The sequence below is a fragment of the Synchiropus splendidus genome, chromosome 10, assembly GCF_027744825.2.
Source record: "Synchiropus splendidus isolate RoL2022-P1 chromosome 10, RoL_Sspl_1.0, whole genome shotgun sequence".
NCBI classification, from domain to species: Eukaryota; Metazoa; Chordata; class Actinopteri; order Syngnathiformes; family Callionymidae; genus Synchiropus; species Synchiropus splendidus.
This window is the reverse complement of record NC_071343.1, coordinates 14,610,198-14,737,865: the sequence shown is the minus strand read 5'-3', so window position 1 is coordinate 14,737,865 and position 127,668 is coordinate 14,610,198. Positions and strand designations below refer to the sequence as shown.

At 42.1% G+C, this 127,668-nt stretch overlaps 6 protein-coding genes across 22 annotated transcripts in view; 4 read left to right on the top strand and 2 right to left on the bottom strand.

Moving 5' to 3' along the window:
• Window positions 1-2,984, bottom strand: part of glb1l (galactosidase, beta 1-like) — a 12,429-nt gene extending 9,445 nt beyond the window's left edge. For all 3 annotated transcript variants that reach the window (XM_053876204.1, XM_053876203.1, XM_053876207.1), the window contains exon 1: window positions 2,895-2,984. The gene's annotated coding sequence lies outside the window, so the exon portion shown is untranslated. The remainder of the gene's footprint in view (window positions 1-2,894) is intronic.
• myo10l3 (myosin X, like 3) lies at window positions 1,597-49,127 on the top strand. The gene is made up of 41 exons (XM_053876199.1): window positions 1,597-1,859; window positions 15,126-15,224; window positions 21,671-21,829; window positions 22,421-22,608; window positions 22,681-22,815; window positions 22,895-23,019; window positions 23,111-23,124; window positions 23,216-23,300; window positions 23,396-23,502; window positions 23,902-24,031; window positions 24,737-24,855; window positions 26,706-26,852; window positions 27,559-27,659; window positions 27,900-27,966; window positions 28,587-28,679; window positions 29,218-29,286; window positions 31,485-31,567; window positions 31,646-31,754; window positions 33,018-33,098; window positions 33,990-34,114; window positions 34,186-34,294; window positions 37,826-37,932; window positions 40,271-40,657; window positions 40,723-40,753; window positions 40,839-41,642; window positions 42,372-42,495; window positions 43,144-43,387; window positions 43,458-43,553; window positions 43,665-43,758; window positions 44,043-44,098; window positions 44,253-44,395; window positions 44,466-44,657; window positions 44,733-44,890; window positions 45,242-45,365; window positions 45,686-45,983; window positions 46,052-46,259; window positions 46,338-46,474; window positions 47,206-47,329; window positions 47,397-47,852; window positions 47,955-48,146; window positions 48,228-49,127. Exons 1-41 carry the CDS (start codon window positions 1,839-1,841, stop codon window positions 48,330-48,332), a joined length of 6,246 nt encoding a protein of 2,081 aa, XP_053732174.1. The 5' UTR covers window positions 1,597-1,838; the 3' UTR covers window positions 48,333-49,127.
• A 298-nt stretch (window positions 49,128-49,425) lies between these two features.
• On the top strand, window positions 49,426-52,952 carry pttg1ipb (PTTG1 interacting protein b). The gene is made up of 7 exons (XM_053876208.1): window positions 49,426-49,642; window positions 51,519-51,574; window positions 51,647-51,755; window positions 51,817-51,919; window positions 52,137-52,202; window positions 52,295-52,341; window positions 52,506-52,952. Exons 1-7 carry the CDS (start codon window positions 49,552-49,554, stop codon window positions 52,547-52,549), a joined length of 516 nt encoding a protein of 171 aa, XP_053732183.1. The 5' UTR covers window positions 49,426-49,551; the 3' UTR covers window positions 52,550-52,952.
• Window positions 52,953-53,244: 292 nt separating this feature from the next.
• sumo3b (small ubiquitin like modifier 3b) lies at window positions 53,245-55,502 on the top strand. Its single transcript, XM_053876962.1, has 4 exons — window positions 53,245-53,376; window positions 53,833-53,961; window positions 54,035-54,106; window positions 54,752-55,502. The coding sequence occupies exons 1-4, from the start codon at window positions 53,356-53,358 to the stop codon at window positions 54,815-54,817; spliced, it is 288 nt and encodes a 95-aa protein (XP_053732937.1). The 5' UTR covers window positions 53,245-53,355; the 3' UTR covers window positions 54,818-55,502.
• A 2,339-nt stretch (window positions 55,503-57,841) lies between these two features.
• On the top strand, window positions 57,842-97,702 carry fmnl2a (formin-like 2a). 14 transcript variants are annotated; one of them, XM_053876516.1, is made up of 31 exons: window positions 57,842-58,422; window positions 70,285-70,368; window positions 74,204-74,284; window positions 78,687-78,763; window positions 81,354-81,437; window positions 81,974-82,129; window positions 82,654-82,671; window positions 83,436-83,471; window positions 84,001-84,045; window positions 85,190-85,298; window positions 85,377-85,453; window positions 86,225-86,318; window positions 87,179-87,253; window positions 88,734-88,844; window positions 88,973-89,122; window positions 89,381-89,482; window positions 89,602-89,893; window positions 89,996-90,196; window positions 90,433-90,453; window positions 90,873-90,997; window positions 91,060-91,262; window positions 91,383-91,617; window positions 91,682-91,750; window positions 91,810-91,890; window positions 91,960-92,089; window positions 92,163-92,326; window positions 92,401-92,502; window positions 92,613-92,708; window positions 92,858-92,981; window positions 94,917-94,963; window positions 96,423-97,702. In XM_053876516.1, the coding sequence occupies exons 1-31, from the start codon at window positions 58,309-58,311 to the stop codon at window positions 96,426-96,428; spliced, it is 3,309 nt and encodes a 1,102-aa protein (XP_053732491.1). In that variant the 5' UTR covers window positions 57,842-58,308; the 3' UTR covers window positions 96,429-97,702. The 14 variants fall into 14 exon arrangements, with proteins under 14 accessions (XP_053732491.1, XP_053732483.1, XP_053732484.1 ...); XM_053876508.1 differs by having other exon boundaries at window positions 94,917-95,016; XM_053876509.1 differs by lacking the exon at window positions 94,917-94,963 and adding an exon at window positions 93,952-94,071.
• Window positions 97,703-98,323: 621 nt separating this feature from the next.
• Window positions 98,324-109,908, bottom strand: prpf40a (PRP40 pre-mRNA processing factor 40 homolog A). Of its 2 annotated transcripts, XM_053876522.1 has the most exons (27): window positions 109,853-109,896; window positions 108,510-108,590; window positions 108,222-108,353; window positions 107,064-107,147; window positions 106,540-106,558; window positions 106,430-106,455; window positions 106,284-106,325; window positions 105,444-105,554; window positions 105,118-105,238; window positions 104,905-104,929; window positions 104,528-104,749; window positions 104,059-104,164; window positions 103,020-103,084; window positions 102,781-102,945; window positions 101,368-101,476; window positions 101,153-101,303; window positions 100,945-101,078; window positions 100,619-100,733; window positions 100,366-100,457; window positions 100,141-100,257; window positions 99,923-100,060; window positions 99,434-99,529; window positions 99,280-99,366; window positions 99,126-99,216; window positions 99,007-99,068; window positions 98,785-98,934; window positions 98,324-98,674 (listed from the first exon to the last, which is right to left on the bottom strand). In XM_053876522.1, exons 1-27 carry the CDS (start codon window positions 109,853-109,855, stop codon window positions 98,585-98,587), a joined length of 2,634 nt encoding a protein of 877 aa, XP_053732497.1. In that variant the 5' UTR covers window positions 109,856-109,896; the 3' UTR covers window positions 98,324-98,584. The 2 variants fall into 2 exon arrangements, with proteins under 2 accessions (XP_053732497.1, XP_053732498.1); XM_053876523.1 differs by lacking the exon at window positions 108,510-108,590 and having other exon boundaries at window positions 109,853-109,908.
• Between the last annotated feature and the right edge of the window lie 17,760 nt (window positions 109,909-127,668).

Genomic DNA, 127,668 nt, shown 5'->3' with positions numbered 1-127,668 from the left:
AAAATGTCCTAGCTGGAGGCTTAAGACAGACAGGGTTGTTCCTAGGAGCACAAAAGGGCCCTCAGTCAACTTGAATGACTTTGCCTGAGGTGCATGTAACAGGAGCGTTATCACAGCCTCTTTGTCTGCATTAACCCCTAGATAGCTGGTCACATGTCAAGCTGCGTTTTCACGCTAAATCAGGCATTCAAATGTTTGCATCAGTGGATTCATCTCAGCTGGTCACATGATGGTCTGCTTCCACTCCAGCCTGCCGATGAGCTAATTTGCTGCCGAGGCCCTTTTGCATCGCCGCAGCCGTTTGCCACAATTGAACCACACGTGCTAATAGCAGGATGTGGGCAAGTCATTGAACAGTTTATCAGGTTAAAAGCTGCTGCCAGCTCTTCCCATGCTGTCGCCTTGGTTTGGAAAATGTGTATAAACATGTTGCCGGCAAGGCAGGACTGCGAAGCCCCAGTTATTGCTGGTTCGGTTTAATTCTCCGGTCTACTCCCACGGACTCCCAGTAAATTGGAGCCTCTATGGGTGTGACGGTGAGTTAATGGCTGGTTTACCAAGCTCTGCCCCAATTTTCAAGTGAAGACAGAGTCATTTCTAGATTCGATTTTCGAATCAAAATCCTGTTCCCATCTATTCTGTTGCAGCCAGCAAACTTGCAGCGTCAGCAGCACAGCAAAGGATTACGGGATTGGTCAGTATTTAGTTAAAAACATACTTTAAAGAACAGGAATTACATCATTGGCCAGTACATTTTAAAAGCAACCTAAAGACATTTTAATCTCTAAAACGGTGATGTGCATGTATATTCCATTTTTTGGGGCTATTTTTTATTTTTATATTTCATTACTTTTATTTTTTTTATTCTTATTCTTTTTTTATCTTGCTATGAATGTGAAGTCAGTATGTTTCAATAAATGTTTTAGTTGTGCGAATCTGAAGTCAGGGCACCTTGTGGTACTTTTTTTATTTGTTTACTGTGATCTAAGATTGAGAGATTTATTAGATGACAGCTATAAATGTAATACTTGCAACAGGGAATTTCCAGAAATACACACACTCCATTTTCCGACTGAATTATGCTATAATTACATCTTTACTGTATGTCAAACTGAAAGGTTTAACTCTTTAATGTCACCACGAGAATGAGTTCTAACTTTAAAATATATGTTATTCATGTACACGTTCTATGTATAAGCCAGCCTTTTCTTTTTCTTCATGAGTTTTCAATTAGATAATTACTGTAAAAACAATGCTCGATATCAATATTTTTTTTTTTTAGTTGTTTTGTTTAAATTGGAATTAAAAGCTTACGATTAACTTCACACAAACCAGACGCATTTTGCATGCTTTTCTAGTACTAATATCAATGTAAACGACATTGAATAATGTGTTGTGCCGCTGTGGATAAAAATTTGTTCCATAATTCATATTAAAAGTAGTTTTATTTGGTCTGTTTTCAGTGTTCGTCCATTGTGGACCACAACAAAGAGGGCGTTTGGCAGAGGGGAGGTGTGCACGCTGGGGCGGGGCTTTCCCTTGAGGAGGTTTGTTTCGTTGCAAGCTCCGCCCCACTGCATAATGTGCCGGCTCCATTGAGTTGAATGGAACACAGTCAGAAACACACCAGCGCACCGAAGCGACCCGAGCCGAAAACAACTTCTCTGAGACACACTATGTCCGCTTCTGTTAACCACGCGCTTTTAATGCCATAACTGAGATCAATGTGTGAATTGTAAGAAGGCGAATGGAAGTATTTTGGGATTACAACGTCCTCTCCTGAACTGCGGTACCTAAAACTCAGACTACAAAGGGGCGTCAGGTCGGACACCGCTAACATGGAAACGTTCTTTGTGGAGGTGAGTTGTAACATTTGCATATACTGTAGTAAAAAGTGCCGCTGAATGTTTAAAGTAAAGTTCTTTTATTTTTTGAGTGAACGCGTTTGTCTTTTAAGGACCGCTTGTGTGGTTGCCAGGTTTCTTGTGAGCTCCTGTTTCAGCATCATAATTTCACTTTTCAATGAAAACCTGACCCCTCCTCACCTGGCTCATTCATAATTCATTCATACTTCTTCTTTTTGTCTGGTCCAAAACAAGCCGCTTGTGGGACCTTCACTGTCCCAACAAGACCCCTATTTGGTGTTTCTTCAGACAGACCCAACAGTCTTCCTCCCAGATAATCCCATTAGTGACATACAAAGACAGACATGGACATTGTCTCCCCTCATGAGTCTTTCTTTTATTGCTTCTATACATCTTTGGCTCCAAATAGACTTGGTGTCTGATGAGAGTGAGTCCATGGTGTGTGTGTGTGTGTGTCTCATCCTCAGACTTGCTGTTGGTCTGACTCAGACACACACCCTCTGAAAAAAAGTGCAGCAAACCTCCACTGTCAGACTGCTATTCATCCCATCTCTCCCTTTACAGCATCAGCAGTCCTGACCCCTGTGGGGTGCGCTACACTCCCAGTCTGAGCTGTATGACATCATAATGTTTTCGACTGATCAATGATCAACGTTTTGCTCATGCTGGGCTCTTGATGCAGCCTCTTAGCTCAATTGAAACTGTACAATCAGAAACCAATCCATTACGCGTTTTGACTTGGTTTTAAATATTACCATTATTACCATTAGAAGTCCTCCACTTCACTCACTACGGTCGAATTATTGTTAGTCTGGTACCTAGTTTTACAAGAAGCTGAAAATCTGCTACACAAAGTTCAAACGAGGCAACACCAATATGTTCAAATTCATACATTCTAACTGTACTAAACTATTCATCAAACAAACAATTAACTTACACCATTCTTCACCCCATAAAAACTTATTAAAATTATTAAAATTTATTTATTTTTATATATTCTCATTGGTGTTTTATTGAGAGGTACTGTACCCAGCTTGGAGAATTCCACTGTCTGCTTTGACTCTTCCTCACTTTGCCTGCAAAACCCCAGAAGGAGGTACTTCAACCTTTGGTCGGAACATTTTTCTAAAAAAAAAAACACAATTGTAAAACAAACTCCAATTCCAATTTATTTTATAGTCACCAATGTTAGAGTCACCAATATAAAGGCATGACATGACATAGTACAGTACGAACCAGCCAACACAGCTGGTGAATTTTGTGTTGACCTTTTACACACAGTTACAGCCGACATATTGATCTGGATTTGTCTTTATAATCTGATTTAAGCAAACTAATATTCAGTTCAGCGATGATTTTAAGCTTAGCTGTTATTATTTGGTCCTTTATCCCGAGCCAACGATTACGGCACACCATCATTCTGTCTCATTTTGTGCTTTCGTTCAACAAGCTTATGTTTTGGATAGTTCTATGCTTGAAAATAAATTGTGTGTGCGAACTTTGATGGATCTCTAAAACACTGTGGTTTCTGACTGTGTGTTATTTCGGATGCCACTCCCCTACTTAAAAGGACATGTAAAAGGATAAAAGGATTGGTGACACAGTCCAATTAATACATTTTTGTGAGGAGGTTCTTAAAGAATTGATGTGCCAACATTTTCTTGTACAGAGAACATTTTTTGAAAAGTAACTCATGGGCCAAGATGCTACCTGATGAATACAACAGAACAAAATTATTCCAATTCCAAATTGGTGTTGTTTTCTGTTGCAATGAAACTAAATCAAAAATGTTATTACACTTCATGACAGGGAATGTAGTGGGTCAAATTTTCATGCATGGTATCCGTCATTTTAGAGATTAAGGAGGCAGAAACTATACAACAGCAAGCTGTAGAAGCTTTTCATCTGAGGCAGAAACCTCATGAGAACAAGACTTATCGAAGAGTTCAATTGCATATAGCAATATAGCGATGGCATTTTTGTATTATGTTTAAGTGATAACGTGCTAAAAACCATCTCTCGTTGGCTGCAAAATGCATATTTGGATGAGCTTTTCACAGCGCCATGCATTTTAGATTTGGACTGGAGAAAATATGAAAGCAACTGACTAGTCCAGAGTTAATCCATTAGAGAACCGGGGCAAAGCCTTTTCATAAGACCACCAAATGAGGATAAAAACACCCAAATTACGATGTGAAAATCACCATTTGAGATCTGTGAATAATATAACCATAGACATGCGCAAGTAATGTGCAGCACTTCAAACCCAGGATCTGAAAAGAAGAGTGCAAAACCTGTTTGCTGTTTCACTCTGCCTCACAACTGTCTAACGTCGAATTGAAAGTAATTTGTCCTGGTTTTTAAATTACTATCAGGTCAGTGGAAGCTCTGCAACCTCAACAGGATGGATTTAATTAAGCAGAAATTCTGGAAGTTAAGACTCGAGTGGATTAAACTGAGCCGACTCGGCAGGAAACCAGTGCATCTGGAATAACGTTAGGTGCGATCTAATGTGAGACTTTGGCGTTAAATAGTTAATCTCCCAACAATCTGCTAGATTTGACATCGAGTAGAAATAGTGAGTGACCAGAAAACAGATTTTGTTTTTTTAACCTGACTCACTTGGCCATTCAACCTTATTAAAATCCTGTTTGCCAGAACAAACGATGGGCTCACTAAAATGTCTCATGACTTTTAGAATACAGGTAACTGCACTCATTTTTGTAAAAAACGAAATGGATGTGGAATTTGATACATTGTGACATGGTCCGTCCTATAAGTGTTGGTAATCCACCGTAAAACTGTCTGCATGGACACTCTGACTCCACACCCAGTCCGTTGTCTTGCTGGGTCAACACCTAGCAAGGCGAAGTTATTTCAGTGCCCAGATCTTTTCCTGGTGTCCCACCCTGTCTGTGTGATAATATATTTATGCTTTTTTTTAAATTTTAGTCCAATAAGTGGTTACTTTTATAGTGGTTAAACTCATAGCTGGACACAGTCTTTAACCCCGGTGAATCCCTGAGGTGGTTCATGTCTTTGTGCACCTTCCTGCTGACAGCTAAAAGCCGGCCATGTGCACTTCTAAACTTGGCATCGACTCCCTAAACAGCAGCAGCTGCTTCACACTGTAAAGTCCCATGAAGATCTTTCCACACCCATTAGCTGCTTTCTAGGAGAGCCCCACATTAGACCCAGAATCCCTGTCTCCACAAGGTATTTGACTTGAGGTAATCCCGGAGTTCCAACCCCGACCTCTGACATTCCTGACCATGACCGTCTGACATCCATGCATAGTAGAACAGTAGTGGCCAGGCTTTAGGTTTCACACCATCACCGCTTTGGCCCCTCTCTCACACACTCCCTGATATAGTCTGTCCAACCCGGCATCCCTTGCAGCCCTGCGCTGTTTATGTCCGACTCTTTGAAGCCGTGGATGTGCCAGCGACATGGGTAATATGAGAATCTTGCTCTTGGGGAAGACTATTTTTTTACACGACATGGCAGAAACTTTTCAACCCAGTTGTCATTTCCTCCAGCTGCCACCCAAATAGCATCCAAGCTCTTAATTCTCAAGCATGCAGACGGTGGATTTGACGGAAGTCAGGAAGGAAGCTTAGGATGTAAGGAAGGAAAGGTGAATAAACGACTAATGGCCCTTGCATTGTTTGGAGCATTTTCAAAACTTCCACCTTAAGACATAATCCAAACCTGTTTTCTCTGCGTCCTGCTGTGACTAACGGGGGATTTTCAACCGTGCTTTTTAAGAGGGTTGGGTCTTGAAATGGAGGTGAATAAGCAGGGGTTGGGGTATGCGAGCAAACAGAGGGGGGTATTATTAATTCAGTGGTTTAAGTGTGTGTCAGCAGATCTCCTGCAGCTTTACACGGGCTTGACGTGGTTTAATCTGTCTCTAGTTCTCTGTGGTTTAGATCCAGCCACACACAAGCAAACGCTTGCAGATTTTATCCTTGTTACAAAGAACCTAAGTTAGCGGCCAAGTGTTGTCCTTTTTTGCGTAATTAAATTCCTCAGATCTCTAAATCTGGCCTTTCACTCGGTTTAGCTCGTGTTTGTCCTGCTGAGATATTATCAGTAACCTGAGCTCTGCTATCAGAAATCTTTTTGCGAGTATCCCAGTGGTGTGATAACCTCTTGCCCGCAGCCTGCCGTTGGTTTTCTTTAAACAGCTAGAGTCTTTGACAAAGACGTTGGTGTTTGAAAAACAGTGATGTTTACAACAAAAAAAGCATCAATGGTCGCCTCAGCTCTGGACAAGCTCTGACAAAAACTTGTCCGAGCAAACAATCAGATTCACTCAAAAACAGCAGTTTGGCAGTCAAGAAGGAAAAAAAAACTTTGAGGTGCTGAATCTCATTTTCAGGAGTAGAATTTTAAATTGACCATCATCTAGTTGAGATTGCTTTTGACTTCATATAACTTCTAGAAACCTTCTCCAAGTTCTGGATTTGCTAAATGTGGTTTATTTATCTGCAATTTCAAGTCATATTTTTGTGTTTTGTAATGGGCAGTTGAGTATTTAACAGCATTTTCCACGCTTCTTGTCTCCTGATATGGAGTTGCACAGAAAAGAGGCCTGAAGAGCAAAGGCAACTTGAGAAGTCAGTCCTGCTTTGATGACTTCACCCTGCTGCGGGGATCCTGGGGTGGAGGATTATTTTTTTTTACATATACCCAGTCTTGACTTTTATGCGGAAACCTATTGAGTTAAACACATGTTGAAGGGGAGTGTTGAATTGACTAGTGACCATCTAGTGGGCACGTCCAGGCTCAGACTTTTATAATGCATGTAAATAGCTCAGTCCGGCTACTGGAGAGAAATTTGAATTTGCCAGTAGTTGGATAATGGATAGCAGGATGATGCTAGCATGTAGCTGAGTTGCTTGACTACGATCGGACTGGGTGACGTGCAGCTCTGCGAGCTTCATCTTAGCAGCAGAAGTAGACAAACTCCCAGACTAACCACGGTCTAACCTTATATACAACTGAGAAGTTGTGTGTGTAACCTGCTGTAGTAAGTGTGTTCCTCGGCCGACGTCTGTGGTGAACACATAATAAACCTGATATCAACTGTGTTTTGTAACTGGCGACAACTCTACAGATGTGTTTTTGACAGCGTTTTGGTCGTTTCAGCACGTCCACGTTAGCGTCGTTGCTAAGTTAGTCGGGGCTTACTCCGCTGATCATAAGCACGGCTTTGTGCTTAAATTATTGTATATAGGTAAAGAGTTTAGTCATCTCTGTATGGCCAAACATTGCTACTAATTGCCACCCAAAAGAGGTAACGGTTCGACAACAGTTGTCATGACTGTCATGTTGTTTGCTGTTATCTTGACCCAGTTATTCATTTTGCCTAATGCTCTGACCATCGTCTAAACAATTGACTGAACATAATTCTACACTGAGACAAAGGGCTCATGCAACAGTTCCTCCCGATTTCCCAGTCCACAACACCCTTCCTTCCTGTTCTGAAAGAGCTTCTGTGACCCACTAATACATTTTGGTGAATGTCTTGTCGCCCCCTCATGATATCCAACAACGACTGGGCCAAAAAAAAATATGAGCGAATCTTGATCAAACTCAATTCTGTCCTCTTTCTGGAAGTACAAAATACATTTCTCATAACTTAGAGGACATGAGAGCAAATTAAAGGGGTTGTTTATTGATGACACAGTCAATCTGTCATGGCCTTGACCTGAGCTGCACTGACTTAGACTGTGATCAGTATTTTAAATCCTCCGTTTCAGAGGTCTAGTCTGGTCGCTTAATAACAACCAACCTGTGATTATTGCTCCCAGGCCAGGCCAGATGTTGACTTTCCTTTTTTAGTCCCACATGATTACTGTGCTCCCAGGCAGCTTATTATGGGATGGTTTGTGTTACCATGCAATTTTCCCTCTGCAGCTGAAAGATCTCAAGGGATCATAACAAGGTATCTGATACAATATCGAAGGTATTATATCTTGCAGTGAGACTGCAAGAAGACTGTTGTCTGAAGTCTCACTTACATTGTGAGAAAAGCGCTGTTAAATCATCAAATGTAGTATTGAGGGTCTGTGATAACCACTGATCACGTTGGGATAGTGGTGGAAGTCTGCAACACTGTTCAGTTTCTCTTAGCATTTAGCATGTGATGATGTTATCTCTTTTTGTACCAGCCTCAAGCATCTTCAATTATTAAAATAGATTTGCTCTTTTCCAATTTTCGCTCTCTTTATTGCGAAATGAAAAGTCAGCAATTTCAGTAAATATTAGCAATCATAACTTAAAATAAATACTATACTCAGAGTCAAATGAGAAAAAAGCCAAAAAGGAATAAAAATTTGGAATCGGTTGCCATTTGGACCAGAGGTATTGATGTTTGAAGGTTAACCATCTTTGAGTTTCTTTCACACTTCTCCAGTGGGCTTACCATTCATAAAATAACTATTATTTGTCTGCTCATACTCAGGAACATCTCTGGATTGGTTGAAAAAACATGAATTTTTTTAACTCCCTCGTGGCCTTTTTATAACTGAAAATTGTTCCAAGCCTATTGAGTTTATTTATATCTGAGTTGACAATTAGATGTTTTCAGATTACAGTTAATCCGAACAAGAGTCCCTGAGAGGCCTAGTGACTGGTGTGAGTCAAAGGTTACAGGCAGGGGAACCGTGGCGGAACACATGTCCCACACACTCAGACACACACGTTCTCCCTGACAGTTCTGACTGGACCGCATTCTTGAAATATCTCTGGGATTCCCAACACTGATCATCGTAGAGTGGTTCAGACAGACGTCTCACAGACAGGATAGATGCCAGTATTAATTCCTTTTGTGCGTAATCCAGTCAAACTAAAGATAATCCACTTGTGTCATGACAGTCATGTCAGTGGACTTTATGATTCAATCCAAAATGACAAAAAAAAAACTATTTTTCAACAGTTAACCTCACTCCTAAATGCTTGAATCAGTCACTGACCTACATTTGCTTCCTCTGTGTTAATCAAAAAGGGCCCGTGCTGACCTTTCAGTATGTCGGATTCTGCTGGTACTTTGTTGGAGTCAAAACCAGTTAATAATCATCCATTTTTCTGTCAGCACACCCCACACACACCGCTGAGGGGAAGCCGCCTCCCAAGAGGGGCTCCTCCTCATCCATTAGCTGATTCTAGATCAGCTGCTGCCTCCATTAATTCATGCTTCTTGCTGCCCAGATGCTGGAGGTCTCCTCTAATCATCTTGAGTTCACCTTTCAGTCACCAGTGTGCCTCGCCCCATCCTGAGCGGGGCGCAGGCAAGCACACGTCCCAGAGCAGCTGAGCACATTTTTAAAATTAACAAAACAACACTTGTTTTATAGTTGCATCAGAAGAGCTGAGGTGGTGTCCCTTTGTCCCTATTGCAAGTTGCTTGAACGACCCTTGACTAAACAAAGGCTTATTCTCATTATGTAACCATGACATGTCACGCGTGTTGTTTACTCTTTACTAAATGAACCAGGGCTTTTAGCTTGATTCCGAAGACCCCAAAGGACCATTGCCCACGCTCCTGATCCATACTTGCTCGGCCGACTCCTTTAATCTGACCAGCGACTTGGCACATTCCTCCTTATCCTTTCCTGCATTCAGGAGATTTGGTGTCAAGCCTTGGGATTTTGTTTCTTTTAATAGACAAAGCATAAGCTCCTATCTGGCCTTATAATTAAAAGCAACATATGGCCTTGTTATGTTTTTTTTTTTTCTCCAGCCTTACAGAAACAAAGCCAGAGACCTTGACCTAGATGACAAGACAAAGGTTTTGACACAGCAGCTACCACAAATGTGAAGTTAAGTGTCATGGTAGTAGTATAGCTTTGCTCACCTGTGCACGTGTGGGATCAAGGACGATCGTGTAAGATTGCTAAATCTCCTCATTGGTCGTCTCTTGTCTATTTAGCGCGGGACTTTCGTAGAGGTATTTTTTATCAATGGGTATGAGCTTTTGTGCAATTTTGTAGAGGTTCTGCTTTACTGAGCAGGAAAATAAGTTGACATACAGTATGTGTGATGCAAGTTTTGACATGTATTGAATTGATGACAATAAAAAACGCACGTTTTAATCTTGTAAAGTAAATCTCACTTCAATGTGCTTCCGTTCCCTCAGGTGTCCGGGCAACGTTAATTCCACAGTTCCACTTTCTGTCATTAAGTTATTATGATGCTTCTTTGGGGATTTGACCATTAAAAACACACCTAAAAATATCATAATCCAGTCCGCCCCCATGTTTCATGTTGTGGTTTTAGCTTATTGGTGTTTACTTTTTGTGGACTCATGAGAGATGACTCTCTCTCTGTGTTGCGATGGAATCTTTGTTTGTGTGGTTTGATTGATGAAAAAATAATATAAGATTATAAAGTAACATAAGATACATTTTGACAAGTACACATCTTAATTGTTAATCCTTGTCCATGAAATTGAGTTTGCAAAGTCCAAAGATATTATTGTGGCGCTAGAAAGCTATTCTTTATTGTGACTTGATCTATATTACTTTATTTTCTTTATATTACTTATCTGTTTAATGTTTACAAGGATGCAATGTTATGCAGACATGTGCTTATCATAATTTTATAGACAAATTAAATTATTTACTGAGGTGGCAGAGAGTTGGGGGGCGTGAAACGTTTACTTCTTCCTGGGGTGGTGACAGAAAATAATTGAGAAGCACTGCACTCGGGGTTTAAGCCACTATCTTTGGAAATAAGACATGTGCTGTCTAACAAAAACTAAGCCTGGTTCCAAAAACAATGATGAAAACATACTACTTCTGGGATTGCTAAAGAAAGATAACATAAGGAACTAAAGAATTTATTTGCGAAAGGCCTAATGGATATCTTCTGTCCGTGCTATTGGTTTCTCAATATTATAGGGTGGGTTGGTTAATATATGTGTGGTTGACCTCTTCTACTCTTACGCTGACCTGTACCATTGTACTATTATTGTATGTTTCCACTCGTGCATGGTCATTGACTGCGCATTTGTCTGGCAGACTTCCTTTCAAAGCCACAAAGAGTGCCCTTATGCTTCTTTTGTTATCATGATAATGTGTTTCTAGTCCAGGTCTGATGTGTAAATTATGTGCAGACTTATTAAACAATGAATTTCAGTGATGGTATAAGAAACCAGCGTAGTTTTGTTGACTACAAAGACAAGACTTATCCGAGAAAGAAGCAGTATCAATGTCTCTTTTGAATGAGCCTCTTCTCCGAGTGCACTCTTGTCCAGCATGTAGGAGCAGTTGATCTGTCTGCTGGACTATTGCTCTTTCAACACACTCCATGAATCTGCAGTCTTCCAAGAAACTGCTCCATCATATCTAGTTGTTTAGCTGTCTGCAACGTACATCATGTAAATTAGCTTTCTTTTGTGCTGCCTGATGGATTCACTTGATACCAGGCAGCAGAGAAAGAGCGGGTGGCACCTTGTAATGTGTATGCTCTTAAATATTAATGACGGCTTCATTAGCAGCATGTCATTATGCACGTTGCTGAAAATAATCTGGGATCACATCACTCAGTCCATGCGATTTCTGTGTCAGAAACCATGATGGTCATTGACGTGCAGCTTTTTTTGGGTGGGTCAGGTTACAACAGACTTAGCGCAGTCTATATGACCTGCGGTATTGTGTAAGAATTTGGGCTGAGATGTGTATGTGTTGACCACACCTACAGTATGGGTGTCTGTTTATTATCATCATCATATTTCTCTATGTTTCATCAATATGTGGAATAGTCAGTGGCAGCAGGAGGTCTTTGATTGGTGGTCAAGCCATGTGCTCACACCCGTGTCCCTCTGCGTCCCAGCTGGCCTTTGTTTGGGATATTTCCGCCTGGTTAACTTCTGAGCTTTCAGTCAGGGGTAGCTTTCTTTGTCCTTTGACAAGAGTCTTTATGCTGGTGGGCACCAGGAGGAGGAGGCTTGTTGAGGCCATCTGTTGCAGGGACAAATCTCTTTACTTTGACCTTTGACTTTAGGCGCTTGACACACACATGTTCCAACATATAAACATAAACATCTGGAGTTGGTGACTTTTAATCTATGCACAGCTTTTCATCAGGTTACTTTCTCATCTTGAATATTTAACACTTATCAAAGGGCAAATTGCATGCAACGTAAAGTCAAAGCTTGCATCAGAGTGGAATATGAAATTAGCAGCATATTATTGGATAACAATTAAACTACTCAAACCTTGTTTTCACAGAACACGTGCAAACAACATGGCTTAAACTAGCTTATGCGCACTTGTTAGTAGCTTGACCACTAAGCTGCATTTGTTTGTTGTTTTTGCTGATGCAGGAATGTTTTTGGTGTGCACATGCTGAGTTGGCTACATGAGTGGAGCAAGGCCTTTTAATGTACAACACAGTCTGCTTTTGTGTACCATCTATAGGCTTGTGTGAGGAAATGTTACGATTGCAATCACTTGATCCAACTTGTTCTTTACATAACTCAATAATTTTCCCTTTTCCCTTGAATATAAAATCAAGGGATGGTGACATACAGTGTGTGTGGACAATAGATATAATAATGCAATTTCTGTCTTTTTGTCTTTTGCTTACAAGCACTTAGAGTGAGACTGGATTAGAGTCAGTCCCTTTCTAATGAGTCTAATTTGTGACTACAAGGATTCTGTGGAGGGTTTTCATGCCATGTCATCAAAACTGGAAGTAGCCATGTTGGACCCATCCGGCAGGCAAACAAATGCGCACTGATGAAGATCCTCCACATCAGTAATTTTTATTCAAGGGAAACAACTCAGTACTGTGAATTAACCTCAATAAATCACCAACTATAAATTGATTGTTAAAAATATTTAAACATTACAATTAAACAATACATCACATTTTTGCCTGAAATACAGTTAATCCCTTTGGTCTACTGAAATATTTTTTTTAGCAGGAACTGTGCAAGCGACTTTTCCAAATATTTTGTCCCTTTGCCACGGACCAAATCCCTCCCTGTATTCTACTGTATTGAACTGATTGTTGGAGTCCAAAACATCGTCCAGTATCTTTATTGGTGCGTATGCTTTGTTGACCTGCCGAGTATATAACATGCCAACCTTTTGATGACCAGTGATGATTCCAATTCGATCTAGTTCTGCTTTATAGTACGTGGTGAATCGACTTTGCCAATGGACATCAGTGTTACTGACCTCTGGATTACCATTGGGTCAGGTTTCATCAATGACGGGTCGTATGTCATCTCCTGAGTCTCTTAATTCCCTTTTATTCACAGTGTACTCTGTGCAGTTTGTTAACCCAGCTGATGAAGGGTCGTGTCTCACCCTAAGTCCCACTAGCTTGATTCTCTGTGTCTTCACCATCCTAATCCGGTCCATTGATTGATTTGTTGATACTTCTGAAGCGTACCATTCCAAATATATACTCCAGCAAGATGTCCAAGGAGGCTGCTTGGTTGAATCTAGCAGAAAGTGCTGAACTCAGGCTTTTGTGATTCAAAATTACATAACAATAGCTGATCTTCTTAAATTCTACAGAGATTAATCTCCTCTGTTGACTTCAGTAACCTCACGTGAAGCAGCTTTCCTTGAAAGAGCCAAGCTAGTACCAGGCGGACCCTCGGTCTCCGGGGTGATCGTGTAGCTACACGAGTGAGGACATTGTTTGGAAATATCTAACATGAAGTGGTGTCTTTCATGAATGTCCGTGGTGTCAATCCGTTTTATACTTGTCATGATCACTGCGTCTCTGTGTCGGCACTCGGACACGTTGATGAATGACACTCTGTTTTCTGTACAGGAAAAAAAGACAATAATAGACAGATGGTATTAGAATTTGACACTCTCAAATCCTTATCTTTGTTTTGAAATAGTGTTTTTTTCTGATACTTAAATGGTTGTGAAAGGGTGTGCGTTTGTGTGTGCGCGCATGGAAAGCTGTGTTAAATAGTTAATGAGGATTGATGTCTGCCTGCGGTGACCTTGTATAAGGTTTCCTTGTGGAATCCATGCACATTGATCTTTGCAGTTTTGTGCTCAGTTAGACACAATTCCCTTTCACTCTTTGAAGATGGAGATTACTCAGCGTTTCTGTTCTTCAGACCATTATCAACAAGGCACATCATGTTAGTCTGATTGAGCACATTGTCCAATAACTTAATTATTTTATCTAATATGGCCCTGAAAATGGAATGTCAATTGTAGTCATAGAGTAGGATCTGTTGTGTTAGCATCAATTAGAAAAAAAAAAATAAAAATTAAAATAAAAAAAAAAAATATATATATATATATATATAACAAAATTGCATCTTACCTTTGTCTAACATTATTATCGTATGAACCTTGAGTTTGACAAACCCCTAACCTTCCTTCACAACAGTGTGTTGGTGAAGCTACTTCCTGTTTCCTATTGGGAGAATTCACACCATATCTCTGCAGAATGACTCACCTCTAGCAACCACACGCCAGACATGTATCCCACAATTTGGGGTCATTAATGCGACAGGCATTCTTCACAAATACATTGTCCTCCAGTGCTCATGGGGTGACAGTGTTAAATGGCATCCATTCACGAAATTTGGAAGTAAGCAAGTCTACATCGCTGTATGACAAGTGTAACTCTTTTATCCGCGGCTGAGGGCAGTGCTTTATGTTTCCTCTGCAGCTGCAAGGAAATGACAGAACCTCAGAGTGACCAGATCGTTGTTATTGAGCTGGTAACCGACACGTCTGGGAAGTCCATCGGTCCTACAGTCATACACAAACATGCAGGCCACTCAGGTGGTCAGCTATTGCTAATCCCTGCCTGGAAATGAAGTGGCAAATGCCCATTTGTGGTCATTCCAGCCTTTATGGAGATTAAAAGCTCAGTTTTGTAGGATTCCGAGTGGTATTTTTCCTCTGAGTCAGCCTCCGCATACAAGCGGTGCCTGGTTGTGTCAAAGAGACTTGACCTATGGAGAATTTCTTGAGTGAGCACTTACTCCCAAAACATGCATGTAAAAGTTAAAAGTTCTTAGAATCAGTGATGATCAGACTCCAACTTTCTGAAAAACATATTTTAATCCTGATTTTCTCTCTCTCTTTGAGGCCTCCCATTGAGATAGTGATCATAACCACACCAACAATGATTATTATTTGTTATTACTTCACTTTATTTTGGAGCAAATATGCACGTACTCCACATTCGTGTCTGTGTGTGGAACTTGGTAGCCTTTTTGGTGATGGTCATCCTTTTGTGTGGTTTGTTATGTTTCAGGGGGCCCACGTCTGGCTGAGGCATAAAGAGCAGCTCCTCCCATCCACAGTCAGCTCCTGCGATGATGTCTCCCTGGTCCTCACCACCGACTATGGAAAGGTATTCAGATTTTCAGTTCATAATGCAACTAGTACACACGCACAGCTGTCTCTTTGACCTCTACTTATAACAGAGTTTGTAACCTGGCTTTCAACCCACAGCAGACATACTGTGTATTTCATCTCCTTGCTGCTGTGCCATCAACACCTTTTGTTGTGTGCTACAATTGACAGGAATGACTGTGTGTGGCCAAAACCCATTGACATCAGCCTTATCTGTTTGTCAATAGACATTGGTCTTTGTGTCTGGAGGAAATCCTGTTGCAGCCAGACAGAGAGAGCAAAATAAGAGGCAATGATGGACAGTTAAAAAATAGCTTTTGTCTCCTAGTTTTTGGAGCATTTGTCAGCAGAGTGCCTGATAGTCTTCGGAACAACTCCCTGTTTTTTTTTAACCTACTGTGTGCTCTGGGAGGGAACAGGACAGGAGCACTGATATGTTCTGATATTTCTGAGTCCTCACCAGCAGGGTCTGTTATTACTTAAATAGATAAGGGGGATGGTAAAATTAAAATGTAATCAGGTTAATGCTGACCAAGCACCTTGTCTCAGGATGTGGATTTATGTTGTAATCCGTGGGTCTTCTTCTCTGTCCTGAAAGGGTTGGGGTGGTGCAGGTTTTTGTTGCAACCAGTCAAGCACATATAGGTTAACCGATCAGGTGTTGTCTGAAACAAGCAGCACCAGACTAATAACAGTTGAATGAAACCTTTTACCATACAGGGTTTAACAAACCACCAGTTTCTTGTTTCACTTGAAACAAGCGTAGTGAAATAAACCTGATTGTTTTTTAAAAGTCTATCCTTGACGTCATGAATAGAGGCTTTGCCCATTGCAAAAGCTGTGACAAGTGGGTGAAAGGCCCAAGGCATAGTCTAGGTGAGGACGCACGAGGGCAGTGGTTCGCCTAGAGCACAAATCTAGCCAGGACCGCCTCTGATGACGCATAGCTTTGTACATTCAGGCACGGCAAGGTGGGATTTGCCTTGGAAAGAAAAACCACAAAGCTGTGATGAAACCCGGTGTATAACATTTCTCTCCAGCCACAAGGGGAAAACCTGATCTCACTCCTCACCATGCCTGTTATATTAATATTTCCAAAGTCTGTGAAGAAGATGGGTGGGAGAATTCCATGTAATTATTATAGAATTAAGTACACATCCAACATGTTATTTTTAAAAGGGCAACAGCATGGAAACCAATTTGAAAAAAGACCTCTGTAATTTTAATAAATTCAAGTATAATATTAAAATAATGTTAATATCTCTGTATATCAAAGTTTGGTACAGTACTTTTGTGCTGAATCACTTTCCGACATCTTTTCCTGGCATTGAAATCTAAATTTGTCTCTCATGTATTTTAATACGTCTTGGTCAGACTCATTATTCTGTGGTATGATAACATTGGCGTGATGAATTATTTAACAAGCCTCACACTAAAACAAGAACCCTTAATGCCTTCAGGGGTACTTTGCCTCAAGTGCGTATCATTGACTGCCTTCTAATAGAATATTAACCTCCTGTTCAATATTAATGGCCGAAACTGCACTTTTGTTGTTGGTGTGTAATAGAGCACAAACCTAGTTTGGGTGTTTTTCTGTGTAGAACCAGGCTGTAAATCAGGAATGTTCTGCTAATAAACAAACTTGGGAAGTGATGTGCGGTCCAGCAGGAAGTTTGCATCTTTAAAGCCTTCTGGATTCATAGATCTGCCAATGTTTTCACATCCATGTGCCGTGACAGGGGTTTGGTTAACAGTGACTGGCTTCCCTCTCCATGGCTGTGATGTACTAATCTAAGGTTTAGTGTATTTGCTTTGATGTGGTTGATGTCTAAGTGCTCCAAGTCCAGAGGGACAGATTTTCCTCTCAGAAACTGATGCACGTTTCCGTTCACATGTCATCATTCATTTGTGTCTCTTTGCTGTTAAGCTACAGAAGCAGAGTCGCTTGTGGTTTGGATGTTTATAGATGTGTGTGTCTGTGTGTTTGGCCACATGGCACCAGCTGAATTAACAATGTGTTATTCATCTGTTCGTGTTAAGAACACATATATGCTGACACCTGGACTGTATAAATATTGATCTGGAGGAGCTACAAATAGCTACATGGTTTGTTTTTTGTTGTTGAATTGTTTGATTCAGTGCACTTTTATAGGTCAACAGAACTATAGATAGTTAAAGTAAATGACAAGCTACAAAACTAGTCATAACTAAAAATTTCACTGTTTTAAAATTATAAAACTACTCATATAACAAATATTATACACACAGGAGATGTTAGAATATGTTACTTATTACAAAATGTATGCAACGTAATGCACAAAAGCCTATGAATTATTATAAAATGTTTTTAATGAATTCAAATGTAAATATTCATATTAATTATGAATTACTGTGACACATGCTAAAATAGTACATTATAGTTAATACCCTTGGCTTGTGTCTACGCAGAGTGCTGGTATAGAAACTTTTTTTTTTTCTGGCAGGAGTTGACAGATGAAAGCTTTTTCATCGGTTAAATTATGTTTTGACGCAACATAGAAATAGATTCTTCCCAAATGTGAGTCTTAAAGTGCCCTGGCACTGGTCTGAAATAGGTCATTGACAGTCGTTCCTTTGGGATTTTTGGTCAATAGCTACATTATGTCAGAGCTCTGTGCACCTACAGAAATTCCATTTGTCTGCTTTGGTCATGTCCAGTAAGGCCTTTTCGTAAATCAATACATCAATGTGGACATGGCAAAAAACAGATATTGGTCACTCAACTTCAAAAATGAGAACGCCTCTATACTCCTTGGGTTTCACAACAGAGTAGTGTGGAGGAAGACCCCGCCCAGTGTGTGAATATTCAGTGGGGCTGGAACAAAGCAGCTGCAGGGTGTGGCATCATCCAGAAGGAAACAAAAAGCTGAGTGTTCCACCCCAGACTGTCATCTGTTTCACCAAGTCAGCAATTTAAATGAGACATTTATTTGGATGTCCTTGTGTCAACTGAATGATTCCTAAACATTTTAATAACTACCACACACCACAAGTTTGGAATACTTAATATGAAAGATTCAGTATGTATTTATTTTATTATAATTTGCTGAACCACAGCATATTTTCTTGTTTCCCCATTCCCACACATATTTATTCATTTAAAACGTACACTTGTTTGTTTCCTTAACTTTTATACTTACTTCTATGACAGAATTATGCATGTTATTCCTGTATTTATTCTTCCAAAGTCAGTAATATCTGCTTATTCATATATATTTGTTGGTTTATTTTGACATTTTCCTTTAATATTTTCAAATGTGTTTCCACATAAATGTATTTGAGTTCACGTTTCCACATTTATTTACTCTTGTGCTCTTGTAATTCCGGAAATATCTTTCAATTAAATTTTATCACATGGCGCAAATGTTTTATTACCAAAGGAAATATTCAAAATAGACCGATCATGCATGGAGGTTTTGTTCAGTCCAAAACATTGTCTCTCCTGGGGAAGATTTGTGTCATTATAACAAAACATCAGCTACAATGTAACATGAGAATAGACTACAATTATTCATAGAATTATTCATTTAATGTTGGCAAAATGTCACTGGTGCTATCAAGACATTCTTTTCATGGTCGAAAAATGTTTTTGCACCTTGAGATTTGTATGAATTCCATAGCTTAACTGTATTTTTTTCACACACATATGCCAACATTCTGAACACGAAAGATGAACACCAAAATCCCTGAAAATACCTCTTTTTTCTTTTCCTCTGCTTGTTTAGACTTGCTTCCCTTTTCTCCATGACATGCAGATATTTGACACTTTTTTCACTCTATATTTTAAAAATATTTTCTGGTTTGTCTTTCATGGTGTTATTCATTTCAATCCTCGCTGCCATTGAGCTGTACTTGGTCCAGTCATGAGAAAAAAAAAGAAAAGGAAAGGAAATAAAAAAAGTGTATTTTCATTAAGTGGTGATTTCTAATTCTGATGAAAATGTTCTGATCTCCTCCTGGATCCTCCGACTTAACTGTGTCTATCCCAGTCTGCTTTAGAATGTCAATCCCCGCAAGAGAGCACTTGATCAATCAATGTTCAGCCGGCAATACATCACCCAGACTGGAATTATTGATCATGTACAAAAGTGTGTGATAATTACTCCTATTTAGAGGTACAGATCATTTACATTGAAATGGAAACATCACAGTAGTTTATTTTGACCCCTCAACACTGTACCTACAGGTTGCCTTTCAGTGCTCATTGCAGGCAAGATGTGTGCTGGAGCACAAACAATAAAACAATAAACAACTTCGGTGGAGCCAAACACATTGGAATGTGAGACGTCTTCTGATGCTGGAAACTCCCTGTCTCCATGTTCCGTGAGCATCTCTGATGTTCCAGCCATGAAAACTCCCCGAGGCGTGTGTGAAATCCGAACAGAACATTATTCTTCCACGGATCAAAAACAAAGGTCTTTTGCTCTCTCAAATGTATCGAGTGTCTGAACACTCAGACAGATCCAAACAAACACTTTGACTCCTTTATTTTTCAGCCGTGGTGTTGTTTTCAAAGGAAATCTTGAAAATAAATCTTCTGGATTATATGCTCTTGACTCTGAGCTAGAGTTTGCGTTGAGATGTTAGGTCATTCAGCCGTTCATTGTCTAAATAAATAAACGTTCAAGTTACATTCCTTAAAAAAATCTTCATTTTATTTATGATATTTAGACACATCCACATGTATTGATCTTTTAGGACTCACTGTTGAAGCAAACATCTAGCGCCCATTTCAGTGTGAACATTCCACATTGATGTTATGTGGCTTCTTTATCTGGATTCCTTCATCCAGAGACTCAAACTGAACAAAAAATGAAAGTCCAAACTGTTAAAAACTGAATGAACATTGAGGTCATGTTCATTCAGGAATAGAGTTTGAGTTCAGTTGTCAGCTCAAAGAATGTTATGAGTGCTTCAGCTGCTGCACAGTTTGCAGGACTTGTAGTAGAAAGAATGGGGCGCTAAAGGATAATATTGAAGCTCATTTCTCTTGCGAGCTGAATCAACCTCCCACCAGGTCTACTTTCAGTTTCTACGCGCCAGATAGTCAACCTGTGTGAGCAAAGATTTTGTTTCTTGAGCCTGTGCACGGTTTTGACTAGGAGAACAGAAATGCATGAGACCCTCAGGGTTCAAATTCAAATGGTCAAAAGGGGTCTATTTTGAATGGACACCCCACTTATGACTGATGACTCTGGGTTACTTTGAGTGGGATGTTATCTTTGAGAAATTGGGACAAGTAATCGAATTATTATTATTATTCTGTTGATATGTCTTGATTTACGCACTAGAGGGCAGTGAAACGTCCAATTTAAGCCTCAATCCTTCAGTAACTTAATATTTTGGTTGCTATGCTTCCATCATCAGTTTTGTTAGTCTTCAGCAGCTTATAATGTGATGAATAAATTGCTTATAAGATCATTCAAATCCCCGAAACTAATGATGACCTCAATCACAATAAGTCACAGCAGGAGGTTTTGAAACGTTAATTCTGACTAAGGATGACTGACAGAGCAGCGGGTCCAGACAAAGTCACAGTTACGGGAAAGCCTTTAAATCTGTCTGCTGGATGACGTCAAGATTGATGTTCCCCAAGGTCTGCGTCTTCGATGCAGCTGGAGCGATTGTGTTGTTCTCATGATTCTGTTACGTCAAACCCAGACCAGAGTCTGTTTCCAATTGAAACACTGCTATACAAGATATGAATACTCCACTAAACATTTCACAATTCCATCTTTGCTCTTAACAATCTCCTCAAGGCACAAACACAGATGAAACGTAAAATGTATTTATATCTGAACGAATGAAGTTACTGTTTTCTGTGAACCAGATTTAGTGTCATAAATCGGAATTATTGGAGGTTTGCTGGGCCAATCGTTGGAACAGGGCAGGCTTTTAGCAATTCTGTTGATGTCCAAGTCCAATAATCAATGCCTATATGCTAACATTCGGTCAATAATTCATGCATTAGAATAGAGTGTCTGTTATGGGAGAACTCCACAGGCGAGACAGATGGCTGGATAGCAAGCTTACACAGTGTCTGGACTCCACACAAGCTGTGATATTTGAAAATATGCTGAGAAAAAAGCTGTTGAAGCTGCCCCCACAAAGACGGAATTCAATTATGGAAGAGGAGTGTTTATACAACTTCAATATTTTCAACTTGCATCCGAAATGACAGAGTTTTATTTGGGTTTACTGTGTGTTCGATACTTATAGTTTGTCTTCTACATATATATATACCTGTATGCCTCTAATGAATTTCAATTTCTGAAGAAGCTGTATTTCTTTTCTCCAAATATTCTCACTTAATTGCAGATATCTGTTCCTTCAAAACTAGAAGAAAAGAGTGTTCATTTCACGCTATGAAAAACTCCTGGTGCTCAGATATCCGTTTTGTTTTAGGTGATCTACCTGCAGAGGGCGGAGCTTACCAGAGAGATGGTATTCCAGATGCACCCGAGCAGCATCAATGGAGTGGAGGACATGTCCACGCTGGCCGAGCTGCATGAGGCCGCAATCATGCACAACCTGTTTCTGCGCTACAACAAAGACAGCATTTACGTATGTAGCCTCACAACAATATTTAGTCCTGCTGTTATTATTTCAAGGTGATACAAAACAGTACAGTCACACAAGACAGGGTGAGGTTATTGAATATTGTGTTCTTCTGTGGTCAGTCCTTGTAAACATTGAGATAATATGTCTTACTCAAGACCACATTCTTATCATGCTGACATTTAAACAAATTTATAACAATACATTTTCAACAAATTTTATATTATCATGACAATAATCTAGGTGCCAGCAATGTCCCTTTCCAGCTCTTCAGGGGGCGCTGTAGCCTCTCGTACCACACCAATCAGCGCTCTTTTATAACATATTGTGTCAATACATTTAATGCAAGGGAAAAGGATGGCATTTAAATTTGAGATAAAACGTTCACAGCATTCCGTTATGTCCAAATATATTTCTAAGACAGAATATTTACCTATCTTATCCAGAACCCACCAGATTATTGGTATATTTAGAAAGATGTTGTGAGTTATTGTCTGACCGAACAGACCTCTAACATTATATTATAACATTATTATTATCTAACATTATGGAAATAAGCAGGTACTTGACCTCACTCACGATCTGCTCTGGAATTAGACCAACATTGGCTCCATCCTGGCGGCGGTGAATCCCTACAAACAGATCCCCGGCCTCTACGACAGCCCAGCAGTCGACCTTTACAGCAAACACCAGATGGGGGAGCTTCCTCCTCATATCTTCGCTGTGGCCAACGAATGCTACCGCTGTCTGTGGAAGAGACATGACAGCCAGTGTGTCCTCATTAGGTGAGGCTTGTGAGAAGGTCTTTTTATCAGCAGTCATTTAATTTGATGAAATGTGTTGGTTTGTGTTTCAAGTGGCGAGAGCGGTGCTGGGAAGACAGAAAGCACCAAGCTGTTGTTGAAGTTTCTCTCAGTCATGAGCCAAAACTCGACAGGGACTCCTCTGTCGGAGAGGACGACCAGAGTGGAGCAAGCGCTCATACAGAGCAGGTATGAGGGCAAGTCTCGTATCTTCAAAGCTTTGCCATGTGTCATAAGAGATGGTTGTGACGTTAACGTTTGTCTACAGTCCCATCATGGAGGTGTTTGGGAACGCCAAAACGGTCTACAACAATAACTCCAGTCGCTTTGGGAAGTTCATCCAATTGCACTTTTCTCAGAATGGAAACATCCAGGGCGGCTGCATTACTGACTGTATCCTTCAACTCTTAACATTTTGTGTTGTCTGGTTTATCTGTGCAAACTGAACTGCTCACTGTTGTTTAACTTAACTCACGTCCGTCAGATTTGCTTGAGAAGGTGAGTTGATACCATGGCCAAGATTGAAAAATTGCTGCTAAAGTAGTTGTGAAATGTATCACTTTCTTTAAACCATCATCTTCTCTTGAAGAACCGAGTCGTGCGGCAGAATCCAGGTGAAAGAAACTACCACATCTTCTATGCACTCTTAGCTGGAGCTGACAAAGACCACAGAGGTTGTTGTTAAATTCTATTGTTTAGATGAAATCATAATGTTCTTGACATAGTTATGTGTTCTACAATGGTGTGTTTTTGATTGTATTTGTTTCAGAGGAGTATTTGCTTAATGAGGATGCCGAGTCGTACCACTACCTGAGTCAGTCGGGCTGTGTGCGGGACAGCAGCCTGGATGATAAGCAGCTTTTCGACAGTGTTATGGTGAGATTCTTTTATTTAAAAATCATAAAAATACTTATCTTAAAATCAAGTATTTATCATATACTGTGAAGAAAAAAATCATAAATTAAGAATATTTTGTCATATTATATATACATTATACATTTATATACATTTTTTTGTTATTTTTCCTCAAAATACTCTTTCAGACATTTCAGACACGTTTGTAGAACTATTGTACTGTTAACTGCAGTATCTGGCTCTAGAGGGCGCCATAACCCAAATACACACCTTTTGTAAAGCACTAAAAAATAATGTCTATCAAGATTGATAGGCGTATAACATGATTATGGCATACTAAACTCAATCAAAATAAGGAAGATAAAATGCTTTACAGTGTTACTATGCTCAACTAAGCCATGACTGTGTCTTCACTTGCAGGCTGCGCTGAAAGTGATGGAGTTCACCGAAGAGGAGATAAGAGATGTTTTTAAGTTGCTCTCTGCCGTCCTCCAGATGGGAAACATTGAATTTATGACAGCTGGCGGGGCTCAAATCACTTCCAATGGAGGTAAGGGAAGAAATACTGTTGAAGATGACGCCAGGTGCGTTGACTGGACTGCTCTGATGGTTTCATTAAATTACTTTTTAATCAAATGTAAGGGACACTCTGTTTTTGGCTTGTGACAGCAAGCAATGAACCTAAACACGCAATCGTTCTCTTTTATCAAAGAGGTCCAGTGTCCACACTTATACAAACACATATCACGAGACAACGTGGATATTTGGTGTCATAGGAACTCAATTATTTATAGAGCCGCCAACAGGATTATTTGGGGGATATTTTCGAAGCTATGCGACAGGCTTTGAAGTGAAAGTAGTAGTTAGAGGAAGATATTTTTTACATGTTAAATCGACTATTTTAATGCCATCATCTTCAAGACAATCAAATCCAATTTGAATTTAAATGTGATATCATTGTCCTTCATCCACTCTTAAGAAATGTCTGTATTTGTGCAGTTTTATTGAGGCACAACAGCAGACAGAGATGCCAACAGGCTGAAACATGAGCTGCAGGCTCCTTTGTCTGCTGTGTCTGACCTCTTTTCCAAAGAATCGGTGAACTACAGTGACGGTGAAGTCTAACTTACAGAGTAGAGTTTCCTACAGACTGTATATGTCAACTCCTTTTGTTAGACATAATCAGTGGTAACTTGAGAAGTCTGTGGTCTGTCTCAGTCGTCCTGTTTTGTGAAAAGATTCTCGTGTGTTTCAGTGGTCAGCAATGTCAGTGAGCTGCTGGGCCTGGACTCGTTCCAGTTGTCAGAGGTGCTGACCCAGCGTTCGATGATCCTCAGGGGAGAGGAGATCTGCTCGCCGCTCACCGTGGAGCAGGTAGTCCACCCTCCTTTTCTCGTTGAAATCACACCCATTCCACTTTCCCTTGAATACCTGTTTGTCACCTCTTTCTCCTGTCTCCGCCTCCTCTGCTCCTCAGTGTCACACACTTCGTCTACCCCACATGCCTCTCTTGATCCCTTGCGTGACTGCCAGCCATTTCCTGCTTTTTGTCTGCCAGATCCCGGCACAATAAAGCCGTCGTGATAGTGATCTGAGTCAAAAGCACAATGGAGTTAATTATGGGGTGAAGTCCTCCACTGCTGTGGTCACCCCCTCCCTATTGAATGTTCGATATTTATGGTAAATGTCTCCTGTAAGAGCGTTCTGATGCACACAGTTTCAGAAGCCCTCAGCCCACGGTACCATATAGATGTGAGGGACCAAAGTTTGACACGAAAGAAGCTTTTCATCACTGGACAAAGACTGTGCCGTCACTCCTCCACTGCTGGTTGTGCCCAGCCTTTGAAGCAGTATGTCTCTTAATGGAGCTTATTATTCTGCTCGTGGAGAATAGCTTCTTCTCATAGCGGTCAGGGGTCATCCACCCCACAACTGCCTCGCAAAGCCCCTCCACCCCCACTCCTCGACAAACAGCCATTCTTCTCCCCCCCTGTGACGAAGATCCTGGAGCCACTAGTTCCCTGTGGCAGGAGGTGACTGGGTTTGATGGATGGCTCAGACGCCCGAGAGCATTGTTGCTCCAAATACAGTACACGCCACCGCACAGTGTTTTGTTTTCAATTTATACACAATGCCCCTGGAGGAAAGGTAGGCGAGTGGAGAGGCAGCTGGGGAAAATCCGACCTGCATCAGCTGCCAAGTGCAAAGATTTTGTTTGACTGGAGAGGTTGACATGTTGTTGACAAACAGCAGATCGTGCTCTATGTCTGTTCATATGGTGGTTTGCTTCAAACTTTTTCCAAAGGGGTCAAACAAGGTCATTCTGTTTTTGGTTTTTACGTGCGACTTGTAAAAACAAACTTTAAAAACTACTTGAACTCGAAAGTAGTTTAGGAGTCTTGGGCTTTGTTAGTCATGTTAACCGACTGATAGCATGAGTCTAAAATTAGGTTTGAAAATGGAATTTAAATTGGATGAACAATGGTTGATAAGGATTGTGGTGTCTTGCTTAATCTCTTAAGTATTATACAATGAATTAATGAATGCTGGTCTTTAGAAAATAGATGTCAGCAAATTCTGTAAATAATTCAATTATTATGTGACCCAATGCACCTGTCCACCAACCCAAGTGGCACAAACATCTTATGAAGTGACACTTTTCTTCTTTTCATTTTTACACCCACAGATAGCAAGACTTCTTGTAAAGTTTACCCAGACAGTGCATTCCACCAGCATCCTGTCATTCAGTTTCTAGATGGCCAGTAGAGATAAGTGGAGGAACGCTAGCATCTGGGCTAAGTTACTTATGTATTGCTAGTTTTCTTTCTACAGAGACTGACATCATGTTGTGAGGCGGGCGACAGAAGTCAGTCGTGATCCCCCCTGGCTCAGGACCGTGTTATTGTTAAGGCTAATCAAGTTATCACAGTGTAGTACAGTAAACATGTTTGGACCGAGAGAAGAATTAAGCTGCCAGATGTTTTCCACTGCGATACTAAGAGTCATTCATAGATCTGCTGTGATGTGCTGGTGATGTCTGTTGTGATAACAGAAAGTTCTACCGTCAGACAGACAGTTGAGTCTGCATGCTCACCTGACACAACAAACACCCAGTTGTTTTTACAGCCTCCTGACAGAGGAGATCAAATGTATATAGTGATAAGACAGTTTCAGGCGCTTATTTACATCGGTTCCCTTGGTAACTATCACGTCTTGATTTGCAGGCTGTGGACTCGCGGGACTCGGTTGCCATGGCACTTTACTCTCAGTGTTTCTCCTGGATTATTATGAGGATCAACCACAAGATCAGAGGCAAGGACAACTTCAAGTCCATTGGCATCCTTGACATTTTCGGTTTTGAGAACTTCGAGGTAAATCACCTTTACATTTACTTTTTATGATAATTTTTATGCTGACATACCATGCCACACAACTACGAATAAAAGACCATGAAAATATTTTCCTGATAAGCATACTGTTGCTTCAGTCAAGATCCGAATGATGTCTCTGAACTTCCCCATCATCTCTTCTGCTGAATGCCGCCTTGTCGCTCCAACTTCTTTCATCCTGTGGTTAAGGTTTAAAACAATCAGCTGTGGCTGCCACAAAGACTCCAGACATCATCCTGGTTGTCAACAATCCATTTTGTAGCATTTCTTCAGCTCTTGATCAGGTCTTGAACTCCAGCCATTCTCAATTTAACACTGTGACTTCGACTGAGGGCCCAAATCTGCTCCACCAAGTGCTTCACTGCAGCCGGAGAGAGCTTTAATTACATGTAGCTTGAAATGAAATACAGTTCTGATTTTTTAAAGAGCAACAAAATGTATAAGTATAAGCTATAAGTGAAAGGGTGAGACAGAGACCTCAAAGCCCTTACACTGAGCGTGGCCCAAATATCTCTGATAGTATCATCATGGCAATGACAGTAAAATCCACCCCAATATTGTGTGACTTAAGGTTTGCATTTTTCACACCATTCAAGAATCTTTATTCTGTCATCTGCATGTAATAACAGATGAGACCTCAGGCTAATTGTCAGATTATAAATTGCATGGCTTGTCTTTTTATTTTCAGGTGAACCGGTTTGAACAGTTTAATATCAACTACGCCAACGAGAAACTCCAGGAGTATTTCAACAAGCACATCTTCTCACTGGAGCAGTTGGAGTATAACAGGTAAATAAGGTTAATTCAGTTAATGTTTGAAACATTCCAACAGACAGTGGGTTACAGTGTTCTGGGTTTGGGATAGATTTTGTGGGAGATAAAGATCCAGATTCTCCCTCGACAGTTGTTTTCTTACACAGTGGACCAGCAGCCTTGACACGGCTCATTTCATCACGTGTCACGTTCCACAATACCACCATTGTTCCTCCTGGTTGTTATTATTTATGTGGTTGGTCTTTGTCCTCACAGGGAGGGGATCCAGTGGGAGGCCATAGACTGGATGGACAATGCTGAGTGTCTGGATCTTATCGAGAAGGTAACAGACAGCCGGTCACCACTCAGACCGCTGACCGCCAACCAAAGCTTGATGACCGAGTCGTTTATACATTGTCTTCCGTCTCCCACTCTGCAATTACTTTGTCTGATTCTGCATGTTGTTTGCACGGTAATGTGCACCACTCGGTGGTTAGAGGTCGAAGTGAGGAAAGTTTGTGTATTTTCATCACCATGGTTAAACATTTAGCCCCTACAGACGGCCTTTGGTGCCAAAACAAAGACAAAGAAATTGAGCAGTTTTACAGAACCTTAAGTTCAGCTCCATCACAACTGCTGTTTTGATTACAAATATTAATCTCCATTTGAAACCATTCATTTCCGTGCAGTGTGGTGCTTGTTTCTGTTATGCTTTTCTGAGATTGCACAGGCCTCTTCCAAACAACTCAGTTGTTAAAACATCAACAGCAGTAGCTAAAAGCTGTTTAAAAGCCTCCAAATTATATCACGTGATGCTCATCCCATAATTTCTAAAAAAAATAACTTTTCACTACAATTTTCCATGTCATTTTGATAACAGACTGCTAAATGCTGACAAAACATTGGACTAAACCTGTGTTATTTTATTTTGTTTGTGACTGTACTCTCCCTATTTTTTTTTAGAAACTGGGCATGTTGGCTCTTATCAATGAGGAGAGTCGCTTCCCCAAAGGCACAGACTACACCCTTCTGGAGAAACTGCACAGTCGTCATGCAGTGAGTACAAATACACATTCGGACCACATGCATAAATATTCTCATGAATACACACCCAGGCTCAGTTGAGGCGCAAAAGAAACAAACAGACGATGGTTTTTAACCAGCAGCCGTGCCTCACACGCAAACATGACAATGCTGAAATTTGATGACTGTTCTCCTGGTCTGATCAGCTTTGTGCGCTAGAGAAAAGAATGTCTTAAGAAGTTTTCTATGGCTCAAGGAAACTGGAGAGCCGTGAAATGAGTGGAAAGACCTGCCTGACCTTTCTCTGAGGTGACTGGTTGATTAAGAAACGTGAATTTTCATTCTGTGACTTTTAAAGGAAAACAATGACAATATTGTACAGCAAATTTTAGGAATTATTTTTACTTAATCACCCTGATGTCTGAACTTGATAAACTGTGATTTGCTCTAGAACCACAATCTTGCAGAGACGTTATGTCCGTCGTCACTTTAAATAAGTGGATTATGTTAAGTGAGTGTGGCATGCACAGAATTTGCAAAAAATCATGACCAGTTCTCCCTTCTTTCACAGACAAACCAGTACTATGTAAAGCCACGAGTGGCTGACCACCAGTTTGGCATCAAGCACTACGCTGGAGAGGTAATTAATCAAAAATACACAACCGCACCAACACAAACGGCCAAACGCGGGTCATGTTGCTTTATGAATAACCCAGTTTAGGAAGTGAGATACTCACACTGTCTTTTTTTTTTTTGGTAAACCAAAATCCGCTTTGGGTTATTGCTGCCCCTTCTGTGTACTTCCGTTTGCCTCATCCTCTTTTTTTTTGGGTCATATGATGACAGAGATGAGTGCTGGCAGGAGAGAGGTTTAAGACTGGACAGATCTGGGGAGAGAAATGCAGATGATAGTAAATCTGGCAGTCGGAATGTGGTCCCGGGGGAGAGGGCCAGAAGATTTGCCTTGATAAAGGATGACCTTATAAAGCCTTTCTCAGACAAGGTCCTCTCAGTGTGAGTATGGCAGCGCAGTCATGAGCCTGGCAAGGATGTGTATGGTAATGACCTGGTCCAGAGAGGACAGACGGGCTCACTGGTTGTTCTGTCTCTCCCCCTCTCTTCAGTCTCTCTGGAGAGTTTTGTTCCATCCCTGAAAGCTCCCACTGTTCTTGAACCGATGCTGAGACTTAACTTGGGGAAATTGTGGCATCCTCCCTGGAATCAGATAATTTGGTGGCAAAGAAATGCAGTTAATATAATGCAACCTCCTCTCAATTAGACTTAGCGGGCAGGGCTCTGTTTTATCAGGTCATTTATGTTGACATTTAACAGCAGTACCCAGTTATAGCGCTGAAAAGAAATCAGAATCTGAAGAGGTAATGTCAGCTAGAACCATGACAAATAAAGCTACCACATCATTTCTCTGAAGTTTGCTGCGCTAACCTGACGTCCTCAAGCATGCTATTCAAAGCACAAGGCACCTTGCAACTGGGGCCATTTTAGTTGGCTTGTTTTGACAAATTTGTCAGCACCTCCTTCTCAAACTAGCGTGAATAGTCCTATCTGAGAAAAAAAAAGCCAAATGGTTTTGTGTGACTCTCCACCAATTAGAGAGGAGTGGAGTCCAATTATTGTGTCATGTAAGTTGTCAAGTCTAGAGCTCGTGGCTTTCTTCAACAAAGGCAGCTCATGAATGGACGGTTAATATTGGACTTAGCAGGCAAACACAGCTGTGAATCTACACATACATGTCCAAACCATGTGCAGATTTATTTTTACTGTTTTCGTTTATAGTAAGCTCCTCACACGCACAGTGACACTAGGACAGTGTTGTTCAGTATGCGTGGATCAGTACAGGAACGCAATGCTGCTTAGACGAAGCAAGCACCGACACAACAGGTGAATGCATTAACACACAAGTGCCGTGCCGCACTTGCCTTTGTCCACAGCGAGCAACACAAATCTACTGTTCCTTGATCCTGGAGCTCAAATCCTCCAGGATATTTATATGAAGAGACATAAACACATACATGCATCTTAAACTGCTTAATATGAATAGCAAGATACTCCTGAGTAGCCATCTCTCACTCATTCGCTTGTCTGTCAAGTTCAAGAGGGGACATAAAATAATAATAACAAAAAAAAGAAAACAAAACATGCATGTGTGTAACTATTCTTTGCTACTATTAATATATATATTTTTTTAATAATATGGACACAATAAGGGAAAGAAGATTGGTTAAAAAAAGACAAGTTGTTGCTTTACATCAACAAATATGTGTGGAAAAAATAACACTTTATATAGGGGATGATAATCTCATTCAGCCATGGCAACAACCTAAGAACCTATCAAAGTGAAATATTGTAAGGGAAATATAGTTTTACCTTCTTAAAACTCAATGAAAATTAGTGATTTTAAATTAAATTAAATAATTTAAATTATTAATATGTCAAAGGAGTTGGAAAGAAAGCACCATTTAAAACTGTTATATAGTTAAACAATGTAAATATAATAGTATGTATACATTGAAAATGTATGCGTAAATAGGCCCAGGTGCCCAGGACTGGATTAAACAAAGAGAGAAACTTTTCGTCAGACACTTGTTTTTACACCAATGCCACTATTCATAAAATGTAGTTGTTACTCTTGCAGCCTTTCTTCCTGTGCAGACTCTTAAATAAAAAAGTGTTTAAAAGTGAGTGAATGAAAGACAAAAGAAACTAAGAAAACATAGCAAAACAAAAGATTGAAATTACATAACACCGTGACTCACACTCCAATGAGCAGTTGTCACAAATCGTTTAATTTTAGCACTCGTTTTCCTATGTTTGCCCCAGGTGCTGTATGACGTGCGTGGGATCCTGGAGAAAAACAGGGACACCTTCCGAGACGACATCTTGTTCATCCTCAAAGACAGCAGGCAGGTTCTTGCCACAGACGGTTCCGTGTGACTCGGCCCATATGCCAGCGTCCAGTCATGTTCAACTTGTGCCCGCAGGCTCGACTTCATCTACGACCTGTTTGAGCGGGTCGGTAGCAGAAACGGAGACGAGACCCTCAAGATGGGCACCGCACGACGCAAGCCCACCGTCAGCTCTCAATTCAGGGTGTGTTCCCCGTAGATTAATGACTCCAAATATGACGCCCACTTGCAACATTGTTTAAAAACACATAATGATCACTTAACAGACTGTATTTGGACATTTATCTTGTCAAGATGATTATCAGCATGTCAGACGCTTGTGCAAAAATCTGCCAGCAATGATGGGTGATGGGATGTTTAAAATATGTGGCTGCGATCTGAGCCGTACGTGAATCAGGTTTGAGGTGGGGGTGGGGCTTAGTTTACCATGTCCTAGCTGCAGTGCGAAGGAGAGGAGCAGGGAAGGATTTGGCTCTGTGCCCCAGTCTATAGTTTATAAAGCCAGAGGATTATGGCTGATGGCTGGGCAGAGAGGGGCCGAACAGGGGCCAGTGGCGCTCCGCTCTGCCAGGCCAGGCCTCGATGGAGACAGACTGTCTGAGGCAAAGCTGCTAACCTCCGAAGTCCTTGATGTTTATGTCTGTGTAACTATGGGCTGAATGATCTGATGGACTGGGATCTGTGCCATTCAGTCACTGGTGAGATAAGAGGAGGTTCAAATGTAAGGTTTAGGTGACCTCTTTTGGGGACAAAACGCCCCTTATACTCTTAAGATGTAGTTTTTTTTTTCACAATCCATGATATTAGGCAATATACGAAATGTTGAGACTTTTCATATGTAAGTTCATTCAAATACTGGTTGTTTATCTGTTGGTAAAAAGTCATGTATCACCCATGTAGTTCCGACTGGACTGCCAACTGTTACTGAAGATGGCTACTACACTGTTGTTACAGCTAGAACAACAAAACAAGCAATTTCAATCAATGAATAACAGTTAAAACAGCTTTTTAACAAAGGTTCTGGCTGTTTTTTTAGTTATTACAATTCAATTCTATACTACTAATACTAATACTATTATTGACAACTTGACATACTTTCTGCTGGTACAGCGATGTTGTTCAGCGTTTCTGTTGCCCGCTTAAGAGGGCAGTTTTTTGGGAGGCATTTGAGCAGAAGTAACTTTTTCATAATGGAAGCCAGTTGCTAGGATTCATTAGCTGCGGTTTAATGAGTTTTGGGTGCTTGAGGAAAACCATAGCTTGGCACTCTGTTTTGGATAGAGGGCGGTGGCCAAGGGCGTTTTGTTTGATGGCACATTGGGAGCATGTTGTTGCAGTTAACTCAGCCGTTTTTCTACAGAAAATGCTTTGGTGATGACGTTTGTGGGATTTGTTTCATACCAGTTTCTGCAATATCTTGATGTTTCTTGCTGCTGGTCTGTTTCAGGATTCTCTTCACTCCCTCATGGCCACACTAAGTGCCTCCAACCCTTTCTTTGTCCGCTGCATCAAACCAAACATGGACAAGGTAGGCTGTGAAAAAATGGTGATATTCTCTTATAATCACGTTTAACATGTGGAGAGCAAAATAATAAATAGATATTATTGCCTCACGATTCCCTTTAATTTAATCTTTAAAACTGGAATTTTCATTATGAAAGCGCAGCTGAAAAGGCTCTCTGTGCTGCCACAACTGAAGGACTTCTGTACCCGCACATTCCAGCTACTGTCACCCCCTTGCTTTGGGGGTCAGAGGTCATTGCTGCTTTCCCCAGCTGCATCGGATTTGTGATTTGGCTCTTTCAGTGGAATGCAAAGATAAGACCATACGAGCCGCACTAGATCCAGCCGCAAGATTAATTTCTTCTCCTTTCTTTTGCCATATCTGAATGAAATAAGCTGGTTTATCTAGTATTGAATATGGAATTTGAAAGGCTGTCAGTCACTTAGCTCTCCTTGATCAGTTGAGATGGAATACACTGTGCCGCTGCTAATCTTGTGGAGCGCCAGGATTGCGTACACAATCCTCTGACGATTACATGTGTACTCCTGTTTGATTTAAACTCGGTGGAAAAATGTCCCTTGGACGAGAGTCAAACAAGTGCCATGCCATTCCAAGCCCCGAGCTAAAGAGCAGAGGTCAGAGCTCAGTGGAGGTGAACATCTGTGTGAGACTTGAATGTGGCCGGTGACACATGCAAGAGTTCAAATACTTACAATTCCATGTGATTGTACCCATGCAGAGGAACGTGAGCTGGTAATTAGAGCAGCACGCTTGATGGATGTTGTGTTAAAGTCAAAGGCTGTTGTGTGTGTGTGGTTGAAACTACAGCATTTTTTTAATGCTGTATTAAAAATATGCTGAGTCAACAGTTTATGATGGCTCCTTGTTGACCCTAATCATTCCTGTCAACTACAGAAACCCAACCAGTTTGATTCTGAGGTGGTCCTGAACCAGTTGAGGTATTCTGGCATGCTGGAAACCGTAAAGATTCGTAAGGCTGGATTTCCTGTTCGCCGGACGTTCAAGGATTTCTATAGCAGGTAACAGTCTTGAGACATGACTAGAGTGATATTTTTCTAGTGAACTCAATCTCTTTTCCCTCCTTCTTCAGATACAAGATGATTCTGAAGAACCAGAAGCAGACCGACGATGACAAGCAGAGCTGCTCTGACCTTCTTCTGATTCACAATAAAAAAGAGTGGCAACTGGGAAAGACGAAGGTGAGGCACATGTTCTCTCAGACTTTGACTGGCCAGTCATTTGTTTTTTTGACTTGTGAATCACCAGACAGTTAGTTCTTTCTGTAATGCCCAATTTGTTTATCTCATGATGCACTTAGTTTTTAATTTCTGGACGTCCGGAATCTAAAGGACCATTAAAGACTGGGTTGCCAGACCAGGAATTAAGGACATTAAGGAATTTTATTTCACTATAAGATTCACTTTGTGTACACACTGGCAAGAACAGGAGTGAACATCAAACCTTCTCACTCCGAGAACTAAGTACAGCTACAGCTGGATAAAGTACAACCTCGTGTTTTATGAGTTCAATATGAAAGGAAAGGAAACATATATTAACTATTAATAAACAAATAACTTGCTTATTTACCATTAATAAATGAACATTTGGTGACCATTCCGTAGTAAAATTTAGTTATAGTTAGTTAAATAGGTGCTATTTTGATATTCTAAAAACTAGTATTTCATGTACATTAGTGTCCCAAAACTTCCCCTTCAGTTCCACAATTGAGTGTCCAATGTCTTTGGGAAGCCCATGTGTGACTCACATCCATAAGAGTTTACTGGCCGGTTGTGGTCACTCTGTTATTGCTTCCCAAATTCTCCAAAGACAGTTTTCACATTAATCATCACGAAGACTCATTGTGCACTGGAGGGAGTCAACGTGCAGAACCTCACAAAGCCCTGGCTTTAGAGGAAAAAGCGTCAGTCATATTTCAACTTGAATTGTCTTCATTTGCTCATTATGCTTTTTCAGTTGCTGTCTCTGGCTCTCAACAATCATTAACTCTCTGGGAGAAATCCCCTCAGGTTTCACTGCATTCTCAATAAATGATTAACCTTTAATGACCCGCTTTATCTGGACGGCAGAATACCTCTTTTCTTCACAAGGAATTCTGTGCAGATGATTTCCTGGAATCAGTTTTACGAAGGTTTTGATGGCATCGCCTACATCCACTCGTGTCTTGGACTTAGTTGCTGTTCTAGTTTGTGGTTTCTCTGTGGCTATTAAATCACTGACCATACAACTCTGTTCTTTTTTGGGGGACAGCTTGCTTTTGATGAACCATCTGTCACACTTTGAACAATACCCACTGTACACATGGCCCAACGAAACACTGCGTGCCACGACCAGAAGAATTTACTGTCTATTCTTTTCGACTGTGTTTTTAATGCATTTATTGGATGACTTTGTCTTGTAAAATGCACATTACTTGTCCATGTTTTAATGGCTTTGCTTTACAATGGCAAGAGTTGGAATGACTCTTTTGTGAAGTTGTCTAAGGCAGCAGAATCGTGTCTGGTGGTTTTTCAGCAAAATGTTGTGCGGCTTGTGGGAAAAGGGCAGAGAGAAACGAAGGGTGTTCATTTCCTTTGCAGAAACACTTTACATGTAATTATATAGTGGCTGATTGTGTATGAAGGAAGTGTGTGCCCCGAATTAGGGGCTTGGATGACGTTGCACCGTTTAGGTGCAGCGTGTGGGAGTTTGTGGGACGTTTGTGTACCAGCGAGGGCAGGATGTGGACAGAGAGGAAGCGTCCTGCTCTCACACATGTAGAGGGGCGAGCAGCTGTGGGATCCGTTTGATTAGTGGAACATCTGGGACCCAAATACACAAAACCCCCCCTCCTCTTTAAAAGCTGGTTAGTTTAGTGAAATGGTGGGAAGCAGGTCATATATCTGTCTGAAATGATGAGGGATTCATTTTCCAGAGGACTGTCATCACATTTTCAGTTTAAACTAGAGGTGGGACTCCATTAAAAAGAATCATATGAATTACAGGTTTCATATTGCCATTCATGAATCAATCTGTTGTGAATTACGATACACATAGGCATAAACATTACAATAGTTTAGTCCAGCAGTGTTGACCCAAACTCTGCTTTTATACCTGAAGTCAATTAGCATGGCACCTTACATCATGGGTGTTTTGGTTATGACATCACATTGCGGATTGTGGTACACATGGGCTTGGTGCACTGAGGAAAGGTAGTTAATGCTCTATTAATGTGTTATTTGCCTCAAGGAATGACTTTAATTATTCACAATTAACACAATTCATATAAGGCCCATGACGACACGCAAATAGGAGAATTTCCAGCGGAGAAACCCCCTTTTCATGGAAACCATTGTGGTGGCGCCATGTTTAGGGCGCTACACAGCCACTGATGATGGAAAATTTAGGGTGTCCTGCTGCAAAAACATGGTTGTCCAATTTCTCGTTTTTTTCATTTTAGACTCCCAGACGCCCTTTTTGCTAAAATCCTGGACTATATTTTAAAGAAGACAAAACTTTTACATTAACAAATAAAAACAGGTGAATAAATCGCTATAGAACATTTTTTAAATCCAGGAAATGAGATGTTTTGTTGAAGAATGAGCCAAAAAATATACCTAATTTATGAATAATTTTATATAAAAAATGGAATATTAACATTTGCATTGCAATATCAAAATGTTACACAAATAAAACCACAAAATGACTCAAAAGTGTTAGCACTGGCATTAGCTAGTCAAGTCAGGAAACATATATCAATTGAACTTCTCAGGAATTATCCATATTTAACCAGGAATTCATATTTCATTAAAGACTTTGTTTCTTTTTGTGTGAGTTTTAAGTGTTGCTGTGCATTATGGACTTGTAACAGTGACTGGCTGTGCTGTTACCAACAAGCTATTTTAATAAACAAGATGAAATTCTGTCTTGGCCATGTATAAATACCTCATGTTCCAGGTGTGGCCCACAGGACATAGGTTTGGCATAGCTGCATGACTCAGTTTTGTGACAGGAGCTTTTTTCGGGTGTTTACCAGATATTTCTTAACTTCTCAGATGAGTTTAGCTTGCTGAAAACTTAAGTCCTCATGAAAAAATTTTGCTTCTCTGCTCCAGATTTTTGGTTCCTCTTGAACAGATCTGGCACAAGATTTGAAGTTTGGAAGCTGTTGCTTTTACAAATGAAATGCCAATTTTAATATGGTGAAACACCAAGTTGAAGTGTTGTGTCATGAACTTGTTTCACAACTTCAAACTATCATGTCTTACATGAAAGAAAGCACTCTCTAGTGGCCAGGAAAGTGTTAACTAAACTAATTCCTTGCTTCATAATTCGCAAGTAGGGGTGTGACTTGCTTTTCTGGACACCCGCCACTATCCCACCCCCTCATCCCTCCATCCCTCCCCTCCCTAGCTTTTCCTCTATGCCTGTGCACGTCAGTTGAGCCACTAACACAGCAGCAGTAGCGAACGGAAGGACAAGGGAACACGATGAGGGTCTGCAGCAGCAGCGTCGGCATCAGCAGCAACACTGCAGTCCTGCTGACACTCTCCCCCTCCGCCTTGAAGGAGAGCAGCATGTCTCTCTAGTGGGCTCTGGGGCCTGCCAAAAATCTAAGGAGGGCCTTTACATCTCTTCTGCAGCCGGTCCAAGGAAAAGAGAACTGACCTGTTTGGTTTTTCTCCCCCACACGCATTCCCTGTGTGTGTCTGCGGCGCGACTGGACCCTGCAGGTGTTTTTGAAGGAAGCCCTGGAGCAAAGGCTGGAGAAGGAGAGGGAAGAGGTGCGGCACAGGGCTGGCATGGTGATCCGCGCCCACATCCTCAGCTATGTGGCAAGGTGAGTGGTGGGGAGGGGGGAGGTGGAGCGGGTGAGTGGCAGTGACAGTTGTTCGTGTTTGTTTTGTAATAGAGTTCTGCACCGATTGTGTGCGTTGGGGGAGGATTATATACATGCCTTTGAGTGTGTGTTTGTGCATGTGGACTCAAACTTCTTTGTGTTCTCCAGTGGTTTGTTCTGCACTGTTTTTGTTCAACATTCGATTAAATCCTTTCTCATAACTATAATTTATGTAAAACAACGTGGACACTACAGTGAAGTCAAATTTTCTTTTAATTTTGTTTTCAAATACAGGTGCCTATATACGTCATTTATCCTCCATGAAGTCACAATAACTACAGTCTTTAAGTATCGAAGTGCTTATCTGTTCAAGCACTGTCAATTAGCCTATGGCTTTAGCTCAGTCAAACTCTCTCATGTAGGACCATTGTGATCCAGTCAAAAGCAGCTTATGCAGGACAGTTATTTTGGTACCTTTTCCCGACTTCTTCCAGCAGAACTGCTCATCAGAAACACGTCACAAGTTCCCCCCGTCTACGTTGTGCCTAATCCCTGAGCTCTAAATTTTGTAATCTCTCTGAAATTGAGAAAAAGATTTGGTTGCTATCTTTTAAAACCCACCGCGGTGTAGCAATCACCACTCATGACCTCAACAAACTGGAGATGTCAGAAGTATGATGGTCACTGGTCAGCTGCAGGGATTTTTCAGTTTAGATGTTTGGAAGCCTATTCGGTGATAAAAGAGTGAAACATGGATGAAATGACATAAATGGGTTTAAAATCTTGCACTATGTTGTAGCTTTTCAGTTGACAGTCATGTATATACAGGTATATGACCAATATTCACGGTTCCATATGTTCTGTCAGGTTGGCCTCTCCTGAGAGGAAAGGTCTTTCCCAGTCAGTTACTCAAACAATCCACAACTCCAGTGCAGCTCAGTGGAAGAAAACCGCAGCTGAAGTTTGGACAAGATTTTATCCTCTCAGTTTCACCCACGTAGAGCTGAAAAAGGGCGTATAATGACTGTAATAAAGAGAGCAAACATCCAATGAAGTTAAATCACAATGGTGCCATCAACTTTTATTTAATTATATAATCAACATTTAGCTTTGGTTATGGATGCCAAGGTGGTATACTCGCTCTGCCATCCACTTTAATGTATACTGGACCTTTCTCACTGAGTGTTTCAGTGAGTTGAGTTGCTACTAAACGACAAGGGTATTTGTAGGAATCTGTTTAAGTACATTTTAAATTGCTGCAATGATATTGAAGCTGCTGTTTTAGTTTAAATGTTGCTTGAACAGCATCAGTAGACTAGTGGATGTATTTGTCTTCGCTCAATAAGTCTCCAGAATTGTCAACCTCAACTCAAAAGTTTTCCACCTTTCCTCTCTCGCCCTGCTGCCAGGACATACATCATTGTGGTTGTGTAAAATATCTGTAAAGAAAAATCCCCCAGGCTGCACAATCAATCAGAGCTCTGGCTGTCTGTCATCATATGTAAAAGGCACATACAGTCGCCTGAAAGGCTCGGTTTGGAGAGCATAAAGGAGCTGATGACATTGTTCGGGTTGCAGGTTCCGTTTCCATACACAGCTGCTTTTACCACAGAGACAAGTGAACTCTTTGTGTAATTACATGTAACCCTATATGTGACCCGAGTCTAGTCAGAGGCCGAGAGGTGATCACGCTGAGGCACGGCCGTGTTAAGGGTCAGAGAGCCTTCTGTGTGGTCTTAGTGTGTGTCTTTAAGTACTGTGTATGCATGTGTGTTTGTGTGTGTGTTCAACACTCATGCCTTAGCTCACTAACTAAACATGAGCCTGTACAATGTGTAGCCTGGAGGCTGATTTTATTTCTTCCATTCTCCCTAAATGTCAATAAAACCAAGTAGAGAAAGATGTTCATTTGATGTTGTGAAATTTATTTTATTGTTGTATACTTTTATTAAAATGTATTTGTAATAATATTTTTTTTGTCTGTACGTTTGTAAATTACTTATTTGAAGGTGTTATTTTTTAAATAATATTAGTTTACTAAATAATTTGAAGATTTTTCAAGTATATTAAGTACATATCCCTCAATCGTTTCCTGATATTTTTCTTCTTTGAATCTGTCTTAAATGAATAATTATCAATTCTTTCTGACAAAAATAGCTTTTATTTTTACAGTACCATTATTATAAATTATATTCATCATGTTTATTGTGGCTTTATGTCATATACATTTTTTAATAAATGTCAAGTGTATTTTTTCTATTCTAATTGGCCTATGTCCCATATGAGTACTAGTCTCTAATGTTGCCTTTGGTTCCTTTGCTGGTAATTCTTTCTGCAGGAAGCAGTACAAGAGGGTTTTGTCCAGCGTCATCACCATCCAGAAGAACTATCGAGCTCACTTTTGGAGACGAGTCTTCCTACGGATGCGCTCTGCCTCTATCATCCTGCAGAAGCACCTCAGAGGCAGACGGGCTCGATTCCTCTACCGACAGCTCAAGGAAGAGAAGCAGAGGCGAGAGGAGGAGGAGAGGAAGCGAGTAGAAGAGGAGAAGAGGAGGATGGAAGAGGAGAGGAGGAAACTGGAGGAGGAGAAAAGGAGGCTGGAGGAGGAGGAGGAGCAACAGAGGCGGATGAAGGAGGAGGAGGAGGAGAGGTTGAGGAGGCAGGAGGAGATCAGAGCCCTGAAGGAGGAAGAGCAGAAAATGGCAGCCAAACTTGAAAAAAGGTAAATAAAAATGATTTCATTGCTTTTAATGATGATGATTCAAACTCTTTCTTTCACCTCGACAGGAACTCACTTGTGAACGGAGCTTGTCACAAGGTAAATGCAGGAGAGAGTTTGACATCATCCCTTCAGTCAGTCTCTGGAGAGTATTTTAGCTGACCAACTTTGTGCCTTTCTACAGAAGGCGCTGGCTCCTTCCATGTCCAACAATCACACCTCAGAGGAAGAGAGCCGGCAGATGGAGGAGATCCTGCGTCTGGAGCGGGAAATCGAGCGTCTCCAGAAGCAGCAGGAAGATGGCGTGTCCCTCCTGGGAGACGTGTCCCGAGAGGAGCTGCGTCTGAGGAGGGAAGCAGAGATCTATAGACTTGAGAAGGAAGCTTCCCGAGTGGCTACAGAGTTCCTGGAGCTCTTAGACTTCGGTGGTTTGGAACCATCCCTGTCGAGTGAGGAGAACCTGCACGACCCGACTGAGTCTACTGCCCCTCTGGCGGAGGAGGAAGTGGACGAGGGTTTTCACGCTGATGACGAATGCATTCCTCTGCCAGACTTCCCCCCACCAGCCACGGTTCCTCTGGACAAGGAGGTCTTCCAAAGTATCCCACCTCCTCCTCCTGCTTTTGCAGAGGGGCTGTTGGTTAGTCCAGTGTCTGCCTCTTCTCCTTCCATGGTGAAACACTTTCCGCCGATCCCTAATGGAGTAAACCACACCCAACCAATCGCTGACCAGACTCCCTCTTTGCTAACTAATGGAGAGAAAACGCTTGGCCAGCGAGTCAGCGGCGGCTCCGACATCGAAGCTCCTCGTGAGGAGCTGTGCTTCTCCATCCTGCCAGATACAGAGTCGGATTATGACCAGGAAGAGTTTGAGGAGGCTCATGGGAACTCCGGAGCCAGCACCAATGAAGACCACATTACCAAGGTTGTACGAAAATCCTCCTGCACGCACAACAGCCTGGACTCCTTTAAAGGAAGCGTGGATTCGGTGAGTCAAAGAAAACTGAATGTTTCTGTTTTAAGCTGATCTTCCAAAATAGTGGAAGATGTAGAATAAGACGGGAGAATACTCGTGTAGCAAGGGATGGTCAGATTTAGATTGCAATTGGGGATTCCACAGATGTGGTTTCTGCGTCTCGTCAAGGTTTTATTTTATCCTTGTTGGTCATCTTTTACCTTTGTGTTTGCTTTGTTTCTGTATGTAATTTTCTATCTTTTAAGTTTTCTTATGTATAGTATAGTTCTGCATAAACCCGTTAGATGAAGATTTTCTTGACTCATCTCATCATAAAAGGGTATAAGGCCTAGTTGTCCTGCTTAGTTTGGGTGTGTTTGGACCAAATTTGCAGATGCTCCATGTATGATTGGACCTAAAGTTAATACATGAAATGAGCTTGTATTGGTATATGAAAGGCGGTAGCGAGTTTAATACCAGCTTCGAACACACCTGTTTATGTTTTCTCTGTGTTTCTGTGGGTTTTGATTGTCCACAGACATGAGTGTGTGTCTGTTTATGTGCGCGCTGTCCAGGGAGTCCCCGACCTCCCCGACCTCTGCCCTGTGTGAGACAGAGTGCTTTGACTAACAAATAGTTAATGAAAGTGTGTGAGGTCTACCTTCTTTTGCATTTCGGTAAAACAGAAGGACGAAAGTGGTGGTGGTGAAAACCTGAGCCTCAACTTAAACAAAGTTTAACAACGTTTTATCTGCCTTGTAGTTCATCGACAGTGACGAGGACAACGATGGATATGTGGACACGGACGAGGAGGTGTCCAACGGCAGAGTCAATTTGCTGCATAGCAACGGGCCTCCATACTTCCATGGCTACCTCTACATGAAGAGTCAGTATACAAGTACCCACTTGTAGTTAAACTATTTGTTGCTTTAAATAAGGCAACATCAATTGATTTATTTGTCATTTGTACAAGTTCTTACATTTTCTAGTTATGTTTTTGGTTGCCTATATTTTAATAAGGAAGGTTTTACCTTGTAATATCATAAGGTTTTGTGTTTTTCCATTTAGTTAGCATTTTTGGGGGGTTTCCAAAATTACTGTTTGTTGTTAAATCTTGATTTAAAAAAATATTATTGTATAGATTTTTGCATTGTCTTTCTTTGTTGTTTTGCAAAAAAAATCTTGTCTTCTAGTGAAATTAAAACGCAGTGATATAAAATAAATGTTCATCAAAGTGTAGTGTGCATAATAGTGCAGTGTTTATTGTGGCAGACACTTCTGATGCTTCAAGCATAATTTGTTGATTCAATATTCAGTTACATCACAAGATGAATCTGAAAATTAAGAAGAAATGAAATAATAAAAAGCTGAATTAAATATGTGGATCAAACAGACTTAAATGTACTTTATTTTGGACTGATAAATGCAGCATCCAGATGGCAAATCATATATATATATATATATATACAAACCGCATCTTCCATCTAGATTTCTTTTTCCTTCAACTCAAGCTTAACGCTCCTCCCACCTCCAGGTGGACTCATGATCCCTTGGCGCCGTCGCTGGTGTGTCCTCAAAGATGAGACCTTCATGTGGTTTCGGGCGAAACAGGACTCACTTAAATCTGGCTGGCTCTACAAGAAGGGCGGAGGGATGTCCACGCTGTCTCGTCGCAACTGGAAGATGCGCTGGTTCGTCCTGAGAGAGTCCAAGCTCATGTACTATGAGAACGACAGCGAGGAGAAACTGAAAGGAACCATTGATATTTGTGCTGCCAAGTAAGGAAGCTGTCATCTTTTATATTCTCTTCCAAAGTTCAACGTCACTCATCTGTGCTCTTTTCTATAGGGACATTGTGGACAATCATGAGAAGGAAAACGCTCTGAACATCATGACTGAGGAGAGAACCTACCAGATCTATGCAGAATCCCCTGAAGATGCCAGGTATATTCATGCTTTGTAATGAAGTTCCCCCTAGTGGGTAGAGTGGAAAGTACACTTCTCCTTCAAGATTTGCTGACTCATTTTTCTGCCTCTCCTCTGTCACTCTTCCAGTGGTTGGTTCAATGTGTTGAGTCGGGTCCACAGTGCCAATCACCAGCAGCTCATGGAGATGCACCACGAGCAGGCCAACCCAAAGAACGCAGTGGTCAGTGGTCGTGCTGCTTCAAGCAATTTAGAGCAAACAATAAGGTTCATGGTGTAATGTTGGAATGTGGCTGAAATGAAGTGTTTTCTATTCATTGTCAATCATGAAAACACTTTTGAAAGTAAATTTGGATTATAATATGCAAAAATATTATATTTTCATTAGATCTTATTAGAGTCTTTTCATTAGATCTTATAGTTAATGGATTGTATTTTTTTCACATTTTGTTTTCACATTTTATTACACTAAATAATATAGTGTATCTTTTTCATCCCTCTTCACAGGGTACGCTGGATGTTGGCTTGATCGATTCTGTGTGTGCGTCAGACAACCCAGACAGGTGAGAGAATACTTGATATCTCTCCAAACTAAAAAAAAAAGTTCACTTGAACACATGAAAGAGGATTTTTCCTCCGTCAGTTCAATAGAAACATGCTGACCATGCATTTATTACCCAAGTCTGATCCAAACTAAGGTGTGATGATGTTTGCCAGACCCAACTCGTTCGTCATCATCACGGCCAACCGGGTGATCCACTGCAACACGGACACACCGGAGGAGATGCACCACTGGATCGGACTGCTGCAGAAGTCTAAGGGGGACACTCGGGTGGATGGTCAGGAATTTCTGGTCAGAGGTCAGTCACTTTTCACCGCTTTGATTTATGAAGTGAAGAAAAAAGGTCCAACTAAAATCATCTTGTGCAGGCTGGCTGCACAAAGAGATGAAGTCTGGGGTCAAAACGTCTCTCAAGTTGAAGAAGCGCTGGTTTGTCCTCACCACAAACTCTCTGGACTACTATAAATCTTCCGAGCGAAGTGCTTCCAAACTGGGAACGCTGGTCCTTAACAGCCTGTGCTCAGTGGTGCAGCCAGACGAGAAGGTCTTCAAAGAAACTGGTTCGTTCCTCACAGTTACGTTGTTACTCTTTCACGTCCTGATCACACACTGACTTGCAACTGTTCATCATTCAGGCTACTGGAACATCAGCGTCCACGGGCGTAAACACTCTTACCGCCTCTACACCAAGATGCTGAACGAAGCCATGCGCTGGGCAAACGCCATCCAGGGGGCGATAGACAGCAAAGTTCCCATTGAAACACCAACACAGCAGCTCATCAGGGACATCAAGGTAGTGGAGCCACATGTTCCGATTGGTTTGCAGAACCTTGGATGGTCACAATTATCTAATGGCGGTTCTCTCCTTCATGCAAGACACCCACTGACTCGCTCTAGAGTGAGGTATTTGAGTGCAGTGATCTTCTCTGAGTTTCCTCCGCTGTTTGAGTGTGGAATTCATTTCGTTTGAAATACATTGAAGTATTTGTTGAAAACACCAGGTTCACAATGAGCAAGTCTGCAGTGGTGATTTCAGTGTTATTCTTCATGTAGAAAACAGCTTTAGAATGACATGTCAGACAGCAACTGGCTGCTGCTTCTGTCTGTCTTACCAAAGGTTTATTTCCTCTTCTTATGTTCGCAGGAGAGCAGCTTGAATGTTGAGGCTGTGGAGCAGACTTACTGGAGGAACCCCATCCTCAGATACACCCAGCATCCTCTGCACTCCCCACTACTACCTCTGCCTTATGGAGATGTCAGCTACCATTGTAAGTCAAAGTATGGTGTTGTAACAAGAAGATGAATGACTCTCCTGATGTTCAATTCTGATCTGCAATATCATAGAAATCACCTGAACTATAGTTTAAATTAAACTCATTAGTTGTCATTTTAGAAAAATATTTTCATCATGAAATTATCATTAAAACATTAAAATAATCCGCTTCACGCCGTCACCTAAAATAGTAATGGAAACCTTTATTAAATAGAAACAAAATTCAGAGAAAGTTTGGTGTAAATATATAATAGACTATATATTTACACCAAACTTTCTCTTTATCATGACAAATGTGTGTGTTTTTTCCTTCAGTGCAAAAAGAGAAAGGCTACACCAGCCTGCAGGACGAAGCTGTGAAGATTTTCAACTCGCTGCAGGAGATGGAGGCGGTGTCTGACCCGGTACCCATCATCCAGGGAATCCTGCAGACCTGCCAAGACTTGAGGCCCCTGAGAGACGAGGTCTACTGTCAGCTGATCAAGCAGACCAATCATGTCCCTCACCCCAACAGTCTGTCCAACCGAGCCCACTGGCACCTTCTCACGTGCATGAGCTGCACCTTCCTCCCCAGCCGTGGGATCCTGCGCTACCTCAAGTTCCATCTGAAACGGTTGGTACAAGAGAACACTGAGCACCTGTGGACCTGGTAATTCATGCTGTTCTTTGAACTCCCTTCAGGATCAAGGAGCTCTTCCCCGACACAGAGATCGAGCAGTTTGCTCATTTCATCAATGAGTCTCTGAAGAAGACGAAAACCAGGGAGTTTGTTCCCTCACAAGAGGAAATCATGGCTCTGCTGACCCGACAGGAGATGACCACGACTGTCTATTGTCATGGTGGCGGCTCCTGCAAGATCTCTATCAACTCCCACACGACCGCCGGAGAGGTGCGGCGTCAAGGCGGCTTCTGTTTTGTAGTAATGTGAGTTGGTTTGGTGTCATGTGGATTAATCTTTTTTTTCTAGGTGGTGGAGAAGTTGATAAGAGGTCTGGCGATGGAGGACAGCAGGAACATGTTTGCCCTGTTTGAGCACAACAATAACATTGACAAAGCGGTGGAGAGCAGAGTCCTGGTGGCTGATGTCCTGGCCAAGTTTGAAAGGTGCAATCCTCAACATTTTTTCAAGTTTTGATGAACGCAACAACGGTTCCCTGCATAACCCATAACGCTGTTCAACCCCTCGATTATTTACTGGCATTATGGATTACAATACACACAAAAATTAACTGGTGAGTTAAAAATAAAATAAAGGAACCGAAATCGCAAAGAATATTCCAATATGGTTTAGGCCTTGGAGTGGTAAAAAAAAAAAATAGAAATGTTGGTAGGTCTTCTAAATAGCATTGTAAAAGTAAAATATTTGGTGAAAAAACATGAAATGTGAAAACAATATGAAAAATTTCGGAGAAAAACATCGGATAAAATTTTAATGTCACTCATCATGACTTATTTATAACATATTAGTGTCTCTTCAGTCTGTTTGTTTGTTTGGGAATGGGCCAACTTTGTGGTAATATTTTGGTGGTGTTCCATGGCTAAGTTTTGATTTATGAACCTAGTTAAGACTCCCATCCATATTCAACGACGAAAGGCACGCCCGGTCACGGGACCAGATCTGGTTAAAAAGTGCAGCTACTGACCATTATGATTTTGGAAAACATAAAATTAATGTGACAAACGGATTTACAAACCTTTCTTGAGTGCCACCTCTTCCTTACGTCCCCTGTGTGTGTATGTGCTACGTTGCGCTACTGCCACCTGCTGTCCGACTGAGATCAGTGCTCTCCTAATACAAGGAAAAGAAATGATATCATTTTGTGCATTTCACCCAGACTGGCCGGCAGCGACGAAGCAGAAGACGATGGCGAGTGGAAACTCTACTTCAAGCTCTACTGCTTCCTGGATGTGGAGAGCATGCCCAAGGAGGGAGTGGAGTTTGCCTTTATGTTCGAGCAGGTAACGCTGCCTTGCGTCTGTCGTGGTTTATTCTCAAGAGAGTTGACCTTTGACCCTGCTTTTTCAGGCTCATGAGAGTTTAACCCAGGGCCACTTCCCAGCACGAGAGGAAACCCTTCAGCATCTGGCTGCCCTGCGTCTTCAGTTCTTATTCGGGGACAAAACTCGAGCCCCCTGGAGTCTGGAGAGCATCTACCCGGTGGGCCGCCTGCGCAGTCGCATCATCCAGTTCACCAAGGTGGGCTCGGGCACCGGGTCAAGCCAAACGCTGGAGCGCAGGAGGACTAGCTTCCTGGACGGGACTTTACGTCGAGGCTTGAAAACAGGGTCCATGAAGAAGCAGCGCATGGAGGAGGAGCAGATGTTGGAGATGTGGATCAAGGAGGAGATGTCGGCCACCAGGGCCAGCATCCTGGAGAAGTGGTCGCGCCTTGGAGGGCTGGTGCAGCACCAGGCCATGCTCAAGTACATGACCGTCATCAAGGAGTGGCCGGGATATGGCTCCACGCTGTTTGACGTGGAGGTACATTTAATGTCTCGCTTCCTTTGACAATTGACTCAGCGTGAAAATGTGTGGGAGCTTTCAATGATTCTCCCCAATGATGGTGGTGATTTGTGTCCGCAGTGTAAAGAAGGCGGTTTCCCTCACGACCTCTGGTTGAGCGTGAGCGCTGAGAATGTGTCCGTTTACAAACGAGGGGACCCCAAACCTCTGGAGACCTTTCCATATGAACACATCGTCTTCTTTGGCGCCCCTCAACCCTGCACTTATAAGATCACGGTGGACGAGAGAGAGATGTTCTTTGAGACCCCGCAGGTACAAGTTGTGCTGTGACCAATCCATTCTGTCAGGTTTGCCGAGATATGTGCTGGTTTGCTGATCCAACTCTGTCTCCAGGTGGGTGAGATCACGAAGATCATGAAAGCCTACATCAACATGATCGTGAAGAAACGCTGCAGCGTCAAGTCCGTGTCCAGTTTTGGAAGCAACTGGATCAGGTGATGAACGGAAGACGGACACTCGTCTCAGCAGCAAATATAGAAACTCAGACGTGAGATCTTTCACTGTCTGGTGACACCTATGGAGGTGTACGTCCTCGTAGATTTGCGCCTAGGTTATAAATAGGACTCTAAAATGGGTGATCCAAAAGCTTATCAATGAATGTTCTTTGACTCTCAGGTTAAAATAGAACCTCATTTTGCCTTATAGGTTTTTATTTTAGCCATTTTTAAGTCGACGTGGCCTTTTATGAATGTTAACTGAACCCAAAATTTGTGTAGATGACACTTTTAGCACCTGGACAGCGCAAGAATGAGAGCTCGCCTGAAACCACTGCGCTACTACCCCAACATTTGTGCTTCTTGTCTGTAAACTGACTGTGTTTTTGAACTGTTTTAGGTCTGTTGATGTAGCGAAGACTGACATTGTTTGTTCAATGTGACCGTTTCATGTGTTCAAGTGAACTTGAGGGTGGGGTATTTATTTATTTGAATCAAGTGGCCTGTAAAAAGCATTTATCGCGGTTTGTTGTCAGCTACTTTGTGTGTGTTTTGGAGTGTAAGACAAAAGAAATCAGGAGGTGTGTGTTCCCCACGAAAGAATATCCCCGTCACTGGATATCCAAACATGATAAGCTTCAGTTTGTCTTCCGATCTGGTCCCATCCTGAGAGCTGGTTAGCTGCCGGCGGCGACACCAGACTCTCGCCACTGACGACGACTGTACCTGTCTGATTTTTTGAGAGAAGATAATCAGAAAATGTTTTATATCGAAATTTAAAGAGGCTTTAATAAATTATTGTATTTCAGAATTAGCGTGTGGTTTTCATTTTTGCTTTTTTTTTTTTTTATTTTTTATTGTTGAGTGACAGCTGCATGTGTTCTTCCTGTGTTTTCTGAGTTAGTCTGGTCCAAATGTTCAGAGCTTTATTGCAGACTCTACAACAGTATTTGGAACTTAGAATGTGAGCTCGCGTGAAATAAAACTCATTCAGTCCACTTGGTTAAAGTTGCAGTCGCTATTTTGCCTGATACGAGGATAGAAAGTCATGTATTTGTCTTGTGGTTTTTGGTGTCAATCAAATCATTGTTCATGGGGCGGGCGTAGGCGGCAGGCCGTGATGACGTCACCGCACTCAGCGGTCCGGGTCCAGCCCCCAGCTGACACACAAACACAACTCCTCTGTTTGCAGCGGCGTTGCGAGTTATTCTTCTCCTCTCACCATGTTAGCTGATCATCGCTCGATTATTTGGACATTAATTTCGGTCTTTGTGCTCGCACATGCGCAGACACCCTCTACTGCTCCTGCTCCTGGTGAGTGTTTTGGTCACGAAGAAGTCACATGACCGCTTACACGAGACCCTCCCGTACTCCTACACTCCTTAACGGTGTTAAACTGTGCGTTATTTAAAAAAAGTTCTAATGTGATATGAAAAAAGTCGTAGTTTTAAAACGAATTTATCTGGTTTTGTAAATAATTGCTCAAGATAGCGTCTCATATTTCCGAAATGAAATAAGTCCATTGTTTTTATTGTAAAATAAATAAATAACGAGTTTACATGTGTCACATCTTCCTTCATATAACCATGTCATATGCCGATGTTTCCTTGAGGGCAAAGGTTGTTACTTCAGTCCGTTCAATGTTCAACCTCATCGTTTTATTTGATTGCTAGTTCTGTAACATTTTACTCGTTAAACATGATCGACTTTAAAAGTTTGACTTGACTATCATATGTACGTCTTTTTGTTTTTTTTATATTATTATTATAATATTAAAAGCAATTACATAGAAAAAAGATTGTTAACAGCAACAACCTACTAAAATAAATAAATCCTTACAAGTATGTAAACAACATGTCTAATGATGAAATGAAATGAAATTCTACATCTGATCATTCTGTCGGTCACAATAACCACAACCGGAAAAACAAAAAAAAACAAAAAAAAAAACAAAAAAAAAAAAAAAAAAAATATATATATATATATATATATATATATATAAGTGATTAAAATGTTTTATTGTGTGCAAATATTACAGTCCAAACAATGACTTATCACAAGATGCACATGCAGCCAGCCTTGTCTGTTATGATGTCACAGCAGTGGATCACCGTTTCCCTCAAAACCCTGCATCTTTATCTGAAACTGACTAGGTCTCCACCCTAGTAGGACGGTTCCTGAGCGATGCAGTTGGAAAGCAATAAACTTATAACCACGGTGGATGAACAGTACTAATGTAATGTTGATGTTTTATAGGTCTTTTGGTATTGTTCAAGGCCACTATAACCCTGATGTATTTGTGAAGTGCATCATTGCCACCCTGCTACTTTGAGTTCAAACCGGGTGACTTTTCACGTAAAGGCAAACAATGGGCAGCTTTGTGACTTCAACTAATCCAGATTTACTGCTGGGAGCCACTTCTATAGTATTGTCCTCTGTATGTGCTGCCCTGGAGCCGAGTGTGGACCTCTGACCACAACAATGTGGCTCTCACCTGACTCCCCGACACGCTTAACAAAGCTTATTTCATCTGCTCTTCTGTTCCCTCTTTCTTCACGCTGTCTTGAAGAATTCCCTTGCTGGGATGTGTGACCGTAGACCATTGTCTTTCCTCACGAGCCTTTTCAGTATTATATTTTAACATGAGAAGCACTCCAAGATAACAAATTCTCCGGTACCGTATTTGTGTTGTAGGGATAGTATTGATGGAGATCAGCACCAGGTTTACTTTGAAAGAAGTCTGTGCTCTTCAAACTACTTCAATGGCTCGGTTTAGTTGCTTGAGTACAACCTGAGCTCCTCTAAACAAGGATAGAGTCACTATGGTATTGTTGCTTCCAGCTTAGTATTGTCCTATAAGGCTTTCCCTTCGCTCTTTCTGAGACTTTGCTGTCACAGATCACCTCTGTCGGTCACCTTCACCATCTTGATTCCTGGTCCATTACTCCCTCTCATTCACACACATCTTGCTTCTCCAGCTCCATCTTCACCCCCTCCATACTACCATTACAGTCACTACATCATCAGCAAACATCATGGTCCATGTAGGCTCCTACCTATCCTCATCTGTCTGTCAGTTCTTAACCACAGAAAGCAGGAAGCAGCCATCCCTGAGTTAGAGAAACAACAACAATAAATGCCTTCAGTGACTTCATTGCTTTACCTTGTTAATGTGTGACTGTTTTTGCAGTGACCTGTGAGTCAAGATCCAACACCAGCTGTGACCAGTGTCTGCAGAATGTATCGGTGAGTAATGCAACAGTCTCTAGGCTCTGCGATGTAAACATTGAGCTCATGGCAACGCTATGTTTGTCACAGTGTCTGTGGTGTAACGCCAATAGTCGGTGCTTGGAGTACCCGGTGAAGAACATCCTGCCGCCCAGCAGCGTGTGTTCATTGACGGAAGCGCGATGGGGCCTGTGTCAGAGTAAGAACTGAAGGTCAGAGTGGAGATCTGTTGATGGTCCAGCTTCACTGTGTGTCTGCAGTCAACCTGCAGATCCTGATCATCTCCATGTGCGTGATCGGCGGCGTCATCATCGTCGCCCTCCTGGTGTGCTGCTTCTGCTGCTGCAAGTGTGAAAAAATTGGGTGAGCGCCGTGTCACATGATCAGCATGAAATCAGGTTGTACGTCGTCAGGAGAGACAAGAGGGAGGAGGGAGGAACACAATAGTGTGTTATTCTGTGAGACTGATACGGCCGGCGCCACAAGCCTGCCGGGATTTGTGGCAACAAGGGGGAAAATATGCCTCGTAAAAGTCCCTTTGTACAAAAAGAGGCAATGAAATGGTGCTTCAATGTCACAGGAACAGACGAGAGGACGCAAGAGCAGAGCGCCAACATCAGGAGAGAAATTCACGTCAAAAAGCAAGGCGAGTCCACGTATTGAAACATGTCAAAAAAAGTGGAATGTTTTATTTTTATTTTTCACAAAATTAACCAACCATGTGCTCAATTTGCGCAGGAGGACAGAGATGCAGCTGAGACATGATGAAATCAGGCAGAAATATGGTGAGAAGCCTTTGTTTTGAAGTTCATCAAGTCGAAAATATTGAATCTCAGTCTGTCAACACCATCTGCTGGTCAGATGTAAAATTGGTCATAAATCGCCAGTGTTTTTTTTTCTTTCTTTCTTTTTTTTACATAAAACTTAATTTTATTCTCTTTTCTTGCAGGTCTCGCCAAGAATAACGCCTACACTCGAATGAGTGACAAATAATTTTTTAAAATTCCTTTAAATGTGTTGTCAAAAATCCTGTCTCTTGATCCTGGCTGACGTTTGTTGAAGGAAAATCACATGATCATCTTGTCAGTTTTATCCAAAATACCGAAAGCCATTTACAAATCGACTCACCATCCGAGCACCCGTATTGCATCGACATGTTTACACCTTACCTTGATGCGTAGCACACGTTTTTGTTCTTTTATTGTTACACAACTGCTGAAATCTGCCTCTCTACTTTTTAACTTGAGCAATAAAACAATTATAAGCTGATTTTAAGTTCAATACAAAAAATACTGATGCACTCAGTTTGACTGATTACTACGTTTATTTTTGTACTGAAATCATCGTGAGTAACATGTAATGATGTGGCGAATAAATAAAGATGTTCTTGAACTGTGTCAAGTGTGATTCACATTTACAATGAAAGGTGAACTTTTAAAAAATAATTTTAGTCTGTATTAATTGTATGTCAATATACCAAGGTCACGCAAGTTTTAAGTAGAATGATTATTTATTTAAATCCATATTATAAATGTAAATAACAGCAGCGACCATTGCCTGAACTTAAAGTAGGTTCCTCTTTGTTTCCTCTATGTCGCGGGGATGCGCAAAAAATGGCCTGCGCGCACCCTTTACCGCAGTAGCGAGCATCGTAGACCACGTGACAATCATCGTCGAATCAAGTTTTAAATTTGCGTGCGCGCTCACGATCCAGACGACCGTGCCGAAGCCACAGACTCTCCGGCATCACCACCATCCCGCCACTGCGTTATCGTTATCCACCTCCGGCGAAGAGCACAATGTCTGAAGAGAAGCCGAAGGTAAAAATGTGCTTTGACTGAAATATATTTCTTTGATCTAAACGGTGCATCTGATGCGAGTTAGCATTAGCACCGATAGCCACCGCTGTTTGAGCGGGTAATGCTAACGGAGAAAACAATGGTTGACAAATTTGCGGATGTTTTGTCTTCTTGCGCACCGGCTCTGCCTTTTATCCATTCATTCTAGCGAAAACATCGGCTCCTATGTAGCGACTGGTGTTCAACGTGAGCCGTTTGTGTTCAAGATGTGGCTATATGCGTTTTACTGTTGCGAATTAACCGGATTTCTGGCCGTGCGTTTGCGCCATCAGCGGTGTCTGCGCCAGTTTGCAACATGGCTAGCAGGGCTAAGCTAGCAAGCAGAAGGGACCCTAAATGTTTGGGCCTGCGTTTGTCCCCAACGAGCGGTTGTTTCCGGTAGTAACCATGTGTTTGAACGTGTGTTGGTTGATGCAGGAGGGCGTGAAGACCGAGAACGACCACATCAACCTGAAAGTAGCTGGTCAGGACGGGTCAGTCGTTCAGTTCAAGATCAAGAGACACACGCCTCTCAGCAAGCTCATGAAGGCGTACTGCGAGAGACAGGTGAGCGCTTCACACGCAGCTCCGGGAGGCACGTGCTCGGGTTTCTAACTTCATGTTTGGGTTTCTTTCTCAGGGACTGTCGATCCGCCAGATAAGATTTAGGTTTGATGGACAGCCGATTAATGAGACGGACACACCTGCACAGGTTTGTGATGCCTCCACCATTACTCATGGGTCTTAGCTCCATTTTGTATAGTGCTAAGAGACAAGAACTGCTGTGAATGTAGTTCATGGACATCTTCTTTATAAGTGGGTTTTGATCATTTAAACATCGGTCATTTTATAATGTAGTCCTGAAGGACTTTGTATTGGACTGTATCGTCTGTGCATTACTTTAAAGGTGCTCGGGTAAGTTGCCAGATATAACTAGCGTTTTTTTTAAAGCATGATGACATCACACCATACCTACTACGTTCATGTCACTAGCCCTATGTTTGTTTGTGTAAACCATCGCCTGAAGACCTGAAATGTCTTGAGGCCTGATGTGTGTGTGATTTTTCTCTCTACTTGGAAACAATTTTAAAAATATTGTAGTGATACAACAACATTACAGCCATGTCACATGAGACAAGTTATAGATGGGGTAACGTTAATAAAAATAACTGCAATGTTAAGTACAAGGCAAAGTTCAGTTATTTCTCAAATTGCAAAACAAAAACTCAGTGACTGAAGCGGTCACTTTATGGCCTCTCAATATGGTTTTCCTATAATATCTGTCTGTAATCTGAAATGCTGTGATCTCATTCAAAATTGTCCAGGTTTTTGATCTGTGTATGCTTTTGTTTCCCAGCTGGAAATGGAGGACGAAGACACTATTGACGTATTTCAACAACAGACGGGAGGAAGCTTCTCCTAAAAATCTTTGGACCATCTACATATTTTATCCATGTTGTCTTTGTTTATTGCTATTTTTTTGTTTTTAAAATCCCCCCTGGCTCTGTGCTGCTCGCTTTATCCATTTTTGTTTCTGTTAGGGGCCGTGCATCACTGATTTGAGAAGAGGGTTTGCCATGAAGAGAAGTTGATTTTAGGATGGGATCAGGTTCATGCTAAAAGTCATGCATCAACATTGTTACAGTTTAGGAGCAGTCACTTTATGTATCCATGCGTTATGTGTTGGACGAATGATAAGGTGTCCTTTACCTCAATAACACTCTTTCAGAGGGGCGTTAACAGAACAGGATGATTTGTTCGACCAAAAATTTCTTTGTACATTTCATAGAAGGTTTTGGTTTGTTTTCCGACATGGGTGTAGCAGTGCTCCTCACATGTCAACAGCAGGAAGGTCCACATGTGGGGAGGAAGGAGTGTATCGTCTCATAACCCATTTTATTTTCTGTGTTGCCAACTTCAAAAAATGTCTCGCTCACCAAGAAGATGTATTTGACTTGTCCAGTGGTGGAGACCATCACAGTACATTTTAAATAAGCAAATTTGGGGCTTAAGTTGCTGAATCCACTGTGTTTTAATTTGTTTCTACTTTGATGTCCTGATACTGTATACAATAAATATAGTTTGATACTCAAACTTGTTTTTGTGTTGGAATTGTTTAAGACCTCTGTTGTCTGACGTGCTGTATATAGTATTTTATCCGTGTGAACAAATGGTTGGACCCTGTCTGAGGACAGATTTATGGCGCTTGCCAGGATATGACTCATATTGTGAGTTCCTTTGTTAAAATATACTATATCTATTTGTATATATTGTAACTGTCTGAAACTTATTTTAATATGCAAAATTCGATTTTTAGTTTTTTACAAACCCGGGGGAAAACGGGACACTTCATATAAATGAGTCCACCAGATAGCGCTATTGTTCATGTTCATCCATGACTAGTTGATCACCCTAGTAACAGCTTTTATTCACTTCTGAGTGTACTTTCAACTAAGTATTATCAAGTTAAACCTGCGAAAGTTTTGATCTTATGGTTCCCTTTTCTCAAACTGTGATTTGGGGAATGCCACTATTAGAACAAAAAAATCTGATTTTAAGAAATGCCCTTTGATAATATTAAAAATTCAATCTTTTTTTGTTGCAGTCACACTCCAGCAGCTGTGAGACACTTGATATTATTGTATTACAGTCTTCTCCACTGCTTCGGTCATGAGCTCTTCTTGTGTGTGTGAACAGTGGATGGTTGTTTATTCATCACTGTATTGGTACAATATGCAGCCGATTGAGCCAGAGTGCCACTTGCTTTGATTCCGACTAAATCCAGTGATTAAAATCCAGTGAATTTGTTCTTGTTAAGAGCTTTGACTGTGGAAACGCTGCTCTGACACAGGAGAACGACAAGCAGCTGTCACATCTTTCTCACTTTTCATTCAGCTATTAGTCAGATGAAATTGTTCTGTATCTAGTTGGAATTTTATGTAGAACAGTTCCTCATTGTCCCTTCTGCTTTCACTTTCTACTGCAAGTGAACTCTGAACATGACGTGATGCACACAAGCGCGAGGAAAGATGCCAAGACACAGAACCATGCCTTAACAATAACCTACTCGAAAGTGTTTGTGAATAATGGAGTTTTAAAGAAGCCTTTACTCAAAAATATAAGTGTGTATTTATACATGGATCAGAAAAAAAAAACAGACCAGAGAGATGTCATGATGTCAGTGTTTCATATCCCCAACGTGTCCCACCAGCCAGATGTGACCCCAACCCCATTAAGTGGGCCTGAATACAGGCAGTGTACATCTGGAGAACCTCTGGACGGTCTCCAGGGTGGTGTCTGCTGATGTCACCGGCTTGTGTCTCATGTCCCACCCTGTCAGCAGATCCCATTTCATCGTCACAGCCTGTTGTCGATTTGCCAGGGAACAAATGGGGACTGTTGACTTTGTTAATTCTGGAGTCTTCACTCTGCCATGCACTGAAGAACACAATCCTTCAGTATCTTTCCATTGACAGAGTAATTGCTGTCAATATTACACTGTAATGTACTCAATATTTACTTGATTATTGTAAATACTTGGCCTGGCTTTTGTTTAGTGAGATTATCAGATGAACACAGCAATAAATAGAAAGGATTCATGAATGTATAGGAAGGTAAAGTCGCTTTTATTGTCAACTCTTCCATATGCATTGCATACCAAGGGTTGACATGTCATTACACGGCGGCCCATGGACTGACATATACGACACTAAACCATGTATAGAATACAACATAAACAACAAAAACACAAGTGTCGAGTTAACAATGACAGTGCAAGTTAACAAGTATGTATCTGAATGTCTTTCAATTTGACTATGAAAAACAAAATAATGTGATCAGATATATCAAAATGAAAAACAAAAATGTTAAATACACAAAAGACTATCACGCACACAGAAAACTGACAGTAACACAATACTCACCGACAATAATACACAAATTATAAGAACAGTTCTTCACTCTGCTCCTTTTCAATTATTATTATTATTATTATTTATAATTTTAGCTTAATTATTTAATCTAAATTTTATAATTTGTCATGTAAAATATTTACAATTATAATAGGAACTTAAAATAAACATTCATTCAATATGGCAATACTCGACTTAATGCGACTGTTGAATTAATAAAAAAAAATATTATTTTAAGATTTACTATCAAACTTGCTTAAAATACTTTGTCTGCCTCGGAAAAGTTGCTGATTTAAATAACCCTTTGAATATTCGATAACAATCTCAACACAAAAAAAAAGTGAATTGCACCTAAATAGGATGCGGAATGAAGTGTAACGGCGCCGCTTTAACATTTCCTCCTTCGCCTGCAGGGGTCTCCGTCACCGGGGCCCCCGATTTGGGGCACAAAGTTTCCCTCACAATGGACTCAAAGTACCACAATGCAACTCTAAAAAAAAGCTCATCTCCTTGGCTACGGCTTTGGGAGCAACGCCCCAACTGAGAAGAAGGAGCAGGAGCGGGAGGCTTCGCCCCTGAAAAGAGTCATTGTGGGGAGGGATGAGTGCGTGCGGACCCCCACCCCTCCTCCTCCTCCTCCTCCTCCTCAACTATCAGCTCAGCAGGATCACTAAACCAGACCTGATCACTTACTAACCAGCGAGCGCAGCGCCTGAATCATGCGCGGCGTCACCGCTGGCGCCTGGGAGTGGAGCACCAATTGTGCAAGACACGGGTAACAGCGGAGGAGCCGGGCAACTTTCCGCACTTGATGTGCTTCGTGTTGAACATGTCTCACCGGGAACTCCGACCTCGGAACTCTTCGCCGGTCCGTGTTGACCAAGTGAGCCGTTAAAGGACGCCGCGAGGGAACAAACCACCGAGGTTAAACTGATAACCCAAGTGAAGCCGGGGCGGACAGTGTTGTGCGGGAGCAGAGGAAGGCGGATTAACAGGCGGAAAGATGGGGAACGCTGGCAGCATGGAGCAGCACACCGACCTGCGGGGGCACAACCTGCCCCTCAAGCTGCCCATGCCGGAGCCAGGTGAGCTGGAGGAGCGCTTCGCCATCGTCCTGGTGAGTGCCCGAGTCATGTGTTCGCTCTTTGTTCCCTCCACGCTTCCCGTCCTGGGCTCGGACAGCTGTGTGTGGAGGTCCGGCTGCTGTTTGCCCACACTTCCTTTGTTGCCCCGCATTCAAGAAGCCACATTCCAGCCCCCCAGAAGTTGCTAAGTCACTGGATAGCCACCGCAAATGCAACGCTGTTACACGAAGTAGAGTTGCCGAAACTTCTGGAAACTTATGCGCGAATATTCTCCAAACATATAAGTCTTTGTTGCAGCTCTACTATAATATCTGGAAATATACTTATCCCCCCCCCAAAAATGTATTCTACTCGTAAAAGTCACTTTAAGCTATTTAAACATAATTGTTTTTGTCTAAACATTGAGTTCTCTGTTGTGTGCTGATGACACACAGCTCTTGGCTTTTAACCGTTTATTATAACTTGGGGTGTTATTTATGTTTATAACTATGAGATGAAAGAGTTGTGTGTTTGATATGGGATTCAAATAAACTTTTTATTTGACTGTCTTTACAACTGAAAAACTGTTTTAATGTGCTGGTTTGAGTGGCGAGGTTCGTCCTCGGCTGGAGGCTAGTTGTATTCGATTGTTTTCTTCATGGAAAAGAGATGGAAAAAGTTTGCCTCTTCTAAGATACTTATTTATTTGTCCCACAATGGGGAAGTTTGTCTTGTCCCAGCAGCTAACACTCAACATTAAAGACAAACTTTATAGACAAACATTAAAGACTAACAGTAAACATTAAAGATATACCTTAAGTAACTTATCATCTCTTTCATAAATAAACACTATAAACTAGACATTAGAAAAATATTATATAGACAATCTATTTTGAATTACACTTTTTATATCCTGTAAAATAAGATAAAGACAATGGCTGACAACACACCCATATATGTCTTTCCCTCTTGTGTTTATTTACTTTACTCATACATAGTTTACTCACAAGTCTTATAATTTACCAAATTCCACAGACTCCCTCAACACACCTGCAGTCATAACATAGCAAATGATTGGGTTTATAGTTGTCTTTTCCGGCTTTATGAGCCCTGGCTGTGGATCTTAAGAAGCCCAGCTTGGCAGCTCCTTTTGAAACATCCGACACATCATAAAGTCGACAACCTGGAAGAGGACCCCCCGAACGTGCCGAACATTCCCCAGATTCTTATCACTTTGAATTTGCATTCGGTGAATACAGCTGTATATGTGGTTTATGAAGTCAACGTTCTCCCAGTGTTGTTATTTTTACCCTTCTATTCTGGGAGTTGGTCATGCATTTTAAAATAATGGGTCAGTTTATGAAGATCAGGAGGTTTTGTTTGCTCCGCAGATGGAAGAAAGGCCCGCACTGAAGAACAGAGGTTGTAATTTGAGCGCAGCAGAAATGTGGGTCAAACGTGATTGTCGCCTGGTCTGCTGCTCTCATAAACATTAGCTGCTCAGCAGAAGGAGCTTGAAGAAGCGGCGCCTTACGGCTGCAGCATTGTAAACTTGTAGTCGAGGAAGACGTTTGGTTTGCCGTCTTTTATTGTGCTGTGTTTGTCATTGAGCCCCTCCTATTTTTGTGTGCTGTGAGGTCAGTGGAGTAGTTCTTATAGCCTGTAAGCCCATTACAAAAAGAGGATCAAGTTTAGGTGGAAGTTAAATCACAGCGTGTGTCACAGTCAGATGTGTGTCATTCTGCATTTGACGTCTGAACAATGTCCCGGGATTGATAGGAGGCCATCTTTCTCATACTTTCGTAAAATAAATCTCCAGTAAAATTAGGGTAAAGAAAAACAGCACCGTCTCCCTGGAAGAACTGCTCCACTTCCTGAGAAGTTTGGAACTCCCCCACTCTCGTCACTTCTCATCACACTGCTCCGCATTCTGCTCCTGATGGGATAGAATCCTCAAAGCATTAGGAGAACTTACCGGCATAATCGCTGGATTTACAGTTATACGGCGCCATTAAACTCTAATGTGTCATGGGTGTGTCTGATGGTAGCGCGCACTGATTGCCCCGGTGAATGGTCACTGTCACAGATGACCTCATTTCTAGATCAGATAAGAGTCGGCCTTAGGTTTTTACAGTATGCAAAGTTGCCCTGATGAATCTGAATGAGAAAGAGCTGCAAATCACTTTCTCATCCTTTCCTTAGGGGTGAGGAGCCATTATTGCTGCATTGTCTCTCGGTGATTCCCAATCATTTTGTCAGCCGTTTTCCTGCTTTACATATGTTTAGTGGCGTGTGTTCTTTACGACTGGCCAGCTGCAGCGCTACCTGCTGGAAGTGAGCGCCTGCCCGTCTCAAAGAAAACCTCCAGTGTTAGGAATTCAAGGAGCCAAAGGCTAGGTTTGAAAATAATGCAGCGATTGTAACGCAAGGTCTCGCCCATGATAAGGCTTGCACCCATGTGACCTTGGCCTTGAAGTGGGGGCATCATGCAAACCCAAATTATTGTACAAGCGCTGAAGGAGGTCGCTACCACTGCCGCTGTAAGTCACAACTGTGGCTGCCTTTGTTTCTCTTGTTTGGATTGATGGTGTCCTCGAGCAATCTAAACACAGTTGGTACAGGTGTGTTGTGCAACTGTAGAAGTCCCAGAGATTGTCAGTTATGATATTAAATTATGAATCAGTTGGCGCTGCAAGAAACGGCAAGCTTCATATTCCACTAGTCACCGACTATTTCTAAGATAAGGCGACTAGTTAGTGCAGGTTGACAGACGCCAAGAGTTATTAAAACAAGGCAAGACAGTGTTTACAACTTGAATAGTGTAGTGTTTCATGTTGTTTTTCACTGTTCAAAATGTGGTGTGGGCAGTGTGTGTCCTCTGATGTGTCTTCTGTGAAAAGTTTTGATGCTTTTTACATCTTGGATTACAATGGTCCTGTCACCTGAGCCCAACGGCTTCATGACTGGTCGACTCACGGACCCCTGGGCGACTCATTGAATCATCGTCGACTGGCTGTTTCATTTCTAGATTCAATTATACGGTACTGTTTATGTCTATAAAATTCTGTGAATCTGTGTTATGACATGATGCGCTTGTATCATTGAGTTGGCTCTACAGCTTTTGAATGTGAACTTGACCTCTGAGACACACCGTTGAAGGTGTGGCTGTGACAACAGTCTCACTGACATCACGGTGGATCAATATACTACGCTGCTGTCGTGACATCACCCCAGCCTTGTTTATTACTCATTCGTAGATGTGTAATGATCAATCTGCGTGAGTCACATGGCAGTGTACGCGGCTCTATACGCTTCATGCTGAGCCACAGGACAATGACTCAGTGAAGCAGGAATGCAGCTAATGCTTCACGTCGGCTGCTCTCCGTCAGCCCACCACAGAGTTCATGTTAAATTAAATGAGTCCCACATAAGCTCGGCTGTGAAGTGTGCTTCATATCAGCACTGCTGAAGAAGTTTATTGCCGTTATTTTCCCCTAAATGCCATATGGGAACTGGGAGCTAAGCTGCCGTTGAATGTGCACTTCTCAGTAGTCTACCCAGATTACATCTAAGCTGCTTTGTTTGAAGGATGATGAAGCGACACGAGCTGTTGCTGCTTTTTAAACTGAACGGAACTATAGCTGAACTCTTTCCCCTCACTGTTTCCTGAACAGTCAGATAGTGTTCATGTGAAAAAACCCTTCAAACTGTCAGTATTGTGGAAGGAAGTATTAATACTAGGATCAAGGTTTATTAAATTTGGAGTAAACTATGAAAAGAGTAAACTGTGAAATGAAAAAACAGTTTCCCAGCAAGAGGTGGGGCAACCTTGATTTATTCTCGTATCTGAAGTTCATTGAAGGAGGTTTTTAAACCCACCCGGAGTTGAGTTTTTCTGTTTTTGGTGGCTCATATTTGGCAACAGGAACTCCTCACTAAACATGAACAGGTCTCCTTCCTTGCTGTACAGTGCTTTCTATTGTTCAAGGGTCTTAAGTGAAGACAGTGACCCATCAATCCTTTGACATTCGCAGGATGCAAATAAGTTGCGCCCGCCTGTATTTTCGCCATGTTGACTCTTCATTAAAAACCACAACAATGTTATTGTCTGTGGAACATAGGGCCAGCAGTGACAGAGTCCCGTGCTGCAGTCCTCGGCAACAGAGCTGCTTTTTATTCCGCTTAGAGCCCAAGACGGAGCCTGGCACGGGACCCAGACCCGACAAGCTGCGAGAGGCCAACCCCCCGTACCTCGATATGCGCGTTCACATGCTTGTGTATGGACATGTGCGTCGGCCCCCGGGATGCTGAGCCACCATATCACCTTAACAGAGCTGAGTGAAACACGCTTTGGTGTCCTGGCTTCTGCAGAGGGGATGTGAGGTGTTTAGCAATCGTGGTCCGCTGGTACCCCCAAAGAAGGCTGTGCTGAATATGCAGGAGCAGGTCCCGTCGCCTTGTGAGACCCCCAAGCCTTCATTCAGCATTCAGTTTTGACGTCGGAGTGTGGTTTGTTTCCTGCTCTGTTGCGTGGGTGGCGGGAGAGGGCGGGAGGATTGTGGCAAACTGCAAACTAAACATTTCCAGTGCAGAATTAGACTCATGGGAAATGTTTTAATTAATTTTCTCATTGGATGAGCTGATGGCAATGAGGAGATATGCTCTGCCTCCAGGCCCTTTGAATTCATCAGTAGGTGACACCCAAGTCTCATTGGAACGGAACACTGTTGGCCTGTACGGCATGAATTTTGGAAAGTACTGAAATGCTAGTTTAGAACTTTATTCTCACTGACTGACTGTCTGCTTTTGATTTATAACACTGTAGTTAATGCTATTACCAAAACGGAAAAATAAAGATAAAGAGAAGTCATTTGAAACCTTGTTTTGAATGGTAACTTTAGATGCCTGTGGTCAAATGCGCTTAGTGAAAGGTTGTGTACATTAGAGGAAGATTATTAAAGCCGTACTGTGGTGTTAAGTATAAGAAGTCTAAACGTCACATTCAGCTAGAAAAACACTCCACCTCCAAGGCGCAGTCTCCCTTAGGAAAAATTCCTGGATTCAGTGAGCCAGATCACCCACAAAAGGGATCATTTGTTACTTGTCCCATATCACATATTGTCAGAAAAAAACAAATCCATCCATTAAGGTACTTTTTAAACGCAGACAAACCAACACCATGACAAACATGGCCTTGGCGGAGCTAATCATTGAAGATAAAAAGGTGCTGGAGATAACCATGTCATTCTGACCGAGTCTACTGTTTTGGCTGCACGAAAGCGTCACCTTGCTGCTACTATTTCAATTTTTAGGATGTATTCTTACTTCATGTTGAATGTGTTCTCTGTTCCATGAAATGCTCCGAGCTGCCCCACCGTTCGGTTTCTGAAGCCTCTTCCTTGGGAGTTTTTGTTCTTCATGCGACATATGCTGGCTTTTGACTCTGCCTGAATCCAAAGGAAATGTGTCCCTGTGCCAGAATTAACATCTGCAGAACAGAATGAGAGGTCTTGCTTCATTTCACTGTACTTTTGTGCTTTACTCGCAGGGTTTGATACAGGCCTCATGACCACTCCAGACAACACAACAGCCTGTTGTTTCAGACTGAACTGTGACTCCCACCCACAGACGCCCCAACGTTAGACCAGTAAATAAAGACTTGCGTTGTAGGGTTATGATGACCGGAGTTAATCTGAGTTAAACTCAAACTTTACTACATTCTAGATATATTGCATTCCCTTGGTTTTGTGTACCAGAGAACTGTTGGGCCAGCCTAAATACTCACTTCTGGATGGTTTAGTTCCAAAACAGTTTAGCAAATTTACATAGTCAAAGTTCCCTCAAAGCTGTTGGTCACCATTCTATAGAAGACCATTGTGATTGAATGAGGTTCACTAATGATAAGCGGCCTTACAACACAGTGACACAATATTTGAGGTGTTTTATGGTGATAATTTGAGTGCACTTAGGGCTTGGATGGAGCCCAGCTGTTTAGTGGCCAGTAAGTGAAAAGTTATGTAAAGTGTTCTGCATAATAAACCAGCAAATCTTCATACTGCTCTCTACATTGTTGCCAAATCAAATAAGACTGCGAGACCTGTGAAGTCAGTTTTCTATGTCATTTGCATGACCTTTATGGCCCTCAGTATATAGGTCTGTTAACACTCCCGGGCTCCAACATAGTAAGTGAGAACCTTGTTTGTGAAAGTGTGTCAGCACATACCATGATCAAGCTACAAATAGCAAGTATAAGCTGCAGTCTCTGAGGAGGTCTCTGAAATGGACTCAACGTTTTCGGATTCAGACCTGCGTGAGGATAAAGTTGTGCATTTTCAGGCATCTGTTTTTCTTCAGAGGGAAATAGTTTCTGTACATCCTTGACTGACAGGGACATCACTTCTGTGGATTTATATCTATCATAAACTGGGCCTTTCCTTGAATGCCGTGCTTCCTGCAGCTTTACGCAAACGGCCGTGCCAAACAGGTTATCTTCAATTCATCGGGGCAGCATATACGTTTAAACTGGTATCTCTTGGCCAGCCGTGATTTCATGCTATATTCCATTACGTCGGTGAGCCACTGTTTATGTTTCCCATAAACTGCCTTCCTGTTTCTTCTGCGCTGTGGAACAAGATGGACTCCGCCTTGGTCCACACACTTTCGCAACTCAACATCTGGCCTGGCTGGAACAGTTCATGCATCACTTGTTTTATTTGGACAACATCCTGCTGCTCCAAAAATGTCTCCATATTGTGTCCTGTATTTGGAGCACAGCCAGCCAAAAGCATCTTCTCTGTGTTGATATAACACTCCTATGCATCATGTCAATACACCCCTGGTTGTTGTTTGTTTGTGGGAAAAATAAGATGTTGATAGAGTCTTTATCAATGTGATTCCTGCCGACTGCGACTGGTGTGTCAGCAGATGTTTTCACAGTGTCATTCTTCATGAATGGCTTTTCAGGTCTATGGTGAAGAATTCCTGACAGAGAGTCAGAAAATTGCTTGATTGTTTACAGTGGGAAATTAGATTTCTATAATGCAGACTCTCTCTTAAATCTGAATACTAGGAAAGCACTGCAACAGTACTTATAGCAAAAAAGGGTGACCTCTGACCTGGAGATGAAAGCCCCAAATCCTTGTCTCCAGAGTACCACTGATGGTAGATCAGCTAAATTCCAGGGTCTCTAACAATCTTACTTGGCAACCCTCGACCAGTGTTAGTGACCAAGAAGATATTTGGTCCCCAAAAGCTCATGAAGGCTCATATTTTAGTGGCTCTAAAGACTTAATGTATGGAACAGGTCCGCGTCATTAGATGGCTCGAATATTTGTGGCCTGCAAGATCAGCAAGCAAATGGTTGAAAACATTTTTGTCTTTTCCCTAGTTGAGTGTTGAATATAAATAATGCAGTTAATATAATGATAATACAATTCCAGAATCCTAATTTTAGCTCACCTAAAATATCATCACCACAACTGGACATTCATTCCAACCTGAGCATGGCGCTTCACCCAGATGTGCAGCTGGTTCGGGAGTGGTTGGGGTCATGTGGCACCTCAGTCTGTCCTCCAGCCTGGGTGGCACCGTCATGCTGCTCACTTTTTCCCCAACTCTAGTCCTTGAGATGGGTCGGGACTAATGGCTCCAGCACAGGTTTCTCTCCAACATTAGTAGCATTGAGGCTTCCTAGGCTCCGGGTTTTGACCCGCTACACTGGGCAAACCATCCCAGAGATACCTTATGCCAGCGTGGAAGCAACAATTTTATTATATATGCTTTTTGTCCTTAACATTTCCTGACAAATTCATTGAAATATGTACACAAATTAGAGTTATTTTTCAAACACTCAAGACAGCACTGGTAATAAATGAGTGATCATTCGCCCTAAACCTTGAGGAATGTTCCAGGGATGTGTTTGAGTAGGGGAAATAAGAGAGGAGACGCGACATCTCAACTCACCATTTGGCCATTCCAGGGAACAGCTTTACGAATATATCCACTTCAGCCTTGATGAAAGAGGTAGCTGAAGCGGGACGGGGGGTCCTTGGGATTACAGAGCTAATCTGAGCACAGACAGGGGACACCTGTAGCCCCCCCCTTCTCCCCACAATGCTGGGGATTAGTGTCGCACGCTGTGCTAATGAAGAAGGACGCTTTAAAAATATCTGTGGTGGAACTCTGCTGCTCATCCCTAATGCACGGGTGCTTTTCACCTTTGAGGAGTCAGATCGCCTGCAGACATACAGTTGTGCAAATGCTCCAAAATCAGGAAATAAGAGCAAGGCATGTCCAGAGTGTTGTGCAAGTATGAGAAGTGTCAGCTGCATCATGCCTCTTGTTGAAACACGCACAGTCATTGGCAGGCCAAAACATTGCCGTGAAAAGTACATGGTTTTATACCACTTTATGTGACTTACAGGACCAAAGTTAGACGCTTACATTAAAGTCTTCCCCAGGAAGAACAATAGTATTTTGGTAGTAGAACTTTCTCAAGAAGCAAGAATGATTTATGGTCATTATCATCAGTGGGAAAATAAATATGTTGTATGGTGGGAGATCTCAAACAAATTATGTTTAATGAGTGCCTTAAAGAGTTTTTTTTTGTAACATGTATTGCACATAGGCTGAATAGCTGTGTTCAAATTGCCAATATTGATGTCAATAATGGTTATTATGCTATGTTTTGAATTTAGTATAATGTTTTAGCAAAATGTTTTTATGAGGTTATTAAATTGTACATAGTTTACAGAGTTTAATCAACAAATTAGATGGTCACATTCAACAAAATAGAAAATCCACATATACAAAACATTAAATAAATGCACAATGTTTTAAAACTTAAAACTTCAAGCATTTTCTGTGTAAGTAGTTCTATCAAGTTATATCAACAGTGAAACTACAAACGTGATACTTGGGCATTTTGCAATAGGAAAAAAAGAAAATTATTTTTTGTTTTATTAATAAATATAAATTCTTTGATAATTTAAAATTGTTTTTTATTTTAATCAAGATTTATTTAATATTCAAATGACAGTCTATTTATAAATGTAACCAACTTTTGTGAAATGATCCATTCAAATATCAATGTCTCTTGCCAACTTTTCAAATATATTGCAACATCCCCTGCCTCTCAGAAAAGCTTGGTTGTTCAGTGAAAAGCCGTGCAGCACCATGGCGAGGGAGGCATGTCTAGTGGGCCGCATTTTCTCCCCCCCCACTTTTCTTTTCGGCCAGCTGTGTCCGTGCCTCTGCAGACCTCCAGGAACGTGGTGGGTAATTGTTGGGCGTCCATCCAGCTCTCTATTTTTACGTCCCTTCACAAGTCAAGCTGCTTAATGAGAGGATACATGGACACTAATAAGTCTGGTCCGTGTCTCTGGGGTCAGAGGGGATTTTGTCACGGACATAATTTGATACTTTGGCTGGTGTTAAGAGCTCCCTCTCTCTGCCTTCTACTGGACTGGTGGCACACACTGCCACAGGAATCATGGGCTTTGTAAGAACCGTGACCCACTTCACCTTCCCTGCAAAGTGATCCATACCATCATCCAGCTGTGTCACTTCACTCTGCCACTGTTGAGGCAATGACGAACAGGACCCAGTCTTCATGAGCAACAACGGCGACTTTCAGAAATATCACTCTCTTAGGAATCTTTTGACAGTGATTTTATGTTCAAATCTTCTCTCACCAGTGTGTGCTTTATGGGTGTAGGTACTGTATCTGTTTGTGTGTTGATGGATAGAGGTGCTCTGTGAACATGGATGAAGACAGTTGAGTCATGTATACATGTGGACCTACACACCTTAAGATGACACAGTGCAGCACTGTTTTTGTTTTAAGGCTGACTGAATGAACAAAGGAGGTGCTTTTATAGTGGTGACTGACAATTGCTGGATAGAGGAGGTACACCGAAAGAGGCAGGTTTTTACTGCACAACATTAAATGCACAGCCACTTGTTATATTTGCAAGTGTTTTTCAAGAGGTAAACTTCGCCTTCATGTCATGTTATTGTCGCACTACAGCACTTCTTGAAGTGCACACATTCACAGAAAGCAAAGTATCTTTATTAGTCAGGGCCACACTCCCCAGTTTAAAATATAGTTTTCTCACGCACTCTGTTCATCTTTCAACACCATTAGAGGCTCTCGTAAATACACATGTCTGTCAGCAGCGTCTGCCCTCAGTTAATCAGTGATGGACAGCTATTTAAACAAACCATAGGTGTTGAACTTTTCGCTTCAGCTTCTGTGCTGCATTTCTGGTTTTGGGAAGTGTACAATTAGGTGAAGAAAAACAGGTTAATGCCCCCAAAAGAATCTTTTCTGAGGTGAACCTTTTAACAGCCCCAGATTTACTTACAAAGCCGGCAGTTCATTTGTGGAGGTTAACACTTAAAAACAGTGTTAATTATTAAACAGAACTAAGCTGCATGCTTATGGTTTTATATGAACTCTGCTTGCTTAGTTTCCTTCAAAGTTCACAGTTTCTATGTTTTTGTTTATGGTTTTTAAGGTTATGAAGGTTTGACGTCCAGCCAGTACATAACTCTACTATACTTTCCCCATACGCTGGATCTTCACATCACTTCTCTCTGCTGTGTAACATTTTTAGGGTGTTGCAGTTTGCCTTTTTAAATTTGACCCATTTTCCACGGTCTATCACTCACACGGGCTCCTGGACAAATGGACTTGGAAGTGCTCGCAGATGCATGGGTAACCTGACCCAAACGGCCAGAGAGCTTGTCACAGTTCATTAACGTTTGGAAGTGAAAACTGGTAGTAGATGCTCTTTGTGTTGGCCTGAGACTCACAGACAAGACTCCTTATGCTATATAGGCTGTCAACATGTAGTCCATACCCATAGATCCGCTCTCAAACCAGCAGAAGTCTGGAGATGAATTGCATTTTCCATTGCTATCCAACAATTGTGATTCGGATTGCAACTGAAATCTACCTGCATTTTTCTGTAGGTCCGCTCGGTGGTCCAATTTGTCTGTCTTAGCTGGCAACTCATGTTCCTAAGGTTCCTTGACTCCAAATTCTGCGCACTCAGTAAAGCAGCAATTGGCAGACTGGCTGCCTCTGCTGAATACTAATTCAGTTTCCTGGTCAATGTTGACGGAGTGTGCACGCTTGGCTGCTGCCTTCCTTTGGTCTGTCCAAAGCTCACGCTGGACAGAACATCACTTTGTCTGACAAACCGGATCAAATTCATCAATGCTTTCCCCTGAATTTCTCATATGTGCAACGTTAGAAATGCTCATCTAATTGTTAGGGAACAATGAAAGAGGCACCATCTTTCCTTAGCAAATGGTCGTTTTTCGTCAGTGTTTGTTGTAGTTTGAAGAGAAGTGTCCGAGGGGGTTGCTTCACTCCCTTTCCTGGTGATGGTCTTTTGTTTTGTCATACAAGATATGAACACCCTGTCTGGATGTTAGTGTTTGTGTCCTAAAAATATGCGGTGGACTTCCTCTGTACTCAGTGTCGGGAAACAATGACAACTTCAAAAGAGCAACGCAGGGATCAGTGATCAGTCATGAGTCAACGTTATTGTTATAAATACTTTATTAATTCTTCACTTCAAAGTAAATTATGCTTCAGTGGTTATTTCAATGATGATTTGTCTTCCTTTATCTTGTTCATCTTCCTTTTGTAAAAGCAACAAATCTACTCCTTAGTTACTTTTGTTTTGCTTCAATGTGTACCAAAAACCTAATCTTAATTTGCCGTCCAAGTATAAAAGTCCCCTGCATGTAGTTGCTAAGTTCTAAGGAAACAGCTTATTTGCGGTGTGATTCACCACTTGACTGTTTTTTTATGATGAGGATATTTCACCGTTAACGTTTCGAACTGAGCAGAAAATGACTAATGAAGACTTGAAATGACTTGCTTCTGCCTCTCCCTCTTTCAGAACTCCATGAATCTCCCTCCTGACAAAGCCCGACTGTTGCGACAGTACGACAACGAGAAGAAGTGGGAGCTCATCTGCGATCAGGTAAGCATCCCCAACACCAAAATCCTTAAAGAAATACAACATTCATATCAATAGCCTTCTATTTATATACCACTCAGTGGGACGAGACAGGCCCCAAATCTTGTTTTTCACCTTTAACATATGCACAATTGAGTCACTGTCGAGCGGTTAGCAATCATGAGTAGTTCTTGACTATGGCCAGCCAGAATCGACAGGAAGACGATTTTCGTTCTATTATCTTTATTTCTGTACATCCAACACAAAGCTTGAAATGCTGTGTAAACATTTAAAAAGTGGCCTCTAAATGATTTAATGTTGACACGCCAGCCAAAAGCCAGTGGGACGTCTATGAACACAACACTTATTTTTATTTCGTGAAAATGGATCGTAAAAATAATCTGGAAAACTCTGTTAATAATGTTTTCCGATTACTGGCTGGCAACTAAAACACTTTTGTTGAATTGTAATGTGTGGTTTTCACATTAAACATGACTACACATTAAAGCAGCACTAATATAAACAGTGGCCTCTATAAAAGAATCATCTGATTCTAATGATGTTGACATTAGTGCATAAGCCGTATCACTGTCCGGCTGTAAGAGCAGTTTTGGCACGGCAGATATATGTGTAATGCCTGAGCCAAATATTGCTAGGTGTAGTATTTTGATGGTTCCTGCTGCGAGTCGTGACCACAGCACGCTCTGTAAGCTTTTTCTCCCTTTGCCCTGAGCGAGTGGTCTGGTGGGCGCAGCAGGACACCAGCTATCTAGTTAAATAATTTGGCCTGTTACTGGCCTCATGTAGGAACCAGCAGACGGTTTGTGTTGTGCACTGAGCTGTGGTCTGAGAGCTGCACTCAGCACTCAGTGACGGAGGCTTTCTGGCTCCTTCAGCAGAGGAGAGGTCGGATGAGAGATCAAGACCACCAGCCACTCCAGCTGTATTGATAGGCACTGACCCAGAAGGCAGGCATCTTGCGGGGAGACTGCAGGGCTGCTGACCAACTCTCTTTCAGTCCAAGCTTCAGCGGCGCACTTGATCTCTCATTGATCACATATGATGGATTCTTGAGAGGAGGCCGTGTGTGGATGGCGAGTTGACCTGATCTGACTGTGATCAACTAAGCTAGCGTTGATGGATTAGCGCTTTGAATAACATCCTGCAAGAGTGAACCTTCTTTGTACATTAATATGAACGTTCAACTTGTGCAGAAAGATAATTTCACTGACCTAAATGAAATTTGCTGTTGCCTCGTATTAGGTTTCTGAAAGCTAACATTCTTTGTGAGTTTTGACTCTGAGTTCCCATTGTATTCCCCCCATGCAAATTGAACGTAGTCATTTGTGGCAAAGTTTTAAAAACCAGCGTGCCAACAATCACTCGTACGGGCTCGCTCAAAACTTTCCATCCGTATCACACCACTAAATACTTTTCCATTTCTGCTGAGCTTAGCACTTAATAGCAGCGGACCAACGGCTAAGTCGGAGATGCTGGAGGAGATTTAGTAAAATCACAGGAACTCATCCGTCTTACAGAAAGCCTGTGGAAAGAGAACTTTTGAAAGAGAAAATACCATTAGTTTTTGTTTTCATCTGGCCCTGGTGTTGGCTTTTCTTCAGCTCTGTTTTCCCTATTGCAGTTTTATTTCCATCAATATTAAAATCAAAGGTGACACAGTTTTGCTGAAACATCGGGCTACATGAGGCGGCAGACAGAGACGCCGGCGACCGTGAACGAGGCTCCACTGAAGACCTCTGTGAAGCAGACTCACCCGAGTCTGAAATATTAAAGGATTTAAGACATTTTTAAGGATCCTATGAAATATTGACGTCGGTCAGACCGCAAGTGTGAAACGAGGACCAGATGACTAACTCTAACAGGAAAACATTTTGGTTTTCACCACAAACATCTTTAAACAGCCAAGTACCCTGGGTTTTATATTTAGTGCTACAGTATTTTCAAGTTCTTTTCTATTCTTGTGCAGTCTTTAATTTGTTCATGTTGTTTTAATATTATCTAACAGACATTTTTATATAACCTCTAAAGTCCTTGCACTTGAACAGAGATGGTGAGAAACGACTGTATTTCCATGGTCGGCTTGTTCTCGCAGGCGAACTCTGTCTGTGATGAATGTGTGGACAATAACATCAAAGGGCGTTCAATTGGATCACCAAGATTTTGTTACATAGAAGTTTGTAGTTACATTAATACTGGTGGCTGTATATTCGATTCGAACATTTGCGCTTTTGTGTTACCAGATTACCAAGGAATTTAGCAACATGACTTCACTCTGTCTTTATGATCCAATTATTACGTATAATGATGAAAAGTGAACGAAAGTACCACCAAAACATTTCCACAAAGGAAGCTCCTGTGATGTTCTAAATCTCTGAAGTGGTTTGATGCTAAGTCTGATCTAAATACCGCGCCCCGCTCACCGCTGATCTGAATTAGTGCTAATCTCTCCTGTTTATATTTAGAGCATAATAGATGGGAAGGGATGGGTTGCGTGTTTATCTGTGTCAGGCTTTGATCCCGAACTTTTGTTTTCCACCTGCTTGGTTAATGCATCTGTTTAGGGAAAAAATGACACATGCTTCGATGTGTTCTTATGTTCGTCTTGCTGTACACTCATTTATTTAAGTCCTAAACAAACATAATGTCTGTGGAAGAATATGAATAATAATGTAATAATATATAGCGTTATATATCACGACTGGAGGGCGGAGAATTTCTGGCATTGTTATGGCTTCTTCATGTCTCATTAAAGCTACATTTCGGGTAGTAACAGCAACACTGCCCCCACGGTTTCCGGTGGTACTGCTCCGTTTGGTCTCTGTCTGTAAGCTCTGTGGAAATGTGTAGAAATACGGACGAAATGAATCTGGTATCTGGATCGTGTGGAACATTTAGCATCAATGGGCTTTTAAACTGCTCAGAGAAATATTTCAGTTCAAGCCATTCCACACAGCCTTTCACATTGATGTTGCATTTCTTTCAATAGTTGGAATAACATTGAATATGTTTTGCCTAAGGCTGCACCTGATGACTATTTTCATAGTTGTCTTGTCATCGACTAGTAGTCGGGAAGTGACGTGTACGGGTAGACAAGTCATAACACAGTAGTTTATAGTGTTATGATAATTTAAAAAAGGAAATATATGTATAAATTGTGGTTAACACTTATATAATGTTTAGTGTCCTTTTAAAACGTAATATTTTTGGCAAATGTTACATTGTGAAATGTTTCCATACTTTCGACGTTTTGGGTTGCAATGGTCCTCTTCTTCTGCATGTAATGCTTACAACTTTTGGGTTATTCGTCTTGGATCACACCAAAGGACATTGTTTTGGTGTGATGTGTAGTTGATACTGTTGATGTCGCAGTTGCTGATGATTAGACAGTTACTCAGATAGAGGTTCCGATATCAAGAGGGAGATGGTTTGGTCACGAGGAGAAGAGAGACATGTTGGACGGGGAAATGTCAGGTAAATGGAAAAAAGGAAAACAAATGTTGACATTTTTGAACGTGGTGAATGAGGACTTAAAGAGGAAAAGTGTCACAATGGAGGTCATATGAGAAAGGTCAAGGTTGAGACTGACTTAGGGCAACTGCCGAAAGAAGTCAAAGGTCAGTGTTGTCTGCAGTCGTCACGAAAGACAGATCAGCCAAATTCTTGAGTCATATCTTCAGACAGAGGGGCACCATTTACTGAAGCATGTACCAACAAATGTGACCAATTTTCCATCTCGATTATCATTCCCAGACATTAATATTAACTCATAAAATTCATGATCGTTTTGTCTTGCTGCAAATGTCCTGATGAGTCACTCACCACTCTTTTCACTTTTCAGGAGAGATTCCAAGTGAAAAACCCGCCTCACACATACATTCAGAAGCTGCGCAGTTATCTGGACCCGGCCGTCACAAGAAAGGTGAGATCCCTTCCACATCTCTGTGTCAGGATGCTGGGGATTGAATGCACGCTGGGCACACGCCGCAACTTTTAAGATGAACTGATAAAAGAACACAGAGGTTTTTATTATGTGCCTGGTTATTTGAAGCACATCAGACATGGTGGTGCAGAGTACAGTGGACTAATTGATTCAGTTACATGTCCTTGAAGGGAAGCACCATGGGTTATAAGAGGTCTCTTAGCAACATGATAGAGACTTGTGTCATCCCAGCAGCCGCCTCTGTCTCCCGAGCAGGCCAGAGAGAAAAGAGGCGGCCAGCGTAGCTCGGGTTGCTGCCAAATTGACGGGTTTTTTTAACGTCAGTGAGGGAGCCGAGGAGCAAAGTGCTGTGAGACTGGACTCAGTGATAAACAAATTAACCGATGGACTCTGCCAGAATACCAACAATGCCTGTATAATTTGATTTTTCGCCGGCTGGAGATAGAATTTGCATCTCAAATGTGCGGCAAGCAGCATGAAAGCGCACAAACCTGGTCTAAATAATGGAATAGCGCCCAATAGACACAAGACTGAGGAAGTTACACGTCGCTGAACTCACTCAAAATCATTCCCACATGCACATATTAGGCTTGTGTTGGGATCATTCAAGGGAGCTGTGAATGACTCTTGTGTTAAACCTCAACTTTGGTGTAATCATTCAGTGGGATGTGCGTTAAAGAGATCAGCCTCAAGGTCTCTGGGTTACAGATCTGAAGAGCTCTGTTTGAGTGTCATCCATTCAACTGTTCTCTAAAAATATCAGGTGCTGTCGAATAATACAATTTCGCAGTCAGTACATCTCACACTGTGTGAAATGGTTAGTAAAAAGTGTCCTCTTTATCAGCACCAGAGGGATCAGAGCAGATTGTAGAGGAACAGTTTGTCATGAGAGAGAATTATGTTGGATTTTATTTTTCACAAGATATCGATAAAGCCTGATAGCGCTCTTGTTACTGTTAAGCCAAGGGGTACAACCTGCCCTGGTTATCTAACCTCTGTGGTTCTTCAAGGTTGCCCCCTCGCCTGCTTGACTGAAGTTAACCTTTTCCAGTTCACTGGCATGAGTGCTGTTTTTGAAAGTCTTATTTGTTGAGTTTGTGACAGGTCATGTCCTACTGACTTTACTGCTACACATCATGTGGTCACATGTGAGAAAGGAATTACCCCTCTACAAAATCTACTAATAACATGGGGAAAACCGTCATGTTCATATGTTCTGTGTTATCCATTTGTTTCAATGTTTCCACTTATATACGTTTGACCATGTGAGATTTCACCTTTAAATAGAGACCATTTTTCTGTTGCCGTGGTGCCTGTCATTCATATTGTGGCGGAACCTCTGACACACTCATGTGATGTGTCACGACGGTTGACGGAAAGTGATTTGCCCCAAATAAAAACACCCCAGGTTGAAGCTCTTTCATTTAGGACTTGTTGGGCACGAGACAGTTTGTTCTTTAGCAGGCTGACGGCGCCACACAATTAAAAAAACAATTTATTTTCAGTTGGGATTATTGCTGAAGCATAACATCTGCTAATCTCTTGTAATTATAACATTACACAGTAACAGCTGTGCAGGGCGGGTGGAGAGACCCAGAGGCCGTCATGCGGCGAAATAATCCACAAATGACATTCTTGGATGATGCGTGGAAATGTCTCCTTCCTCCTTATAGAACAGAAATGAAATGTTGTTGTCATAAATAAGTATAATGTCTGACTCGCTGCACGTTTCAGCCGGATAGGTCTGACATCATCTGTGCCGTCGTTGATAAAAGGAAGTGATAAGCTCAGAGGCATGTGACTGTGATGGGTTTGGAAAGCGCTTCCACTGGAAACATTTGCTGAGTCCGTGCGGAGCAGGAGCCGGGGGATGAGTGCACGTTGTGTGCAGTATTAAAACATGAGCCTGTTTTTTTTTTCATTGTGATCGTTCAACTAGTTTTTGTTGTGGTCACGGCAACTTCATCAAAACTGTCTTTTCTGGTTCAATCTCAAGAGCCACATATTTGACAATAGAAATAACAGGAATCAAATGTGTGACAAGGAAAAGAGAAAATCATGTTTTTTTCTGGAGTGATTACAACTTCAAACTTAGTGAAAATCTGTTTGAGCATCTGGAGTGAAGTTAGCCGAGACTCGACCTGTGAGAACATTAATCTCTCTGTTATCAGTCTGTTAAACAGCGGGCTACTCTCCTATCACCAAGAATAACTAACTCCCCCTTAATATCATGAGAATTTTTACAAATTGTGTTTACTCCCATCACTACCCAAACTTTTTTTTAAATCCAAAGTCCAGGGTTTGTTTCACTTTTGATTCAGATGAGTACTTGGTGTACCATCGTGACCCTTGCGCCCTGTTCACTTCTCTCTCCACCCTTATTTCACTTCTGTAATGTTGTTTCGGGTGCCCTTTATGTTGAGTGATGAATTCATCTCTGGTGAGTGGACACCTCTGGCTCATCCCAATCTGTTTGCTGCCAGACAGCCAGCTACTGAAAGGACCAGTAAAGGAGTGGAAGGCAGACAAAGACTGCATCAACGAGAAGTAAAACAAGAGGTTAAGGGGAAGAAAGAGGACACAAAACGAAGGACAAGAGAACATGGAGGAAGAGAAAGAGTTATGGGCTTCTTTCTACATTCCTGCTTCCATCCCCCTTTTCTTCAAACTCAAACAATCGCCACTTTGTGCAACAGAGAGAGAGCTGGAGGTCATTGCCTCTGCTTTCCATAGGCTGGCTCCGGTGCATTCCTCAGACCTTCCCTCGGCCAATCGGCAGCCAAGGAGGAAGAGATCCTATCCAACAAGTCCCCAAGAATGTATCAGCCATTGATTTGTTTCCAGGATGACCTATCCTAAAATCCTTTTCCCCTTTCCCCCCTCCTACGCTCTCTCAGCTCCTCCTCCTTTCCTGCCTCATGGCCGCACCCTCTCTCTCCTCACTGTCCGCTCCTCCTCTCATGTCCTGAGCAGCTGGTTGTACTTAGTGTGGAGTGGTGGGTGTTCGGTGAGGGAAAGGGAGAGGGGGGGGTTGCCTCAGAAAGCCTGCGCAGAACCCCAAAATATGCGGCGCTCTCCACACATACACACAAAGGACTACTCCCTAATAAAAACACTCTGTTTTTCATCTCGCCATGTGCCAGAAACACACCGCCCAAGCCCAAAGACACCCGGGAGTGAGAGGGGAGGGCGTGTGGGAACAGTCCTCATCGGTCTGGATGTTATAACAGGTTAAACATGGAGCTGTTTCCTCCCTGATAAAAATACTACTCTACTGCCTCACCCTCATGTACATCTTGTAGAAGCCATTTTTGACTACAGTATTGCGTTATCCTGCTTTAGAATCTTCACCCTGTTGCACATGAATTAGACAAATTAAATACTCCAGAAAGTTTAAACAGCATACGGGGAGCTAAATATGTTTGCTAAAAAATATTTAAAAACTTTCTACATTTTAAAAATATTTTTTGCCTGTTACCAAGATGGCCCTCTTCTGAAGCCGACTGCTCCTGCAAAGTGGATTTTTTTAGTGGGATTTTCTTTGTTTGTTGTTCTCATCTTTCCTATTCTCCCAGTGACTAATTTCATTTGATTGATTTGTCTCTCATGGTACATGTCACGCTGTAAACCGAATCTCTTCACAGTAATGGTGTAAATGTAATGTCCTAACTGACACTACCTGGCTGCTCCACCGCTCTCAGTTGTGATGAAGTTGTGTGAATGTCATTGTTCATTCACAGATAAATATGTGTCTGACAGCTTCATAATTATTTTTGTAAATAAATTCAACTCAGCGGCGGTTTTAATGAATATATTTATAGTTCTGCAAAGCCAAAAGTTGAGGCTCACATGGGGTAAATTGATGTTCCCATTGTTTGGACTGAGGCTTGTTGCTGGTCATCTACTTTGCTGCTGTTATGTAACCGCCTGAAGGGCCTTTTGTCTGATCTGTGGATGAAAGCAGAGATGAGTCCACTCACGTTTTCGGCGGCCCTTTCATTCACTCGCAACTCAGAACTTCTCCATAAAGCTCCATCAGCCTGGAATGTGTGTGTGTGTGTGTGTGTGTGTCATTCTGACTGAGGTCACCAGGGTGGCCAATTAGTTGCTTGATTTTATCACACTGCCAGAAGGAGGGATTCGTGTTATTTAAAGAACCAGAAGCAACAAACAAGATCACAGGAGCTGCTCAATATTCAATGTTTCCAATGAGTCAACTTGCCTTTTTCTTTCTTTTTTTTTTAAAGTTGGCTCAGTTGCAGTGCCACAACCTTCTTTTCTCGGTTGCTGTCCGTTTCCAGTTTATCAGATTCAGTGTCCATCAAATGTGTTTGCCCCTTTTCAAAGCAGCCGTAATAACCACAGCGTCTTTCTTTTGTAGAAATTCAGACGGAGGGTGCAGGAGTCGACACAAGTCCTGAGAGAACTGGAAATCTCATTGCGGACCAATCATATAGGGTGAGTCACTGCCGGACCGTGTGAAGCCTGTTTGGTGTTTAATGTCCCAGACAGGGCTTTTGGCGGAAAGTCTGGATTTTCCAGACGCCCAAATCTACAGATGTGCTCTCTAAACCGCCATCATCCCCCAGTCATCTCAGGTAATGCAGGGGTAACATTACCCCGGGAGTCGCTTGGCCACAAATGACGGATGGATCACGAAAGGCCTGTGGAAGGAAAATGTTGCACATTCAGGAAAATATTAAAAAGAGCACGGTGACCTTAGAAAATGATAAACATTCAGTTAAGGAGGACAAGCCTGAACCCGGCGAGTATTGATTCAGAGTCGTACAGTCGGCCTGGAGGAGAGATCGATATCAAGACAGTCAACGCACACTGGCCCTGCTTTGTCCAACTCCTGATCACAGCTGATAGTTGAATGATGGATTGCTCTGGAATTAATGTGAATAGATGCACAGTGGAAACCACGATCCCTCTTTTTATGATGCTGCACTTTACCTCAAAATCCCTCAGGAGATGGATGAGCTGTAAAAATGATGGATGGGTTTCCTTTTGATGTTATGAACCCAGAGTATTATCAAGTCAATGCAAGTCATGCATCTAGCTTCTGTGCATTTTTTTTTCATCCGGAGGGTCCATGAAGAATATACTAAAAATGCAAACTAAAAACCAAACTTGCACTTTATTCATCCAGAATGTCAGAAGCATAGTTGCCAAAGTTTATCAACCAAAACATTTCACGTACGGTCAACAGGTTAAAGCCTCTTATCTCCATGCCGGACACTGTGACAGATAAGTGCACTACTACATCACCATGGAACGAAAAGAAAAATATATCATAATTAGAGATAATAATTCTTTCTGAGCTACTGTTGGAACAGCCATTGAAAGGTACTTTTTCTTTTCCTCCTAGACAGGATTATATTTTTAAATCCAGTTAAGTTTATCACTACTAAATTTAGTGTTTAAATCTGAGATCTTACTGTGATTTTCTTTCAATATCAGACTTAAAAATTAAATGTCTTTTGGCTCATAATGTCATTATAGCGCTGCTGATCCTGTCTCAGTGACAGTTCCGTCACTTCTCAAGACAGTTCTTCCATGTTGACATCATAACATCAGCAGAAAACCATGCCAAATTAAAGCACTGTTGTTTAGCATGTGCACTTTACAGTGCATGTATAGACGGAAAGCTGTAGACCGTTGGTTATCCAGGCTGTTTATTAGGAGGATTTGTGATGTGGATTAGCAGCTGGGAGGGATGCAGGCAGCAGGCGGTCACTGGAGACCTTGGAGGACAGGAAGGGGAAGCCCAGAGAGCGTCCGCTGTTTTGACAGTTATACAATCATCATCAGATATTTTTTTAAACACAGTGTTATAAAAGGGATTGCTTAATCCTCCTGTTATTCTTTTCTCCTGCACAGTTTATGTCAGTTCATCTGTGTCACTTCAGTGTATTGTCTCAAGTTCGTCACCCTCCTACACACTCTTACACTTTGTTTACTCACACATGCTCGGCAGAATAAACTTCTGCTCAGGCGCGACAAGACGTCTGTCAGGACTGTTTACTGAGATTACCCGACTGTTGTTACCGACCGTATGCCAGTAAACTAGATTACTATCATAATCTACTTGATCTGGATTAGACAATGGGGAATTAACATAATGGCACAGTGGTGGAGATGCTGCTGGAGGAGGGGTGCTGGGTGGGGACCGAGAGGGACAAGACGTCACCTCTGCAGACAGTGAAGAATGATCTGAGGTGAAACAGAGGTGGTTGTGTATAATAGACAGATTGTGCGTGAAGCAGCGGCGCTGACTCGAACCTCGTCTCCGCGCCTGCCTGCCTGCCACTCATGTGTTGCTCAGTGGCCTGCGACATGTGGTGAATAGGGGGATTGTTGGTTATTGTCCTGTGGTAATGATTGCCATGCAGTTCTACATTGCCACGCCCCCTTTCTGCTATGACCAGGCAGCACCAGGCACGACTTTACAGGACGCTTGCTTTGCTGTTGTTGATGTAATAACTCCACAGGAGCTCCAATAAAAGCACAACGAGAGGAATTTAATGCATGTTTTACTTCAGTCGGACACATAAACGCCTATCTGTGTGTTCATTTCACTGGACAAGTGTTGAAAAAGATGGGCAGTAATGGTGGGAGTTGTCCATATGGATGGAATTACTGGATTGTAGGTCTACATATACATATAAATATATAAAGATATATTACATAATATACATTTTCTTTACATAGAACCGTCAATGAGGCAGTTAAGTATTGAGTATGCGTGCAAATATAGAGTTCTGTAAAAGGGTATGATCTTCTTATCCTCATCTTGGGTTCTCATTCTCTGAGAAGAAGTAGACAAGATTATGAAATCTGGGTGACTGGTGGCTCTCTTGAAATTCTGAGCCTTTATGGTCACTTGGTACAATAATCTGGCAGGAAAGTGTGAAGTGTGATACACAACGTCAAGGTGTCATTCTTCACAGCTAATGCACTTTGTGAAAGCATATTTTCTTCTTTGGTTTCTATGAGTCCTGAAATGTCTTGTAATACTTCTGACACTTTGTTTGTGTTCCTTCAGATGGGTTCGAGAGTTCTTAAATGAAGAAAACAAAGGTCTGGATGTTCTGGTCGAGTACCTCTCTTTTGCACAGTATGCCGTCACGTAAGTCGATATACCGTTTTATCACACTTTTATGTGACACCACACTGGGTTTTCTTGCGGAGTCGACGACTGACAAAGCTGCTATTCTGCTCCAACACTGCAGCATCAGAAACACTGAGTCACTCCCGGCTCACACATTGGCACGTCTGTTTTACCAACTTTAGCGTTCTAGTCGTGGATGGTGTTAATGAGTCACGAGAGACACCCCCTGCCTTACGCACTCGCAAGCCGACACACACAACTAACTAGCTTCTGACTTGGATTAAACCCCAGGACAGCTTGCAACATATCAATTTTCAACTTAAATTTTTAAGTGGAGAAATTCCATTTAAGTTTTCAAATGACCAATCTGGCAAAACCTAATCTACTTTCCCTTTATCATCCAAGTTACTCAGATACGTTGTTCTTTATTAAATGAAGTGTTATTTGTGGCCCATTTTTTTGAGGAAGAAAACTATATCAATAATATAAAAATCATCAGTTCAACATAATGACATTGTGAATACGGCAATAAATGTTCGTGGGGTCTGTTTTAGGTTTGACGGCGACGCTCTAGACAACAACCCAGATGCTTTGATGGACAAATCCAAGCCGTGGAGTCGCTCTATCGAGGACCTGCATGCAGGGAGCCCCTTGCAGTCGCCCATCACCGGGAATGGCATCACGAGAGCCGGACGACACTCCACCATACGGTACGACACTCACACACTGGCACTGACCTGACTGGCGCTCATACTCGGCTCCACCCTTCTCTCCGCTTGTTCCCTCCACTGTACTAGAACGATGATTATTTAAAGAAGTCACACGTCATATGATGTTGCTGCAGCCTCTTGATGTACTAGTCACGGGTCTTTTAAGACTTTAAATAGCTTAGGTCCAAATTCTTCATCGAGATTTACATCCTTCTGCAGGGAAACACGATTTAGCATGTGTGAAATCCTACAACTTTTTCCTTGTCCTTCACTAACCACATGCTCTCCTCCAAAATCTGCATCGCAGGATTAAAAATCCTGTTGTGTTTTCTGAGGCTGCTTCATTCATGTATTTTCCTAATCCCCCCTTCACCACGATGATGTGTTTATACTCATGCAGATACAGTATGTTAAATTCCTAAATACGCTCAAGCCAGTGTATTGTGAAGTAGAAACATTTGATGCTGAAAATCAAGTCAACCAAACTCAAGTAAAATCTTTTTTTTGTCCTGTTGCCTCCAAAGAAATGCACTTTTCACTAAGTAAGTAACTATAGTGTGCAGGCAGACGTGTAGTTGTGTGTCATGGTTTAGTGACTTAAGCTGGGCGTTCGCTGTGGAAACTTTTTTTTTTGGTCACAATTTATGGTGTGACCATGACACTCATAAAACACATTAGAAAACTGCAGTTATTGTTGAATATTTAAACCTACTTGATTAGCGTAATTGTTTTCTGTATGAGTCGTTGTTTTTCAACAATCCAAAAAATTGGTTTAATGTTAGTATGAAAGCCCAGGTTGAGATGAGTTGAATGGTGTGTGTGTGTGTGTGTGTGTGTGGCATTGTGATGGCGTTATACTGTACAGATATCATCAAGATTATAACAAGCATCACTGTTCCCAGACCTGCTAAACCGCCCACATGCTATTCAGAATCACAGACAGCCAGCAGATGCAGATGGTTTCTTACTTGTTAAAATGAAACGATTACTCTTGACCAGACGGAGCCTCTCATCGTCGAGCTGAAGCTGCCCTCTGATTGGCTGTTCCCCATTTCTATCCCTGCAGGCTGTTAGCTGTGCTCACACTGTTTTTTTTTCTCGACACTACAATTTGAAATATAACGCCGCACAATGTTTTCACTTGTTAGTATTGTGTAGACATGTTTTATTCATGTGAATTCCATTGTTTTCACATGATATTCTCGAGTCGGTTAAATATGCAACTCTAGCGAAAGCATCAGATCCAGCTTGCTCTGGACTGCCAGGCTGACTGTGTCTTCTGTTCTGTCCCGGTGTTCCCTCATAGTCATCTTCTCATCTGTCTGCCAGTCTTCGACAGCAGGCAGGTCACAGCTTCGCTCTGCTGGCTCACAGTGAGCTTTCTGCAGACTGCTTCCTGCCTCCCCTCTCTCTCTCCGCAGACACATGTACATAAGCCCAAGCCCTGACTTATTGTACTTTATACCTCCCTGCTAGAGCTGCCAAGTTTATTTGTCCTTCTGTCTGAGTCAGGGATGTGAATTATTTGTACTGCCAGCCTCCCCTCCTGCGCTTCAGACTCAATTCTCTTGTCCCTGGGGCAAATAGGTTTCCCTGCACCTTTTGTTCCTGCATCTGTGCTCGTGTGTGGCTCCCAAAATGCCATCCCGTGCACAAGCTTTTTCATGTCTCAACAAAGGCTGACCACAAATGTTCACCATAGTCTAGTCGAACCTCTTATTCCTTTTGCATTATGGATCACTTTACTTTACAGTTACTGATCCCTCTTTCTGTTTTATTCACTTTAAGTCTTGTATTCTTAGTAGCTGCCGACAAAGACCAAGGTCAAGTCAAGTAACTGTTTCTGTTCTCTTTAAACTGCCGCTGTGAAGGACACACAGCTCGGTCGGCTGTCCGAAGTGTTCTCAAGTAAAACGGTATGTTAATGTAGATATTATAGAGCGGTATGTAGTGTCTACTTCACTTGTGTTTATAGAAAATTGTGATTATGTAAGTAAGTTATGAAAGTTACTCCACTCTAATCCAAAACCCCAAAAATCCCCACACTCCTGTTTTCTATAGATAACAATCACAATCCCTGTTGAGGCCTCCTGTATCTGTCACTTCTGTTGACTTATTCAGAAATTGATCATCTCATTCATCCAGGTTGCTATACTTCCATTTGCCATTGCCATTTTTGGCAATATTTTAAGGGTCCAGGCTTAAGATCTGCTGGTTGTCTGATTAAAATATTGTGTGGATCAAAGTTGAATGAGCAACACAGTAGAATGTGGGGAAAATGCTAATTTGGATTTGACCCCGAAAGTATCTGTTCCTTTTCCACTTTGTATTTTGACACATAAAACGCTCAGCCTTTCAACATTGTGTGATGTGTTGAAGCAGTGCAAGTCTTTTTCTACACTCATGTAATTATTATTATTGCATGAGAATGAAGAAACATCTGCTTATTCCCCGCTGGTGGCGCCACGCCTCTGTGTGGATGTTTCGGGAAGAAACGTTTATTTTGATCCGTAGATGTGACCGTGCCTCAGAGACGAGACAGAGAATCACACTTTTTGTTTGTCACTGTTTTCTCTGTTTATTTATACGTGGTGCCGCCTCTTCAGGATAGAGCCCCAGTGTTGTGACTCACGCGGGAGTCACGCCTTCAGGCAGCGCGGCTGACATGATTCTGCCTGTATGTCAGTAGTTTGAAGATACTCAGACTGATAACGGCCCATGTGACAACAGCCTGGAAGAAACTGTTTTGCTCTGGTTGCTTTTTTTTTCCATGTCACCAGGGAAGCCTGTTCTGTGAAAGTTCTTTTTCATGAAGGGAGCGACCCCTACTAATGATGTGGCCCCAGACGAGGCTGTAGATTATCTAGCGGTGTAATTGTGAGTGTAAGTTAGTGTGTCAGTTTAATCACTGCTGTGTGAGAGGGCATCTGTTTGTCCCCCTCCTCTCAATAGTCTCGACACTTCTAGCCCACTCCCCTGGGTCTTCAATGGAAGTAGTTGCTTAAAAAAAATACCCCACAAAAACACGTCCTAAATTGTTTTTCTCTGCCATTCCTTTAGGTGTAACACGTTGCCCGTTCGGAGGACGCTGAAAAACTCCAGACTAGTTTGTAAGAAAGACGACGTCCACGTCTGCATCATGTGTCTGCGCGCCATCATGAACTACCAGGTCAGCAGGAGTCCCCTTTTTTTTCCTGAATAAAGTTGCAAAATATCTGCTCACTGTTGTTTGCTTTCCATCTTCCAGTATGGTTTCAACATGGTCATGTCACACCCAAATGCTGTGAATGAAATTGCACTAAGTCTCAACAATAAAAACCCGAGGTGAGTTTGAATCTTCATAAGCACAATATCAGTCTTGAAAGACATGGCTCGACCTGCTCCTGGCTTGTGCCGTGATTATCTGTGTCTTTGCGTTTCATGCCGTGGGATTTAAGGATTTCCTGAAAAACTGATTTGAAACCAGGTCACATCACTTAGGCATCATGAACACATGCAGGAAAGGAAATCCTGCGTTACAAACCCAGGAGTTCGCAGTTGCAAGATCCAAGAACTGCGAGGGCACAGCCAAGTCTTTTTTGGAAATATGCAATGAACTCTGCACATATTTGTTTTGAATCCTAAGAGCTGTGGCCGAAGGGGAAATCTTGTTGGATTGGGGGACCTAACTGGACGACATGGGATGTTTGTGGCTGATGCCAGCTGAAATTAGAATCTGTGAAGTCAAGGTGAAGCTAATAAACTCTGTTTAGAAAGTTGTGGCCGACGGATGAGGTTGCGACCCAAATCTTGGCGCTGTAGGTGAGAGTAGTTTGGCTTTCCAATATGCAAAGAGAGAAGAGCATAAATATCCACAATGTTTAAATTCAATTTTACACTGGAGAGCACTGATTTTTTTACCTTAGATTGTTTAAATCATCCACAACTTGGAAAACAAGCTTTCCCTCGCTGGGTCTTTCCAACAGCACCTTTTGACTCAGGTGCGACGGTTCGGTCAAGTCAGCATCTTAAACTGCTGTTCGCCACATTGTTCCACATTTTATTGCGGTGCATGTTGTTTACAAGCCACATTTTCTCTATTTTTTTTTTTCACAGGACCAAAGCGCTCGTCCTGGAGCTCCTGGCAGCGGTGTGTCTTGTCAGAGGGGGCCATGAAATTATCCTCTCTGCGTTTGACAACTTTAAAGAGGTACGAGCCGCGCAGTTGTGACTCAGGAACCAAGGGGAGGTCGGACAAGCAGATTTTAGTAGTGATCTGATGAGGGATTACTGCCGCCAGTTCGGCTGCACGACACAGGAAGACCTGCAAAGAGAGGGGATCAGTGGGTTAACTGGATTTGGTAGATGAAGGTCCAGAATAGACTGTTGCTGCTGACAGCGGTCCAGTTTTCTCGCCCCGACCTTCCTGACATAGATGTAGCTGCAGCCTGGTATGCAACATTCAGCGCGGCTCTCTCAGTGGGAACCGCTTCAGAAACAACTGTTGTATATTAGAAAACGTCTGATTTTCTTCCAGCACATCTGCTGCCTTTTCCTCTAATTTGAAAGCGACACTTGAAAGTATAGATCCGGTTCGCTTAGTGACTTTGATATCTGGGCTCAGAAGTGGGCTGCAGCCTGCTACTCCACTTCATTACTGTGAGGTTTCTGGGCTACACTCCCCCCCTGTTTCTAACCCCTCTGCCTCTTCAATTCTTCAACATGCTCCATCTCCCTCGCTGCCCTTTGCATGACCCCTGTGAACCACCCGGCTCTTCCCCAAATTCAAGAGTAGAAATGACCGCTCGTATTATTGTAATTACATTTCTCCTCTGCGGAATTAGGCTCCAGTTTGGTTGTTTACTTTCCCTTCTTCATCAGACAATGCACTTGTTGTGATGGCCTCAAGGGTGTACAGTGCACGGAGACCCATTGACGGCTCATTAAAGTTTAAGGTCCAGAACCGCGCGGCGCTGTGTTCCTCCAACCCGCCGTCGTGCCAGTGACTTGTCGTCTTCGCCCGTCTCCTTTGCATGACCTCAGCCAAGGAAGCTCTGCCTTGTTTTTCAGGTTTGTGTGGAGTCGCAGCGGTTTGAGAAGCTAATGGAGTATTTCAAGAATGAGGACAACAACATTGACTTCATGGTACTTTACACACACACACACACTCTAGGAGTGATATCTAATGACCGTCAATTAGACCGGGGGGAACCGCAGATGTGAAACACAGCTGCATATTTCATGATATTCGGCCTTAATTGTGCTGCAAAGATGTTTTAGAGATACTCAGTGGAAGGAGTATGATCAGAAGTCTGACTTGATGCAGGGCGGAGTGATTGATGAGGGCGGCCTGTCGTGGTGAGAGCTCACTTCTGCGCTCATGTCAGCTCCACTATTGCTCGACCACATTCAGGAACCATTGCATCAGCTTGTCAGATCACTGGCCCCAGGCCACATTCAACTCAGATTCAAGTGTTCTTCCTCCAGACTGACTCAAAAATCCATCTCAATCTTCCTCCTTTTCAACCCACCAGGTTTGATCACTGTCTTAATTACCAGATTTAATGCTCAAGGCCATTAAAGTGGCTCATTCATCAGGCGATGACACGTCTGTTTGCTGGTAATCTGCTCACTATGGTTGACAGTCGTGCTTTGCTCATGGCATGTCAGGACGACAAGTGATGTGGTGTGTGAGGAAATCCCCTCAGCGCCCTGGTGTTTCGCTTTCATCTTCAAGATGAGCCGTCCCATCAGCTGAGGCGGCACTTAGGAAGGAAAACTCCCGACCAGAAGTCTTGACCGTGTCCGTCATGTGTTGAAACGGTTGTATTTCTCTTCAAAACTCACATGATTTCAGGACAAGATGAAGCTGCCAAACTGACTTCTGGGCCAAAATGTGCTGTTAAAACCACACAGTTACATAACTGTTGACACTCATTCGACATCGTGCTCATCGAGGAAACGCTGTGGTGCTGGTGCATAAACAAGGATCTTATTTGTCTTTTAGGTTCAAGAACATTTCGGCTGACTCACCTATTTTTAACTAGGAGTGATCACGATAAGCAGAGACTAGTACAGATATATTAGTGCAGTACTACAGTGGTATTTCACATTTATGTTCAGATGATTATTTACCCTGTAACATAGTAGCAAGTGAGTTGTCTGAGATGCATTTATTTTCTTATGTAAGTGACTTGTTGGTAGCTACTCTCAAATTGAAGATCCGCACCACATGATCTATTGCTAACAGACCATCAATGGGCAACAGTCCCACTGTACTCCCACAGTGCACTGCAGCAGTTGAGATAAAGGTTGAAAATTGTATTCTGGTCTGTTAAAACTGCTTTTATGTGTACTCTGGTGACTTGAGTACGACAGTTCCCAAGCATTGGATTTAAATGTTGGTGGTTACTGTCACCTGATGAAAAGAAAAAAAACAAGTGTTGATGTGATGACTTTGGTTGCCTGAGGAAAGGTTTCGTACTGTGTTTCACCTTTTTTTCTAACAATAGTCTTAATGCTGACTCAAGCTTTCCCTCGTCATTTACATATTTTTAATGTTTTATTCAAACACAGTGTTGTAAATGGGCAGTCTCAGAGGAATGACTGCTGTGTGCTCCCCCAGGTGGCCTGCATGCAGTTCATCAACATCGTGGTGCACTCGGTGGAGGACATGAATTTCCGAGTTCACCTGCAGTTTGACTTCACCAAACTGGGTCTGGACGACTACCTGGATGTGAGTACGGACGCCGTTCTGCGGGAGGGAAAATGCTCCGTCAGCTTCTGAGTGGAGCAACACCTCCAGCATGCAAAAAGCTGACAGACCTCTGACATGTCATCTCTGTCTCCAAATGTGTGTCGCAGAAGTTGAAGCACACGGAGAGCGATAAGCTGCAGGTTCAGATTCAGGCCTACCTGGACAATGTGTTCGATGTGGGTGCCCTGCTGGAGGACGCGGAGACCAAAAATGCAGCTCTGGAGCGAGTGGAGGAGCTGGAGGAGAACATGTCACACGTGAGACCTTTTATCCCTGTAGTTTCACAAAACTGTGGCTAAAATGGATGACAAACACAGGCATGAGACTCCAATTTGGCTCCAATTTGAAATCAAAGATATTTTCATCCTCAGTGTACAGTGACTAATAAACCTCACTTTTCCACCCAATATTCTTCCTGTTTTTTAAGTGTTCCCCAACGTCAGAAGGCACTTAAAATATCACTTTCTATTTTGTCACTTCTTCTCACCGACTGGCGTCTATGGTCTTCTCTCTAGATGACGGAGAAGCTGCAGGACACTGAAAACGAAGCCATGTCCAAGATAGTGGAGCTGGAGAAGCAGCTGATGCAGAGAAACAAAGACCTGGACTCCATCAGGGTCAGACCTCTTATTCACTAGCATTTTGCGCCATTTGACATCAGACGATTGCCGGTCTGCAAAAGTGCTGCTAGTTCTGTGAAGTTCAATAAGTGTGGGGTCTGCTCTCTGTCCCTCAGGAAATGTTCAAAGACACCAGCTCGCAGGTCCACACGCTCCGGCAGATGTTGAAGGAGAAGGACGAGGCCATCCAGCGCCAGTGCAACCTGGAGAAAAAGATCCACGAGCTGGAGAGGCAGGGGACCATCAAGATCCACAAAAAAGGAGACGGCGACATCTCCATCCTGCCCGCGCCTCCGTCCGCCACCGAGTTCCTGCCGGGGGTTGTGACTGGACCTGTCGGCAGTAACCATGTGGGTGGAGTCGTGGGGGCTCCGGCGTTATCTCCTCTACTGCCAGTCAACGGCACATGTGGGTGGATGCACATTACCTATATATCCGGTCACATCATCTTGTGATAAAGGGTCACCTGACAGAACCCCTGTTTGACCTCACCTCTCCCTCTCTCCACAGTGCCCAACGGTCCGTTGACCATCCCTCCTGCAGTGGTGGCGCCTCCTCCCCCTCCACCGCCGCCACCCCCGCCTCCACCCCCACCTCCTCCTGGACCAGCTTCAGAAATGTTGGCCCCCATGCCTCCTCCTCCTCCTCCTGCAGCCCCCCCATTACCGGGCTGTGGCACCCCCACTGTCATCATGAACTCTGGGCTGGCAGGTAAGGACCCTCCATTTTGAAATGAACCAGCGAAAGTTTTAAAAGCTCGCAGACAACAGCAACTGATGAACCAGACTGGAGGGCCTGAGGTGTCCCTGAGGTCAATGTTTCTATAGCATCAGCTTGGTTCTTAAATCCTTGATGAGTTCTTCAATGAGATAAATGCTTTGGTCTTTCCATGAAGATTCTGACTTTTTTCTTAATAACTTTCATTTCTTTCTTTTCCTGCCTCCCAGACGGACCCATCAAACTTTTCTGTAGGTTCTGCTTTTCAGGTTTTGTGCATCTGCCTTTCCCCTGTTTTCTCCCGAATGTTCCCTCACTCATTTGTCCGCGTGTGTCACTTTCATGGCATGAAGACTGGTGTCAATTCCTCCATCTGTCTGATGAAGCTCCAGTACAAATGTTTTTGACGCAGTTTTGGTTTTCGCTCTGAGGCGGAATAGGAAAAGAGATAGGAAAAGATGTTGGTGGAGGTTCAGTGCTGGTGTGGACTCAAACATCATGGTGGAGTGAGGAAGGAATCAGACAGGAATATGTCTCTGCCAGTAGTGTCTCAGTGTTGAGCTCAGACATTCACCTGCGTGTGCCTCCTCTCCTGCTTGTTGTGTTGGCATGTGTGTGTGTGTTCAGCTGCCTGAGGCTCTGTGCGTTAACCTCTCCTTCTCCACTACAGCTGTTAAGATCAAGAAGCCGATCAAGACCAAGTTCCGCATGCCCGTCTTCAACTGGGTCGCCCTGAAGCCCAACCAGATTAACGGAACCGTCTTTAATGAGATTGATGACGAGCGGATACTGGAGGTAGGAGACGGCAGAACCAACCAGGCTGAGCTGATCCCTCACCCACTCCCGTCTGCACCCAGGACCTGAACGTGGACGAGTTCGAGGAGATGTTCAAGACCAAAGCTCAGGGTCCGTCCATCGAGCTCACCATGAGTAAGCAGAAGTCCATCCAGAAGGGACCCAACAAGGTGACGCTGCTGGACTCCAACCGCGCCAAGAACTTGGCCATCACGCTGAGGAAAGTGGGCAAGACTCCGGAGGAGATCTGCAGGGCCATCCAGCTGTAAGTCATTTCAGTTTGATGAAAACCTTCATGTGCCACTGTCGCCCTCTACTGGAGTAAAAACGAACTTACTTTAAACACAAAGACCGCTTTGCTCAGTAACTGCTCCGCGTGTTCTAGATTCGACCTGCGCACGCTGCCCGTGGACTTCGTGGAGTGTCTGATGCGCTTCCAGCCCACGGAGAACGAGGTGAAAGTCCTGCGGCAGTTCGAGAAGGAGCGCAAGCCGGTGGAGAGTCTGACGGACGAGGACCGCTTCATGATGCAGTTCAGTAAAATCGAGCGGGTCATGCAGAAGATGACAATCATGGCCTTCATCGGCAACTTCTGCGAGAGCGTTCAGATGCTCACACCGGTAGGAACCCGTGACCTGGTGGGTTCAGGAGCAGGAATGTCACCTCCCTTTCATGTCCCCACAGCAACTGCACGCAGTCATCGCCGCCTCCGTGTCCATCAAGTCGTCTCAGAAGCTGAAGAAAATTCTAGAGGTAAACAAAACATCGCCGTCTCTCATCAATCCTTCGTCTGACTCTGTCTTCTCCCCCAGATTATTTTGGCTCTTGGAAACTACATGAACAGCAGCAAGAGAGGAGCCGTGTACGGCTTCAAGCTGCAGAGTTTGGACTTGGTAAGTTCCTTACTGAAGGACCATGAGAGAAGGTTCGAATCCCTGACGTCACTGCGTCGTTCCTTCCAGCTCCTTGACACAAAGTCAACCGACCGCAAGATCACACTGTTGCACTACATCGCCAACGTGGTGAAGGAGAAATACTCGCAAGTCTCTCTCTTCTACAATGAGCTTCACTATGTGGAAAAAGCTGCAGCAGGTGAGACTTGCTGGTGCTACGTGGATCAGTGAGGCAAGAAGTCAGAGGAACTCACCCTATTGTTGGTGTCCAGTGTCCCTGGAGAACGTGCTGCTGGACGTGAAGGAGCTGCAGAGAGGCATGGACCTGACCCGGCGGGAGTACAGCATGCACGGCCACAACACCATGCTCAAGGACTTCATCACGCACAACGAGAACAAGCTGAAGAAGCTGCAGGACGACGCCAAGATCGCACAGGTCAGTGGAGGCCTCGGGAGGTGGCCATGTGGGGCTGGTGGTGCGGCGCTAACTCCCATTCTCTGACCCTTCAGGATGCTTTCGACGAGGCGGTCAAGTTCTTTGGGGAAAACGCCAAAACCACGCCGCCGTCCGTCTTCTTCCCTGTGTTTGTGCGCTTCGTGAAGGCCTACAGGGTGAGAGGCCGTGGTGGCACACAGGAAAATAGACTTCATTCTGATCCACAGCTGGTGAAGCAAAATCTTCGGAACCTTTTAAGGAGTGTTTTTTTTTTTTACTTTCACAGCAAGCAGAGGAAGACAATGAGCAGAGGAAGAGACAAGAGCAGATGTTGATGGAGAAACTTCTGGAGCAAGAGGCCTTGATGGAGGAAGAAGAGAGGGTGAGTTTCACTTCCTCTGTCAACCAAAGGTCTCAGGGTTAAACAGGATGCTCCTGCTTCTGAGCTGCAGCCACTCGGGTTGACTCTGGAGCTGTTTTTATAACAGGGTCTGCGTGTGTGTGTGTGTGTGCGCGTGTGTGTGTGTGTAGTCTCCATCTCACAAGAACAAGCGGCAGCAGCAAGAGCTGATCCAGGAGCTGCGGAGGAAGCAGGTGAAGGACAGTCGACACGTCTACGAAGGCAAGGACGGCGCCATCGAGGACATCATCACAGGTAAACAGCACCTGGTGTGAACACACAACACTGTACCTACACACACATACGGCCTCCAGGGTGCTGCGCATGAAGCGCCCTCCGAGCTGCGACAGGTTCTGAACTAACCTCAGTCGGCTTCTGATGAAGCCGGACGGTTTAAGGCGCAGCAGCTAACCAGATGCAGCCGCTAGTCTGCTGGAGTGTGTGTTGATGGTTATTGCTTATCTGCTCTGTCCATGCTCTATAACAAGAGGCCGGGGGAGCGCCCCCTGCTGTCCACACGTGAACTAACCGATCACAACCGTGGGTGAGAAGACCTGGCGAGCCCTCTGCTGGTCTGATGATGGGCTGCGTGTTATAAGGAACACGTCAGAATTCCAGATTCCACTTTTGTTTAGGCAGTAAAGCTTCCACTGAACACCATAAGGCTGGTGTGTCGGGCTTAAAGGCCTCGCTTAAAACTGAACTACAATAAAGCTGTGATTAAGTTGCTTCTTATTTACATTGTTACTGCTGAAAATCCCAAATAAAAAAGCACAAATTTGATGAGAAAAAAACAGAGAAAGCAATGATGGAAATACAATAAGTGGGTAGATATAAAACAAAACTGTAAATAAATGAATGTTTTGAATGAACGGGTGTCACTTTGCTGCTGTTTCCTATAAGGTATATAAATCTTTACTATACAACATGATGTAAATATATCAAAGAAAGAAAGAAAAAACAAAATATTTTACTTCACATAAAATCCACCATATAATGCTCAATATTATAAGAAACATATACAAATGAATACAAAGTGGAAAAGTCAAAAGTGGAAGCCCCTGCCCCGGCGCTGGCCCCCGGCCCCTCATGCTGTTGTTATGTAGTATTTGCTTGGTGCTAACCCGAGCTCAACCCTCTCTAGGAGTCTGCTGCTTTTTATTTTTCACTTCTTAAATTGTGTGTTGTCTTGTCCTGGCTGTTGTCCCTGTCGTTCTCGGTGCAGTGCTGAAGACGGTGCCCTTTACCGCCCGCACCGCCAAGCGCGGCTCTCGGTTCTTCTGCGAGTCCGCGCTCAATGAGGAGTACCATTACTAAGCTTGTAGAACTGTCTCTCTGCTCAAAGGTCGCTGGAAAGCCAAGTTTCTTCTTTTTGTTTTTTACCTTTGACTCCTGAAAACACCTGCATGAACATGAAGGCTCACGTTTTTCATACTAGATGTGTGACTCACTGATGGTCTGTCCTGTGCATGAAGACGTGTGTGTGTGTGTGTGTACTTGTATACCAATTGTTGACAAAGCACTATCCTTGTGGGGACCTCATGCCTTCGTGGGGACCTTTTTCCGGTCCCTACATGTCCAAACCTCGATTTGAGGATGAAGACTGGGTCATTACAATAAGGTTTAAGTTTGGTTCAGTTATTGGATGGTTAGTTTTAGGGGGAGAGGCTGGGGAAAGGGTTCTGGCAATGAGAAACCTCATGTCCCCACAAGGATAGCAATACAAACAGGTGTGCACGTGTGGCTTTGTTTCACCTGCATGAAGCGTTAACCTCTGAAAGCATCGCTTGTTGGAATGAACAGAGAGCAACTGCCCTGTAGCAGCGATGGAGTGACTAACAATCCCACTTCCTTCCAAACCTTCAGCTAACCTGCGAGTGTGTTTGAGCTGAAGCTGCATGATAACGTCTGGATGCCTTGCAGCTTGTCACTAACCCGGGATCGGTTTTCCTGTCCGCATGCTGTTTTGCTGTGAACAACCTGAAATGTACATTTGACTCCTGGTAGAATTGGGGCTTTTCCTGTGGCGCTGGTAGCCGTGTTTTTGCAAAGCAGCTCGAGTGTAGCTCCAGGAAGCTTTGCCCTGCAGCTTGCTGCGCTCTGCCCCAGTAGAAGCCGCGCCACATGAAGCCAGGCCTCCTCCTCCTCTCTCATTGACCATGACCTTCCTTTTGTCTCCTCTTCATCCAGCACTAAAGAAGAGTAATATTACTAAATTTCCCAATGTCCACTCGAGGGTAAGGAAGTCGTCCAGTAGCACGGCTGTAGTGGTGGAAGTGTCCCAGACCTGGCAAGCATCTCTTTGTTACCTCCCTCTGCTCCGCTCCTGGAGCTGCCTGTCCTCCTGCCTCTGCTGCCGCTTCTCTAGTCACCTCTTGTGGGGCCGGGACTCTGAAGACTGGCCTCAGGAAGTGCTCAGGTCGTCTTCACGAGGAGACGTGCAGGGTTTCTGCGTCATTTCGCAAGAGAAAACTCCTCACAACACACGAGACTGTTACGGTCTTCGTTCATTCGCTACCCGTCTTTCATCGTGCACACTTTGAATTTGTTATCAAAGTGCTTCCGGGACACGTGGGCGGGTTCAAAAAGAAGGTGGCGACGACGCTAGTGGGGAGTGGCTGAGGTCTCAAGATTTTCAGAGGCCACCCGAGGGTGCTGTCGCCTGCCCCGGTATAGGTACCAAATGTGTCCTACCTGCCACGGAGTGATGACGTCACATCCGGCATATACGACATATATATATATATATATATATATATATATATATATATATATATATATATCTTTGATGTTGCGCAAGAAATCACAATAGTCTTCCCAGTAGGAACTTATACACGTCCAGATACATTTGTATTCATTTATCTATGAAGGAGGTTTCAGCCCTGCCAAATTGGTCCGACCAGTTCTGTGTTAGCCGAAAGATGCGTCGTGATTGGCTGACACATACGGGCTGTTGTTTTTATGACTAAACAACTGAAAATACATTCAGACGAACATAATTATCTGCTGTGGAGTCTGTTGACTTTTGTGTGATATAAAATAAAAACAAAGCTCCATACAAGTCAGCCAATCACGACGCGTTGTTTCGCAGACTGCGGAGAAGAACGGACATAAACTTCGCAAATAAGTCGATGGCAAACATAGCATTTTGTGGAAATAAATGCTATGCATGTGGTAGAAGTCGCCCTGAAATCCTTTATTTCAATTTCCTCTGGCTCATTAAAACATAAAAAAAAAAAAAATCGTATATGCCGGATGTGACGTCATCACTCTGCGGCCGGTAGGACACATTTGTTACTTACACCGGAAGATTAGGACAGTTTCATCCACTGTCTCATGACACCTCATCTCCCCGTCACTAGGTGGCGCCCCTCGCTTCATAGCTCATGGAAAATTTTAAAAATCCAGTCGCTTTCTTTCCCTTTTTGAATTCGCTTCTGCTCAGCTTCCCTTCATGAGGCTCTGACCCTGGAGGTTTGGGCGCAGCTGCTGTCGTAAGAGCTTCAACAGTGCTTTACTAGCATGCCATGACGATAAGAAGCCAGTAGGCGGCGACCCCTAGCGGCGTAACGCTGCAGTTAGTTCGTCCGTCACACTCGTGCTGCTTTGAGAGACGGGCTGCCAGCGCTTCTGCACTCCTCCTCAGCACCACCACCTCCGCCACCACCCGACCACTGACGGCTCCCTCTCTTGCAGATCTGAGGAACCAGCCCTACAGACGCGCCGACGCCGTGCGGCGCAGCGTCCGGAGACGCTTCGACGACCAGAACTTACGACCCCTGAACAGCAATGAAGTAGTGATATGAGACGGGAGCAGAGCATGTGTGAGAGGTGGAAGCAGAAGGAGAGAGAAGGTGGAGCGTGAAGGATGAGCGAGAGTAGCAGCCACGTAGATCTCTGTACATACATATGCATATATATATAATATATATATATAACATGAGAAGAGACACGGAGGGTCCGTGTGCGGAAGGTTGACCTAGAACCCTAGACATGACAAGTGCCTGAACTTCCCGCTCTGATCTTTCCTTATTTTTCTATGATGTTTTTAAAAATCCTTTTAGAAAGAAGGACACATTCCATTCCGCTTCTCTGCTCACATTCCGCGTACTCGATTCATTCCTCGCAGCCGTGAGCTCCACAGGAAACATCTCCAGTTTGAGCCAACAGTTCAGGACCAACATGGTGGAGGTCCCTGCGAGAAGAAACACGTGGCCTTCACTGCCAGCCAGAGATGTTACAGGAGCTGAAACGCTTCAGTCAAGTCTTGGTGATATTCGGACTGATCACTTTTGCAATGGGGAACCAAGAAATCCACGAGAAGATACTGAACATGAAACTGGACTCTTTATCTCGGCAAACCATTAACCACTGCATCTATTCATTGTAATTTTAATGTATAGTATTTAACCACTTCATTTTTCTGGAGACAAAAATGATTAACGGAGAAAAAGTACATAAAAAAAGTGTACAGATATTTTGCTACTAAGTCTGGATTTTTTTTTTTTAAGCAACGTCCACAAGACCAGATGGTTAATATTGTAAATATTGTTCAAACAAAGTTTTCACTGCCTTGTGCGTTACAACTTGAATGTTATTTTAACTTATAGTTTTTTTTTTTTGTTTTGTATGTTAAATTAAACCAAACGCAGCGGAAAATGAGTTTTGGAGTCTCGAGAGGTGAATTGGTGTTGAGAGCTGGTGGAAGTCCACTCTGCAGTAGCCACTCAAAGCAGTTGAATCTGGTGTGATCTCGATTTATACCACGGAAGCTGGTGTTACCATCTGTCATCTCTGTGACTGGACATTACTGGCACATGTTTCTCTTTTTGTACTTTTGTCAGAAATATTAGGCAGTTTGTGCTTTATCAGAAAAATAACATTTTTTTAAAAAAGAATTAGGGGAGCAGAGGCTGTCAACAAATATGACTAAATAAACTATTTACATGGACCACAGAACTGGCTGGTTTGTCTTCAGTGAAACTTCGCTCAGTGTGAGCAGGACCCAGAGAAACTGGTACAGCTCCACCTGCCAGAGCTTCACCTCACCGTCTGTGACCGGACTGTTGTGGCCGACGACTGTGTCTGCAGACTCACCCTGGCCGCAGCCAAAGCGTGCTCCAATTACAGTGTAATGACAGTGATTTACACAAGAAACGCACTGCAACTAACTGGACGAACATTACTCATAAGTTAGAGGTGTTACGTGGAATTTAACTTGAGCTATTCAGCTCACTAACCGACCAATCCAGTCATTTATCCACAAATTGTTTATGATAAATATTGAAAAAGTGCACGAACAAAGGCATCTGGTTTTACTTGTTGCGCAGTTTAGTGAGACCAAACAGGATCAATAACTCACTGAAGGCATGTTGACCAGACTGACATGATGATGCGAGTTGTCTATTTTGGGCTCTTGATGTAAAAACCACGATGGCAAATAAAGACATGCATTATAAACACCATATCATCGCAGATTTTAGTTTTGTATGGGGATAATGACTTGATGGATCAACTCCTTGCAGATAAACCCCAGCTCCACCTGTTTGGCAGCATCTATATCTTAACTAAGAGCATCAGACACTGTACAGAAAAAACGTATTTATTACATTTTAATCGACAGTTGAACAAAGTAAAATGGATTCATAACGGTGCAAGAAAGCATCAGCAGTTCCAGAAGCACCGACAACCTTCCTTCTGTGACAATTCGATATGGTTTCACTGGCATATAAAAACCAACAGCTAAATCCAAACTAGACGTACGTTGAAGTAAAAATAAGGGCACATGAAGCTCCACATCAATTCAGCTGCGACCGGAGGGGCGAGCATGTACGACGTGGTAGACTCAGGCGCGGTGGTTACGGCGCGTCCAGCTGCTCCAGCAAAGTTCTCCGCCTTTTCTCAAGCTCGCCTTCGCTCAGCTCGCTGCCCGACGTGTCCCAGCCGCCCTGCGGACACAGGATCATGTAGCTTTGGTGTGACGCCACATCGCTCATGAATTCACTACTAACTGCAGCAAAGTGACGTCCGTTCAGCCGGTAATGACAGAGCAACCTACTTCCTCTTTGGCCGCCTTCTTTTTCGGAGACTTCTGTTTGGACTCAGAGTGGGACTTGCCCCGAGACTTCTCGCCGTCTCGCTCTTTCTCCGCCTCCTTTTCACGTTTCCCCTCGCGGCCCTTTTTCTCGCCATCAGTATCCGGCGAAGCCTGGACGTGGAGGTCACGCTGAGGTCAAGAGCAGTCAGCGAGGGCTTCGGCTGCTGTGTCATGGTTACTCACCGACTTGTGACGCCTCTTCTTGGCCTTCTTCTTGTGCTTCTTGGATTTCTTGTAGCTCCTCTCTGCGGTGGGGACGCGGGTCAGTGACGGCGGCAGACGTGGCTGAAGCAGACACTCACCTGATTCACCACTGGAGGAGCGCTCGGACGGGGACTTGGACTGCGAGCGCTTCTTCTTCTTGTGATACTCCTCCTCCTCAGACTCGGAGCCCTGACACAGTGTGACAGTGACTCTCTGACCCCCAGGGAAACCCAGACTTGCCTGCCGACTCACCGATCGGGAGCGGGATCGCTTCCTGTGGTGTTTCTTGGACTTCTTGGAGTGTTTCTTGGTCTTTGAGTGGTGATGCTGACACTCGTGCTGCGAGGAGAGCACACGGTGAGGACCAGCTGACGGAGCGCAGGGCGCCTCCCAACCCAAAACGCACCTCTAACACGTGAATGAACTCCTTAAATATGCGCTTCCTCTCCGAGTCCAACGTGACGTCTTCGAACGCAGCCTCTTTGGAGAACCTCTCTCTGACCTGTACGTGATGGAGCAAAGCTCAGGTAAAAAAAAAAAATACATATATTGCTGACATCATCATCTTTGGAAAAACAGAAAGATGCTCCAACAATGGCTCTTCTGTCATGGGATCACAGCTGGAGTCAGTCAATCTTAATGGCGCTGTCACAAGCAAACGTCTGAATCACTATCATCGCTAACATTCATGTGAACTCGGCATCATTGGTCCAAGGCTGAAGAACGTACTGCAGCTTCTCACAGCTTTCAAACATAAATGACACACATGTGACAGTCGACAGCCACTAAAATGGCTGAAGCTTCTGAGACCTTCAAGTGCTAGAGAGGAGTTCGACAAACTCCTCAGTCAACCAGCTTCATGAAGGTAAAGATCCAGTGGTGGTGCTCCGCTCACCTCCTCCCAGGTGGCGTCAGGCTCCAGCGGCGGCGTCGCCTGCTTCAGCATGTTCTTGAAAGCCGCCTCCTTCCTCTTCATCTTCCTGGCCTCCTCCTTCTCGCGCTCCCGCTCTCTGGCCTCCGCCTTCTCCAGTAACTGTAGGACACCGACGAAGAAAGCTTCAGGATCATCATCATCATCATCACCACCACCACCATGAATCCCAGCGCACTCACGCTGTTGAAGGCCAGCTTGATGTTGCCGGCGTCCAGCGTGATGGCTCTCTTGTCCGAGCTGATGATGGAGCCGAAGTCGTCGAAGCTGGTGTTCACCTCCACGAAGAAGCTTTTGTCCTGCTCCGTCACAGGTTCAGGTGTCACACAGATGAATAATAGATGAGGCGGGGAGTGTGCCTCCCGACAGCAGCGGGATGATAGTCGTCGCCGTGGAAACGCCCTCACCTTCAGGATATCCTTGATGATCCTCTTCTCGTCGTGATAACGCGCCTTCAGGTCTTCCACGTAGAACTTAAACAGGTCCAGGGGGGTGGAGCCTGCGCAGCCCAACAACACACACACAGAGTTTGAGGATTCGATGATATTGTGGCACCAGCAACACACCACTAACACAACTACATGACAGCGGCTGCAAAGAAGCAACAGCCAGTCCCTCTACTTCAGTGGTCATGTGATGCAGTCTGCTCACAGGTCGTACCCGGCTGCCCCAGCATGTTGGCGAAACGGATGTCCGAGCTCAAGGTCGGGTACATCTCCATCCAGGCAGACATGGAGTGCAGCTGGCCGTGGTCGTGGAGCTCATCCAGAAATTTCTAAGAAGAAGAGGGACAGATGTGTCACACGCACACACACATGTCCAACTGTAGCAACTATAGCATGAGATTAATTCATTTTCAATCTGAATGACTCCCCATTCCTGAGTCCTGACAGGTGAATCCATGCCAGTGTTGGTGTTGGTGGTGAGGATATTTTGGTGGAAGTCAGAATAAGAACCAGTCGGTGGATTTCTCTCGATTCGCTCACCTGGAAGGACTCCCTGTTCTTGCGCTGTCGCCGTCTCTCCCTCAGAAGAGTCCTCTGCTTCTCCTCCTCCTCCTCCTTCTCTAAAGCACGAATGTGCTCCTCAAAACAGATCAGAGCGTCCTCCTTGTCCATATCTGCGGGGAAGTGAGGCCACACTCAGGTGACTGTGGCTAAACACCGCGAGCACCAGCAGGAATGCTTCTCTTACTCTGCAGTTCCTCGTCCTCTGCGAAGGTGGGATTGTCCAGCAGGTACTGCTGCGCCTCAGACCAGGTGGTGCGGTAGGTGACGTTGGCCATGTTGTCCAGGATGTTCTTCAGGGCCTCCCAGTTTCTCTTCCTCAGCTGCTTGGCTTGCTCCTGAAACAAACAATGAAGGCCAGTTTCACTTCACTGACCTTCACTCAGCACCGGCCAATCTCACCTTTTCTTTCTTGGCCAGGTAGAACAGAACGTCTTCATAGATCTCCAGCCGGTCCCTCTCAGGAACACAGCTCCAGACCTCCTGATCACAAAACATCTGCTCCGCTTTCCTGGATTGTAAACAAACACAAATGGTGAAACGGCACGTTTGACTTTGCCCCGACGTCCCACATGGTGGCAGCATTTCACTGACCACAATCGCTTCAACAGCGTGAGCTACTTCCACAGCCCAGTTTCAGAAGAACATCTGTCCAGGGATAATTGCAAACTCATGAATCCTTCATCAGAGCTGCCACCTCACACTTGTTGGCCTCAAACACCAAGTCTAATCTCAGAGCCATTTACTGTGACTCAATAATACAGCAGAAGCAGCGCACCCCAGTGAGCCCTTCTCACTGCACAGTGTCACACTTCCACTCCATCATAAACGGAGCAGGAGAGATCACGACTGCAGGGAGGGAAATCCTTATGGATGGGTTTCATCTTACTTAAACAACACACCCCTTTGCTTGTTTACTTGACGGTTTATTGAACAATCATGTTCACAGATCTCATAGCAGAGGATGTGCTCCCTCCCATGAAACATTTCTACACACCGACACTTCAAATTTCACCTTTGAACCTGATGGCTACACTTATACAACAGGTGGCGCCAGATTTACCACAGATAGCCCTTATTTAGTCAGTCAAAGAGCAGTGACACAAGAGGAAGAAGGGGTGGATTAAGTCAAACATGAAATGTTCAACATCTGCAGCTTCAGAGTAGCCCATGCTCATGACTTACTATACGAGTTGGTGACTTGAGATCAGGCATATTAGGAGTGAAAACCAAGATATTAACTGAGTGAAGCCTTCTCACCGTTTCTACAAGCACTTTCAAGTCGATCGGACATAAGTGTTTCATCACATTTTTATGGGAGAAACATCAGCATCTGTTAACATCCGTACAGCATTTTTTAAATTGTTATTGGCCGTACAGATAGAACTGGACCAAGTATATTACGGGAGTTGGCTTACTTTTGCCATATGAAATATTTAAAATACATTTTTCTACAGAATCAAGACGGCTGAACAGTCAATGACCCAAAAGTGACAACCATCAGACAACACACTTCCAGCCGACCTCAGACAGGGGCACATTTTCAAAACCCTAAGTCGGTGTGTCCACATCCATGACTTGCACCCAGAAGCCACGCCAGACTACTGTCATACAAAGCACAATTCTTCTAAGTCCAAACTACATTTTGAGAGTTCTACTTTTATACTGCAGACTGAAACATGCCCCCACTCACTGCGTGAGCAGGAAGTGGACCCAGTCACTGACCCTTGACTGAACCATCTGCATAACTGTATTGACAGTTCAGGGAAACACAGATCCATGCCAGGGGAAACATTGAATGAAAGAGGGGCTTACTTGTATCTGGTGGTAGATGTCATCTTCTCGTGATTCTCCAAGAACCTCTGGAAGGTTTCCTTGGACTCCTTGTATTTTATTCTGGCCTCCTCTTTTTCTTCCTTCTCAGTCTGGACTTTGTAGGCATTGAACGCCTGCTTCTTTTCACTCAGCTTAGGAAGAGCACTTGTCAGGAGAAGGAGAGTTCAGTTGATACCAGCTGCTTTGCTCACATTAAAGAGTACAAGAGTAGTCACTACCTGTAGCGGGGATCATTAATGATCATTTTCATAGCTTGTTCCCAAGAAGAGTTCGAAGACACTCCCTGTCAATAAAAAAACAAACAAAATTACAGCAAGCAGCACAGGTGCACTGCAGCAATAAGATGACCTCAACAAAACACAGCTTCATTGATTTGAAGTTTTGAGCAGTTCCAGATGTTGCTTTGGTGCCATGACACGTTGCCTTGTAACTAATGGAGGCCTGAGAGGCGTACAATGGTAATAATCCAAACAAATGCCACGGTGGACTTATGTAAGTGCCCTTTCTGCCACTTGTCTCCATCAGCGAGCGACTCCTTCATTCATAATGAAGCCACTCCGCCACGTGCCCCAGTCTTGTCGGCTGTCACAGTTGTTCCGGCTCACTGAAGCGTGTCACTTTCGCTCACTGTCTTAATCCCAGCCAGCTCTGTGCCGTTGATCCAATAAAACTAATCATGAAGACAGCGCCATTAAGATCTTTTCGAAAAAAAAAAAAGTAAAGCAACCTCAAAGGAGAGGTTGGTGGACAAAATTAAAATGAGTCTAAATATAGCAGCCTTCAAGGAGGGCGGCGCTGGGCTACTCGTCACCTTTCACATCCCCAGCAACAGGAGGGAAGGAGATGAACTGTTGCGCTGGGGCTCACGCAGGTTTCATGAGGAGGTGTGCGGAGATTGAGGCTGATAGATACAATTAAATGGCAACACTCTGATCAAAAAATAAATAAAGCATCTTACGTTCAGCTTGTTATCTGGATAGGCAAATAGGCCACGAAACAAAGTTGCACAGTTCAAGCAGCTTTTCACACAGCAGAAATGGAAACTTGTTCCTCGATTCATTGTTTTTCAACAAGCTACCACTCACAAATGGACGCGCTCACTGATGCATAATTCCACCACTTAGGAGAAGCTGAACAGCCTCCAAAGTCTGTGCTTAGATTGCATTGAAAGAGGTGATATAAAGATGCAGCATCTCTTCTCCGCGGTGGTGCGACATGCTAAACCCATCTGACTGCACAATCCACAATCACACTCACCTTCTCCTTCAGTAGCTCTTTGAAAGCCTGCTTTGCTTCTTCTTTTGTGTTCCACTTGTAAACCTTCTTCAGTGGTTCGGGTCGTTCTTCTTTTGCTGCTTCGACACTGCACATGCAGCACAGAGTCAAAATGATATAGGAAGGCTACATTGAGTCTGCTTCGTGCCAAACAACAAAGTTCAACAAAGATCATTTTTACTCATCAATTTTCTTAAATTAACAGTTTATTTTCTTCTGCAGAGAAAGAATGATCAGATTTAATGTATTTTTTTTTTATTTTCAGGTATAATAAATAAATTTGAGGGAAATTACAGCAAACCTAAATATTTGAGATTTTTTCTTGGGAGGTTTTTACAATTAAAACAACCGAGTGAAAACGCCTAGTATTAATCTCAAGCATGGCGTTCTGAGGAACATAATAGATGTTTAATGACCAGAGAAGGCTCCTTTCTCAGACATAAATGTTTACCTTGCTGTGGTCTCAGCGGCGACTGTACTCTCTGAGGAGGCTATTGGGGGATCTGCGGTCTTGACCTCAGCTGTGTGCTGCACAGCCACCTGGGGAAGGACTTCCTCCGAGACTGAAGTTGCTGTTGCTGTCTCTGACTCCATTACTGTTGCTATAGGACCTGCAGCATCTGTCTGCGAAGCAGGAGCTGCGGCAGCGACGGAAGCTGTTGGCTCTGATGTACTGCAATTGAGATCATAAAATTACTTCAACATTTACAATATACATGTATTTGAAAACAGGGTTTTGAAAAACACAATTGTTTAATAATGAACTGCAGTAGATATTTTTAACAAGAGCATTTAATTCTGATAAAGATGCATGAAAACAGCTCTCACCCATTTTCCTCTGCTTTGATCATTGCTGAAACAGAAGAACAGAGTCATTAAGTTACTTGTTTTCATTTCAAAGACCCCTGCAGATAAAGTGAAACAGCCATGATCCTCCAGCAACAAGAATCAGAGCTTCAGTGGGAGCAAAAAAACACTATCATTGTCATTCGCCGAGACAAATATGCTTCCTCCATTGAAAAAAATAGGTTTCTTTGTTACCTTCTAGATCTTCCAGTTCCTTGGGTTTGGTCCACCTGGATTCCTTGGTTTGAGAGTTGTAATAATACGGCTTCCCAGTGTCAGACTTGTACTCTTTCCATGGGCATTTGGACAGCATTTGCTGAAGCAGAGAAGAAAGCATACACTTGTTTACATCTTGTTTGCCTTTTACAACTAATCTACATTTAATTCCTTGCCTTATCAACAACACTATACTATAGGCTGAAACTGCAGCATGCAGGTTTGAACAGTGAACACACCAAACCTCATATGATTATATGTTACTAACTAGTATAAATTGCAAAGAATATTGAAGCAGTTTTTACTTCAGCAGGAGACTTGAGATCGTCTGGCTTCTCCCAGGTGGATTGTTTGGTCTCTGTATTGTAATAATAAGTCTTTCCATCCAGCGACTTGTGTTCAGTCCACAGGGATTTCTGAGGTGATAAAAAAGCACATGCACAATTAAACCCTCTCACCATTAAAATGAATAATACTAGCCAGTCTACATATCATAAACTGAGAAAAAAACTGCAGGGAGACACAAAAGTCAGGAATACAGGCACAGCACTGGCTAAATGTTCATGTACAATGAGCTGTATTACAACAAATTCCTGTTCGATGACTCATTGTTTTGTGTTTGACAGTAGTGAAATATATAACTGCAGTAGTATAACTATTACAGTTCTTGTAATTCATAGCTTTATGCAAAGCAACATGTGCTTTTTAACTACAGAAACATATTCAAAATGGACACGATATGGGAATTCAAGAATTCAATATATGTCAGCACTATTACTGACCAACATTTACTAATAGTCCAAAGGTCCTCCTACGGCAAACTTGCAAAACCGCTGTCAGTTATAAATGAAATGGCAACAGAAGCAGAGTCATTTATAGTACTTGATGGAAAACAGCATTTGCGGTCCAGATGTGTAGAACCCGTTTCAACATAACTAATGACCCTTGTTATTTTCCTTTGTCACTAGACAAATGTGAATTCTGCAACATTGACAAATGAAACTAGGATAGCAGAAAACATTATTGGAATTCACACACAAGGGACCATCAATGTCTGCCAAGTTGGACTGGCATGTGCCTGGAAATTGGACAGATCAATATCATTATCACGACCATTAGCAACTGTTGAAAATACGCCCACTTGCCTTCTTCGGTGCTTCTTCCTGTGGAGATCCATTTGTGGTACTCTGCAAAGAGAGATGGAGAAAGATTAATATTGACAGGCTATTATGACATAATACATAACGACAAGACCTATCAGAGGACTGTTTCCTATTCCGGATTCACTTACGGTTGTTCCAGGTGCAGATACAGTGGCTGTGTGGGATGAAAACAAGATTTAGACATTGAGGAACATTTTTTAATGATTTAACATGATATGAGAAAAAATATTTTTTTTACCTGAGGTTTCAACACCAGGCTTTGGAATGGAAAAAGAAAAGGACTCAGTATTATTTACAACAGACATGGAACAAAATGGCTTAAGCATTTAGCTGCGTGTGCCTTGAAGAAAATTGAAATTCTTAATTATCTTGAAACAGCAAAATGATTTAAACATATTAAATGATTAAATGGATTCGGCATAATCCCTTGAGGCAATTGAATATTGAAGCGATAATGACTTTGATCTGAAAATGGAGAACATAAATGACATCAAAGGCTGGTAATTGGGATCACACAACGCAGTACAGGAATACTGTGTGTGACGATACACAGCGTTCTCAAAGGTTGGATTTCCGTGGTGATCAGCTTTACTTTGCACATTTGACCTGTGTGCTTTTAATCAGTGAAAAACGGGGCACATCTCTCAGAGAAGCAGCTCATATGCAGCAGAAGTGTTACTTGGCAGCCGGGTGGCTTCTCTTGGTGTGTTCACAGGTTGCAGTGGAAGTGTGAAACAGAGAATAAGGAGTGAGAAGAGTTACCGGCCCTGTTGGTTGTACAGTCGCAGCTGGCAGACGAGGGGGCAGCATCATCGCTGGGAGCATAGGTGGAATCATGCTTGGCATCTAAGAAAGGAAGCATCATGAAATATTCATCTGGCATTTCTATATCAGCCAGTGGAAGCATACGTGTGGAGACGCAGCATGAGACAGGGTGTTGGCATCTGTGTAGAAGGTTTTGAAACAATGTGAGCAAGTGCGACTGAGGCTGCTGTTTTTATTTATCCTGGTGTGAGACCACATCTGTGGGACATTGACAGAAGTGCTATAATTCAGCAGGGCTTCTGAGCAACAACATTTAATAGGAACCTACTCAATGCCATTTTGCACAGGAGAGTATGTAACTCCCTAACAATTCAAAGAAAGTATGTGTTTTTTTTCTATAACTACTTGATTTTTAAAAATGAATAACAACATGACAACGAAATGCAGACATTGTGAACAGGTTAATTTGTTTTTGTTTCATAAATGACACTTAAAGTAGCTAGTGGAATGGAGTCAAATGTGAATACACAACATAAATTTGCACACATAAACATAAACAGCTTTTGCTGTTCAAGATTAATGCTATTCATTTTCATTTCTTTACAATATCCAGTCACTCCAATTAGGACATATCAAATTCTGTCCATGTAGCAACTTTGTTAGAAACTACATTCTTTATGTTGACACACCATGATGTCCCTAAGTTTGCTGACAATGCACCCATAAGCTTTGCTCAAGCTCAAAAAAACTATCCTTTTGAGAAGATGTAGCAGACGTCTAAGCTAAAATGTGTGTATAGTAAAACATTTGGCACACAAGTTTGTGATTTCTGAATTGATAGAAGTCATCATTGTAAATTTGAAATTGACGAATTTAGGGTCCAGCATAAATTATTGTGCAAATTGAGCAGAATCTAACACAATAAAATGTGCAGCATTACTTTAAGTAGCTGGAATTATACTCGGTGAAAACGTGTAAACAATTACCTCAGAAAATTCTATGTAATTGAATGGAGAAAGCACAGATGGGACATTCCTTTATCATCATCATGCCAAATTCAATTTTACATTCATGGAAAAATTCCATCCATCCATTCCATCATTTACAAAACGAAGTTGTTTTTTTAACCGTCCATTAAGATTTGAAAACACTAACCTGTGCTATTGGTGGCATCATCCCAGGAGGAAGTATACCCGGCGGCATTGGGGTCATGGTTGGCGGTCGCTGCCCTAACCCCGGAGGAATTCCCATGGGAGGAAAGTGAGGTGGTATACCTGGTGGTCCCATCTAAGAAATTAAAGAAACATTTTACATTATGAAGAAACTGATTCTCACATTTTGAGGGAATTAAGTTTAAATTAATTGCTCATCTGAAATGGTTTGTCAATGATTAAAAATAAAAAAATTAAACTATTGGTTGCAATATTTCCGTCACCGACTTACAAAGGGGGGAGGCATTCCTGAGGGTGGAACACCTTGGTAAGGAGGTGCTTGACTTGGGCCATTATTAGCCTCCGATGAAGACTGTCATGAATAAGAAACACCAATGGTTAATTTGTGAGGGCCAGTGGTGTCATTCTTAAAATTTTTTTTACTTAAATATGAATCACTTAATCATGACATGCTGACGCTTCATCTCAATGTTGAATGTGACAAATAGTATCACCCACATAAAAATATAGTACAGGACATTTTTGCCCTTTTGAATGTCTTTCTTTATGACAAACAGAAAAAGACAACACATTAATCAAAAGGAGCAGACTCCGTTATTCTGAAGACATCATTATTTAGAAGCGTGGACATAAGTATATGATCCAAATAATCTATCATGCCCCAGCGAGGATGAAAATTGTAAATCTATAAAGATAAGATGTGGATCACCAGTACCTATATGAATGCAAATGAACATAATTATGTTGTATTGATTCTATAGTATTCCTTTTAAAAAAGTTTTTTTTCCCTAGTCATCCTAAAACTCTTTCAGACAAACATTTACATTGTAGACATCTTAACGGAAAGGTGTCACACTCAGTAATGAATCGATAAATGGCTTAGTAGTTTTACGTTAAAACACACGTTTCTGCACTCCTGGTTTACCAAACAGCACGTTTGGGAAGTGCTACAGAGCCTAAAAGAACAGCAAAGTCGAGGTTTGAGCAAGATGCTAGAACACTGACTGTTGCTAAATATTAAGGAACAAATCGGTAAATTATTACGCGTACGCTATTCCTCATCATTTTAAAGTCGATGTGTACAGGGACTAGAAGTTGAATGGACTTTTAATCCCTGCAGGAGGCAGTGACGCCAATGCTGGAACGTAATTCAAAGTAACAATAACTCAAATGACTGTGATGGACAGAAACGAAGCGTTGATCAGTTTATAACCAGAACCTCGTAGAACAAAAACTACAGACCGGTATCAACTTGCTAAAGTTAGCATTCATTGAGTAATCTAGCTCAGTTAGCAATATCAGCGTACACCAATTGCTCCATGTAGAATGTAATGTATCAAAGTAACTGGTTACTAGCGTGAGAATAAGTAAACATTAAGTATATCGTGCGACACCACAACATATTGAAGCCATTGCGATACGGTGTGCTAACCTAGCCATGCGCTACCGAGTCATGCTAACCGGTGCAATGTAGAGCGCACTCTGTGAGCACACGGCTCAAGACACAACCTTTTCGTGGACATTGTAGTTGCAAACCCCAGCAGACAAAGTTACTGGTAAATGCAAGTATGTATACGAGGTTAATACATAGTTATTATAAATGACTGGACTCACCATGATGACCCGCGGATAAGAACCTCGGAAATGCTAAGTCACATCACAACAACGAGAGAGCTGATTGGCTCTAGACGGTCTACAGCGCAATGAGCGTAGCTACGTCACACAGAGGCGGTAATGTTCAGATAAAATCTATATTTTTTGTCTGAATATTACATCTCTACGATTCTTTATCCACCGGAAATATCGACAAGGAATAATGCACAATTATTTAAATACATATTTATATATTGTTTTAGTGAAATGAGGCCACTGGATTTTTTTAAATCTCATTTTTATGGTAAAGATAATCTAATCTTATCTAATCACATTTATTGAACGTTGATTTAATACTGCATTTATGTTCTGTTTGCAAATATTTGTATTTAAAAATAGAATTTTAACAAAAATAAATACATAGAAAAAACGCATGTCTAATATAAGTGCATTTTAAGTAACTAACTTTCTTTTCTAATAGTTGAAATGTTAAAACTTAAAATAATTAGGATACAACATTTGATTATAATAATTAATTACAACCAGAAATCCATAAAGTCTATACAGTATAATATACAATCAATTACAATAATACAATAATTATTCAGACGAGCCATTTTTGTATTTTTGTACATCCATTTGCTCAGGAATGTCATCATTTGACAGGCTGACTGACTGAAATCTTAAATTTTCCAACGCAAATGGTTCTCTGTTTCATTATGGATCAAACAATAAATTATCATTTTCCATCTTTTTACTTTGTTAAATTCCATTCTTTCACTGCTGAAGCTCGCAAAATGTGTTTATCTGCAACACAATGATAATGAATGACATTTCCCTCCACTGGTCGTGATGTGAGAAACAGGTGCCAATTTCAGAGGCTTGGAGACGCTGGTGTTCAGACATAGCAAAATTACCTTTGTGTATTGGGGGATCATTCTGGAGAACTGGCTGTGATTTCCCAATTACAGGCAACTGCGATACAGCTCTTGTGGCTGTAGGTAGCTGAAATGATTTCCAATGGTGGTCGGAAATGAGAAAGTGGAGAGCTCTCTCACTTTTCTCTTCAGAGTCACCTCGGCTATCATCACTCTGGATGTCAGCGTGCTTGTCGAAGAACAACCGGCATCATGCTTCAAAATTGAAATAAATGTCCCTTTTTTATTTTAAGTGACCTACTTGCATGTGATGCATACAGGAGTCTCAATTATTTATATCAAAAAGCGGCTGAGAAAGCAGCCAAAGTTGACATATTGCGTGGATCCTTCCTGGGAGTTGATGTTATTGGAGTGTGAAGCATGTGACAAAGACTTTTGCAAACAGATGAGCCCTCGCCAGAGTTAGACAGCAATAAACCCTGATGCATTGCTGACAAATGCCAGAGAATTCCCTATCCATTCTCTTAACAAGCTCAAATGAAAAAAAGGCTAATGGTGAGGTGCAGTGCATGATGGATTGAACTTCAGCTTAATGATGGGAGGCAGTCAAGCGCAAGCGTTCTGTTTTTCAAAACAACAATTCAGGCCAACCACACAGAAATCAGCATTTCATTTGTATCTTTAATGATTTTAGACCTATTTTTTTTATCCATAAGTTGATGCAGTCATGCTTTCAAGAGAAATATCAATAGTAAGGAATGGAAAATCTTATTTTAAATATATGAAATCAGACATATTTGAAATGTAAAGAAAAAATATCAAACTGTTTTGATGTGTACTTTTTTTAGTTCAAACACATGAAATTGCACTTTCGTCTGTTTGTCAAAGTCAATCCTGAACTTGATGTTGGATTTGTGTATCCCGACACGTTTGCCATTGTTTTGCAGCTGTGAGCAATTGATTCCAAACGTATGAGTTGGTCAATGTTTGCCCTGAGCATTTTTACCCAGCAAGCTTTGAGTCATGCACGCAACTGACCTGCCTTGCAGGCACTCTTCCCTCATCTGGCAATTGGCTTCCTGTCACCAATATTTACAACAACACAGACACAGTCACACTCTGCTTTCTATTTACGCTCTAAAAGTGATCCGCAGGAGGAAGTTATTTCTCACTGATCTCATAACTGGCTGGAACTGCTAAACTGAGTCCGCAGAAATGTTCAATGGAAGTCAGGACAAATGTTAGGGCTGCGACGATATGCATTTGGCCCAATTCAATATTTTCCTGATACTCGGGTGCCGATTCTATTTAGAACCAGATTCTGGTTACTTTATTATTCTTTATCTGATTCAGTTTATATCACAATTGTGATTTATTCATTTAAAAATGAATAAAAATAAAAATGCACATCACAGTTTCCAAGTGGTGAATTTTGGTGGTTGTGTTTGTGTATTTACAGAGTATTATTCAACAGACTCATCCGCAAAGTTAGTGATATAGTGGGGGTGAAACTGGACTCCTTAGAGACAGTTATGGAAAGAAGGATGCTCCTGAAACTAAGGAGCATCCTGGACAACATCACCCACCCCCTCCATGAGCTCCTGGTCCAATACAAAAGCACATGGACCAGGAGGTCTTTTCTTCCTGTGGCAATAAAAACATACGATTCGTCCCTGAAAAAAATACAATGAAGGGTTTTTTGGCATATTTTCTGTTCTTGAACTATATTTCTTGCACATTGTTTTCTATGCTCTTTTGTATAACTTTTTTTGCACTTTATAATCTTATTTATTTTTAATTTATTGTGATATGTTGTGTACAGAGCATGTTATGAACACAATTTCCCTTAATAAAGTTTTTCTGATTCTGATGAATTATCCTGCTACTGGTGTAAAGCTCTCACAAAAGGATCTTTTGTCAGGCCACACTTCTCACGTCCAGAGCAGGCCTAACAACTGGGGTAGGTAAGGTGAGCAGAGGCAAATGGTTACAGATAAGATGTTGGTTCGATTTTCAAACATGCGAGTAACAGTTTCCCAACTCTTTACTAGGAAACGGATACGACATTACATCTTGCTGCTGTAAAATTAAATGAATTAAAATAAAATTGATTCTGGGCAGAAATATCTCTATTTAATATTAAAAATTATTAAATATGTATTTGAGATAATATATTTCAGAATGGATTTTTTTCCTATCTATTCAAGATCTGCGGACACAAGACAGCAAAGTGAAGTGAGAAGGTTTAAGGCCAATAAAAAATGCAATCAACTTTTCATTGAATGTGTTTTTGTGAATAATTTCATATGACAAAAAATAGGTGAAGCCCCATCTTCGTCATTCAACATTTGAATGACAATAGAACGGACGTTTATAGCATTATTAGTCCAAATTCAAATGAGCTCTAGCTACTGAGAGCAAGATAACATGATGATGGAACTTGAAATTTGTCAGTAATATTTCTGACAGACATATATTTCTAAATTCTGCCAGGAATTATTGAAGAGTTTTTAGTGCACAATTTAGGCACAATGTGCGTCACGGTGGCATCTCAATGGCAGCCAGCACAAAAGAAGAGAAATGATTGTAATAATCTGTGAGATATGGCTGAACTTCCCTGAACTTCCTCCTGCAATGCAAGGTGCACTTTGTGCTTGCGAGAGCACACAGGTACCTGGGCGACTATTTTTGGGGGTATTCCTCGCAGCATTGCAATTATCCCACACAAACGCACAAAGGTGTTGATTACTAAGTGCCTGCTACTCACAATCTTCTTTCTCCCGAGAGAAAAGCTGATTTGATGGATATGAATCATTCAGATCAAACGCTCTACTGTACTTTCCTCCCAAGCACACGCGTCTGACAGACGTGGAACACACTCTCTTTCTTCAGCTTCTCCAAGATAAGGCTAGCAAATGTCAGCTGAGGAGGCAGCGGCAGGGACAGAGAGGTATGAATAAGACATAATAAATGTCAGAGACTACTGTCTGCATCATCCCTTTTCATATTTGGAACAGAAAATCTCCTCTGAGCAACATGACATGTGTGAAAGATTTCTCGCCGCGGTCTATCTCCTGTCTGACTGACTGGCAGTCAGGATCGGCACTTCTGCTGAACGCGTTCTTCTGCTCGGCACTTTAGGAGGTTATAGCATGGCCAAAAGATGAAAATGTCAGTCTTCTGTTGACAGGCTGTCACTCACCATTGTCAAATGAACGACACACACTGAGACATTGATTGATTTGGCAGAAGCGCTGCATTTGTTTGCCACTAGGGGCAACGCAGAGTTGGGTTCCCTTGAAACACTTTCATTGTCCAAAAACATACAAAGGAAAAAAACAAACTGTCTCTGTGTGTGGGAGTCTTTGGTGACCCTGCCCGGTGTGGATGGCTCCTCTTGAGACCAAAATAATGCAACTGATATGTAGCATTTTTCAGAATTCTTTTGTCCCATTTTTTAGTTATTACTAGTACAACAGTAAATATGGCCAAATAAATTTCTTGCTCCTCAAAAATACAGTGACATAATTAAAAATTATATTTTGTTACATGTCTTTCTGTCATTCTTAAATGGCTGATCCATAGTTTTATTAAGATTTATGTCCAAAAAAATGTGTAAGAAATGAGATGCTTTTATAGGCTTTGAGGGATATTAACACTCCTTACTTGCATTTAACATTTTTCGGTTCATTTTGTTCACATCACTAAAGTATATATTTTGGATATTTTTCCATTAAGTTTTGTACTCCTTGCTGTCTGTCTTCCAGCATGAGGCCCCTCACAACAGCCACAGTTTATAATGTGGGAAATTGCATTGCCCACCTGTGCACTAGTATGTCTGTTGTGTGAGCAAGTCACTCAGCTGTCAGACTGAGCACATCGCTATGACGGGATAAAGAATTATATAGGCAAAATAAAAGAAAAAGAAAAAAAAACATGCATAATGGTGTCGACTTATATTGAAGCATAATTGATGATTATTATTTCTGTCGGTTATTTTAGCATTTATTAACACAACAACATTACATGATATCTGTCAAATTTGTAAAAGAGGATCTTATCCTTCTGGTCAAAATAGACTGATGGAATGAAACATCTTGTATTCAGTAAGTATTTGAAGTATTTTCTGAATCAAATACATTTGGAGTTCTGGAGCAGTCTTGTCTGAAACCAAGCCTCAAACACGCTCCCTCCACTGAATTAACTCAAGAGCCCATTCATCTCTGTCGGCATCACCGCAGCCTTCTTTCTTCAAGCACGGTCACGGACACAATATTCGCTGTTTGCGGCACAATAACTTGATTGAAATATGTAATTGATCTCTCAGTACCTATTGAAGTTGGTGATCTCATATCATCATTACCTGTTCTCTACATCAAGTGGGACGGCAGGCTCTGCAGTGAGCGAGCTGGCCCAGTGATGTCCAGCTGTTTGCTGCTGCGCATCGAGAAAATAGCATGGCGGCCGCAGTTCCACTAACTGAGCCACTGTTGTTTTGGGGGGTAAAATATATTTGTAACACTATCTCGAAGGATAAGAAAAGAATATTTGGCTGCTTGGAAACCCAGTCAAGCAGTAAAACACAACTGATGAAATACTCAGCAATATATATTTTCATTTAATTAAAAAAAATGCCATAACAATTTGAACAGAACATTCACGTTACTCTTTAATTATTGTGCATTGCATTTGAATATTTTTTTCATATTTAGAATGTACTTATCAGCCATGCCTAAGCTTTGCTCAACATATTTTTATTTGTGATATGTTATGGTTCAAGACGCAGGGCGGGACCCAAGAGCAGTGATGAAAGAGTCACAGGAGGCTGGAGCGAGTCAAATACGATTTAATAAATAGTACAAAAATATACAACAAAAGGCGTCAGAGGCGGGAGAAGAAAACAGAAAATAAATCCAAAGCCTTACCGAAACCAGGAAGAGTCCACAACGGAATGAGTCCAAAGAGCGTCACTGAACCAGGAGAAAGAACGCAAATAGAGTCTGTAAAAACAGAACACACCCATACAATGAGCAGTAAAACACAAAGTAAACTATCAAGGTTGTCAAAACGAACACACGAGGAGGAAGTAACGCGGAGCAGGGAGAACAAACGGAGTCATAATACAAAAACTCAGAGCGCCATGGTTTAGAAATAACTGAACAGAAGATCATTTAAATGACGGATAGAAAGAGAGAAACAACCAGTGGGGACAGAAGCAGTCTATCTGGCCCCAGTTGCTGGAGTCCAGGTATTCTTAAACTTTGATCATTAGGGGTTTATTGACTCTTGCCGTGTGCCACACAAACAGGAAGGAAGGAGGGAGAAAACAAAAAGGGGAGTCAAGGGAACAAAATAAAAGCAGATCATGACATGATATTTAAGGATCATATTTTTATGTTTGATAAAATTATGTGATTAAACGTGTTTGTATTATGCAGCTCATTACTGGATATTGTGTGACACTTACTCCTTATTGTTTACTGATCCCTGACAGGGGTTGATGGTTCATATCCCACAACCCTGGGGTAAAATATATGAGCTGGAGCTGGTCAGCAAAAATCATTATCACAGAAAGAGGCATGTTTTGGTTAAAACATCATTGAAAAACAAGCCTCAGAGCCTATGCTGCAAGTAAAAAGCATGAAAAACTGCAAACCCACGGAGCAGTCCCGCCATCTCTGGATCGTTCGTGACCACGCTCACCAGGCTGCCGAGTTGAGATTACTTTGAAACGCGAGTCGGATTTCGAGAGAGTTGCCCATTTTCAAGTCACGTGAATTTCCTGCTATCTTCAAGAAACAGCACAGGACGTGTTTTTGAACGCAGAGTGAACGAGAGCAGTACAAAACTCAGCAACATATCGACTCCTACTGCAGGAATTGCAGTTCTCCTCCTCCTCCTGTCTGCACAGAACATTGTGTTCTGAATGGGACATGAACGAACAGTCAATTAGCAATTACACTGCTCATTTGTCTGTGAGTAATGCTTCTGCCTGCCAATCAGACACATGATGATAATGATACCTTCAGTAGTTTCAGCCGCGCACGTCGCAGACAGCCAGACGTGTTGTCAGAAGAATCTCCTGCCCCTGATGCGCCAGTGTTTTGTAAGACCCTTGAAAAGGGAGTCAACATCAGGTGTGGATCGGGGCACAGATCCCACAGGAGCGTTATATGGGCAGTGTACTGTAAAATGAGCTTTCTGCGGACGGTTCACTTCTAACATACCAGAAATAAATACTCCAAAAGCTCATTTTGGGGCGCTGTCACTCCTGCTGTGCCCAGCTTGCTCTGGAACACACTAAAACGCATTTCAAGCGTCAGCTATTAGACATGGAAAATTAACTAAAAAGAAAAGAAAATGTTGCTGTAAAAAGTCAATCTGTGTGTGTATTTTACAACCAATCCAGAGCAGATAAATATATTACAACTAAATGTAACAAACTAGTGCCTGGTTTAGACCAAGCGTTGGTAACCTTTTTGATCTCAGGGCCCATTTTTTCCAGAGCAGTGTATTACTTGCCGGCCCGTAATACATCTGAATTCCGACTGTTACGCTTGACTTCACTCATATTCAATAACCATGTTTAATCTGCTTACACTTAAACTCTAACCAGCAGCAAAACCAGGCTCAAACCATACTTACTAAGGAAAACAAGAAAAGAAAGAAAAGTCAACCTGATGCAAATTGTGGAAAAAAATTGGAAATACTGGACATGTCATTAATGAAACTATAGATAAAGCAAATCTAATAAAACAAGAGCCAAATACCATACAATAAATATAGTATATTGTTTGTTTGTTTTATTTTAAACTGTGAAGAAGATGTAAGGGACTTTGCACACTGTGGATTTCATACAAGACTGTTTGGCTCAGAACTCATGAACATGTGAACTCAAGCAAACTGGGTTTTGCCCGTGGAGCTGCTCCAGGACTCACTATAAATAATACTGATAAACATCAGATTTTATTGACAGACAGATTTATTGAAATGAATAATGTTGGGATCTAACTTCCGCAATCCTGCTTCTGCGCAGCTATTTGCATGAGGAGAACAGTGAGGAGGAAAGGTTTTCTTAAGCTACTGAAGATTACCAGACTGTTTGACAGTTTTACAATAGCCAGGCTGTATACATACACATGCTGGTGTGGACGCAATGTTTTCTATAGTCAGATACATGTGCTTGGAAGTATTTCTGAAAGCGGAGAGGGAGAAATGTCCGTTTTTGTTGGCTACGTCCAAACATAGCATATTGGTTGTTAGTCTACTGGTTGCTCAACTTTACTTGTATTTCTGCTGCATCAAGGGACTTTTTGTTTCGGGTCATTGTTTGTACTTTGTACGTAAGGTACACACGACAATTTTCACCATTATCATGAAAGATACTGGAGATAAGGTCCGTACATTATAACAAAATTAGTTGCTACAGCTACACTTCATTTCAGTACAGTATTTTAATTGAGTTGGTTAAAACAACTTTAACAACTAAGTTATACAAGCGACTCTTGCCAAGTCGCTTCCCGTTTTTTTCTTCTCAAACTTCAGTATAAATAGGGTGAGAGTGAGACGATTGACAAGATTCACACAACACTATCACATTTTAATTGTTTTGGGTGACACAAAAGCAATGTGTGTGATTCTTTTTTTTTTTGAGCAAATGATAGAGCAAAGCATGTGGGACAGCACATGGGAATGATCATCAGATAAAAGGTGTCATTTTGCCTTCTATATGGAGCATAATAACTGGGTACACATAACATTTTAAGGTGAAAAAGGGGGGCATTTTTTAGGTATATTTTTGGTATATTACATGAAAATATATACATTCTTATGTTCAGTTATATGCTTTAAGCTCAGAAACCAGTAGGTCAGATATATATTTTTTCAAGTACGGAGTGTGTACATTTACACTTTTAAAGATACAATAAGCAAAGGTCTCCCTCTGACTGGCACATTCAATACTCAATTTCCAACCTCCCTCAGAGTCAGACAGACCTATTGTGGCCGTGCCGACTGATATTATATATATAGCACCTGCTCCCAATCTGTAATGAGAATGCAGAGTTTGCAGCTCACATCTCACATGGCAGTGGAGAAATAAACAGATATAGATAAGTCACCAGACAGTAACGTGTGGAGATGGAGTCGGGTTGACTGTGTATATGATTCCACATGACCTTAGCTGAATTAAATGTTTAAAAAATAAAATAAAATATGGATGTGAAAATGAATAATCCGAACCGCACATTAAACAGACATGAGGTGAATATTAAATCTGACAGATAAAAGATAATTTATTTATGCCCTTTTAGTCATTCTTAAACATTGATAGAGGACTGGAGTCACATACTGCAGCTTGGAAATATAAGTACATATCATTCTTTGAATTACTGTCTCAACTTTGAGCATGCATAGTTAATGAGTGCACGCTTTATCATATAAAACGCAACTTATTATTTAGTCCCCTTTTGTCCATTACTTCAAAAAGGGCTGTGTGTATCATGAATGTCGAGATTGTTCTGTCAGATGAAGAGTGAGGGGATGAACTGAAGAGGAGGAAAACAAAGATGGCTAGAATTCAAGCAGCATGTCACCTTGGATTGTTACCCTCCTCAAGTGTATGTGTTGGCTCGCTCTGCGTGTGTGCTGAGAACCCACAATGTCCGTGTTCTGGGGCGAACTTCTCGCTGCATTTTAACCTCGTCCTCTTCTGGGAGTTACCTCATCAGATTATATTCGACGTCATCCCACCTCTGACGTGTGACTTGGTGAATATTCCTCCATTTCAGATGTTAGCTTCAACCTTATCTCTGCAAAACAGTTGGGCCAGTGCCATTTCTCCAGCGACTCTCATCCGCTCCGCAACCACTCTGTTGTTTTCACACACCACTTGCTTTTGTACCGTTTCGCCGACTCGGCGACGCGACAAGTCTGTCCTGTCAGGCTTCAGACAGGCATTTAATTAAAAGAACATTGGCCAGCCATTTTTCAGTGTCTCGCCTGTGTCGATATCTGTTTGGCTTCAGCCTCTAGCGTCACACTTTTAAGGACATGTTTGTATTTATTCAAAGAATGGGAAGTTCATTTTGAACAAAGCTGCCCAGAGTGACATTTAGATTAATGCATGTAGATGAAGCAAACTGCTTCCTCCTTTTTGCTGTCATGAGCGTTTCGGTGAGAGACAAATGTGAAATTATTGTGAATGTTTTGTCAATTACACTCAACAAGCAAATGAGCAGACAAGATAAATAAATCAACCATTTGGAACCTTCATTCTGAAGACATATTCTCACTTGAAAAATTAACTTAAAGTTCAGTGCAACTTCCATGAGCTTATAAACCCCTAAAAAACACATTTTGCCCAACATTATTATCACGTTAAATTCTTTGTTATTATTCTAACTTTGTAATATTATCACGTAATAACTACTTTATTAAAGGCTTCCCAGAAAGATTGCACTCCCTTCTCTGCATGTTTTTTCCTTCCACATGAACGTCATCTTATCTTAGTGTGAAATAATTTTTACCATTATTTTAGCCATTTTTGATGACCCTTTTAGCATCTGAGCGATTTGGCAGTTTGCACTGTAAGTGAATGTGCTTGCCATCCTGCTGATCTGAGTACAGTTTTTTTTACCCAGAGTTCCAGAAGAAAATCACTTCAAGATAGGCAACTATCGTCACCCAACGAGTCGAGTGGCTGGAGGGCTAGTTATGCTATAGTAACCATCAGTGGAAGTGTAACGCCATGAGTACAGAGGCTGCCAGAAGGCATGTGAGCCCCACATCCATGCTCTTTGCTATACTCAATATTTCTGGAGTGTAAAATCTATGAAAACAGTAACTAAAACAATGTATTTTAGATAATGTTGAAACTGTGTTTTTCAAAATATGTATTAGTATTTCTTGTTTGTTTAGAGTTGCATTGTCTTTTTTATTTGCAATATAATGTATAAAAATAATTTAGCTCTCTCCCTAAAAACTATATAAATTAGATTAGATGGCATTTATTAGTTCTACAGAGGGGAAGTTCATCATGTCACAGCAGCCAACAAAGACACTGACACGTATCAAAGATATTGAAGATACACAACAAACACTAAAGACGTCCACAAAGCATCAACAATATAACACATGACGAATTGGCCAAACCTTGCATGTATGTTGGCAAAGAATTACTATATTGTGCAACCATATTTCCTCATTTATTTGCTTTTTTTTCCTTGCAATTCAAATCATATGGTGAAGCCAGTGAGAGTGGTGTTTCTGCTGATCCCTGCCAGGAGAGAAGAAGAAAAAAAATATCTGTATTCACTAGCTCATTGAATTCATCAGATGTCAAAATTGTGCCGTTTGCTCGCAGCAATCCGTGACTTCCTAGATGAAAAACGTGATCGTGTCTGCATACCAAAAAAGTAATTTGCTCAAACAATATCAATTATTAAGATAATTAGAGCGAGCAAGGGGTGTTTCATTTCAGCGGGAGAGATCTCTTGTTGTAAAATAGGCTAAACTGGATTCAAATAAATTATAAAGAATGTATCATCTATTCAAGCTGACACTTATTTGAAATACGATTATACTGCACCCTTTATAAAACACATACAGTACATGCTCATTGTCTTAAAGATGAGGGGCATGAATTTCTTTTTGCTCTTTATGATGCACTCATGAGACTAAAAAACGTGTCTGTTAATAAGTGCAAATGCATTTTAATCCAGTGGTGCAGCTTTCAGGTTACTCTAGTCCACGGTCACATGACGTACAACGTCAAAATCACATAGTTTATAGGAAGGACATCTGCTCTAAATGTTCTTTTAGTGACCATGAAGTCAATTTAAGACATAAAAGCCAACAAACAAAAAGGGCCAAAACAGGCCTCACAGCCCTCAAGAAACACGATAAAAGCTTCATATTGTCTAACAGTAAAAGCATGGCGAACAATTAAATTCCTTTAAAGACCATATAAGTGCGAGGGAATGTTAAAAGACAAAAGGACAGAAGAAAATGACTATTAAATTTCACAACTTTAATCGTAAGAAATGTAATCCATGACATTATTGACTTAAAATATGTTATTCGGTTGTATGCAGTACTGTATATTCATGATTTTATCCACATTTAAAAACAGATTCTGAATATGCATCATAAATATTGGAAGATTTTTTAAAGTGGTGAATATCCTTGAAACTAGAGGAAAACAATATGCTGTCAATGAACCTCTTCCAGGGAATTTTTAAAAATTATTATTATTATATATTTTTAAACAATTATTCATTTTTGAGGGACAAAAAAAATGTAAAAAACAACGGCATCCACTGGAAGAAAGCACTTTAAAAGGGAATAGGGAAATGAAGACTTTTGATTTTTTTTTAAATTAAAAAGTTATGATGAAAAATATACAGCAAGCAACAGCTTTTGAGGTTTTGCTCACGGGGCAGCATAAACACAGGTCAAAGTTCCACCTGCGGACCCTGGACCGCACTTTGGCTTCCTCTGTCTTAACAGAAAGGATGTCAGACAAGACGAGGAGAGATGAGTGTCATTTTTAGCTTCACAATCCACGCTGATTACAGATGAATTGTATTCAGCTGGTGAATCATCAGATGATCATCAGATGATCAGACTTGTATCATGTTCACCATGTCGTGTCTACCCAAGTTTTGATTTTACTTATCTATCTTTTTAGTTTAGTGGCTTCTGCTTATATCAAAGGTAAAAGAGCAGAGCACATGAAATATGCTCGTGAGGTTATTGCAGAAGATTGTTTTCTAACTTGTGTGGGAATGTAGTGGAAAGATCCCAATGCTACTTGGGCATGCTGGGTGTTAAAGGCTTGAGTCCAGTTGTACATGAGCTGATGCTGGCGTTCTTGTGTGAAGCTTGTATGTTCTTTGTCGGAAAGACCTTTCGTTCACACAAAACTGCCGTCTTCCAGTAATGGAGCCATTTTTGAAACTGGGTCCTTGAATGGTTCGATGTGAAAACGCCACTTTAGCCTCTTCTCCGGTTCGACTATCATTTTGAAAACGATGATTCAGGGCTGCTCATGCAGCCGCTATAAGACACACAAATGTCACACACATCCAGCAGTGCAAAAAGGTGCAGTTGTGAGTGACAGTAGGCGGGTCCACTGGCGTCTGCTGGCATAGTGTTAGGGCAATGGGTTTGGTCCATGAATGGGTGATATGTACATGAAATCGAGTGATAACATCATGGAAGTCTGAGTCAGCATTAAAAGAAAAATAACAATAATAATGATCATTATGTTAGCTGCAATTTGTGATAATGATGATGCTTATTTTTGCTTCCTGATGTGATCCGTACAGGATCATATTTAATCAGCCAAATGCACCTTCAGATACAGTATAAAAAACAGCCCAATTATTGTAATGGGTCTGCATTCATAAAGCCTGCTGCCATCCCAAGATAGTCAATGTTGGCTGTGAGAAATTATTTTAATGTCGGCGGGGGTTTGGCATTTCAAGAACTGGGTTGTAAAGCCTGGACACGCTGGAAAGCAGCTGAATGGTTATGACTTTGATAAGAGTGAAATGCATCTTAAAAGCTGGCAGAAGGACACTGAGGACCCCTGCAGACTGACAGAGATGAAGGAGGGTGGACGCAGGAGCACAACATGTCATTCTCAATTATTGATCGAGTCACTTTTTCGACACATTCTATCAAAGTTTACCCCAAACTTTCTCAATCTAACCAACAACTATGATAAACTCGCTCTTAAATATGGCCAGTTTCGACTTCCCTGAGTGTTTGTCTAGGTTGATCCTCACATGTGGGGACCGATTACTGGCAAAGCTCTGTCCTTATGAGGACATCATGCTAATGTGAGGACCATTTAGCTGGTCCCCACAAATCCAAGCATCAATTTGAGGATGAAGGCATCAAAATAACTGGGTCATTTTGATTAGGTTTAAGTTTGATTCAGAGTCCTGGTCAATGTTAGCCATTTATTTCAGATGGTTATATTTAGGGTGAGAGGCTGGGGAAAGGGTTATGGCACTGAGAAGTCCTCACAAAGACAGAGATACCAGCGTGTGTGTGCGTGTGTGTGTGTATACCTAGTTAAGCAATACTGTACTCGTGACACCAAATTCTTGAAAACACAGTCACAATTTTATATTTTCAGTAAGGGTTAGGCTTTGTGGGGTCATTTTTTCCAGTCCCAATGAGGTTAAGCCTTAATTTGAAGCTGAAGACAAAAAAAAAAATTGTTACAATTGGGTTTAAGTGTGGTTAAGGTTAGCCTTTTATTTTGGATGGCTAGGTTTAGCATGAGAGGCTATGAAAGGCTCATAAGTCAATGAAATGTCCCCCCAAAGACAGCAGTACAAGTGTGTATGTGTGATAAGTGGTGCGTACTCTCACGTATGAATTCATGTGTCCAGTGTTGAGAATTCAATAACCCCTATAAGCACTGGGCTTCAGGGCGGACGGCCGTCATACAGCTGTCAGAGGACATTAATCCAAAAATGCACATATATTGTCGCATCACATATATTAACAAGCGCCTGAGCTGTCCATCAGAAAGCGTCCATGCGTGTCATCGCTGCAGATATGTGGAGGTTTAAGGTGGCCACCATATTTAATCTGGTGCTCATCCATTTCTGTGGCCCTGATGCTCCTGGTGCATCACATCTGCCGTGCAAAAATAACCTGACAGGACGTGAAGCGCACCGAGGAGGCTATTTTTAGCAAACACCTTTAGGAAACCAATTTGGCTCTCCAGTAATCTCTCAACTACCCAGACAAGCCCACGTCTGACATATAATGCGGAGCCCACACTCGGCCGGCTGTCTGATCGGGACGCTCTAAAGTGAGGTACCTGGTGACATGTGGGGGGTTACAGCGCCGCTATCTCCAGTGGGGACCTGCAAAGCTTCCCACCAATGAGGAGTATTGATTCTGACCTCATCTGACAAGCCTTCCAAATAGTTTGTCGCATGTTTGATGTTACACTGCAGCAATCGGTGGGTCATTCAGGGATAAATTCTTGTTATTGTTTTGATCAAAATCGAATACAGTTTTACCTTTTTACATGCGTAAATAATGGCTCACAAATGCATGGGGCCCAACCACTTTTCCAGACGTCACTCATCGCATTCTGCAGTTCAAAACACGGTGAAATTTGGAAGATATGAAGGTGCTGAACTAATGGTATAGTTTTATTGTGAGTTGTAACCCAAAGGAACGGAATGCAGTCGACCAAGAATCGATTGGACGTAAAACATTTATTGAATTGGTGTCAATAAAACATACTTTTTGATCTCGAGAAATAAATGTCTCTCCACTCTGCAGCCGCCCTCACCCGGTCCATTTCTTCTTATGTCCTCCCTCCATGCGTACCTGCCATTTAGTTATGACGATGCTTCTTTTGAGATTTTTCTTGGAAAACACGCCAAAATCTGCCATAATCTTGTCCATGTTTCCATGTTTCCACTGCGGTTACCAGCTTTGAACTCACATGAGATTTCATATTTAAAAAAGAGATCATTATTCTGAAGGTTATTCAGGCCGTGCCGATGCGTTTACATGTCGCGGAAACCCTGCACTAACGTCAGAGCGTGGCGTGACAGACAATCACAGAATTGAGTGCTCTCTGTATTTATTATACCAATATTTCAACACAAAAGCTTCTTCAATAGATCCCAGTGATGTAAACTGCCACCTCGTCTAGTTGTGCACATGGTCAGTGCACTCATAGTGTGAGGGCTTTGGAGCAAGATCAGGGGGTTTGACTTTTAAATTGAAAATGTAGTCTTCTCAACATGATTTCGTTCAGTGTTGTGTAACAGCAAAGACCTCTTCAGTTCCTGGGGCTTTTGTTCTGAGTCCTCAGACTGAGCAGAACAAATTTCTAAGTCCGGAACATCCCATTTACATATATTTATATTCTCAAGTACCATAATGTTGAAGTTCTTCCCACAGTTAATTTATTCATCTATTCTTTTTTTTATATCTAAATAAATATTGGCCACTGAGCGCCAACCACTTACAGATGGGACCAGACGTGGTACATCATCCTCGACAGTGATTCTGAAGCTCTTTGTCTGAAGAGCTGATGAGGTGGACACCCTCAGACTCTGACACCACTTCCTCTCATCCCCATCTCTTGATGGCCACCTCAGACCACTGACTTGAATCATCACCAGCTCCTTGTTAAGATGAGGCTTACTGAGGCTGTAAAAAAGCTGGTGTAAATATGACTAGCGTGAAAAGGACACGGGCAGGACAGAGGATCTCGGTGGATAAATCTGTTCAGAGGCGAAGGCGCCACAGGGCCCCTGCTGCCCCAGGCGCCACCAGGGGACACGATGAGCTCCAAAAATGGTAGAAAAGCAAGTCAGAGTCAGGGACAAAACCTGCGAAGACCAGCTGCAACTGCTGTGATCGGTTGCGACTGCGAGCCTAAGATTAATGACAGTGATGACGTACTTGCACTTTTTTTCTCAGCAGCAAGCTGTTCGCACTCTAAACACCTTATCAACACATCCCTGCTCTCAACTCTGGACTAATGTAGCAGGATTCATCCTGGAGCTAGAAGAAATCATATGTTTTCATGAGTCAATTCATTTGTCTTGGCAAAAAAAACCAAGAATGCAACTTGAACTGTAATATTTAGAAACACTCATGATCTAGTAACAGTTTGCTACAATGTTGACTACTACTGTCATTTAAACTGAATATAGTGTTGTGTAGTAAAAAAAAAAAAAAAAAAAAAAAGAAAAATTTTTTTGGATTTGTATTTATGCCTGCAGTCACACATTTTGAAGCACTAAAATTTTCACGATAATATTCTGGATGGTGTCAAATTTAAAGGGTGTCCAAAAACTTTTTTTCCACTGTACTGTATATCATCTGAGGGAACTCAGACTGTCCAGTTTGTGGTCCATTAGTGCTCATTACTATTTAAAGCTGTGCAGTATCTGAATCCAACTGGTCCATTTCCATAAATTAGTCAGTTTAGCAAGTAAGCAGAACTATCTGGGGTTTGCCACTGGTGGTTATTGTCCACATCCTCTCTTGTCATGCCTGGCATTTTCATGTCCTCAGTTACCACAACTTCCCTTAGTCTGATGTGTCTTCTTGATGCAACATTAAAGGGAATTCGACGGCAAGCAAACACAAAATACAGCCCAAAAAAGAGTACCAAACGGAATCATGACATTGTTTGACATGGTTGTGAAAAAGACGCCAAAAATTCAACCACGGAAAACACGCTTATATATATATTAGAAAAATATTATATATATTTTATAATAGGACAATAGGATGATAATGTAAAGAAAACAGCAACGCAAGGTAGTGCAGCTTCTCAGCAAGAAGGTTTGAATTTGGGAGGCAACTCTGAGTTTGAAGTGAATATGGCTCTGTCTGTCTGTGGGCTATGCTTGAGCTGAGTTCTGCCAATAGGGTCCACCTCTTCATTCTTTATAAAGCAGGATTATGAATATATGAAACATATAATTTGCATGTTTATTTAGTGGTCGAAAATAAGTCTGCACAACTAAGTGTCTCAAAGCATAGATAGATGTTAAAATTAGTGTTGGGACTTTAACAAGTTAATGACTATTCATTAATTACAATATTATTACAATCAATTAATTACAATAAACAATAATTAATTAAATGTAATAAAATAAAATAAAAAGTCTTATAGAACTATTTTCAAGACATTAAAAGAGCTTTAGTTTTAATAAGGTGATATAAAAATACAGCCACCATCGTGATTTATTGTCAAACTGATGCAAAATAAACAATATTTTGTTGTTTAAATGTATGTATGGCTCCATCATTCGGTTCGGTAATATACCACATTCATTCAAATTGAAAAATGTGGCTTCTTGTGGCAAATATTCTGATACGATTAAACTGCGATGAATTGAGATTAATTAATCACAGATTGACTCGATTAATTTTTTTAATCGAATCCCACCCCTG

Coding starts and splice junctions, on each gene's coding strand:
- pttg1ipb (XM_053876208.1), top strand. CDS start 49,552: ATGTTAGCTGATCATCGCTCGATTATTTGGACATTAATTTCGGTCTTT. Junction 51,575..51,646: donor AGTGTCTGCAGAATGTATCG/GTGAGTAATGCA, acceptor TGTTTGTCACAG/TGTCTGTGGTGTAACGCCAA. Junction 52,203..52,294: donor AATTCACGTCAAAAAGCAAG/GCGAGTCCACGT, acceptor CAATTTGCGCAG/GAGGACAGAGATGCAGCTGA.
- myo10l3 (XM_053876199.1), top strand. CDS start 1,839: ATGGAAACGTTCTTTGTGGAG. Junction 33,099..33,989: donor TCAAACCAAACATGGACAAG/GTAGGCTGTGAA, acceptor TGTCAACTACAG/AAACCCAACCAGTTTGATTC. Junction 40,658..40,722: donor GCAGCCAAACTTGAAAAAAG/GTAAATAAAAAT, acceptor TCACCTCGACAG/GAACTCACTTGTGAACGGAG.
- sumo3b (XM_053876962.1), top strand. CDS start 53,356: ATGTCTGAAGAGAAGCCGAAG. Junction 53,377..53,832: donor TGTCTGAAGAGAAGCCGAAG/GTAAAAATGTGC, acceptor TGGTTGATGCAG/GAGGGCGTGAAGACCGAGAA. Junction 53,962..54,034: donor AGGCGTACTGCGAGAGACAG/GTGAGCGCTTCA, acceptor TTTCTTTCTCAG/GGACTGTCGATCCGCCAGAT.
- fmnl2a (XM_053876507.1), top strand. CDS start 58,309: ATGGGGAACGCTGGCAGCATGGAGCAGCACACCGACCTGCGGGGGCAC. Junction 81,438..81,973: donor TTTGCACAGTATGCCGTCAC/GTAAGTCGATAT, acceptor GGTCTGTTTTAG/GTTTGACGGCGACGCTCTAG. Junction 84,046..85,189: donor AAGTGTTCTCAAGTAAAACG/GTATGTTAATGT, acceptor CCATTCCTTTAG/GTGTAACACGTTGCCCGTTC.
- prpf40a (XM_053876522.1), bottom strand. Junction 99,367..99,433: donor AGTTCATTCACGTGTTAGAG/GTGCGTTTTGGG, acceptor CTCTCCTCGCAG/CACGAGTGTCAGCATCACCA. Junction 99,217..99,279: donor AGCGATCCCGCTCCCGATCG/GTGAGTCGGCAG, acceptor ACACTGTGTCAG/GGCTCCGAGTCTGAGGAGGA.